Raw genomic sequence first — 136060 nt, forward strand, 5'->3', positions numbered from 1 at the left:
ACAGACACTGGCAAACACCCGGGGTTGGAGTCATTGCTCTCTCCGTGGCAACAGCCAGGGGGCTCATCCCACGAGAACTTGTCTCTCGGGTCTTGTCACCAGCCGCCCGAGCTCCCACAGGCTTGTGATGTCCTGCTTTCTGGATGTTTCTCCCGTCCCAACGAATCCTGTCCCTGTCAGGAAAATGATGTTGAAAAGAGCGTTGAACACAGTGGCAGATGCACCACTTGCCGGAACAAGAGACAAAGGTCGTGGAACAAAGGCAGCCGGGTGGTGCCCTGGTCGTTGCTGAACGAGGGGATGGGAGAAGAGCTCATTCCCTCCTCCTGCGCTGAGCACCCTCCCGGAGTCATCTTCACCCCCAAACCCCCGAGGTCGGGTGCACAGCCTGAGATCCAAGATCCCGCACCTGGGCCCCTCCTCCAGCGCCTAACAGAAAATGAGCAAAGGACACCCTGCATTTCACAGAAAAGAGGCCTCCGAGGATGGCAGCCTTGGCCAGGAAGGAGGGGCGTGGACAGGGCACTCTGGGGGCTGGGGGAGTGTGCTCTGCCCCCCAGACTTTATGTGTGCACAGACCACGGCCTCCGTCCAGCTACCCCGTCCACCACCAGGTCTTCCTAACTTCGGACGGTGGGTGGCTCCCGCCCTTCCTGAAGGCCCCTGGCTGCCCCTGCCAATGGCCACCCAACCCTCCTCTCCCGTGGGCCAGGGGCAGCTGCTAGTGGACATGGCCTGCGTGGCTCTCAAGGCTGGGCCGGAACGGGCCCCTTGCTCTCGGGCCCTCTCCCTCCCCTCAGCTCCTCCTCTCTCCCTGTCTCTGCGTCCATCTCGGCCTCCCCCTCTCTCCCTCCCTGCCTTGAGAGCACAGGGCAGGGAGGTCTCCTTCTTTGAGGCAGGGACAGAGTCCTCCCTGGGAGCCTCATTGGCCAGCACGTTGACCTCAGGCTTCCAGCCTCCAGAGCTGTAAGAAACAGATGCCATGTTCAAGGCGCCCCATCTGTGCTGATTTTCTCTCTCTCCACTTATCCTTGGAAGCCAGCCACCCTGTGTTGCTGCAGACATCATCCTTGGTGGATTTTTTTAATAGCTTCATTGAGGTAGAATTAATACGTAACAGAATCCATGGGGCGCCTGGGGGGCTCAGTCAGCTAAGCACCCGACTCTTGATCTGAGCTCAGGTCAGGATCTCAGAGTGCTGAGATGGAGCCCCACATCGGGCCTGCACTGGACGTGGAGACTGCTTAAGAATATACAACAAAATCCACCCATTTGGAGTACACGGTTAGATGATTTTAGCAACTTTGTAAAAGCTGTACAACCATCACCACCAATTTTAGGTCATTGTCAGCACCCCCAAACTTCCCTTGTGCCCATTTGCAGTCACTTCCGGTTCTATCTCCAGCCCCTCGCAACCGCTGCCTGGTTCTGTCTCTACAGATTTGCCTGTTCTGGACATTTCTCATAAATGGAAGTGTGCCATATGTGGGCTCTTGAGTCTGACCTCTTTCACTTAGCATGGTGGTCCTGAGGTCCTCTCATGCAGACCTGGGAGTATTTTGTTCTTTTTACGGCCGGCCAAGTAATAATTCCGCTGTAGAGATGTGCTGCCTTTTGTCTGTCCATTCACCAGTTGGTGGACGTTGGGACTATCAGGGGAAATGCCGCCATGAACATCCACGTACAAGTCTTTGTGTGGACCTAGGCTTTCAGTTCTCTTGGGCAGATTCCTGGAAGAAGAACTGTATAGTATGGAAGCTCTTGACAAGTGAGACTCTTAAAGAAACTTGTAAAGACCCTTTTAAGACTTTATGAAATGGCCAAAGTCTTTTTCCAGAGTGACTTCACCATTTTCCATTTTCACCAGCAACACGTGAAGGTTCTCGTTCCTGCACATCCTCAGCAACACTCGCTGTCTGTCTTTTTCATTATACTAGTGGGTGCAAAATAGCATCTCCCCATGGTTTGATTTGCATTTCCCTAATGATTAATGATTTGAGCATCTTTGCATGGGCTTCTTGGCCATTTCTGTGCCTTCTTTGCTGAAATGTCTACTCAAATCTTTTAATTGGGTTGTTTATATTGGTATTATTGAATTCTTTATATATTCTGGATAGGAGCTATCCATCAGATTTGTAATTTGCAAATATTTTCCAATCTGTGCTTGTATTTTCATCTTATTAATGCTATTTTTTGAAAAGCCAAGTTTCAAAGTTTGGTGAAGTTCAATTAGTCAGCTGGTTCCTTTATGCATTAGGTGCCAGATCCATGAACTCCTTGCCCAACCAAAGTTTCTGAAGATGTTGGTTCTGGTAGTTTCTATGTGGACTCTTTAGGATTTCCCACATTTATTTTTTTTTAAGATTTTATTTATTTGACAGACAGAGAGAGAGAGAGCACAAGCAGGGGGAGCAGCAGCAGAGGGAGAGGGAGAAGCAGGTTCCTCACGGAGCAGGGAGCCCGATGTAGGACTCGATCCCGGGACCCTGGGATCATGACCTGAGCCGAAGGCAGATGCTTCACCAACAAAGGCACCCAGGCGCCCCTATGATTTCCTACACCATTAGATTCAGTGCTCTTCTTCCTGTCCAGTCTAAATGCCATGCTGCCACTGTTTTTTCCCCCTAATTTTTATCTTTATTTTATTTTAATTCCAGTATATGACGTTAACATACAGTATTATGTTTCAGGTGTATAATATAGTGATTCTACAATTCTATACATTACTCGGTGCTCATCATGATAAATGTACTCTTAATCCTTCACCTATTTCACCCATTCTTCCCATCCCCAGCAAACTTCTGTTTCTTCTCTATATTTTAAGAGTCTGTTTTCTCTGTCTCATTTTTAATTTGTTTGTTTTGTTTCTTAAATTCTACATATGAGTGAAATCATACAGAATTTGTCTTTTTTTGTATATATACATATACATATACATATACATATGTATATATATCACCTCTTCTTTACCCATTCATGCATCAGTGGATACTTGGGCTGCTTCCATAGTTTGGCTACTGTAGATAATGCTGCTATAAACATAGGGGTGCATGTGTCCCTTTGAGTTAGTGTTTCTGTATTCTTTGGATACATACCCAGCAGTGCGATTGCTGGATCATAGGGTAGCTCTAGTTTTCCAGAGTGGCTGCCCCAGCTGCATTCCCACCAACAGTGCAAGAGGGTTCCTCTTTCTCCACATCCCCGCCAACACCTGTTGTTTCTCGTGTTGTTGATTTTAGCCTTTCTGACTGGTGGGAGGTCGTATCTCATTGAGGTTTTGATTTGTATTCCCCTGCTGCCAAGTGATGTTGGGCATCTTTACATGTCTCTGTTGGCCATTTGGATGTCTTCTTTGGAAAAGTGTTTGTTCATGTCTTTCACCCATTTTTAAATTGGATTATTTGGTTTTTGGGTGTTGAGTTGTATAAGTTCTTTATATATTTGGATACTAATCCTTTATCTGATATGTCCTTTGCAAATATCTTCTCCCATTCTATAGGTTGTCTTTTGGTTTTGTTGACTGTTTCCTTTGCTGTGCAGAAACTTTTTATCTTGATGAAGTCCCAAAAGTTCATTTTCGCTTTTCTTTCCCTTGCCTTTGGAGACCTGTCTTGAAAGAAGTTGCTGTGGTCGATGTCAAAGAGGTTACTGCCCGTGTTCTCCTCTAGGATTTCAGTGGTTTCCTATCTCATATTGAGGTCTTTCATCCATTTGGAATTTGTTTTTGTGTGTGGTGTAAAAGAGTGGTCCAGTTTCATTCTTCTGCATGTGGCTGTCCAATTTACCCAGCACCATTTATTGAAGAGGCTTTTTCCCTTTGGATATTCTTTCCTGCTTTGTCAAAGATAAATTGACCATATAATTATAGGCTCATTTCTGGGTTTTCTAGTCTGTTCCATTGATCTGTGTGTCTGTTTTTGTGCCAGTACCATGCTATCTTGATCACTACAGCTTTGTAATAGAGCTTGAAGTCCAGAATCGTGATGCCTCCAGCTTTGCTTTCTTTTTTTTTTTTTCAAGATTACTTTGGCAATTTGGGGTCTTTGGTGGTTCCATACAAATTTTAGGATTGTTTATTCTAGCCCCGTGAAAAATGCTGTTGGTATTTTGATAGGGATGGCATTGAATGTGTAGATTGCTCTGGGCAGCACAGACATTCGAACAATAATTGTTCTTCTGATCCATGACATGCTACTCTTGTTTTGAGCCACTGCATTGGGGGCACAGAGTAAAGTAAAAGGGGGGGAAAACAGAACTGTCAGCCCACTGTCCTGAGAGGCCCTCAGGTAGTTCAGGGGTGTATCTCTACAGTCTCTTTCTATGCATACATCCTTTCCCCCCCCAAATCTGGGTTGAGGTATACAGACTGCATTTTTTTTCCCACCTAACAACATACCATGAGCATTTTCTATATCCCTGAATGCTTTTCTGGAGTGTGGCTCAGTATCTGTGATATGGGTATAATGTAAACTGTTTACCCAGATGTCCATGTGGGGCATTTAGACCAACATCATATATGTGGCAAAACATTACTAGCAACCAATTAAAATGGCCAGTTAGTCCCTAAAACATTACTAAGAGCTATGGGAGGGAGGAGCTTATATTGTCACTATGAATAAAATTTGGTTATATCCTGACAAAACGCAGGATGAAACCCAGAAAGTGCTGGGACTAACCAGAACTGGAACTTAAATGCTACGAGGAATAATGGGAAGGTCCATCCCCCAAACACCAGGCAATACAACAAAATACCTCTCGCAGCAGGACCAGGGTCTGTTCTCTCCTCTCCCTTGGGACAGCCTTCCCTTTAGGGCTGGACACAAGGCCCCCCCAGAAGGGAAACCCCCTTTCTTAGTCTTCCAGCTGAAGCTGGAGGCATGTGCCTGGCTTGTAGAGGAATATTTGAGTGTGTGGATTAGCGATACCTTGTTTCTCAGTAAGGGGACTGATCCAAAGAGGGTGAGGGTCCCTTCGTGTGTCGGTGGGACTGGCCACAGGCACCCACATCAGAATTCCTTCTGGGGGGTGTGGGCGGGGGGTGTTCCCGGGGAGACCAGCATGTGGGTGGGGTCTCGGGGAAGCAGGTGGCTGACCCAGGGTGCCGGGCCCCATCCAGTCCAGGGCCCAGATAGAACTAAAGGTGGAGGAAGGACGGATGTGCCCCCTCTTCCAGCCTCACGGCTGAGGGGAGATGCCTCGTCTCCTGTCCTGTCCTCAGACCGCAACTCACACCATCGGCTCCCCTGGTTCTCAGGCCTCTGGACTCAGGCTGCATCACACCACGGGCTCCCCTGAGCCCCGGCTCGCAGACGGCAGATTGCGGGACTTCTCAGGGCCCCGTGGTCCCACGCACCAGGTCCTCATCATATGATCTCATAATGAAGCCACGTACCTCCTGTGGCTTCCGTGTGTCTGGAGAACCTGGACTGCCACAAGAAGCTTAAGAAGTTGCTGATAGGTCCAACAGGAAGGAGAAATACGTGGTTGTCCCTGAGGGCCGTCCTAAGTCTTCTCACCGGAGACACGGGTGCTCGCTGTGCCCTCCCGCCTTTCCATGCGAGCAGCCACACTCATGGGTGTGCACCAAGTGAAGCTTATTATCACCACTGTAAGCACACTTTGGAGGAAGGCGATTATCCTAACCGAAGTGTAAGCGTCTCCCGAAATGGCCAGGGCCAAAGCTGTGCAAGAATCCACGAGGAGACCAAGGCACGGTTCAAGCAGTGATGGTCTCTCCTCGGGGCCACCTGCAGGAAGATCAAGTTTCAGCCTCCCCCCCACATAACACCAGCAGGAAACCCAGACGGACCTCACAGTGAAGAAGGAGAAGCATCAAGCACAGCAAAGCCACTTTCAGACTCTGGGGGCTTTCGGAGTGTAGAAGCGCCGAAGGACACTGCTGGGCTGAGAGCCTGGAGGTGTCAGATGTGTCCGCAGCCAAACCCACTGTCAGCAAAGTTAGGCGGTGAACGGGAGAAACGTGTCTGTGATTGCTAGCACCGTAGCCTCCTGCGAATAGATAGGGACAGTGCAAAGCCTGGGGCAGGCGCCCCTGCAGACGGTGTAGACCGGCTGGAAGTCACGGGGGAGGGTTCCCACACGCGGAGATGCTCCTGTTCACTGTCAGATTTTGGGGGTTGAACACCAGGGTCTCTGCGCTGGCACCAGGGGGAGGGGCGGAATGGGGGCCAGCGCCCTGGAGGGGCTGCATCAGGCCCCAGGAGGAACCTCTGGAGGGCGGGTCAGGAGAACACCCTGCAGGTGGCAGCACCCCGCATTGACACTTGCCGGTGACCCCGAGGTCACCGTCAGACCAGCAGGGAGCAGGGTGTGTCTAGAGACCCAGCCGGTGCGGCTCCTGAGAGTGGCCACCCAGGGTCACAGAGCAGGGCGTGGTTGGGGCCCATGGCACAGCTGCCCCGGCAAACACGCGGCAGCCGTGAGAAACGGTAAGTTTGCAGAAAGCTAGAAATAGAATATATAGTATGATCCTATTTGGCTAACAAACACGTGCGCAGGTGGAATAGATATTTACATGTAAGCCATGATAGATGTGGAAGATGTATCTTCAGGTTAGAAATGAATCTGACGTGTCAAGAAATTTCCTCCGTGGTGGGCATTCACTCGATTTAGTTTCTCCTCTTTTTTTGTCTTTATTTCCTATTTTCTCTGCAGACGTGTACGAATTGTGTACTAAAAATAGAGGAAAAGAATACAGGCTCTGTTATCAGAAGCCAGCAGACCAAGCCTACTGCTGGCCTGGCATCGGGTGCCATCTGGCTGGGACTCTTTAAAAGATTCACAAAAGGTGTCAGATGGAGACACCGTGTTGCTCATTGGCACCAGCATCAGGAATTGCAAGTTAAAACAAGGTGCACGTCTCCCCGCGGGGCACAGGGTCGCCACAGAATGGAGGCCCTCGCAGTTGTCCAAGATGGGCAGATGCTCACTGCACATCACTGTGTGAAACGTCAGCACGCGCAGCTCAGCACGTGGCGTGGCCCAGGCCCTGGAGTGGTGCGTAGAAGCAGCACCCGCGGACAGCCTCCTGCCTCTGCCCTGAGAATAAGACCGCTTCATGTCTAAACTTGAATCCTCTGTGTTTCCCACAATGGAAACACTTTCACCGTTAGCCACTACAGCAGGTAAACATTGGAAAAGAAAGGAAGCAGTGAGGCCCTAATACACACGTCTGCAAAAGATGCTCACGGGTAATTCACTAAGGCGGGAGGGCAGTGGCCAAGGTGCCTCTGAACCATCCGTCCCACTCAGGGAGGCTCAGATGGCTGTGGGGCTGATTTCTGGTTTTCTTTAGGGCTTTGTTTTCCTGATGCTTTACAATTAGCAAAAATTTACAATTAGCAAGATCACCAAATGATCTTGGTGATCTGAAGGCAACAGTATTTTTCAAGTCAAAGAAGTGAAGGTGGGCCCCGGGGGCTGGGTTTGGCACCGTAGTAGGGCAGAGGTGGGAGCGAACCACACAGTTCTGAGCAAAACGAGGCCTGAGTGACACGCACTTTTCACAGCTTTGTGGGACACGGTGTGGGAGGCCTGGGGGTGCCTGAGGGTGGTGCTGCCCTGTTTGGCCTGGGTGGAGGCTGTGGGGTCCAGAGGAAGAGCCACGGGGAAGAAGCCTGCCCATGACTCGGTGACACTCGGGGCTGTGGCCGGGGGAGAGAGGAGGACCAGCCAGCTCGGGGCTGGAAATGGACAGTTCCCAGGAGAAAGAGGAAATTCAGGAGAAGGAGACACGGCGCAGAAGGCCACACGCGTGCCCACATGCACACGCATGTTCACACACGCGCATGCTCACATACGCACACACATGCACGCGCGCGCACATGCACACACGTGCACACGCATGCTCACACACGCATGCTCACACGCATACATGCGCGCGCGCGCACATGCACACACGCGCATGCTCACACACGCACACACACGCACACATGCACACGCGCGCACACACGTGCACACGCACACGCATACACACGCGCGCACATACACACACGTGCACACGCATGCACACACACGCATGCTCACACACGCATGCACACACACGCCACACGAGCGTTTGGATGGGGAGTGGTGCGCTGGAGGTGCTGGTCTATAGCACCCGTCTGCAAAGCAGCATGGAGTCCCACAGATACAGAACTTTTCCTGGAAACTTCCAGACACAAACGGGTGGGAGTCGCCCCGACAGGTTTGGTCAGTGGAGGGACAGGAGGGAATTGATCAGTGGGCCGCCTGCCCAGGGTGGAGGCATGACCACGAGCTCTGTGGGACCAGGCCGGCCCAGAAGAGAGCAGGTGTGGTGTTGCCCTTTTCCAGGGAAGAGGTCCTGTCCACCCAGCAGGTAACCAGTGGGCCAGGGAATCATGCGTTTGTACACAATTTTATAAATTTTGCCATAGTCTGGGAGTTTGCAAATATAGGTCCAGCCATTCTACTAACGTTGCACGCTCACCTGTCTAATCCGGAATGACCCTGGTTCAGGGGCTGTGTCACCGCCGTGATGTCCCGTCTCCCCAGGTCGTTCCCTTCTTGGGACATGTGTTGGGGTCATTGGGTCCACCGAGGCCTGGAGACATCAGGACATCCTGAGAACCCCAGTTCTTGATCCCAGTTGCAGAGGTGGGGTGGCTGTGCTGGGCCTGGACGTGAGAATGCGTGCCCTGGCCCTCAGCTCCCTTGGAGGAGGACGGACTGAGCCCCACCAAGCCTCATGGTGAGGGAGGTGTATTCTGAGCTGTCTGCAAACAAAACTACTGTCTGTGGGCTATTGGTTGCCCCCCCCAGTGCACCCCACAACGCTAGGATGGGGGTGCCATCACCCCTATTATGCAGACGGGAGAGGGCAGCTTGGAGAACTGGCCCGTGGCCATGTACTGGGTGGAAGGGCGGGGTGATGGGAGCCTTAGGATTGGTCTCTGGGCTGGAGGGGTGGCCTCTCGTGGTCTGGAACCTGGCCCTGGGGTCGTCCAGGGCAGGGGATAGTGTCCTGGACTGCAGGAGCGGATGAAACGGGACAGACGGGGTCTGTGTAGGGGTTCGTTGGCTTGTGTACCAAAGGAGAGCTCAGGCTGTTTGCTGTCTCAAGGAATGAGCTGACCCTGGGTCTGCACGGCCACAAGACATCAAAGCATCATAAAATATAGAAAATGAAAGCAACAGCATGATGAATACAGAAACCACGAGGAGTGGGCAGTTTGCAGAGCCTCATCGCTCCCCAGGCCCTGGAACCGCCTGGCCAGGCTGTTTCTCAGGTCCTGCGGTAAAGAAACCCTTTCTGCTTCGTCTCCTGGTTGCCTCAGCTTGGATTAAAGCCGGTGTCCTTCCAGTCTGATGGCCATGCTGCTTTCTGGGGTCCCCTGTAATAGCCGTGCCCTGAGCCCCCAGCCTGGGCCCAGCCTGTCTGCTCATGTGTTCCTGGAGTCAGAGAGAGCAGGAGGAAACGCAGGGCCCTTTTCGTGGTTGACTGGAGAACATGGCCTGCCTTTCCCAGGCCTGACTTCCACTCCCTTACCTGCTCACACGGGTGCCCTGGTGGGTGCTCAGGGTGGGCATAGTGCCCTCCATCTCCCCGCGCTTGGCTCTTTGAGCTTGTCAGCACACGTAGTCCGTCCTAGGTGTTTAGTTGAGCATCTTCTGTGTGCTTTTGCTGCAGGCCCCCCCCCACCCCCGGCGGGCCTGACAGGTATCCCTGGAAGGCAGATTGCCTACATTCTCGCTCTACACCGGCTCCATTCTTTGTACCCTCACTCCACCTTGGGGTGGCTCACTCAGCTCTGTGGTCCATCTGAGCAAAGGCTTCTTGGCCCAGGAGCACCTGGGGGGCTCAGTCAGTTAAGTTTCTGCCTTCGGCTCAGGTCATGATCCCAGGGTCCTGGGATTGAGCCCCGCATCGGGCTCCCTGCTCAGCGGGGAGTCTGCTTCTCCCTCTCCCTCTGCCACTCCCCCTGCTTGTGCGCTCTCTCACACTCACTCTCTCTGGTTCTCTCTCTCAAATGAATAAACGAAATGTTTTTTTGTTTTTTAAAAAAAGACTTCTTGGCCCTGACAGCACCCACTTCTCCCCATCACCCAAACCAGCCACATGCTTCAAACCTCTTGACCTCAGGGGTGCTGTCATCCCCACCCCCTGCCCCTTTGTTCAATGACCCCCCCCCCCGCTCGGATGCGGCCCCCAGGGGGGCCCCGGGGCCTCTGCACGTGTCTGCCCCTGGGAGCTTCCCCGTGAGCCCTTCTGGTGCACTGGGTGAGAACAGGAGTCAGCAGCCAAGCAGATCCAGTCTGGATTCCACTCTGTCTCCTGTTGGTTGTGTGATTTGGGGCTGTCACCCCTCAGATTCTCAGGAGGTCCACCATGAAATGCAGATAACAGGATCTGCAGCAGTGTTGCCACAGGGACTGAATGCAGCCGTGCACGGGGAGAGCAGCGTACTGAGGGGAAGCAGTCCCAGAGAGAGATTTGAGAAAACCCCAGATCCCATTCCCCAAACTAAACAACAGGTTTCCAAATAAGCCTTGGGTCCAAGAAGAAATCGAGAGCGGAATTAGAAATAATTTCAGATTGAACAAAATGAAAACCGAACACGTCGAAATTTGTGGGATTCTGCTAAAGTAGCACTTAGAGGCGGATGTCTAGCCCAGAAGGCCTGTGTCACAGAGGAAGGAAACTGTGTTGATGAGCTCATCTCCTCCCTACAAAACCAGGCAGAAAAAGAACTAATTAAACCTCACTTAAGCAGAGGGGAGGGTAGAATAAATGCCAGAGTAGAAATCAATGAAATAGAAAACAGAAAAACAATAAAAGAAAATCAGTAAACCCAGTATGCCTCTTGGAGAGGGCCAGTAACATTGATACACCTCTGGACTGATCAGGAGAACAGACAGAAGACAAAAATGGCCAATTCCAGAGTTGCAGACACAAGGGGCAGGAGGAAACATTTTGCTCATTGTGTTGATTGTGGTGATGGGTGTCAGCACTTATCAAACTTACCAAATACCCCCTGGGCCAAAGCAGACACCAGAAGGGAAATGCATCAAATTATACACTCTATTATGTGTGGTTACTACATATCTGTTATACCTCAATAAAGCTGTAAACAAAACCCAAAAGCATTTTTGGGAGAAATTTAGAAAGACCTAAAAAAAAGGCAAGGGCGGGGGGAAGGCAAGCAGAGGTATGGGAAGTCTCACAGAAAGTGGAGGTCAAGGCTTGCCCTGCAGGGTCCCGGGTCCCTGGTGACTCCTCAGACTCGGGGTTTGGCCCCTAAAAGGCAATGCCTGCAAACAAGAAAACAGAGCACCCTCACAAAGCCTGAAATAAAGCCTGGAATCCTATCAATGCCTGATTGTATCAAGGAATGGGCCCCTACCCTATTTGACTGACAGAATAAAAATGAATTGTCTCTGAATAGCAAAGACATCTCCCACAGCCTCAAGGTTTTCCATCAGGGTGATCATCATTTATCCCAAAACGATGAGGTGTGCCAGGAAACAGGGTCCCACGAAGCAAGAATAAACAGTCGACATGAACCCACGGGTCACCGGATAAGAGAATCACTGCAATGAACCTTAAAACGTGATTAATATGTGCAAGAAAACAAACGGAAAAAAGGGAGAATTTCACAGGGAATTGACATCTAAAGAGAAAGTACCGGATGGATGTTAGAGAATTGAAATCTAAAATAACCAAATCAACAACCGAATAGATGGTTTTAACAGATTACAGAGAGCAGAAGAGGGGATTTTCGGAGTGGAGACTGGGTGAGCAGAAAGTACCCAGGGGGAAGCGCAGAGGGCAAATGCAGAGTAAAGATAGAGAGCAGAGTGCCCGAGGTGTTAGGACATAGCTAACGGAGCCTGGTGTAGCTTGGAGCCTGGGTTGTCACTGCCATCCCAGAAGCAGAGGGCCGACCCAGGACAGTGCAAAAGCAATATTTGAACGATACTGGCCAAGAATTAAAAAAAAAAAAAAAGAAGAAAGACAAAAAACATAGATCCAAGACACTCTGTGAATTTTAATTAGCATAAATACAAAGAAAATACACGTAGGAACATCCTAATAAAACTGCTGAAAATCAAAATTTAAAAGCATGCAGGAAAAATTGGTACATTATCCCCAGGGTGCAACAGAAAGAGACAACGCAGAATTTTTCAACAGAAATGATGGGAGCAGGAAGACAATGGAAGGATGTCTTGAAAGTGCTGAATGGTAAGGACCACCAACCTTAAAATCCGCATGGGGGGGTGGCTACGGCTGCCGCCCCCCTCCCCTGGCCCGTGGCCCAGCGGCTCCCTGGCGCCCCCCCTGACCCCACACGGCGGGGACGCCCCTTGTGCCCTCTCACCGTCCCCTGCCTCAGGGCTGTGCATCCTGGGCCTGTGAGGTCTGCAGCCAGGCCCCAGAGGGTGGGCTCCCCTCCAGATGCCCCCCACTCCTCTCCCTGTTCCCAAGAGCTCCCCGCAGGAGGCCTCTTGGGGTCAGCAGGGCCGCTCTCTCTGGAGGCCCACTGCGCCCACTCCAGGGCTCCTGCCGATGGGGAGTCCCACTCCACACCGGGAACGGCATCCTCTCTGCAGGTGCTCAGGACAGGTGCTTCCCGGGCTCCGCGGCTGCCCTCTTGGGCTCATCCCTATGCTCTGTCCCCTTAGCTTAGCGTCTGTCTGTCCTTGCGTGGGTGAGTATTTCCCTCCCGCCCCCGGCCCCAGTGTGTCCCTTCCACACTGGCCCTCCCCTCCCAGAAGCCTGCAGCGCCCGGTGTGGCTGAGTCAGAGTGACTGCAACCTGACAGGAGACCCCGAGCCACAGCCGCCCGCTAGGCTTTCCCGGATCCCTGGCCCTGAGAAATGGCGGCACATGACAGATGTTTGTTGTTTTAAGCCGCCAAGCTTTGTGGCAATTTGTCAGGCAGCAACTAGTAATTAACACACCGCCTGGAGGGCAAGCATAGTCTGCACTCCCAGGTGCTCCCCTGGGGTCTTCGTGGGGATGCCCACATGCTGGGGCCACAAACCCAAGGCTCACCCCTCAACGACCCCAGTTTCCTAAGCAAGAGAGGTGTACAAAATCCCCTCTGTGGTTTCAACCACTGACGATGCAGCAGTGGGAAAGACTGTCTCAGGTAAGTGGACCTCAGCTTCACTGGGGAGGAGGGGACACCTGTGGAAGGCTCTGTGTGAGGTGGTTTGTGTACATTTTGCAAACATTCAAAACCACTGCTTATGAGGAGCATAAAACCCGCTTGGGAAGCTTAGCTATGCACTCGCACTTGATTCCGTCAGGCTCGGTCTTGTTTGGCTACCAGTGCTGAATGCTACTTGGAATTTATTTTCAGAGCAGTTGAGGTTGGGGCTCAATTTACCCTGTTCCTACTCTACCTGGAGGAGAATGCAACAGCACTGAAGAGTCTGTCTTTTCCTTAGTGGCTTGCGGCCCCTAAAGTTTTGTGTGCAGTTGGGTTTGTTTGTGGACTGCTGGTTTCATCCCACTGTGTCCATCTGTTTGTCCCTGTACAAATGTCACGCGGTTTTAATGCCTGTAATTTGATATAATATTTTGATGTACAAAAGGGCAATTTTCCTCTCTTTCCTTTTTTTTAATTTTAAAATTGTCTTGACTATGCTTGTGAATGATCTCTTCCAGATGACTTTGGGAATCAGCTTTTCAAGTTATTTGAAAAGCTGGTTGACATTTTTGATTGGGATTAAACCGACTTTACAAACTCAGGAGCGGCTTATGCGTTTGCCACTTGGCTTCCAAGCGGGCAAGGGGCGTTTTCTGTTGGAGTCAATTTGAGCTGCGGCCATGTCCTACAGCGAAACTTCAGTGTTTAAAAACTGTGGTCCTGGGGCATCTGGGTGGCTCAGTCATTAAGCTTCTGCCTTCGGCTCAGGTCATGATCCCAGGGTCCTGGGACCGAGCCCCGGCATCGGGCTCCCTGCTCCGCGGGGAGCCTGCTTCTCCCTCTCCCACTCCCCCTGCTTGTGTTCCCTCTCTCGCTGTGTCTCTCTCTGTCAAATAAAATCTTTAAAAAAAAAAAAAAACAAAAAAACTGTGGCCCTGTTCTCAGGGACGCATGGGTGTTGATGGGTGTTGCGGTGACTGCGAATGGCACCTGCAGATATTTGCGGGCGTGCGTGGGTGGGGGGCACGGAAACGTCACTGTCAAAGGTAACAGTTGCACACAGAACTGTCAGGAAGTGGGGACTTCTGCGGGGACACGACAGGGGCTGGGGGCGCAGGCGGCCGGGCACCGTCAGGCGGAAGCCGGGGAGCCGGGGCGAACCGCGAGGCGGGCCTGCAAGCTCCGGCGAAGGGGCGGGCGCCCGGGCCGGGGGCCCTCGGCTCTTCACCAGCCCCGCGGGGCCAGCCCCAGGCCTGCCCGGGCCCCGCCCACCGTCCTGGCCCCGCCCACGATTCCCGGTCCCGTCCTAGGCGGCGCTCCCCACCGAAGCCCCGCCTACCGACCAAAGCCCCGCCCACATCCCCGAGCCGGGTCCCAGGCGGCGCTCCCCACCCGAAGCCCCGCCCACCTCCGTGGCCCCGCCCGGCGCTCCCCACCGAAGCCCCGCCCACAGCCCCGGCCCCGCCCACAGCCCCGGCCCCGCCCGCTGCTGACGCCTGCGCACGGCCAGTGAGGCCTACCGGTTAGTGGGTCTGAGGTCCGGTAGTGGCGCCCGTGTCCGGAGGTGGCGGGTTCGAGTCCTCGCGGCCGCGCCGCAGCCCCTGTGCCCGTCCCCGACGCGCGGGCGCGACCGTTAAGGGCGGCGCGGCCGCGGCGTGCGCGGCGAATCTGCCGCTGCGAATCGGCGGGCTCCGCGGCGGCGGCGGCGGCCTCGCGAGAGTCGGGCGGGCGGACGCGCGGGCGGGCCGGGGCCGGGGGCCGGGGCCGGGGCCGGGGCCGGCGGGCGGACGGGCCCGCGCGGGAGCCGCCGGCATGACGGGCCGCGTGTGCCGCGGCTGCGGCGGCACGGACATCGAGCTGGACGCGGCGCGCGGCGATGCCGTGTGCACCGGCTGCGGCTCGGTGCTCGAGGACAACATCATCGTGTCCGAGGTGCAGTTCGTGGAGAACAGCGGCGGCGGCTCGTCGGCCGTGGGCCAGTTCGTGTCGCTGGACGGTGGGTCTGCGCGGGGGCCGCGGGCGGGCGGGGGGCGCGCGGGGGCCGCGGGCGGGGGCGCGGCACCTAGGTCTCCGGCAAACGGGCGTCACCTGGGCGCAGCCCCGGGCCTGTCAGCGCTGCGAGCGTAAAGAAAGTTCTACAGCCCCCGTCCCCCGGCGCGGGCTCTCCGTGCCGCCCTGTCCCCAGCCGCGCCGCGCGCAGGGGGTGCTGCGGGCCCCCGGCTTTGGGGACTGGCCTCTCCGCTCTGCCCGCTGCCTGTGACTTGGCCCAGGGTGGCCCCAGTGGCAGCCCTCGGGTCCTGTTGCGGCTGGGTCGTGCCCCCCCGGAGGATGGGGGGGAGATGTGGCCGGCGCTTTGGGTGGGGGTCACTCGGTGGCGGCGAGGGACAGCGCTGCCGCGGGCATGGCGGGGGCTCGGTCTGTCCGCGCGTTCTCGTTTCCCCAGGCTGCGCACCTGGGCTACAAACTGAGCTCTGGGCAGGCGTTCATTGTTGGTGTGGGGCAATATGGTTGATTTCTGTTGTCGGCCCGTTTCCTGCGAGGTTGCTAAACTTAGCTATTAGTTGTGGGAGGTTTTGAAATAGATTTCTGGGGATTTTCTATTTAGAGAGTCATGTTGTTTATAAATAAGGTCTGTTTTATTTCTTCCTTTCGTTTCTTTTTCTTGCCTCGCAGCAGACATGCTTGCCTTGTTCCCAGCCTTCTGGAAGCATTCAGTGTCTTCCCATTGAGTGAGTGTTGTCGTTAACTGTAGGCTTTTGGTCCGTGAAGTTGAGGAGGCTCCCTTTCCACTCCTAGTTTGTTGAGTTTTGATCATGAGTGGCTGTTGAATTTTGTAAAAGACTTTTTCTCTATCGACTGACCCAGTCATGGTTTTCTTCTTTACTCTGTGTGGCTGATTTTTAAACGTTTGACCCTGCCTTTCCTTCTGGGGTAAACCCACTTGATCGTGGAGTATTATTCTTGTACGTGCGGCTGGATTAGACATGCTAACGTTTTGTTGAGGGTGCTTCTGTGGAGTGTGGGTATGTCTTTGGTTTGATACGGAGGTGCTGCATCTCATGGAAGGAGTTGGGAAATGCTCCCTTCCCTTATTTATTTATTTTTTTTAGAAGAGACTGTGTAGGATTGGTGTTATTTCTTCCTTGAATCTTTGGTGGGGTTCACCAGTGTAGCCATCTGGGCCTAGAGGGTTTTTTTTTCCAGAAGGTTTTTAACTACAGAATCAGTACCTTTAGTAGTTGTAGGTTATTGTGGTATTTTACCCTTTTCCCTGTGGGTGAAGTTGTGGTTTTGAGGATTGGGTCCATTTGTTCTAAGTTGCTGAGCTTATGCGTGCAGAGCTGTGGGTACCCTTCCTTTACCCTTTTGATGTCTGCAGGGTCTCTAGGGACGCCCTGTTTTCCCGGCATCACACTTCCTTTCACATCCTCGCTGTTCTTCCCTCTGTCTCCCTTACTGGAAGTTTATCACTTTAGTTGATCTTAGCAAAGATCCGGCCTTGGGTCTGGTTGGCCTCTCTCTCCCCATCATCTCTGGTGCAGGGCACACATCTTCGTGCCCTTCTGGGGCGACTTCTTGGACTGCCGGGGTGGAGGCTCCACAGCGCTGTGTTGTGGGTTTGTCAACGTGGTCAAACTGTCCCTTGAGTCACTGGAAAGAGAGTAAGGACAACAGGAAGAACAGATGGTTGTAGGAGCTGACGCTTAGGGTTTCCCGTGGAAAGGTGCTGTGCTGAGTGCACCCCTCACCTGATGACCACCTGCCCCCACTGCAGTTGGGGAAGCAGGTTGCAGAGGAGAGGGATACCCCGAGAGTCCTGGACGTGAGCGACGTGCTCCCACCTGTCTGCAGTAAAGTCGGTCACAGAGCCAGGTGCGGTGGGAAGGTGTGATTTCATGGGTGTGAAGACCCTTCCCCAGCCCAGCCTGGCTCTGTCCTATGGGCTTGTTCTCTGGAGGGTCTGCAGGGAAGTGCTGCAGACATGCGGTGGTTTCTTAGGCCCCCCCCCCCCCCCCCCCGGCCTGGTGGGACCTCCGTCAGCCGCCTGCTCCCTCCCCTGCATCAGGGCAGTGCTCACACAGGCTGTTGACTTGGGTTACTCTGGCGCCCCCGGCAGAGGTGCATGATGCCAGCTGGCTCTTCCCGGGTCCTCCTTCACTCCAGCCTCGCCCTGAAAGCTGAGCTTGCTCCCTCAGCTGCCCTCATCTGGGGCCCATGGTCACCATCTTTCCAAAGCATTCTTTCTTGTTCCTTGAGAACTGCGTATGGACAGTTAGCTTAGGGGTGTACTTGCGACTCTGCAAATGAGATGCCGGGGCCGTGAGGCCAGAGGCCCTTACTCTGTGGGCTTCTGACCGTCCAGGGGTCTTCCCTGGTGAGTACCGATTGTGTGCCAGGCCTGGCCTCTAGGGCTGAGGAGCTCTGGTCCCCGATTCCCTGGAAGATGTTCTTGGACCAGCAAAGTGTGAGGCTGACATCCAGTGGTGGTGGCACGAGTGGTCCTGGGGACATCTGGGCCGTGGAAGGCCCTGGAAGGCAGCCAGCCGAGAGGAGGGATGGGTGTGTGATTTCGGCATGCAGCTCCATGTGGCCAGAATGTCAAGTCAGTGGGCAAAGCTGGACTGGCTGGGGCCCTAGTGGGCCCTGAGGGACGGTCCTGCCGCTCCCCTAGGGAGGGGCTCCCCCAAGTGTGGTGGGGACTGGAGAGCAGGGTTTCCCAGCAGGGTACGTGTGAGTGTCTTGTGCCATGTGTCCACCCTGAGGGCCTCAGAGCTAGCAGCTCTTCCCTGAGCGTCCCCTCTGCCGTCGATGGTGCCCACCCCCTGTGGGCCTCCCCCCGGAGTTGTCAGCACCGCTCCCATGACATGCAGCCTGGAGGCAGAGGGAGCTCCGGCACCGGGCAGCCTGTGGTCCCTGCTCCCCTGGGGTCCTCCCCTCTCTCTGCCGGGGAGCGCTTTCCATGGTTTCCATAATCACAGCTTGTCATGGCTGCAGATTCGTCTTTTAAGTGAAGACGTCTGTGAGCGCTGGTGTAGTCACAGGTAGGAGTGGTGAAGTACTTGCCACACGTTTGTGTTGGATGAACTCTCCCCAGCCGTAAAACAGTGAGAAAGGTTTGTGGCCTCCAGCCCTGGATGGGACGGGGAGGGCCCCCAGGAGGGGAGCCGCTCTTGCTTGCTAAAGAATGATGGGACCTGCACCAGCTGCCTAGCCTGTGCCCTGCCCTTCGGGGGCTCTCCCAGGCACAGCCCCCCTGTGCCTTAGGTCTCTGAGCACAGGATGGTGTCCTGGCTGCGCTCTGGTCCCAGAGGTGGAGATTCTGCAGCTCTGCTGCTATCCTGCGGCCCCTCAGAGCCCCGTTGAGTTCCTGGCCAAGGTGCCTGTTCTCAGGAAATGTGGGCTGAACTCTGTGCTAGGGGCACAGGGTGAGACAGGGCTGCTCTTTCTAAGATGTCATTTGCAGCTTTTTTCATCTACCACGCTCCACGCTGCATGGTTTCCAAAATCAGAATTGTAATCCCCACGAAACAGGCTCTTTGGGAGCTGCGCTGGGTGGAAAGGAGTCTCCGGTGCTGCCCCGCTTAGCTCCCTGTGTCACGACAGATCCATGTCCGGGCGGCGTCCTGGTGCGCAGCAGTCTCCGTGGCCTGGTCCAGGGTCTCTCGGGAGCCCCAGAGGGGCTTGTGTCCATGTGGGGGCTCCGGCTGCAGGACCTCTCTGGAGAAGGGCTTACATGGCAGCGACAGAGATCCTCCCTTTAAGTCAGATTCATATGACTTCTTGAAGGTGTGCTTGCCCCATGTTGGGGGAGCTTGTGGGTGTAATGGGGGACAGATGTGTGCAAGGCCTTCCTGGGGTGCTGAGGCCCCTCAGCCCAGCCTCCCTCTCCCTAGTGCTGAGGTGTTGGTGTTGCTGGCTTTGGTCCCCGTGCTCACAGTGGCCAGGCTTGCGGCGGCCCCTCGGGGTCCAGGGTCTGCCGTTCCGGGGTCTGCCAGTAGCTGGCGGCACTGGGCCAGGCATCGGGCCCTCCGCCGCAGGCCACGAGGGGGCGCTCTTGGCCCGGTCGTAGTCCACCCTTAGTTCCGCTTGTTGTGGTTTTTTGGTTGCAGGAGCTTGTCACAGAAGGTTTCTAATGTTTTTAGAAGTTGAGAGAATAGCGTGAAGGGGGTCTGAAGGCCAAGAACATCCTCCGTTGGCAGCTGTCATTCAGCTTTCCTTCATGCTTCAGGAAACATTGGCCTCCTGGTCTGACGGGGCACTTAGGCTATCCGCGCGCGTGTTCCAGATTTTATCTCTTGTAACAAACCCCGGTGGGTGGTGTTTGCTGAGTAACAGAATCTACCTCAGTTTGGCAAGAGCCGGCTTGCACCCTAGCCCCTTGCCGCAGAGAACTGAGTCTATGAGGGGACAGGGTCCCAATGTCTCCTGGGGGCCCCCGATGCCCTGGGGCTACGCACAGGGAGCTCAGAGAGCCTGGGGCCGGTGTGCGCACGTGTGTGTGTGTGAACAGGGGTCAGGAGATCGTCCCCAGGGTCGGAGCTGCCCCAGGAAGACTGGCCGGGTCCTCAGGGAGAGGCAGGGAAGGACAGCACAGGAACAGGAAGTAGATGTCTTGGAGGCACAGCGAGGGGGGTAGGGGTCCTGGGGGGGTGACCTCTGGCAGTTTTGCGAGATTTCGAGGAATAAGGAGATTGCATTTAATACTCAACCAGAACGAAGTTCCACTCTTCTTAATTTTCTTTTTCAAAGATTTTATTTATTTGAGAGCAAGAGAGCACAAGCAGGGGGAGGGACAGAGGCAGAGGGAGAAGCCAGCTCCCCGCGGAGCAGGGAGCCTGACGCGGGGCTCCATCCCAGGACCCTGGGATCATGACCTGAGCCGAAGGCAGATGCTTAATGACTGAGCCACCCAGGCGCCCCCATTAACCTTTTTTTAATGCAGTAGTCCAATTATTTATTAAAAGTACACATCCGTTTTAATTAAAACAACATGGTGATTTTTCTCTTTTCCTAAATTAAACGTTGGGGGGTTGCTGGCTAAGCCTAAACATGCTTAGATGTGGCTGTCATGGTCAGGTGCTATGAGTGAGTGGGCCTTCCTCAGTGGTTCTTGTGTGAAAAGATTGCAAATGTAAAGATCCCCAAGTTGTAAGAAGCCACCACCACCAAAACTGGAGGGTCAGAGACACAGAGCCCTGATCTCAGCCCAGCGAGCCTGTGCCGGGATCCACAGAGCTGACAGGTGCTTTTGGAAGGCCCTTGGTGCCCGTCCAGGTGGATGAATCTCCTCTGGGCCCTGCAGCTCTCCAGCCCCCTGAGGACACGCTGCTTGCCCTCTCCCTCCCCACACTCTGTGACCAGCTTCTTGAGGACATGAAGTCTGCAGCGGTGGTTGGTTGGGGCAGCAGTAGAAGCCAGCCCTCCCGGTGACAGCAAACCCGTCCCTGGCTGGTGAGTGACACCTGTCCTGGGCACTGCGCTCTACAGGAGGAGGCCACCGGGCTGGTCCTGAGGCCTTCGTAACCACGGTAACCACGGAGGAGGCAGCAGAGGATGCTGCCCAGCTGGGGGCCTCAGCCCTCCCAGGCCCCTCCGCTCTGCCGCCGTGGTGGGAGTGCTGGGTGCTGGGCCCCCGGGCAGCCGGCTCCTGGCTCTGCTCCCAGCCAGCCCACCTCAGCCCGTGGCCCGGCGGCTGCCCAGCGGCTGCCCACCAGTTGGTCTTTTCCACATTCTCTTGGCTTGTCTTACTTCTTTTTGTTGCCGGCTAAACTTGGAAACCATTTTACTGAGATCTTTAAGGAATCTCGTGAGTGTTGGTTTGGGATTTGCTGGAGGTCGTGCTTGTTCTGCGCTGTCTGTGCTGCTGGCTGCCCATGGGTGACCCCGAGGTCCCTGCTGGCCCCGGACGTGGGCCATGTGCTTTCCCTGGGGGCCTGTTCCCAGACGTGGTCTGGGTTTCCAGGTCCCTACCGCAGGTCTGAGTTTCCATTTCATTGTCGCATGGGTCCTGGTCCGTCCTGCAGGCCTGACGTCCTGTGGCTGAGGCTGTGAGGTGCCCCCTGACTGCAGAAGCCTCTAATTCTTCGCTGTGTATTTGCTCACAAACACACCGGCCCGTGGGGTGGGCGGCACTTCCCAGCTCCGCTGCCTTCTCTTGGCTGCCCGAGCATTCTTCGGCTTCGGTGGTGGGGCTTGTAAGCCCGGCAAGCAATCCAGACGTCTACCTGGCTGTCTTTGAAGGGTAACAGGGTGGAAGTCCCAGCCCCACTGCCTTGCAGAGCAGAGTGCATGGCACTTCCTGGGGCATCTCAGCACTGGTGGGAGATCCAAGGCCGAGCGCCTGCAGGTCTGGCTGTGGCCACCCTTTAGGACCAGGGTCCCTAGGCTGCTGTTATGTGGGTGGGCAGCACACAGGTGGGTAGAGGTGTGATGTGTCCTGTAGGCGAGCTGGCTCACGGGCTCTGGGCCACGGTCCTGTGGGTGGTGGGACAGGTGCCATTGACCAGCGGCCACTGTGCAGGTGTAACTCCTGTGCATGGGCTGGGCCTGGGTACGCAGAGGGCCCCGGGGGATGCTGTAGTTTGCTGGTGAGCTGTGCTCTCTCTGGCTGCCACGCGGCAGTGTGAGCTCTGGAACGCGGTTAGAGAGGCCACACGCGCACTGGCATGCCAGAGGGAGGGGAGGTTTGCCGGTTGCTAAGAATGGCAGGGGGAGGCCCCAATTCTCCAACCATGAACGCTGATTCCACTGTATCCATGCTTCAGATACACCCCAGGCGGTGAAGTTTGCTGGTATGGCTCTTTCCTGCCAAGTTTTGACTAATCAGTCTGATTTGTTTTTCTAGGTGCCGGCAAAACCCCAACCCTGGGCGGCGGCTTCCATGTGAACCTGGGAAAGGAGTCAAGAGCACAGACCCTGCAGAATGGTATTCCCCATGGCGGGGGCTCTGGATGAGGGCAAGTTCCGGGGGTGAAGGGCAGGAGTGGGCGGCCTGCAGTGACCCCTGGCTAGCGCTTTCTAACCATGTTGAACAGGAGTGTCTTGCTCCTGACTTCTGGGGAAAGCGTCCAGTCTTGCACCATTAAGGAGGACGTTGGCTGTGGTCAGCTCAGGCAGGAACACGTTCTGCCAGCCCCTCTCAGACGTTTGCATGAGGCCACTGTCAGGAATGTCAGGCCATGGAAGAGTCCTCCCGACGCGCTGCATCCCCTCGCTCTGTGGTCTTTGCGGTGGACCTCGGAGACGCTGCAGGTTCTGTCCAGACCACCACAGTAAAGCGAGTCTCGCGGTAAAGTGAGTCACATGGACTGTTTGGGTTCTCAGTGCATTCCAAAGTTATGTTTACACCACACTGTAGTCTGTACATGTGCAATAGCATCGTGTCTAAAAAGTCAGTGTTCGTAGCTTAATGAAAAATGCCTCATTGCTAACAGCGCTCACGGTCATCCGAGCTCTCAGCCAGGCACGGCCTGTCTGCTGGAGGAGGGTCTGGCCCCCACGGTGCTGGCCACTGACTGGTCAGGGGGGTGGGGGCTGGAGGCTGGGGTGCCCGCGGCAGTTTCTTAAAATAAGACAAGAAGGCAGTTTGCCACACTGATGGGCTCTTCCTTTCACCAGCGGTTTCTCTGCAGCAGGCGATGCTGTTCGACAGCATTTTACCCACAGGAGAACTTCTTCCGAAATGGGAGTCGGTCCTCTCAAACCCTGCTGCTGCGTGATCGAGGCAGTTTTTGTGAGAGTCTGGTCCTTCGCTGTCACGTCAGCAGTGCGCACAGCGTCTCCAGCAGGAGCAGTTTCCATCTCAAGAACGCACGTTCTTTGCTCACCCAGAAGAGGCCTCTCCGCCTCCTTTCGGGTTTTATCGCGAGATTGTAGCGGCTCAGTCCCATCTTCTGGCCCCACTTCTGATCCTGGGTCTCTCCTGTTTCCAGCGCACGTGGGCGGTGACGTCCCCCACTCAAGACTCGAACCGCTCAACGTCATCCACGGGGGCTGGAATCCACTTCCTCCAAAGCCCTGTGGATAGGCGGAGCTCTTCCCAGGAGTGCGAATGTTCTTAATGGCATCTAGAACGGTGAATCCCTTTCAGGACGTTTCCTTTTACTTCGCCCAGATCCATCAGAGGAGTCACTCTGTATGGTAGTTACAGCCTTCCGATATGCATTTCTTGATAATAAGACTTAAAAATCAAACTGACCCTCGACCCCTGGGCTGTAGGATGGCTGGTGAGGTAGCAGGCATGAACCCTGCGTTGATCTCATTGCATGGCTCCGTCGGAGCTCCTGGGCGCCCCGGTGCAGCGCCCCCGAGCAGTAAGGTTTGGAAGGAAACCTTTTTTTCTGAGCAGCAGGTCTCAACGTTGGGCTGAAAATATTCAGGAAACCATGTTGTCAACAGATGTGCTGTCATCGAGGCTTTGTTGTTCCGTTTATGGAGCACAGGCAGAGCAGATTTCGTAGGATTTTAAGGGCCCCGGGTTTTCAGGACGGTAAATGAGCAGTGGCTTCCCCTTAGAGTCTCCAGCTGCCTCGCCGCTAACGGGAAGCTCAGCCTGGCGTCTGAAGCTTTGCAGACGCACCGAGCTCGCCTCTCGAGCTGTGGACGACGCCCTAGACGGCCCCTTCTTCGGGTAGAAGGCCGGTGCGTCCGCGCTGCAGGTCGGCCGCTGAGCGCAGCCACCTTCCCCGGCAAGCCTCGCGCCATCTTCGGGAGAACGCGCTCAGCTTCTCCATCGCTCAGCTTCTCCATCGGCGTGGCTGCTTCACCTCGCACGCGTACCTTAGGGAGCCGGCTTCTTTCCTCAAGGCTCCTGAGCCCACCTCCGCCGGCTCCGGACTTTCTTCTGCCGGCTCCTGCCCTCTCAGCCTCCGCGGGGCTGAAGAGTCGGGGCCTGGCTCTGGACCAGGCTTGGGCTGCAGGGAACGCGGTGGTGGCCGGTTTGACCTTCCATCCCGACCACTCCGACTTTCTCCGGATCAGCGCGAAGGCTGTTCCGCTGTCTCATCGTTCGTGTGCTCACTGGAGTGGTACTTTTCATTTCCTTCAAGAACTTGGCCTTTGCATTCACAGCTTGGCTCCCTGGCTGGTGCAAGAGGCCAGCCTTTCGGCCTCCCCGCCTTCCACGCGCCTTCCTCACTCCGCTGACTCATTTCTAGCTTTGATTTAAGGTGAGAGCCAGGCGGCTCTTCCTTTCACTCGAGCACTTAGAGACCACCATGGGGTTATTAACTGGCCTAATTCCAATATTGTTGTGTCTCAGGGACCAGGGACGCTCGAGGAGGGGGTGGGGGGAGGAGGGAACGCGGGGGGGGGGCAGTCAGGACACACAGGACATTGATTAAGTTCACGGTCTTCTGTGGGCGTGGTTCGCGGCGGCCGGAAGCAATTACAACAGGAACATCAGAGATCACTGGTCGCAGATCGCTGTAATGGATAAAACAATAAGAAAAATTTGAAATATTGAGAATTAACAAAATGTGACACAGAGACACATAGTGAGCAAACGTGGTTGGAAAAATGGCGCCCAAAGACGTGCTGGAGGCAGGGGAGGCTGGGAGCCTTCCGCCTGTGAGAAGCGTAGCGTCTGCACAGAGCAAACAAGGTGCGCCGGTTCCCACCTGCTGGGAAGGCGGCCAGGCGAACTGTCGCACTCAGGGACCCTCCGCCACTGTGGGTGTCACACTCAGGGACCCTCCGTCCACGGCCCTGGGCTTGTGGTTAGCACATCAGACTGTGCATTTCCATTGTGCTTCTTCCTTTGACCCGTGGTTTACGAATAGTGTGGTTTGTTCTCATTCCAGATCATACTGTTTGCAGGACCTCCGTCGTTTGAAATGGTGGAGGCTTGCCTTATGGCCCAGCACGTGGTCACGTCTGGGCCACTGGGCCCTTGAAAGGAGCATTTTTCTGCACACGGTCTGTACCTGTCACTCAGGTCAGGTTTCCTTGTGATGCTCGCTCAGTTTGGTTGTGCCTGTCCTGTCCCTGGAGGGCATGTGAAAACCCCCATGATGACTGTGCGTCCTCCCCGTAGTTTGGTCAGACTTTTGTTTGACCAGTGTGAAGCCCATGTTCTTGGTGCGTGCACACGCGGACTTGTTCCTGGCAGGCAGCCGACCCTCTGTTGGAGGAGTGCTCTGCCCTTGGCCCCCTCGGTGCTGGCCCAGCCCCACCAACTTCCTTCCAACTGCTGTGGCCACACTGTGCGCTTTTTCTGTGGCTGACCTGAAGATCTTCTGCATGTGAAGAACCATTTCCCGGTAGAGAACTCGTATTTCTAAAAACCGGCATGCTGTGTTTACTAGAGTTGTGCGTGCATCAGGCCCAGATAAGTTGTAAAGAGCAGCATTCATGCTGCACACATGTGGCAGTAAAACTGCAGACTAATCATAAGGACAGAAGCAATCCGTCCTATTAGAAATAGTGATCTCTTGGTTCAGTAAAAGAGAACTCGCCGCATCCTCAGAGTGGGGTGTCAGCGAGGGCTGAGGCCGACGTATTTGGGGAAGTGCTAGGCGGCCCTAGGAGCCTGCAGTCCTGAGAGGACCCTTGCCTGTTGTCCTCTGCAGACCTTCCTGCGGGGCTCCTGCCCGGGGACGGCGGCCCCTCCTGCTACTGTCAGCATCCGGTCTTTGCCCAAGTCGGGGCTGTGGGGCAGAAGGGGGCCGGCGGGTCCAGTCCCTCGTTCTGTTGCTTTTGATGAGAGCTGTCTGCATGGCACTTGCGGCCCAGCGCAGTCGTCACTCGGCAGTGAGCCCGCACTGTGTTGACCTCCTGTCCTTGGAGATCTTTCTCTTCTCTTTGTGCTGTGGCAAGTTTATGCCGATTTTATCTCCTTGCCATTTTCTGTAGCTCTTGGGGCAGATTCCGACAGGTCTTGCGCATGTTGTCTGAGGTGTAATTGGCGCATCTCTGATGTGTGGTGCCCCCTCCTGCCCCACGTGGAAGTGGTGTGCTGACTGCCGTGGAGATGCATGTCTGTGGGCGTCTCTGCCGGGCAGAATCCCGCCCGCTGCCCCACCTGCCGGGTTTGGGTGCAGTCTGGGAACCGAGCTTCTGCTGTTGTGGGTGTGTTACGTGTTGCTTGGCCGTTGGAAACGGGAAAGCTGCGAAGTGAGCAGACTGACAGCATCTATGGCCCTGGTCGGGACTGACGCTCACGCGGGGTTTGCCATCTCCTGGCCTCCCTCCTGAATGGTGCTGGTGCCCACACCTTTCCTGGGTCCGTCTCTGGTTCTGTCGGGAGTGCACTCCAGCTGTGGTTCACAGGCAGGTCGGCGAGGCGGACCGTGCGGGCCCCTTGTCCGCGCTCTGGGTGCGTGTGGAGGGGCCCCACGGGCACCCCACAGAAAGCAGGAGCCAGCGATCCAGGGCCGCCAGCAGGGAAGGTGACTGCTGGGCTGAGTGTTGATCTCTCTTATCATCTTTCCTGACTGGGTCCTTTTGGGGTTTTCCCTCTGTCTTTGGAGTTGGGATGCGCCACTGAGCTGAAGCTTTCTGCATGACTCGATGAGCCCTTTTATTGGGGAGACATTTCTGTACTATTCTTTCTGTATGTCTGTTTCTCTTGGTAAAATATATGTAGAGTAAGGTGCATAAAACGCACTGACCTTAAGTGAACTGCTTGGTAAACGTACATGAATGACGTGTGCCTCACAGATCAGGGAGCACGTGCTTCTTGAGCCCAGGAAGCTGCTCAGCACTGGGATCCGTGCTGTGTGGGGACTTGATCATGTGGATGCACCACTTTGGGGACATTCGGGGCTTCCCTTCCGTCCACGCCCGTGCACGACGTCCTTCGGTGGTGGCTGCCGGTGGGCATGTGCCTGAGAGCGGCACCCGGGGCGGCGGGTGTGTGTGCTCATCTGAGTGTGGTTGTGCCGCTCGCCCGCCCTCCCGTGGCCGCCTGAGTGCTGGGGCCGCGGTGGTCCTGGGCGTCCGTCGGTCTCGCACCCATGGCGATTTCGCTTGCTTTGCGGCTGAGTGACGGCGTGGGCCGCCTGTGTGTGCTTTGGCCGTCGGGAGAGCCTGTCCTTGGGAGGCGCCTGCCCGTCGTGTCTTTGCACAAGTGTTTTGAGAAGGTGAGCTGCCATTTTGTTACTGCTGGGGTTTGATGTTTTCACACATCCTGGGTTCGAGTCCTTGCTTGAATGCACGTACCGTGAATCCTTTTCCCAGTTGATGGCTTGGCTTTTCACTCTCTTGTCTCTTGACAAATAGAAGTTTCTTAATTTTAATGAAGTCCCAATAGGTTGTTTTTTATGGTTAGGGAGTTTTGTGACTTAAGAAATTCTTGTCTATCCCAAGATCTGAAGACACCCTCCTGGGTGTTTTCACCCAGAAGCTTTGTTGTTTTCTAGTGCGCATTTAGGTTTGGGATCTACCTCAAATCAATTTTGTGCAGATGGTGTGAGGTAGTGGTTGAGGTTTACATTTCTCACTGTGGACTTCCTGGTGCCCCATCCATCAGCAAGACCGTCCTTTCCTCGGGACGCTGAACTGGTCCATTAGTCCCAAGTGACTGAATGTGGAAGAGTCAAGTCCAGCTCTGCTGTGACACCAAGAGTCCGTGGTGTCTCTGGAACCACGCCCCATGGGTCTGTGTGTGCCGAGGCCGGTGTGTTGTTGCGGAAATCCTGCGTGAAGCTCTCAGCTCTGTCCCCCTTCACCATGGTCTCGACTTCTCTGGCTCCCTTGTGTGGCAGAGAGTTGGAATCATCTCGTTGGTTTCCACAGGAAAACTTGCCCGGAGTTTGGTTGGGATTGATTCCGTGGACTCTGTGGATCAGTAGGTGGAGAGCTGCTGCACTGACTCAGAAGTGTGGTCTTTGTGGTGGCTGCCTCGTTGGCAGCCCTGTGATCTGTGACCCATCCCCCCTCCCGCCCCCATCTTTGCGCCTCACTCCTGTCCAGGGCTCTGCGGGGTCTCCTGCCGTGGGGCTGCTGTGCGTGCGGCAGGGGTGACTGTGCGTGTCCTCGGCCGGCTGCTGACCTTGACGTGACAGTGGCCACCGGCGTGTTGTCAGCAAGCATGGTGTGTCTGTTGAATGATTATGTGCGTTTTCTCTTTATCTTGTTACTGCGGTGAATTGCCCTGATTTTATGAATGTTATGCTCCCCTCGCACTTCTGGGAGAAGCCCCGCGGGGCCACGGGCGCTCTGTGTGCTGTCTGCACCGACTCCGGTGTCCTCCTGGACCTGTGGGAGGACGTGAAGCCGTCTGGGCCTTGCCTGGGCCTTCAGTTTTCTTTCTCACATTTAAAGATGAAAGATGCAGTTTCTTTGATGGGTCGCTTTTTCATAGGGTTTTAGTGGACCAGTTAGATTTTCTCTTCCTTCTTGTCAGTTTTGATGAGACGTCCTTTTCGGATTGACGGGAGTAATTCCGACACAGACTGTTGTCAGGGTCGCTCATAACCCTCTTCCCGTGCTCCTGGGTCTCCCGATTTGGGGAGACGGCCTTTCTTCATTCCTGACCTTGGTAAGCTGTGCTTTCTCCGTTTCCTTACTTGGCCTTGCTAGGGATTTATCGGTGTAGCAGCTGCATTAATCTTCGCAGAGCGTCGGCTCGTGGGTCTTCTGTGCTGTTTGTCTCCTTCTTGATTGGAGTCTTCTGTCCGTTACGCCCTCCCTTCAACATCTTCAGTTCCCTGTTCTTTTTCAGCTTCTTAACATGGAAGATATGGTCACTTTTTCAAGCCTTCTGTTTTTGATGTTCGCAGTTACCTTTGCTACAAGCTTCACCTCTGCTGGAGCCCACAAGGTCGGAGATAGCGATTCCTCCTTTTTGTTCTGTGGGCTTTTTCAAGTTTTGTTTTGAACTATCTCTGGTCTCCTGGCAGAGTTGCAGAGACAGCTCCCTGAGCATGCCCTCCATCAGCTTCCCTAGGGCACGCATCGCCCACAGCCTGGCCACAGGGTTGCTGTGAGCCGCCTCGCCGTCCTGGGCCTCTTCCCGTCTGCGACCATCTCTCCCAGCCTGGACACACTCGAACAGTCCTGGCACTTCGGAGTCTGCTGTGGATTTGGGGTGATCCCTTGTCTTTGCCCCACGTAGGGTGTACCTGGGCTCCCGGGCCTGGCATGCTGCCACGCTCCTACCTTTCCCATACTGTGCTCCTTAGAGACCAGTCCCCGAGGCCGGCCCACACAGACGGAGGAGGTGTGCCTGCGCCAGGGGGCGAAGCTGTGGGCAGATGGGCCGCGCTTCTCCTCCAAGTGTGGCGTGGCCCCCGCGCTGCCCTGCTGTCCGCCTCCCTTCTGCAGCGCAGTGCTCACGCCCGTGGCCCGCCCCCAGGTGTGTGTGTAGAGCCCTTGCTCCGCAGGACTGCTGCCCCATGGCGTCCGTTGTCCTTATGCCATGTCCTTGTTCTTTCTGATAACCTCCTGCAGGAGTCTGCGCCCCGTCTGGAGGGAGAGGTCTCTCGAGCCAGCTGCGAGCCTCCCCCGTGGACCCCGCCGGCAGCCGCTCTTCCTCCACCCCCGAGCCCACTGTCAAGGTCTTTATCTGTGTCTGCTCAGCCGTTCGGTTCATTTTGAGTTTTGTTTTGTTTTATTTTGTTTTTAAGTAGGCTCCACGCCCAGCCTGGGGCTTGAACTCACGACCCTGAGATCAAGAGTCAGACACTCGACTGACTGAGCCACAAGGAGCCCCTAATTTTGAGTTTTAAAAAAAGTTCAGTGATCATATTTTTAATTGTCAAGGGCTGTATCTTTTTAATTATAGCCCTTTGATACATTTCTTTTTTTTTTTAAGATTTTATTTGTTTATTTGACAGAGCGGTTGAGAGAGAGCACACCAGTAGGGTGAAGGGCAGAGGGACAAGCAGACTCCCCGCCGAGCAGGGAGCCCGATGCAGGGCTCCTTCCCAGGACCCTGGGTTCATGACCTGAGCCGAAGGCAGACGCTTCACTGACTGAGCCACCCAGGCGCCCCAGATTTTATTTATTTGAGAGAGAGGAGAGAGCAGGGGGAGGAGCAGAGGGAGAGGGAGAGAAGCAGACTCCCCCCTGAGCAGGGAGCCCGATGTGGGGCTCCATCCTGGGACTCCGGGATCATGACCTGAGCCGAAGGAAGATGCTTAACTGACTGAGCCACCCAGGCGCCCCTCCCTTGATACATTTCTGTGGATTGGTATCTTTTCTGATATTCTGGAGGATGTCATGGGCTTTGAAAGCTTTTTTCCGTTACCAGTCTGCTTGTGGAGCCTGGTGTTGCTGTTCCCTTTCATTGCCCTTTCCCACGGAGGTTGCTGATTCTCGGTGTCTGTTGTCATGTCTGCAAAGGGCCTTCTGTCGCGGGGTGCCCCTGGAGCTGGTCACAGGAGTCGCTGTGACACGTGGCCCTGCTGGGGCACCCCAGTGTCCGCTGCACTGGCCTGACCTTGGGGCCCAGCTGGTGTCACCAAGGTCCTCCTGGTCTGGGGGTTTGTGGGGGGGGTGTCCTGTGGACGGAGAGCCTGAGACTCAAGCAGTTCTGACCGAGACCCTTCTTTCTGCATGTTCCTGGGGCACTTGCCTGGCCCCGGCCCTGCGCTGGGTTCATTTTCTTGCTCTCCTGGCCGTTGCCACTGGCTTGAATGGAAAGATGGGCCTAATTTTCACAAAATGCCAAAATGTGGAAGGCAACCATGTGCTAGTGTGTTTACTTTTAGCATTCATTTTTTGGGAGGAAGCCTAATGAGAATAAGCTATGGTTAGTTGATCAGGAATGGTTTTACAAGAATTTATACTTATTAACGTTGTACAATTGTACGTGCATGTCTGCATCATGGGATTTATTCAGTTTGCCTATTGTGCTTGCTAACCTCGCATGGAGTAAAAAATTACTTGGGGGTGGCTGGGGGGGTGACTGCTAATGGGCACAGGGTTTCTTTTGGGGTCATGAAATATTCTGAATTGTGATGAATATGCTAAAACTATTTTTTTAAAGATTTTATTTATTTGAGAGAGAGCATGGACACATGTGCACACAAGTGGGGGAGTGGCAGAGGCAGAGGGAGAAGCAGGCTCCCCACGGAGCAGGGAGCCCGATGCGGGGCTCCATCCCAGGACCCCGGGATCATGACCTGAGCCGAAGGCAGACACTTCGCCAACTGAGCCACCCAGGCGCCCCTAAAATGATTAAATTGTATACCTTAAGTGGGTAGATTTTACAGTATGTGAATTATATACAATATATTATAAGATAACTGCAATCAGTCCGAGCCCCCAAGCCACCGGGGAGCCCCCCACTTTGTTCCAAGAACTCCCAGATGGGCATCAGCTAACAGGTAGGGGGCTCACAGGCCCTCCACCGCAGGCGTGCTGGGCTGAGTGTGTGTGCCCTTGGGGAGCCAGTGATAGGCCCCTTTCTGTCCAGTCAGTCAGGGCTGTGGTTCTGTGTCGGTTCAGCCCGGCTGGAGGGCTCCAGGCAGGGCAGGGGTGCTCCACTGGGAGGGGTGCTGACCATCTGGCCCCCCAGCTGCCAGAGCACATGCCGGCTGCTGGTCCCTCGGGGCACTGGCTCCCGGGGTCCCCGCCTGTGGCTGGCGGTCATTGTTTGCCACGTCTGTGGGGCGGGCAGGCCAGGCCGTGGGACCTGAGGAAGCCACACAGCCCTCGCCTTCCCCAGACTACTGTCCTTGTCAGAGGGCAGGGGAATCTGCACGTAGCTCTTTGTGGGCAACTTGCACGAGTCCCTGCCTTCTTTCCCTGGCCCAGCTTAGGGTGGCCTTCACCAAGAGAGAGTGGATCTGGGGAGCCAGGGCTGCTGGGTGCAGTGGGGAGTCTGTGTGCTGGGGTCCACGGTGGTCGCTGGGAGTGGGCTGTGGGCGGGTGCTACAATCTAGCTCTTGCTCTGTCCCGATGTGGGCTTTGGGCTTCCTGGTTCTGTGCTGTGTGGCCCGTGGCCCGCGGCAGCCCTTCCTGTCCACACACACAGCGGGTGCGTCTCCTCTCCTGCTGCCGCCCACAGCTTGTGGGAGGGGCTTACCCAGGGGCAGGAGTGCACATTATGTCGCGGAGTCCGCAGACATCCCAGCAGCCCCTTCCGTCCCCGAATCTGCCAGGTGCCGCCCCTGCCCTTGCCCAGGCAGCGCATGGCAGGCTGGAGGCTGGCCTGGGGGCAGCTGGCCAGGACACATGGGTCCCTGCTGGGAAGGCTGGGTGGGCATGGCCAGGCTCCTGGCTGTTGGAGCAGGCCCAGGGCACGCAGCTGTGGGGCCCATGGCCGTCAGGCCATGTCATCAGCCCCTGTCGGGAGGTCGTGTCTGTGTGGAGCACGTGGTGATGTTCAGCGGTGAGGAGTAGCCCCAGCCTGGCCGACACACAACCCTGTGCAGGCACCGATGCCGTTTCGGTGCAGAGAGGAGTGCGAATCCCAGGCCCCCGTGTCCACACAGAAGGCTGGGGACACATGAGAAGTGAACCCGACAGCTTAGAAGGGGGAGGGCCAGTCTGTGTCCTTCCCGCTGGGAACCAGTGGTAACGTCTCATGTTGTGTCCTAGGGAGGCGTCAGATCCACCACCTGGGGAGCCAGCTGCAGCTGAACCAGCACTGCCTGGACACAGCCTTCAACTTCTTCAAGATGGCCGTGAGCAAGCACCTGACCCGCGGCCGCAAGATGGCCCACGTGATCGCGGCCTGCCTCTACCTGGTGTGCCGCACGGAGGGCACACCGCGTATCCTTTGCTGCGGGGGCCTCCGTGTGGGCCGTCCTCCCTCCGACCTGGGCTCAGTCAGTCCAGTAATCCGCTGTTTATGAGGCTTCCTGGACTCGAGTGGCTTTTCACCAGCTGGGAACTGGGAAGCTGGGCACCTTGGCGAGGACAGAGCGCACTCCGCCTGTGGCTGGCTGCTCTCCCGCTGTCCTCCTGCCCCCCGCCGTCGGCTGGGCCTTCTTGGAGAGGACGGGGGTCTGTTCCACTCTTGTGCTTGGACCACCTGCACCCCTGCACGGCGCCGGCAGAATTCTGGCTGGTGCTTCCCCTGGGAGAGCCTTCTGGGCTTCCTCGCCCTCCACCCTGGCTGTCCGCCATCCCTCTGGGCTCCGTTCGCCTCTGGTCCCGTGTCCTTGTTTCATGTAGCACGGCCTCCGGTGGTTTCCTGCAGGTGGTCTCTTTCCACCAGTGCTCTTGGGGACGGCCTGGTGGACTCCAGGATTTGGACAGCAGTGCCCACAGTCTTCCGCTCCCGGGCTCCTGTCGAGCAGCTGGGTGCCCCAACCCTGGGCTCTGCCTGGGGTGGGCGTGCTGTTCCCTGGAGGCCTTTGTTCTCTCCGAGCTGTGGACCCAGAGTCCCTGCCGCGGCCTCTCGAGCCGCTTACGGTTCCTCCCTTGGCCTCACTCTTGCTCACGGCACAGCCCGCCATCTGCTCGCGTGTTCTCCTGGCTCCCACTTCCCCTTCACTTCGGGGGACTCTGTCTCCTGCCACGTCTCTTCATTGCTGCTCCCGTGTCTCCAGCTGGAGGAGCTCTTTGTTTCTTGCTTGTTCAGAGGGCAGCACAGGCCGGGACTGTCCCTTCTGCCACCAGCCCCCAGCCCACCTTTACCTGCTTCCCTCTGCCCCTCCCTGTGTGTCTCCAAGGACAACCAAGGAGTTTAAAGAAAATGTTTTTATTTTATTTATTTATTTTTTAAATATTTTATTTATTTATCTGACATAGAGAGAGAGACAGAGTGAGCACAAGCAGGGGGAGTGGCAGGCAGAGGCAGAGGGAGAAGCAGACTCCCCACAGAGAAGGGGGAGCCCGATGTGGGACTCGATCCCGGGACTCCGGGACCATGACCTGAGGCGAAGGCAGTTGCTTAACCGACTGAGCCACCCAGGCGCCCAAGAAAATGTTTTTAAATAACTATTTTCTAGATGAGTTTTAGGTTCACAGTGAGATTGTGGGAGAGGCACAGCGATTTCCCGTGGGCCCCACCCCCCACGCACGTCCCCCTCCCCCCAGACGGTGCGTCGGTTACACCGATGAACCTGTGTAGGCACATCAGCCCCGGAGTCCGTGTTCACTGGGAGCTCACTCTTCTGATGGGCCCTGCTGGGTGTCTGTGTAGCCGACAGGCCCGTGGTTGAAAGACGGCCGCGGGACGGCTGGTTGGCATGTGTGAGAGGCAGCTGGTGTCACTGGGCACAGGAAGTTGCAGATTCAAAGCCACCAGACGCTGACGTGGAGCGGGCTGCCTGCACCGCGTGCTGGCCAGCCGGGGGCTTCTGGAGCCCTGGGGCTGCTGGCCCAGCAGGTCAGTCCTGCCCTGAGCACTGTGCACGGCTGTGTCCTGGGTCCAGGCCCGGGCCAGGTGTCTGTGTGGCAAGTAGCCTCCCCTCCCGGCTGCGTCCATCCTGGTGGGACCTTCCTGTGGGCAGAACTCTAAGTGAGGCTCACCTTCACGTCGTGTCCTTTACGGCTGATGTGTGCACCGCTTTGCCTGCCCCAGGTCGTGGAAATACTCTCATGGGGTCCCTTCCAGAAGCTTTCGGTTTTACGGGTCCCCTTGGAGTTTAGGATTTCTTTTTTTTTTTTTTTTTTAAACAGACCATTTACAGTTTTTTTTTTTTTAAGATTTTATTTATTTATTTGACAGAGACAGACACAGCGAGAGAGAGAACACAAGCAGGTGGAGTGGGAGAGGGAGAAGCAGGCTTCCCGCGGAGCAGGGAGCCCGATGCGGGGCTCGATCCCAGGACCCTGGGATCATGACCTGAGCCGAAGGCAGACGCTCAACGACTGGGCCACCCAGGCAGCCCAGAGTTTGGGATTTCTGAGGGGTCGGGTTTGCTTCTCTGCATGGGCCGTCCAGCACACGGTGCGCGAGGGTCTGCCACCGGCGTCTCAGAGCCCTCCTGTGGTCCGCTCGCCTGCCTGTGGGCCAATAGCAGACTGCCAGAGCTGCGGCTCAGCCATGATCTGAGGACCGGGATGGGGAGGCCTCCAGCCACAGCCGCCCTGCTGCCTCGGGCGTCTGCACTGCCCTTGGCCCTCTGTCCTTCTATGCAAGGTTTTGAATCAGGTTGTCTATTCCTATGAGAAGTCTTGTGTCATTTTTTGATTAGGGTTTATGGATCCACTTGTGGGGGATTGAAAAAGACATTGATGTGAACGATATTGATTCTTTCAATCAGTGACTATCCCTTGTTTCTTCTGGGGTTCCCTACTTGCGGCGACCTTGTGTTACTTTGGACAAGGGGCCTTTCCCATGCTTTGTTCGCTTTATTCCTGAACAAGTGTTTGCATGAACGTCGACGGCCTCTTGGTGATGCACACAAGGACCGTCCAGTTTCATACATTGATGTTATGCCCGAGAGTACAAAATTCAGTTATTAATCTTCCTGTTTGAATGTCGGGATCTCTCGTTTCCTTAGCGTGCCTGTGTGCGGCCAACTCTAGTTCATCCCTTCCGATCTGTGTGTCTGTCACCTGCGTGGCGTGCCTGCCACTGAGGGTGGCATCCTTGGCTGTTCCTGGGCCACGGATGGTGCTGTCCACGCCCACTGTGGAGGTCTGTGGGCTCTGGCAGACGCCCTTTATCAGGTGGAGGACATGTCCTCTCTCCTGCTGCCGAGGGCTCTTGTCAGGAAGGGCGTGAGTCTCCCACGTGTTTGTCAGTGTGACCATCATGTGGGGTCTGTCCCTTAAAAGGTGCTGAGCTGAATCGCACTGACTTTCAGAAGGTAAAGCAGCCTTGGCCGTGGCGTGTTACCCTCTGTAGACATTGTCGGGCGTCTCTGCCCGTGTCGCATGGGAAGTTGTGTGGTCGGTCTGTGTTGCTGTTCCTCTTGTTGTGTCCTTGTCGGGGGGATGTCGCACTCGGTGGCTTGGAGGCCGTCAGCACTGTTTCTTCTTTAGACGTCTGGGCGAGTCCACCACAGAGCCCTCTGGGCCTTCAGCATTTTTGTGGCAGTGTCGCAATTATGGATTCCATTTCGGCAACACGCACAGCAGCGTTCAGACCTGGTGCCTGTCTGTCAGTTGTGCTCCATTTTACCTTGCAAGGCACCGTTCCCATGATTTCAGACCCCACCTGTGTTGGTGTAAAGTCATCATACCTGCTCGGCACGCTGCCCCGCGGTACAGGCCCCCTCCCCGTCTCCCGCCGGTGCTCTGTGCTCCTCTTCCTTTGCTCCACCTTGCTGGGACGCTGCCAGCTGTATGAGTCTTTTTTTCTGGGTGAGGGTTTACGGAGATGTAACCCACATACCGCGCAGTTTACCCAGTAGAGCCCAGGACTCAGCGGGGCCCTTGCCCTGTCGCCTGGGAAGCAGCCCCGCCCCGGAGCCCCCGTGTCTCGGACCACGGTCTGCAGTCTGTCCGGCTCTGTGGGTCTGTTCTGGGAGGCTCAGGGGGTGCAGGCGCACGCGCAGGATGTCGTGGGCACTCCATGTTAAACCGTGTGCGGCACCACTAGGTGGTTGTGCCCATCCCCACCCACGGAGGGGGCGCCCCGGTGTCCTCCCGAGGAGCCAGACTTCTGCTTGGTCATTGACCTGTGGTGCACGCTTATTTTCTGTGTCATTGATTTCTTTCTGTTTTTCTTCTCCTTCTGTTTTCTTTGGGTTTGACTTACTATTTTTCTTGCTTCCTAAGACCGATGCTCAGGTTCTTGATTGTAGTCTTTCTGTTTTTCTAGTAACAGCACTTGAGACTCTGAATTTCCCTCTAGACAGAGCTTAGTGACATCACACAGCTTTGATGTGTCACCTTCTTATCATCACTCTGCTCCAAAATATTTTCTGATTGACATTGTTACTTTGTCTCGGGTCCCTGAGTCCCGTAGAAGTCTACTGAGTGTTTTGAGAACAGTTGGGGGTTTTCTTATCTTTGTATGATCAGTTTCCAGCGCAGCTGTGTGTGGGCCCGGGCATCCACCGAATGTGGTCCCGCATTTCCTGTGCCTTGATTCGCAGCTCAGCGCACGGTCCACTGGTAGTGGTATGTTTCGGGAGAATGCCTGTCCATGGTTGCTGGGCAGAGTGCTCTTGGAATACCAATCAGGTCACGGTCACCTCATCCCTGCTGACATCTGCCTGCCAGACGAGAAGGAGAGCGCTGAGCCTCTCGCTTCTTTCCCCCGACCCCGCTGGCTCCCGTTGTGCTGGGGCGGCCTTGTTGGGAGGACGCAGACCGGACACGGTCTCTCCCCTGGGGGGGATGACTCTGAGCCTCACGGAACCTCCCCTGATGACCCAGCACCTCTCCCTGCGATTCTCCTGCATCCGACGCGGTCCAGGGACACCTGCTCTCTCTCTTCGTGTGTGCGCGGTCCGTCTCTTCCATCTGGAGATCCGGTCCCTCCTGACATAGTTCACACTGTCTCCTGTGAGCAACGTATAACTGTGTGTGTCTCTAATTTTTTAATCCAGTCTTAAAATATTAAACGTCTTACTGGTATATTTGTGTTTAATTCCACCACTGTTTTTCTGTTCGTTCCATTTGTCTTTGGTTCTCTCCTTCTCACCACCTGTCAGAGAAGTCGGGTATTTTGTCCTGTTTTCCTTTAAACAGCTTGTCTGTTCTGCACATACTTGTCACCGTTTTGCCCACCGCCCTAGTGGTTCCATCCTGTGCCGTGACTTCGCAGAGTCTGCCTCAGCTGCAGTGCCCACGCCCCCCAGGTCACACGGACCACGTGGACCCCACGGCGCTGCCTCACCGTTGCCGCCGCTGCCTGATCCTGTAGGCTCATTCACACTTCCCCGTCGTCACCTTTCCCATCCTGATTTTGTGCGTTGGTCCGGACCATTCTCCTCCGTGTTTGGTCTGCCTGCTGGAAAGATTTCCTCCGCTCTGATTTGTGTGGAACATCTTCACTTGGCAGATGTTTGGGGTGGCTGGTGGTCGTTTCTGCGGCACCCGCCGGCCACCCTGCTCCCCAGCTCCCTGTCCTGTCGAGGGTCCAAGGGACTCTGCATCTTCTCTCAGCTCCCCTTGCTGCTGCTGGGAGGGGGTACCTTTGTCCTGTTGTTTGTAGAACTGCTAGGATTGGTGGCTTTGTGTATTTTGTCTGTTCTGGGCGAGTCGGGGGCAGCGTGCTGTCCGGTCCAGTGTGTGCCCCCCTTTCCCTTCTGGGCTCCAGGCCCACGCACAGCATCCCGTCCCACCTCGGGTTTGGGGGTTCCCGTTCTATTTGTTTTCCTTCCCTCTCTGTTTCAGTCTGAGTGTTCTCCAGTGACCTGAGTTCCCTCGACCTTTCCTTGGCTCTGTCTAACCGTGTATTAAACCTACCTATTAAATAACTTCCTAATTTCAGTTATCACTTTTTATTAGATTCTAAGTCTTTGGTAAAATTCCCCCATCTCTTAAGTTACGTGAAAGTCTTTAATAGCCCACAGGAGGGTCATTGGTGGTTCTATTTTTACTGGTATTTATTTGGTCTTGCCTGCTCTCATGCTTGGTAAGTTTTTATTGAATTGATGGATATTGTGTTTGAAAAACTGTGGGGCCTGTGTGTAATTGTTCCCCGGAGGGGGTTTCACACCCTGTGGTGGGCAGGCGGTGAGCGGGAAGCTAGGCTGGCCCCCTCACCGTGAGCCTTGGCTGTGCGCTCGCCTCAGGCCCTTTCCTCCCCTGTTCCCGCTCTTCCCACCCTTCCACACTCGCTGCTGCTGGGTACGGTCTGCAGGGAGCCTGTACGCACGCCGTTTGGCCCACTTCTGGCAGGTGCTGCCTGCTCTTGACGGTCCGGCCCCTTGAGCCTGGCTGTCTGGGAAACACCCGCACCCTCAGCGTCACCTTCCCCCCAGCAGGACTCTGTGTGCCCCAGGCCTCTGTGCTTGGCCCTCTTTCTTTTGAGGGTCTTCCCCACAGGCGTGGCTCCTAGTTGCTCTCCTGCGTTGTGTCTGGCTTTTTGGATTGCTCTCCTGTGCGTCGTGCTGGAGGGCGACGTTGCACGCTCTCATGGTGGTGAGCCACAGCCCCTCCTAGCCTGGCATTCACCCCTGCTGGCTCTTTCTGCTTCTGCGGCCAGGCCCTGGGTGGGGTTTGCCTCCAGCTGCGGGTGAGCCTTCCCTGACTGAAGGTCAGGCCTTGCTCCCTCCTTGCCTGGACTCCCTGTGGCTCTCCTCATGGCTCTCCCTGTGGCCACCAGGCTGCAGCTTCCGGCTCCAGCCTCCCTTCCCCTCCCCTCTTCTCAGCCACAGCAGCTCCTAGCATCAGGAGTGCTGACCTTCCCAGAGCCCCCCAGTCAGAGATGCTGGCCTGCCTCCAGCCAGTAGGGAGTGGACACCTGCAGCACAGTGGTCAGTGGGATGCCTGAGTGAGGGCTGCACCAGGGCTCGTGCTGCTTAGCGCCTCGCTGAGCCTGAGCCCCACGCGCAGGTGTGCTGAGCTGGCAGCCGCCAGCACAGGATGGACCATCTCTGTGCGCCGGGGCTGCAGGCCTGAGCTCTGCCCTCCCCCAGCAGTCAGGGAGGCAGGGCCACTGGTGGGCTGGTGCACGCAGCTGACCTGGGATCTGGCCCGAGGCCCTTCCTACACTGCTTCCTGGCCCGGGCCCTGGCACAGAGCTGGGAGGGCGGGCTCCAGGCACCTCTGGACTGTGGGCATGGCATGCAGAGTGATGATGGTGGCCTGTGTCGATTATCTGGAGAGTGACTACACAAGGGAGACCCCACCACAGGATGCCCCTGCCGGGGCCTCTGTCTGGGAGCAGGTGTACTGTGCCGGGGATGTGGACTGTTCCGGGAGCAGGATAAGTGTACACGGGAAGTGGGCGCCAGAGTGTGTGTGTGTGCACGCGCTCTGAGTGTGCACGGGGAGCGCGAGCCAGTGTGTGTGCGCGCGGGGAGCGTGAGCCGGTGTGTGTGTGCTGAGTGTGTGCACGAGGAGCGCGAGCCGGTGTGTGTGTGTGTGCTGAGTGTGCACGGGGAGCGCGAGCCGGTGTGTGTATGTGCTGAGTGTGTGCACGGGGAGCGCGAGCCGGTGTGTGTGTGCGCTGAGTGTGCACGGGGAGCGTGAGCCGGGGGTGTGCGTGCGCTGAGTGTGCACGGGGAGCGCGAGCCGGTGTGTGTGTGCGCGCGCGCGGAGCGCGAGCCGGTGTGTGTGCTGAGTGTGTGCACGGGGAGCGCAAGCCGGTGTGTGTGTGTGCTGTGTGCACGGGGAGCGCGAGCCAGTGTGTGTGTGTGTGTGTGCTGAGTGTGTGCACGGGGAGCGTGAGCCAGGTGTGTGTGTGTGAGTGTGTGCACAGGAAGCATGAGCCGGTGTGTGTGCTTAGTGTGCACGGGGAGTGTGAACTGGTGTGTGTGTGTGCTGAGTGTGCACGGGGAGCAGGCGCTGGGGTGTGTGTGTGTGTGCTGAGTGCACGGGGAGCGTGAGCCGGGGGTGTGTGTGCGCGCGGGGAGCGTGAGCCAGTGTGTGTGCGTGTGTGTGTGCTGAGTGTGTACGCGGGGAGCGCGAGCCGGTGTGTGTGCTGTGTGCTGAGTGTGCACAGGGAGCGCTAGCCGGTGTGTGTGTGTGCACGCGGGGAGCGTGAGCCGGTGTGTCTGTACTGAGTGTGTGCACGGGGAGCGTGAGCCAGTGCGTGTGCATGTGTGTGCTGAGTGTGCACAGGGAGCGGGCGCCGGTGTGTGTGTGCGCTGAGTGTGAGCAGGGAGCGCGAGCCGGTGTGTGTGCGTGCGCTGAGTGTGCACGGGAGCGTGAGCCGGTGTGTGTGTGTGTGTGCTGAGTGTGTGCACGGGGAGCGTGAGCCGGTGTGTGTGTGCGCTGTGTGCACGGGGAGCGTGAGCTGGGGGTGTGTGCGCGCGCGGGGAGCGTGAGCCAGTGTGTGTGCGTGTGTGTGTGCTGAGTGTGTACGCGGGGAGCGTGAGCCGGTGTGTGTGCGCTGTGTGCACGGGGAGCGTGAGCTGGGGGTGTGTGTGCGTGCGGGGAGTGTGAGCCAGTGTGTGTGTGCTGAGTGTGAGCGGGGAGCGGGCGCCGGTGTGTGTGCTGAGTGTGCGTGGGGAGCGTGAGCTGGTGTGTGTGCTGAGTGTGCACGGGGAGCGGGCGCCGGTGTGTGTGTGTGTGTGTGTGTGTGCTGAGTGTGAGCAGGGAGCGTGAGCCGGTGTGTGTGTGCAGGGAGCGTGAGCCAGTGTGTGTGCTGAGTGTGCACGGGGGTGGGCGCCGGGGTGTGTGTGTGTGCTGAGTGTGTGGGGAGCGTGAGCTGGTGTGTGTGTGAGCGTGCTGAGTGCGCATGGGGAGTGTGAGCCAGTGTGTGTGTGTGCTGAGTGTGAGCGGGGAGCGTGAGCCGGTGTGTGTGTGTGTGTGTGTGCGCGCTGAGTGTGTACGCGGGCGCCGGCGCCCTGCAGGGTACTCATTCTTCTGCCAGGCGCAGCTGGCGCAGTGGCAGGGCCTTGAGGGTTCCTGGTGGCCTCTGTCCTTGCTGGGGCATGGCTGTGAGTACCTCTCTAAACAGAGACGTGCTGGGCCCATAAGTAAGTGCCACATGGTGTGGCTGCCTGGGCAAAGATGAGTCCGAGCTAGAGCTGCCTGCGGAAGGGGATGTGGGTCGGACAGTGCACAGTGGACGCTGCTGGGCAGGTCACCCTCTTGCGTCAGGTGCAGGGGTCCGCTCCTTGGTGCTGACTGTGCCTCCATTCCCGACCTCCCTGTCTCTCTCTGTCGGGGCTGGGAGTGACAGTACCGGCTCGTAGCGTAGCCACCCCACCGTCCCCACCGTCTGCTGGACGCACACGCACCGCTTGCCAGACCTTCTGTTGGACTGGACGTCAGAGCTGTTTGTCTGGTGCTCCCCTCGGGCACCCTGACGAAGGACGCGGCGCGAGGTTGTCCAGTAATCTCGTGTGCTTTTGCCTTTAAATCTGTCTACTTTTCTACTTACTGAAAACGGGCCTGAGTTTAAGTCAAGTCTGATGGTTCTTCGGAAACAGCACACAGACCAGCCAGATGGTGTCCTGAGGGCCCTGGCATGGCGGCTGGGAGCGCCGGCCCAGGCACACTTCCTCAAAGCCCGCTGGTGGTCTGCAGGAGCCCCCTGCGTTGTGGTCTGTTTGGACTCTCAGGAGTGTCTAGAATCTTCTGACGGTGTTTTGTGTGCCGCCATTCTCTGCATTTACGCATCTCTTCCAGGGCCGGCACTCCAAGCTGGTGCTCACTGAGCAGAAGTCCCACCGGGCAGGGCACGTCAGGGACCAGGAGGGAGGCTGTCAGATGAGCTCAGCACCAGCAGACAGGCCTCATCCGTGCTGACTTTTTTAGGATTCCAGCAAATTTGGAGGTCTGCTTGGTGTCCCTGTGCCAGGAAGGTTAGGAGTAGCTGCTTAGCAAAAAGGGAGAGACACAGGCCCACTGGGCCAGGCCGGACAGAAGACTTTCCAAAGCCACTAGAACACCCCTAAAGGCCTGTGAGTCGGGGGACCCGCCGCGGGCTGGGCCCTGAGGGCATGAGCAGGCTTGGGCCCCAGACAGGTCACGAGGGGAATGTGGATGCCCATGTAGGGACACACGCGGTTGAGCCTGCCACTGCGTCCAGGTGGCCAGTGCACACCGGCCACGTGTATTACCGCCTCTAGCATCTCAAGGACGCCAGGCCTGTGCACGCGGGTACGATGTGAACTCCAGTCTCCTCTGTGAGATACGCGCGCTTTCCCTGTCATTTTACCATGGGGACTCTCAGACCCCTGGCAGGGTCGAAGGGACCACACAGTGGACACCTCCCCCCCCACTGTTCCCCCAGCCTCACGCTTTCCGGCACAGGCCTCTGCTGTTCCCCATAGGCCCTTCAGCTGGCAGGTCATTAATGGACTAGATTTCGGTATTGCTACATTGCTCATTTCCCTTTTGTGGGAAAATTGGCATAAAACAAAATACACAAGCATTAATGGTACCATTAGAGTTTTGCCATATGTGTGCATCTCTGCAACCAGACCTCCCAGCAGGATCCGGGTGACACCAGCCTGCAGCCCTTTTGGTCAGGCCGCCCCCCGCCCCCGAGGCACCCACTGAACCCGTTTACCGTCTCTGGAGCTTTGCCTCCGGGCTTGGTTTCGTGCGTCTGTCTCGACACCACGGGTTTCCGCTCAGTCCCATAGGACGGCTCCTTTTGCTCCCTGCTCTTCTTTCCATACCTGGCCCTGCCAGCTGGTCAGTCTGCACCTGTGCCTTCTGTCATCTTGTGGAGACCCTCCCGCCCGAGTGCATGCCTTCAGAGACCGAGAAACAGGGTGCCTTTTATTCAAGGGCCTTCGAGGTCGTGGTGGGGGTATCTGGGACCTCGTGGGACCTGTGGCATCAGGGACTTTCTTCTGTGTTTGGGCCCAGGGTCTCCCTCCCAACACCTGGTCTGGCTCTGACTCAGTTACCATCTCAAAGGCACAGCAGACCCGTGAGTGACACGACGTCTCGCTGCGTCTGACCAGGTGCCTTACTCAGCGTGTGAGTGTGCGTGTCCAGCTGCATTCCAAATCACGGAGGATTTCATCTGGTTACTCTTTAGTCATCTGCTGACGAGTGAGGACAGGTCCCATGCCAGAGTCCCTGCAGCCGTCCCCACCAGCACCGGCACCGCAGAGGTGCCCGCCGGCCACCAAGGGTGGCCCACTGTGCGTGTCTGTCCCCCAGGAGCCACGCATCATGGGGCAGACACCACATGCTGTGGCTGGCAAGCTCTCGGCAGCTGCTCGAGGGGTGGTGTGAGTGTCCATGCTTCTGGTCAGTGCCCCATGGGCTGGGGGCCCCTCTGTGAAGGCCGCGCGTACTCTGAGGGCTGTGCCACTGGCCCCGGGAGTGGTTCACAGGTTCCAGTCGGCCTGACGCCTCACTCCTTCTGGGAGATCTGGTGCCGAGCTCGGATTCACACCAAGGTCCTGTGCTGCGTGTCCGGTCTGCGCCCTGGGGAAGGGGTCGGGCAGCCGGAGCCCGTGGGCTTGGGTGCAGACATTCCTTGACTCCTACCACAGACATGCTCCTCGACCTCAGTGACCTGCTCCAGGTAGACTGGTTTCCTTCCTGAGCCCCGTTCCCAAGGGAGGCTGGGACTGGGGCTTGTGCCACCCAGGCTGGAGGCTGGTCCACAGAACAGAGGACACACCGGGGTGTGGTCTGTTTCCAAACCGGTGGGGGGGGGGCAGTAAACACAGGGTCACAGCGCTGCCCTGGGAGCTGGGTGGCCCCGGCCTCAGAGCCAATGGAAAGACCCAGGTGAAATTGGTCTGAGGGGAGATGCTTTGAGAGAAAAACAAAGGGACTCACATGCATGGATCTTCAACAATATAAAAAGCCACATTATCGTCTATTTGGGGACCCTGTCTGGGTACCAGGCAAGCATTTTCTGTTGCATCTGTTGTTTCTAAACTACTGAAGGTGATGGAAAAAGACCCAGCAAGAAGCACACCTGTGTGGGCGGGACACTTACAGGGTGGGGCCATCGAGGTTCTGCATGTGTCCCGTCCCTGGGGACAGGGGACTGGGGCAGGCAGGGGGATCGCTCCACGGGGGACTCGGAAAGAGCAGGGGGTCACGGAGAACAGACGTGACCACAGTGTGAAGGGTGTGTGCAGGACTCACAGAGATCCCACGCCTTTGAGGAAAGCTTGGTCGGGTCTGGGTGCCCTGACACACCGCAGGGCCCCCCCGCACTGACAGCTCAACTTCCGCGTAAGCCAGATGCTGCCTGTGGGTCTGCCCTCCCAGCTATCTTTATAAATGGCATCTCTCAGGAGTCCGGTTGAAACAGTCTGTGGCCACGCTAATAATAACCTGCTGGAATCATGGAAGCCCAGGGCTCCATGTGCGGTGCGCGGTCAGGGCGTATGCTCATAGCCTGTCCCCTCCTGGGCCTTCCCAGCAAGGACACAGGGAGCTGGTGCAGGGCCGCCAAGGGCTGACACAGGCTCAGGGTTCAGCTCCCGCTGAGCACCCCCTGGCAGGAACTGAGTGGGGGGGGTCCTGGCACCCCATGAAGCCGTGGCTGGCACAGGGCCACTCAGGGCCGTCTTCGTGCAGAGCCCATCCGCCCGTTGGACAGGAGTGGGAAGGCTGGCCAGCCACACCCGGCTGTCACCAGCCGCCTCCACGGAGACGAGCCACAAACACAGGGAGGGGTCCTCAGAGTCTGTGTCACTGTTTCTAATGCCTGCTGATGAATGTCAGCATCTCTGGCAGTAACATGCGTTGTACAAGCCTTTAAACATTGAACTTTTCCAGAGAACCCTTCTCTGCAGCATCCAGGTCTCCATGGGCCTGGGACAGGGTCAGGGAGGTGGGAGGTGGGGAGGGGGCAGCACACTCCGGGCAGGTGAGTTCCACTCCGGTCCAAAGGGGCATGAAGTCGGGAGGGTGAAGACGCAGGAGCTTGGGGTGTTCCTAGAAGATGCACGCTTCCACACGCACACACAGTAACACACTCACACACTGTGCGTGCACTCTGGTGGGCAGGCCAGGGGCAGAATCCCTTCAGAAGGCGAGGTCTGTGAGCCACCAGCCCTATGAAGGGGGCTTCCTGGAGAAGGAGGCCTAGGTGTGGAGTGCTGGCCCCCCGCACCGCACTGCACCCTCCATCTCCTCCAAGTGGACTTTGTACCATTTTTTAGTGCTCCCTGACGGCTGCAGACGCCCACCTGTGCTGCCTGAGAGCCCCGGATGGGCGCTCTTGATGATTCTTCGCAGTCTTTTCTGGTGGCTTCTTTGGGCGTGAGGCTAAGGGGCCCTCATCCGGACCTCACAGGCCAGGCTTGATAAGGCAAAGGGACTCTACAGGGAGACCAGAGGCAGGGAGCCAGGGCCAGGACACTGAGACCTGCGAGTCCCAGGGGCAGGGCAGGGCTCTCCAGCTCAGGTGGAAGGGGCTAAGCTTGGGCTTCTCCCAAATCTGCACCCTATCCAAGCAGAACAGCTTCTGCCATGCCTGTCGTCAAACACGGCTCAGAAGCCCCTCCTCACAGCCCCCCCCCCCCCACCAGGCCTTGGTCAGCACAGGACCGGCCCTTAGGACACCTCCAGGCTCCGCCACACTGGAGGTCTGCACCCTAGAGTCCTTGAACCTGTGTTCAGTTGCAAGCAATCTGGTCAGGCGGTGGACTCCACAGCTGATTTGGATTTGACGGGGGTGGGGGGAGGCCTGCAGAGACCCACGGCCATGACGGAGCTGGTCCGCGGGGACCCAGACAAGGATCCCAGTAGGGAGCACGCAGGGTGCAGAACATTCTGAATGACGCACAGCGAGCTCTGGGCTCTACCTCAGCAGTCTCTCTCGCAGCAGATCCACTTGTTGCTGAGACAGTGCAGGGTCTGAAAAAGCTGCCTGGGATTGGGAAGCAGGGTGGGCCTGGGGGTGGGGCAGGGCTGTCAGAGACTGAACGGTGAAATGCATGTCGTAAGCAACAAAAGCAAACGTGTCCTGAGTCCCAGTGCTGTCCTCAGCTGTGGCTTCTTCCCTACAGGTGAACGTGTATGTGCTGGGGAAGACGTTCCTTCTTCTGGCGAGGGAGCTGTGCATCAACGCGCCGGCCATCGGTACGTCGGGCAGGAGGGAGTCCTGTGCAGGGACGGGCTCCACCAGGTCGTAAGAAATGTCTGAGAAGCAGCTGGGAGGCGGACAGTTTGGGGGTTACTTTTGGTTTAGAACCAGAGTGCCCATGGTCAGTCCCCGGCAGGTTGGAGGAGGGTACAGAGGGAAACGGGACCCATCTGTCCACCTGTTGAGGAATACACCTGGTGGCCGGTGCCCCGGGGAAGGCAGGACCTCTGCAGATGGAGAGGTGCTTTCTTAGCCCATTCTGCCTTCCCTGGAGCTTTGCCGAGAGGATTGTTTTCACAGTCTGCTTGCGGGGGCTGCTCCGCACTTTGCCCATCATCCTCTACAAGCGTATTCTGTTTCAAGGAGGCAGAGTGCAGGGCCCGGGAGGGTGGGCTGGGGGTGCAGTCCCGGATAACCCACAGGATGGTACCCTGGGGCCAGGAAGGCAGGGTCTGGCAGGGTGGGTCAGGAGAGGGGTACAGCTACACTAGGCCTGGGGGTTTCACTCCCAGCTGAGACCCTCCCCCAAGAGGCCGCGTCCCTGTGCTGAGTGACATGGTCCCTCCCTCCGGGGGCCAAGCTGAGGTTTTTCAGAAACAAAGCAGCCAGCCACAGAGCGTGCAGCCTGGGAGGACAAAGGTAAGGGGCTCAGAGAGCCTGCCTTACCCCGAAGCACGCCTGCGCAGGGGCCATCTGGGGCCCGCAGAGAGGCCCACCTCACCCTGCCACCCTCAAATCGGAGTCCTCCAGTAGGGCTTTGTCTGAGAGGCTGGGATGCCTCAGGAGCCACGACACAAGCAGACACCCGGCCTTTTCCAGAGTGTTCTGGCCACAGACCCACGGTGGAGGCCGACAGACAGGGAGGGACAGACACACCTCCCCAGGAGGCACTTTGTTTCTAACCAGGAACCGTGGCTTAGCACTGGAGGCGTTTTCGTGTGCTGGAAGGGACGCGCCATTCACAGACACATAGGAAAGCGCGTGCCTCAGCTTCACACTCTTTCATTCGTTTCTCTCTTGATAGCTTGTTTCGTTGAAACCTTGTTACGAAGCTAGACGTGGACTGTTTTAGGTGCCTTTTCCCAATTTTGGATTTGAAGGGAAGGTTTCAGGTTAAGCATAGCAGTGCTGCGAATTCATGGGGGTGGGAGGGACGGCAAAGCCCACAGAGCAGGCCAGGGGGGCACCACAGGTTGGGGCCTGCAGGAAGGCCGCCTTGTGCCCCAGATGTGCCCAGCGGCCAGGACTCAGAAGCCCTGGCTCTCGCCGTGTAGGAAGAGCACCGAGTTCCAGCTCTGGGCTGCCACTGACTACGAACGAAAGAGAGAGAAAAAGGAAGCGAAGCCTTTAATGGTGTCGGTGAGGCAACCGGCCCGGGGAAGGGGCCTGCTGCACGTCCCTTCCCAGCGGGTGCACCTCCTCCCAATGCGCATCATAGCGCGTCCATGCTACCCCCGGCAGTTCAGGCATAGAAGATGAGCTCGGGGATCTGCCCACCCTGGACCCCGGTCCCGTTGGTGCTGTCTGAGGAGCACTGGAACTGGAAGGTCACCTTCCCACACTGTACTTCTGTCATGCCCTCCTGCCCAAAGTAGCTGAGCTCGCTGCCGTCCAGGACGGCGCTGGCCGTGTAGAAGGTGTCCTGCTCCACCTGCACGGGGTGTTCAAACCACACTGAGAAGGTATTGCTGGAGCCGTCCGACACAAACTTGGTCAGGTTCTGAGCCAGGACCACCCCCAGCCGCTTCAGTTCAATCTTGACGCTGTACTCGGCTTTCCCGGAGCTGGACCCGTACAGGCCCAGCCCCGCGACGAACACCCTCCTGTCCACGGCGAACTGGATGCTGTCACAGCGCCCACGGTAACGCCACTGATTGCTACGATAGGCAGAAGACTGGAAGCGGTGGCACCGCTGCGGGGCCAGGCCCTTCCTCTTGGTCAGGGGGAAGTTGAGCAGCGGCTTGTTGGCCGCCGTGTACCATAGGAAGATGTTGTGGGTCTCCTCCAGGGTCAGGATGTCTGACTGGGCAGCACCGTTGGCAAACTCCTCCAGGGTCATGGTGGGAATTCGGACCAGGTAGAGGGCAGGCCCCAAAACGTGCCTCTTGTTGCGCGGGGTGACCGGCAAGCCCTGTCTCTTGCACTCTGCCTCAGCCCAGTTCAGGACGGCCTCGAAGACCACTGCCTCCTTGGCATTGAGGGCCTCCCGTGTCACGATGATTTCCAGCGTCTGCCAGTCGATTTCACAGAAGCCTTCAGACCTCAGGGCCATCTCGGCCTGTGCATCAATGACCTCCCAGCAGCGCTGGGTCAGCTCCGGCTCCTCGAACAGCCGGCTCTGGGACAACAAGATGCAGGCATTCTTGGCTTCCAGACTCGTCTCCAGAAAAGTGACACAGGCTTTCGCTAAAGCGGGGACGATGTACTTCTTGGCTGCATAAAGGGTGGCCAGCACCGTGTCGGCTTCCAGGTCAATCTCGTCACTGTACATGTACCTGGGCAGGGTGGAGGCCGCGTCACAGGCTGCTCTGCGCGCGCCAGGCAGCTGCACCCACCCCCTCCCTGCGCCCTCACGCAGCGCACTTACTTTAACAAGATCAGAAAAGCTGCAGGCTCGACGTCGGGGATGTGGATTTCTGACTTGATTTCTGCCAAGTCGCCGTAAAACATGGCATAGAAGACAGAGCTCCCGACAGCCAAGACATACTGCGGAGAGACAAGCTGCCCTGAGCCCTCCCTGCCCCCAGCGGATGCCAGGATGGGATGCCAGGACGCCACACCCGAGGGGAGGGCACAGTCGCTGCTCGGGACCTGGGCCGAGCGTCCGCTCACCTTGTGGGCAGGCACCCTGCGGGCCGCCCCCGGGGGCCCCACGATGAAGTGCACGTCGGCCATGAGCTCGTTGTTGAACATCAGCGCGTTCCTGCAAAGGGCAGAGGCACACGGCTCGGGGGTCGGGCCGGGGCGGGGGCGGGGGCGCGGGGCGCGGGGCGCGAGCGCGGCCCGGGCTCACCTCTCGCGCAGGGTCGGGTGGAAGGACTGCCAGTTGGGGCTCTCCAAGTTGTTGTTGTCTGGCACGGGCGGCGCGGGCGCGGACGGCGGCGGGGCGGGCGGCGGGGCGCTGGGCGGGCCCTTCCTGCCGGCGGCGGCGGCGGCGGCGTTGCTGTTGGCGATGTCCGTGACGGTGGCGGCCGCGGCGCCGGCGGCCGGGTACAGCTCCGCGGCCATCTTCGCGGGCAGGGCGGCCCCCGCGCGCGCCAGCGGTGCGCCGTGCGCCCTTGCGTCGCGCCGGGGCCGGGGGGGCGGCTCTGCGAGCACCAGGAGCGCCGTGAGGCACTGCGCCACCCGGCCGTGCAGACAGGCCAGGGGCAGCAGCATGGGGGCCGCGGCGGGCGCGGCTGCCTCGGGCCGCCCCGCCCGCCGGCGCGCAGCCCGCAGCCCGCAGCGCGGCCGCAGGGGGCGCCGTCCGGCCCGCCCTCGCCCCTGCCGCCGCGACGCCCGCGCGTCACGCCGCGTCACGGCGGGCCCCGCCCCTTCCCCCGCTCGGACGACGTGCGCGCCCGGGGCCTGGGCGGCACCGCCCCGCGGGCTGGCGCAGGCGCAGGCCGGCGCGCTGGGGAGCCCCCGCTCGCGCGCGCACGGTCCGCGCCCGGTGGCCGGCTGTGCGCCCGCGGGCGCGCGTGCACACGCCCGTGTGTGCACGCGCGGGCGTGCGAGGCGTTCGCGAGCCCTCGTCGGAGGCACGGTGCGCGCGCGCTCCCTTGCGTGTCGTCTGTGCGCGCTGTTGTCGCCTCCGGGGAGCCCTTGCCGGCGCGGTGTGCTTGAGCCCCGCTCCCCGCTCCCCGCTCCCCGCTCCCCGCTCCCCGCTCCCCGCTCCCCGCTCCCGTCGGCCCCCCGGGGGCCTGTCTCTCGTCCGGGCCCCGCGCCGGCTGCTGGCGCTCCGGTAGTAAAATCCTTTCCCCGCCGCTGCAGCTTCTCTGCCCCTTTCTGTTTGTTCTTTTCTGCTCACTTTGGGCATTTTTCCCGTGTTGTTTGTTAATGTTTCGGTTCATCGTTTCTGTCTTTAGGGATTTTGAGAGCGAGCGAGCACGAGGCCGGGGCAGAGGGAGAGCACGTTAAGTAGGCTCCATGCTCCACGCGGAGCCCGACTGGGGCATCATGACCTGAACCCAAGTCAGACCCTCAACCAAGGGAGCCACCCAGGCGCCCTGGTCACTGTTTGGAGGGGAGGGGATCGTACTTGTCTCTTTCTTTGCTAATTTGTACTCTTTGGGCCCTTGAGGCGGAGCGTCCTGGGAGGGTTCCCTCCCTGCGGTTTCTCGAAGCTTTCCTCCCTGCTGCACAGGCTTCGGAGAAGCATGGCTCCTCTTTGCAGGGTACTGAGTAAACGGAGCCGGCGGTGATGCCAACCCATTCCTCGTTTTGTCCTTTCCCTTCACCGTCTGTTGAGTTGGACGGAACCGTGTTAAATCTCACACGGCTGTGGTTTTCGGATTGCTGTTTCCAGCGCCCTGTGCTGCGTTCTAGCTGCCGCTGTGTTGGATGCGTCCACAGGCGTGTAGTGGCCTCCTGTGAGGTGGCTTGCCCTCTGGCATGAAGTCCTCTTCTCAGCCCCTTTCAGGGCCCCCTGCCCCGCGTCCCTGCAGCCATGTAACCACCCTCTCTCCTGGGTGGCGAGTCACGTTCCATCTCACGCTTTAGTGTCTCTTGTAAACAGCGCGTCCTGGGTTTTGCCTTTTTCTTCCAGTTGGTGAGAGGGTTTCGCCTAGACTGTGTGATGTGTTGGGGTTTATTGCCTTCCCTGTACAGGGTCTGCCTTCCCCATCTGGTCGGAGTGTTCTCTCACCCCTCCCGCCACAGGCGGTCGGCTCTGAGCCTGGGCAGTCTGGAGCGACGGCACCCCTCTGCCACGGGCCTTTTTCTGTTTGGTTGGGTTTTTGTTTGTGATGTGGTTGCTAAGAGACGTATTATGGGGACAAAACAGAAATATTTCAGAAGTAATATCACTGGGGTTTCAGACTGTTTTCGATGAAATGTAAATACCAGAGCCAGAAGTGAAAGCTTTGACACTGCTGAATTCTTGAAATACAAGCTCGCACATCTAGAAGCTGCTCGGGACAGTTTGGACACAGATGCACCAGGAGACTGTGCTGGGCTGCGCCTCTCGGTCCTGCTGCCCCACCAGAGCTCCACCTGCCGTCCAGCCTGCCCAGCACAGGACCCACCTTTCCAGAGACCGCAGCACCCAGGGCCTCAGGGAAAGGTGGATGAGTGGCAGCCGCTTGCCAGCTCAGCCCCTGCAGTCGGTGTGGGGGATGTCCCTCGGATCCTTGCCGTCCTTGGGGACCCAGGCTGCCTCAGGGGCTGCTGCCCATCTCCCATGGTCCTTTACGTGAGCCAAGACGGGCAGAGGGAGGAAGGGGTGCTTGTAGCCCCACATGGGACTTCCAGGGGCCAGAGCTCAGTGACGTAGATGCCGGGAGGCCGGGAGAAGTGATTGGGCCGAGGCCCCGAAGGGGGGTGCTTGGTGTTGGTGGAGAGCAGGGTCCTGCCGGTCACCATCTGCTAGCACATGGCTGCTTTCTGGCTGGCCCGTGGCCCCCTCAGGGCACCCCCTCTTCAAGCCTCAGCAAGGCCTTCCCAGTGAGCCTGTCCAAAGCAAGTCTTGCCCCTGAGGTTCTGTCGGGGGCCCTGCATGATTCCTTCCGTGCTCCTGTGGCAGCGCAGCAGACTGCTGGATTCATGAGGTTACTTGGCAGCTGGATTCTCCCTAAAGCCTAGGCCAGGGGTCTTCCAGGGAGCAGGGCACGAGGGACGGAGAGTGTGTGTGTGCATGCATGCACGGGTCCCTCCTGAGCCTTCCCTTGCTAAGGAACGTATGGTTGTTTAAAGAGCTGCTCGCATGCCTGTAGACAAAAGGGCAGAAAATACAGCTCATGTTTCGTGAGAGTTTGGTAAGAAACAGGCTCTGATTCAGTCGTGATCCGCAGAACGCCGAACAAAGCAGCAAGGTAGTGTGTATGCGCATACACAAGCACGTGGGGTGACCCCACACAGCAGCTGTGGGAGGGATGTGGGCGAGCAGCCCCCAGCCGAGGATCAGGGAAGCTGTGCAGTGGACGGACTGGGAGGGTCACCCTGAGGGTGGGTATCGCGCTGTGTGGTTTTCATGTGCCTCCCGGATCTGGAACACGCACGTTCCATGAAGCCTACTGAGCGGGGGGTGGACGTGTCCTGGGCGGCACTGAGGCATGTGTGTCTGCGGCAGACCCGTGCCTGTACATCCCACGCTTTGCCCACCTGCTGGAGTTTGGGGAGAAGAACCACGAGGTGTCCATGACGGCCCTGAGGCTCTTGCAGAGGATGAAGAGGGACTGGATGCACACTGGCCGGCGCCCCTCAGGCCTCTGCGGAGCAGGTAGGACAGCCTCGGAGTCAGGCTGGCCAGGCCCTGCTGGCCGTGGATGGGGTGGGCTGTCTCCAGAGCTAACCTGGCCCGCAAGGGCTCCCGTGCGGCCAGCCCTGCTCTGCCCCCAGTGCCGAGTCGTTACTACAGAGGGTACTTCCCGGTCCCCCAAAGGGTAGCTGTCCGGTCTCCCTCTGTGTCCTCCAGCTCTGTCCCCGATGCCTTGGGGTCTGACGTAGCCCTTGGGCCTGGAGTCCTCCCCGGCAGGCCCTTCCTCCTTTCTGGTGGCCCTTACCTCTCGACGACCGCCCCCCGCCCCCGGGCTCCAGTGCTTCCTGGAATGCCAAGGGTCTGCGTTCCCACGCTCAGCTACCAGCAAAAATCGTCTCCCAGTGTGCTGCCGACTCTGGACCGCTCCTGGTCCGCCCGGCTGCGGCCACCACACGGGGCCCCTGTTCTCCCCAACCTGGCTGTGTCTCCAGAATCCATACCTCCGTTGCCAGCTGGTGTGCCTGCTTGGGTCACCTCGGAGGTGGCTCACTGACTGTGAGGGGTCACACAGAGTTCTCGATGTGGTTTTCCTTCTCTCTGTGTTTGACACAGAACGTGCGACACAGCACTTTCTGTGATCCTCAGCCATGGCGGAGTTGCACACCAAGCAGTGAGTGGCTTTTGGGTATTGGGACCCTCGCACACACTGCATAACCGTTACCCACCGTGAGGCCGGGGCCTCGCTCCCTACAGGCCCCCGGGCAGGGTCTCACCACCCCGTCCCGAGGCTTGACTCCCCGTCGCGCTCCTCTCCAGCACTTCTGGTTGCAGCCAGGATGCACGATTTCCGGAGAACCGTCAAAGAGGTCATCAGCGTGGTCAAGGTGTGCGAGTCCACACTGCGCAAGAGGTGGGTGGCTCTCGTTCGTGGCTTCCTCTGTCTGCTGGTCAGACCCACGTCCACGGTCCTGCCACCTGCTGGTCTGGCCAGGACCCAGGACAGCCCGGGTGCTAGAGGGGCTGCCCGCCTCCCTCCTGGGTCTTGGTCAGTCCTCCTGGCGCCACGCAGTGGGGCTGTTGCACCCCTGGTTGGTTGGGGTAGGTTGGGGTGGACCGAGAGCCCCAGTGACTGGCCCCACCCCTGGGGAAGCCAGGCTCAAGCAGAGGGCCAGCTGCCCACAAGCCCCTGCTTTGGGGTGCGGTGTTGGTGGGGTGGCGGAGCTCAGCGCCGGCGTCGGCTGTAGTGGGATAGTCGCGAGCCCGATCAGTGGCACGCCTGTCGTTGCGGTGTTTTCGCCTAGGATCTGCCACATCTGGTGGCGGTTTCTCAAGTGAGATCGTATCCTGCGGCACTTTTCAAAGGCAGAAAGAAAAGCATTTTGCGTGTTTGACCTCTAATTCTCTTTAAAAATTTTCTATTGAAAAAAAATTTTTTTCCCAACGTAGTTTTGTGGGTCGTGTAAGACGTGAGTAATTAACCTTTAGGTGGTGACCACCTAGGGCTGCCGGCTTGGCCTCCTTCCCCCTGGGCCTTGTCTGAGTCCCCAGTGGGAGCGACAAGTGTGCGTAGCCTTTCCTCCCCGGGGCCCCGCTGTTGGCCACGGCAAGTAGGGCTTGTGGCTGAGTGTGGCCGGGCTGCCGGCGGCTCTCTCCAGGGGCCCTCTTGTTGCAGGCTGACAGAGTTTGAAGACACGCCCACAAGCCAGCTGACCGTGGATGAGTTCATGAAGATCGACCTGGAGGGGGAGTGTGACCCCCCTTCGTACACGGCAGGGCAGCGGAAGCTGCGCATGAAGCAGGTGGGCCCCACGCTGGCCTGGCCACGCCGGCCCTGCAGCACACGGCGTCTCGCGGCGTTTTCCAGATGTCGTGTGTCTCACTCTTACTTTGAAACAAGTGGCTTAGTTACAAAGGCCAAACTGGGTCTGTGTCCACACGGTGTGCAGGGAGAGGCGGACAGACGGGTGGGGTTAGGGGATGAGCCTTGGGGGTGCAGGAGGGGCACACCTGCCGCTGGCTGGGGGGTGGCATGCAGGGTGCCAGGTCCCTCGATGGCCCCATGCCTTCCCTGCAGCCGTCCTGGGTGCTCCAGGTACAGTTCCTGTGGGGCACCGGTGGGGTGCGTGTGCCTGGAGGGCTGGGGACCCTGGGCACTGTGAAGCATGCTGCTTCCCCACATGGCCGCCTTGTCTCTTTGCTGAACATTCTCGTTGCTTTGTTTCAGCTTGAGCAAGTCCTCTCCAAGAAACTGGAGGACGTTGAAGGTAACCGACTGATCTCGCAGTGACAGGCGCCCCGGGGCCCCTAGAGAAGTGCGTTTGTGCTTACTGTGTGCCGTCACTCACTTCAGGTGAGATATCCAGCTATCAGGATGCCATCGAGAACGAGTTGGAGAACAGCCGGCCGAAGGCGAAGGGGGCCCTTGCCAACCTGACCAGGGATGGTGAGTCCAGCCGTGTCCCCCACGGCCTTGTGGGGCCGGCCCCGCTCGTGTCACCCACGCCAGGCACTGCCCCGCCGGCTGACCTCCACCCCTACCTGCTGCCACCCGTCCAGGGCCGCGGGCTCCTCCTTTACAGGGTCCCGGCCGCCGGCCGCCTCCTGGCCCTGACGTGCTGCATGCTGAGTGTCCAGCTGCCCCCCCGCCCCCCGTTCCCCCAGGTTCTAGCCCTTAGGGGGGAGCTGCTCCTCAGCACCCAGATCTTCCTTCCAGACTGTTCTGCCGCTGCCCGCTCTGTGCCTTCCTCGGCTGCTGCGGGGCTACCTCCTCCCCGTCGTGGCTGCCACGCATCTGTTTCCAGCCTGGGGCATCACAGGGCTGCTGTGCGTGTTCTGCGTGGATCTTTTCCGCACCCTGTGCTCCTCTCTCTCCCGGACGCTCCCACGTCACCTCCCTTCCCAGTCCTCGCGGCCCCGTCTGTAGGTCTGCAGCTGGGCCCCGCTGTACCGTCTCTCTGGTTTGCCCGGCCTGGTGCTGAGCTGGTGTCGGAGCCCACGCTTACTGCCCACGTCTCCGACAGTCTGCCCGCTGCTCCCCCAGGGTCTGCGGTCTTAACTCATTTCCTCACTTGCTCCTGAGACTCCTCTTGCTTGGCTGGCCCAGCGCCCCGTTGACCCTGTCCCAAGAGTGGGCATCTCCCACCCCATAGGTGTTCCCCAGCTGCCTTGTGGACCAAGCCCCTTGCCCTGTGCTGCCGCCATGAGCGGCGTCCTTCCCCTGGTGTCTGGCTGCTCGGTGCTGCTCCAGGTGCCGCCTCTGTGTGCCTGTGGGCCAGGAGTTCTGTTTCCGCTCTTCTGAGGGTACGTGCTTGGTCGTCGGGTTTTCCACGTGAGCAGTCGTGTCTTCTACAAAAAAACGCTGCTTTGTGCTTGCCACCGACCTTCGGGCCCCTGATGTCCCCCAACGCCCAGGCCATGGCCGGGCCCCCCAGCACCTGCTGAGTCGCAGTGGTGGCAGTGGGCACGTGGCCCGGGTGCCGCCCAGGACATGGTGCAGGCTTTGGGCTGAGGTGCCACGTTGCCCTGAGATGGATGCGCCCACCCACGGTTTTCACTGGGTGTTTCCTCGGCTGTCGGTGAGTTTCTGCAGGGCCTGGGGAGAGAACGTAGGGTGTCCTGGGCTCAGTGAGTGCGACCCACCCCCCGGGGGCGCCTGGCATCCGGCCCACACACGGTCTGCACGGACTTGGGCAAAGCCACGTCTCGGGATGTGTTTGATTTTGTCAGTCGCGTGAGTGTGTTTTTTCTCCCCATTTGTTTCCCTGGTTTTGTGTTCTGGTTTGTACTGATTTCTCACGAGTGCTGCGTCTGCATTGATTCGTTCATCATGTGGCCTCCTGTCTGCTGAGTCGGCACCTGCTCCTTCTCCCTCTGTCCCTTCCGGCCTCACGCACGTTCTGACCTTCGGGGTCGCTGCTTGACGGGTTTGCTCAGGCGTTTCGGGCGTATGCGTGCAGGAAACCCATGAGCCGCACCGGAGCTCTGTGCTGCTCGGGGTCTCGGCTCGTTTCTCTCTGATGCTGAGGTTCCCGGGGGGGACTTACCATCCGGGGGGGGCGGTGCCTTTTGTTTTCTGGTCACCGTGTAAACGTCCACACTTATCACCGTGCGTGGGCGTGTGGTCGGCTGTGTTTGTGGCTGGGGATGCCCGTGGTCCCTCGAGGACGGCTTGCCCCACTGCGACACCTGCAGCTGCTGTTCTGTGATGGGCGGGCGCGTGTGTGGAGTCTGGCTCCGGGGGATGTGGGGTCCCTCCGCCAGGGTGCACGTTCTGCTCTGCTCCCTGGCCCAGCCCCTCCGCTGGGCCCTCCTCTTCCGGCCAGCACGGGGTTGGGTGCTGCTTCGTGCCCCAGCCGGAAGCGCTGCTTCTCTAGCGGTCGGAGCCTGTCTCCATCCGCCTGTGACTTGGTGGTGGTGCTCTCTGCACTCTGGGGGGGGCCTGGCTTTGCACCCAGGGTTTTCTTCATGCCATTTCCTGGGCAGCATCTGCGTGCACTGCCCCGGCTGCTAAGAAGCTGGCCGGCTGTCTGCCGCCAGCAGGCCACCCTGCCTGCTGCCCTGGGCTCAGCTTCTCACACCCTTTCTTCTGACGAGAACGTCAGGGACGCGTCCCTCTTCCTAGCTCCCCGTGGTCTGGTTATCCAGACCCTTTCTGTGTCATCGGGATGGCAGACGTTTCATCCCCTCTGTCTGGACCGAGCCCAGAGGTGGGGTTGTCCAGCTGCCTTGGGTCACAGGAGGTCTGACTGACAAGGAGGCCACAGCTCCCATGACGTGCCATGGTGGTGCAGGCAGTGGGCCACCCTCCTGCCAGCCTCCCTGCAGGGCCATCAGCTGACACGCAGTACTGAAGGGACCGGCAAAGGCAGGCAATGTTTCGGGAGAGGCCTGGGGAAGGGAGGGAGCCCTGCAGCTGCATGGGGGGAGGCTGGTGCTCACATGGGGTGCAGCGGGGGCCATAGGGGGTCCCAAACGGGGGCCAAGGGGACAACAGTCTGACTCAGGCTGAAGGGGAGAGTCGTCTGTGAGAGTGGCAGGGGTTTGGGAGCGATGCGGCCTGGGGGAGGCTGGACTCTGCAGGTGCTCCTGGGGCCCAGCTGACAGGACGGGAGTGCGGACGTCCAGGGCACGCGGCGGCCGAGGCCTGGGCCTGGCCCTCGGGCAGGGGTGCCCAGACATCAGGGCAGAGGTGCGGCAGATTTATCCGGAAGGATCATCACCCTACACGATTTTCCTGCTCACAGGGAATTGGACGGTTTTCTGCCTCCAGAGAAACATTCACGCAGATGTAATGTCCTCGTGCTTGTGGGAGCCTTGGTGCTTACTGTGAACTTTCAGTATTGCACGTTAAAAACTGGAGTAAGGGATTCTGAGATGTACTTAACCATTTTGTTGGGTGAGTTTTTAACAAATTTCTTGGAGGCGTAATTCACGTACAACAAATCGCAAATCTAAAATGCAGCCCTTGGTAAATCTCGACAAATGTGCACATCACAAAATCATTGCGGTGGGCGAGATCGTGGCCGAGATCGTGAATGTGCACCCCCAGGGCCCTCAGGCCTTCGCTGCCCCCAGAGTCAGTCGTGCTTTCTGGAGTCTCGTGTCCGTGGGATGGCGTGGCGTGTCCAGATTCCCCTCTGGCTGCTGTGCTCTGGGTGACGGCTCTGGCCGGCGAGCACAGCTCCCTGTCTGTGGTGCCCTAAACGCACGCAGGTGGCTGAGCCAGCCGGAACTGCAGCACATTTGGGGTGTTTCTAGGTTTGCGTTGTTGCACACACGGCACTTTGAACGTTTGTGTGCGAGTGTCCATGTGGACATTTACTCGGTCTTGTCCTGGGCGTGCACCCCAGCCTTCGCAAAGCCGCCCAGCCTTCTCTGATGCAGCCAGGCTGTGCGCGCCCCACCAGGGTGGGAGCTGCTTCCCGGCGCTGCTCCTGGCCTGGTGGGAGGGAGGTGGCGCCCTAGGCCTTCTGCTGGGGTTTGGTCGTGTCGCGTGGTTTCGTCTCACGGAGCCCCGAGCGTTCTTTGCGTGCTCCAGACACAACGGCGCTCATGGGAGGGCAGAGGTCTCGTTTGACGCGATCCTGCTTGGTGGTTTAGGGGTTGCTGTCAGTGTCCCATCCAGGAAGTTTTGCCCAATTCAAAGCCACAGGTGTTTTCTGCCGTCGTTTTCCAAATGGGAAATTTCTTTCTTAGCTGTTCTGTTTATTTTGAGTTAATTTCTGTGCAGCATGAGGTGTGTAGGCCAAGGGCTCTTCGTGGGTGCATGGACGTGGGGCAGCCTCGGTGACAAGGTGTGTCTCGGTCACTGAAGTTAGGGAAGTAAATGCCTTTTGCAGCCGGCGGCCGTATTTGTCTGCACAGAGGTGGGACTCTGGCGCTCTGCCTGGTTCACAGGCTGTGTGACGTTGTGTCCGTAGGCTCCGTCGAGGACTCCACGTCCAGCTTATTTGGTGAGGAGGACCCCGAGGATGAGGAGCTGGAGGCTGTCGCCAGCCACCTGAACAAGGATTTCTACCAAGAGCTGCTTGGTGGCAGCATTTCCAGCAGCTCCGAGGTGGCAGGAGACCCCGAGGGGGGCAGGGGGCCCCCGGCCCTGGAGTCCCTGCTCGGCCCCCTGCCCACGGCAGCCAGCCTGGGCATCTCGGACTCCATCCGAGAGTGCATCTCCTCCCAGAGCCAGGACCCCAGTGAGTGCCCGGGAGGCCCGGGGATGGGTGGTGGATGGGGAGAGGGAGGGGGCTCCTCTGGCGGGTGCAGGGCTACCCCTCCCCATCTGTGGAAGATGGAGGTGCTGCTTTTGGGGTGCAGCCTCACGGAAGGGTGGGCAGGGGAGGGGCGCCGTGCCGGGTGGTGCAAGCCGTTGTTGACCCCAGCGTGTGCGGACACCCCGAAACCCATCAGGGCTTGTTGCCGCCTCCAGAACCCTTGTCCACTGGCCCACTGGCTCAGGGCCCGGCCGGAGCCCTCTGTTTGCTTGGGTTGTGGCCGCAGGCTCCTTCCTGTCCGTGTGAAGCCTCCTGCACGGGGACAGGGACTGGCTTCCCTGCCCGCCCTGCGTTTCTCTGAGCCAAGGGCGAGTGCTGCCTGAGGGCACAGTCCCCACGCATGGCCCGATATCACCCGCCAGGCTCCAGCATGGGCAGCGTGGGGGTGCCTGAGCAGGAGGATGGCCTGGGGTGCTGGCAGCTCTGGGAGGAAGGCCCGTTTGGTTTTGCCGCATTTTACTGCCGAGAGCGGGTTCTGGCCATCTGCCAGGACTGACCCCCCTCAGGTGCCCCCAGGCTGCAGACAGGCCCTGCCTTGTCCCTGGGCGCCTAGGGCTTGGCCTCCGTGTGCCAGGGGCCCCCATGAGGGTGCGCTGCACAGACGTTTATCACGTGTCTCTGAGCCGGGTGACGAGCAGGCACGCATCTGCCCTGATGGCAGTGGTGTCTCGGGTGGGAGGGGCCGCAACACGGCGCAGCCTGAGCCCGTCCGTTAAGCACATGCAGGTTGTATTACGAGGTGAGTCCCGCGGAGGACCGGGCAGAGGGCCCGTGCAAAGGCCCCAAGGCAGGGACAGACCGTTCTTGTAGGAACCAAGGAAGGGTATGAGCAGAGTGTGAGCACCAGGGGAGCCTGCCCGGGGCCTGACTGCGGAGCATCCCGCCTATAGCCCACTGGGTGTAGGCGGGCCACCCCCGATTTCCGGGCTGTGCAGGTTGTACTGTTGACCCGGGCGGGGACGAAGCGGGTGGCCAGCAGGGTGTGACGATGTCCAGAGCACATCCTGAGCACATCACTGAGGACTCACTGAGGACTCGCTGAGGGTCTATCTCCTGGGCCGGTGGGTGGAGAGCCGGACAGCCTGCTCTCCTGCTCTGAAGGCGCCTCTGTCGTAGGGAGTCCCGAGGTCTGGTGGCTCTGGTTTAGCGTCCTTCCTGCACGCAGTCCTGGGGTGGAAGCCACACACTGTGCACATGGAGCAGGGCCGGGCCTGTCAGCGACGAGGGGGCTTCCCTCAGCCCGTGGCCAGAGCCGAGGTCCCAGAGGAGGGGCCTCCTACCCTGGAAGGGGTCCTGAGACCGCCCAGGGGACGTCTACGCTTGCTCACCAGAACCTGACCCCAAATGACCCTGGCGCTGTGCTTCCCCGTAGCGGACGGGTGCGGGGATGGCGAGCTGGACCTCAGTGGCATCGACGACTTGGAGATCGACAGGGTGAGCGTCCGCGTGCACTCCGTGGGCCGTCGGGGGCCCCCGCGGCCGTGTCCGCGCACTCTGGCTGGCCCGGCCCCTGTGTCCGCGTGCCCGTTTGTGGACACAGCCCCCGCTATCGGCCTTGGAAAGGGTGGGGGAGGACAGATGTCCCTGACTGGCTCCCAGGAACGAGCCTGCAGCCCTGCGGGTCAGAGGCCCACCCTTGGCCGGCTTGTGCGTGTGGCAAGCGTGTTGGTGACCGAGACCTGAGTGTGATGCTGTGCTCTGCCCAGTACATCCTGAACGAGGCGGAAGCCCGCGTGAAGGCCGAGCTGTGGATGCGGGAGAACGCCGAGTACCTGCGGGAGCAGAGGGGTAAGCGCCCGCCCACCTGCCAAGGGTCCTGGGCTCCAGGGCCCCTGCTGATCCTGCCATTTGGGGACTTTTTAGAGAAAGAAGCAAGAATTGCGAAGGAGAAGGAGCTTGGCATCTACAAGGAGCACAAGGTAGGGCTCGTTCGATGTGTGTGGAGACCAGCCTTGCCCCTCCCCAAGTCTTGCGAGGGCCCCGAGGGTGGCAGTTCCTTCACTGAGGGACTTGCTGCACCTCTGGGACCCTGCTTGTCACGCCCATCCAATGGGTGGTCACAGAGATGTGGCTTGGCTGCTTCTGTGTGGCTGGACGGGGACTCTGGCTGCAAGGCTGAGCTGGGGAGTGGTTGAGCCTCTGAGCAAGAAAGGCAGGAGCCAGGCATGCCCAGACCAGGTCGCTGGTCTGCTCAAGAACCTTTCCGGAGGAGGGCCTACAGCTTGGGGTCAGGGCTTGGGGCCCCTAGCAGCGTGGTGGGCAGGCTGGTGGGCAGGAGGCACAGCTGGGCTCCTGTAGGTGGCGCAGCACCCAGGACGAGGTCCCTCCGTGCTGGGTGACCCATCCCGAGCACGGCACCCTACTCTGCCCCGTTCGGGTGGCCACAGCGTCCAGCACAGCCAGGTGTCCATACGGGCTCGTGGGCAGCTCAGCGTTTGCTTCTGGGTGACCCCTCCCGAGGGGCTCACTGAGCTGGCCGCACACCCTGAGACCTGCCCACAGCTCCCCCGCTGATGGCCGGGGGCTGGCTTCCCCCTTAGGAGAAGGTCGGAGCCGTCCTCTGGGGGCCCGGGCCCTGCACACCTCAGCTCCTGGGGCCAGGGGTCCCCAGCAGACTCTGATTGCCCGGCCCCTCCCCCCACGGTGTCCAGCTGGCGGTGCCCCCCCCCATCCCACGAGGCACCTAGCAGGTCTGCGGGCATTGAGATCCCCAGGGGGCGGTAACTCTTCTGTTTCTGTTGAGCCCAAGAAGTCTTGTAAGCGACGGGAGCCGATCCAGGCCAGCACGGCCGGGGAGGCCATTGAAAAGATGTTGGAGCAGAAGAAAATCTCCAGCAAGATCAACTACAGCGTGCTCCGGGACCTCAACAGCAAGGGTGGGGGCAGCCTGCAGGGGGAGGACGCGCAGCCCGAGGAGCGGGCCAGTGCCCGGAAGCTGTCTCGGAGGAAGATGCCTGCCGGCAGGAACGGAACTGACTCCATGAGCAGCGTGGGGAAAAGGTACCGCGCCAGGCAGGCCAGGCGTTGCATCTGGGCAGGGGCGGGAGGCCTGGGGGTGCAGTCCCCACCTGGATGCTGGGTCTCACGCGGAACCCGCTGCCCTGGCTGGCTCCTGTTTGTGTGCAGGGCTGGGGGCTGAGGAGGGGGCCCCCCATCTGCAGGGTGTGTTCTGTCTCAGGGAGCAGGTGAGCCAGTCTGTTTTCCTGGGAGGGGCCCTCTGCACCCCTCCCCTGGCTCCCGAGAAGGAAGGGCAGAGAGCAGACTGCCGAAGGGGGTGAGCAGGACGGGAGGGAAGCTGTGGGCTGTGGCCAGGTGCCTCTCCTGGTGGGGCAGCACCCTGCACAGACGGGTCCAGGCAGCTCTGCACGGCTCCCCGCGCTGGGGCCTGCCCTCGGGCGGCTGCAGGCAGGCACTGTGGTCCTGAGGGTCCCGGCCATGCCTGAGCTGGTCCTCGAGGTCATGCACCCAGCGCAGAGCTGCCCCTGGGTGGCCTGGGAGCTTAGGGGCTGCCTGGAGGGGCGGCCTGGCTGCATCCCACCCACCTCTTCCCCAGATACCCGTCATTAGCAGCTTCTCACCGTGATTCATCTGAGAAGGAAAAAAGTTCTAGTTTGCCTTTTTTTCTCGTAATTCAGAGTAAACGTTTTTCGTGGTTTTGTGACTTTTTTTTTTTTTTTAATTTAAGTCATCTCTACACCCAGCATGGGGCTTGAGCTCACAACTCCTGAGATCAAGTGTCACAAGGTCTTCCAACTGAGCCAGCCGGGTGCTCCTTGTGACACTTTTTCTATAAGCGGAGGCTTCCACTTTCTCGTTCCCCAAGCCCCTGAGTCCCCGAGCACCCAGCACAGCCTGTCACTGTCTGGCATCCCTGTGTTCCCTTCTGACTGTGGTCTGGGGCCTGGGGAGATGCACCCCCAGCCTGGCTTCCGCCTGCTCAGTGGACTCTCAGACCGTGAGAAGCAGCTAGGGGACCCTGAGCCCTCGGGAGCCCTCGGACCACAGGGTCCCCCTCCTCTCAGACTGCCCCTTGGAGGGGGTGCATCACCCTGTCTGTGGTGCAGGGGGCTGCTTTCCTGGAGCCCCGGCTCTGCCTCTGGTTGCCAGGGGACAGTGTGTGGGCAAGCCTGTCTCATGGGTCAGCTGCGCCCCATCCATCCTAGTGTGACTGCCATCAGGCTGAGAGGGTGAGCGGGTGGCGCTGTGGGCCCAGGAGGGGAGCGTGCTTTCCAGGTGTCCACAGGCCCTCCTACGGGGCACAAATAGCTGCCGGGGCTGCTTGGAAGGGGTGGGGGGTGGGCATGGGACCCAGACACAGACACACACCCCCACACCCCCCGCTGGCTGCCTCACTGACCACCATGACCCCAGTGCAGCCAGGTGGGTGGACAGGGCCAGCTTCCCGCCTCCTGCGCTCAGGTGGCTCTGGACTCTGTGGGGCCTTGAGGGGTCGCTGCTGTGGCATGAGCCCATGGAAGCCTCCCACAAGAGCTTGGAGCCCCTGCTGCGGAGGGCCTGTCCGCCTGCTGGAAGCTGTTGGGGCATCCATTCCCAATGTCCCCAGGGCTTCTTGGCATGTCACAGTGGTGGATCTCTCTCAGTCATCTGAGTCCCTCCTGGATGCCTCTGCCCCCACAGGCCCTGGGGCAGGGTCCCTGAGCCTGGATGGTGTCCGTGGCCAGGGCGTGGAAGGACAACCTGCCTCCTCTCGGGGGCGGGGGGGCGGGGGGTCCCACCCTGGGCAGGTCAACATCCCAGGAATGTGGGTACGATGCCGTCTCTCTTGGTTCCTTGCAAGGGATGGTGTGGAAGGTGTCCTGGCTTTGTTTGTGTTTGGAGGGTCTGGAGGAGAGAGAGTAGAACCTCCCCGCTGGCCTCCCCTCTTCTCTAGCCGTAGGGTGACCAGGGCCGAGGGTGGCCTGGGGGCCGTAGGGCTGACCAGGGCCGAGGGTGGCCTGGGGGCCGTAGGGCTGACCAGGGCCGGGGGTGGCCTGGGGGCCGTAGGGCTGACCAGGGCCGGGGGTGGCCTGGGGGCCGTAGGGCTGACCAGGGCCGGGGGTGGCCTGGGGGCCGTAGGGCTGACCAGGGCCGGGGGTGGCCTGGGGGCCGTAGGGCTGACCAGGGCCGGGGGTGGCCTGGGGGCCGTAGGGCTGACCAGGGCCGGGGGTGGCCTGGGGGCCGTAGGGCTGACCAGGGCCGGGGGTGGCCTGGGGGCCGTAGGGCTGACCAGGGCCGGGGGTGGCCTGGGGGCCGTAGGGCTGACCAGGGCCGGGGGTGGCCTGGGGGCCGTAGGGCTGACCAGGGCCGGGGGTGGCCTGGGGGCCGTAGGGCTGACCAGGGCCGGGGGTGGCCTGGGGGCCGTAGGGCTGACCAGGGCCGGGGGTGGCCTGGGGGCCGTAGGGCTGACCAGGGCCGGGGGTGGCCTGGGGGCCGTAGGGCTGACCAGGGCCGGGGGTGGCCTGGGGGCCGTAGGGCTGACCGGGGCCGGGGGTGGCCTGGGGGCCGTAGGGCTGACCGGGGCCGTAGGGCTGACCAGGGCCGAGGGTGGCCTGGGGGCCGTAGGGCTGACCAGGGCCGAGGGTGGCCTGGGGGCCGTAGGGGTGACCAGGGCCGAGGGTGGCCTGGGGGCCGTAGGGCTGACCAGGGCCGAGGGTGGCCTGGGGGCCGTAGGGGTGACCAGGGCCGAGGGTGGCCTGGGGGCCGTAGGGGTGACCAGGGCCGAGGGTGGCCTGGGGGCCGTAGGGCTGACCAGGGCCGAGGGTGGCCTGGGGGCCGTAGGGTGACCAGGGCCGAGGGTGGCCTGGGGGAGGTGCCTCCCACTGCGGCCACTCCCTGCCACCCCCACACATCCTTCCAGAACCTTGACCGAGAACAGCTGGGCAGACAGCCTGGAGAGCCCCAGGGCAGTACGATTTTAGATCACGTTTTAAAAAAATTTATTTAAGGGCGCCTGGGTGGCTCAGTTGGTTAAGCCACTGCCTTCGGCTCAGGTCATGATCCTGGAGTCCCGGGATCGAGTCCCGCATCGGGCTCCCTGCTCGGCGGGGAGTCTGCTTCTCCCTCGGACCCTCCCCCCTCTCATGTGCTCTCTCTCTCTCTCATTCTTTCTCTCAAATAAATAAAATCTTTAAAAAAAAAAAAAATAAATAAATAAATGTATTTATTTTGGAGAGGGGGGCGAGAGAGCGCGCACAAGCGTGAGCAGGGGGAGGAGCAGGGGGAGGAGATGAACGGGAAGGAATCTCAAGCAGACTTCACGACTCTGAGATCATGACCTAAGCTGAAATCTGGAGTCAGATGCCCAACCCGCTGAGCCGCCCAGGCGCCCCTGGTTTTAGGTTTTTATTCATCAAATGACAAACGTACATCAGATCTGCCCAGGGCTGTCTCCCATTGACCCACATAGCGTTTGAACTAAAATTCGGGTTTGCTGCCAACATTAAAAAGGAAGTTTTCATAGAAGAACCCTGATTTCCAGTTTCTGGCAGCCACCCCTCTCCCATCCCCATTCCCAGGCCTGCGCCGAGGCCTGGGGTGGGGGGGTGGCGATGCTCACGCACGTCGCCGCTTGGCCTGTGGGGGCGGTGAGTAGGGCCTGCTGTGCTGTCCGGAGGGGACGGGTGTGGTCACTCAGCATCCTTGTGTGGCGGGCACGCGGATGTGTGTCAAACACAGGCTAGGGGCTGTGTGCACGTAGGATCCGCGCTAGCAGAGTAGGCGCGGGGTGGGGGTGAGCCACGGCAGAGGGGGCGGAACTGCTGGGGGAGCTGGGACAGGTTAGGGGCCTGAGGCCTGCGGGGTCCGCCGGGAAGAGCGACATCAGAGTGAGCCCCGGGAGCGGAGTCGGAGAGGGAGTGCTGCCCGTCCCCACCCCAGGGCTCGGCGCTCAGTGCACTCTGCAGGCGGAGTGGTGGCCGCGGCATATGGGCTGAGGCCGCCACCCTGGGCTTTCTTTTAGGCTGAGGCCCATGGTGTCTGCACAGCCAGCCAAGAAGGCAGCCGTAGGAGAGGTATGTTGTGTGGCCACAGCCGGGGGCAGGGGCCCTCGCAGGGAGGGACCGGGGGCTATCCTGGCCCGTGCACGGCTGTCCTGAGGCCTGCGGGCGGCAGGGGAGGGGCCCTGGGGGCGGGTGGCAGGGAGAGGCCTGCTGCATCTGCCTCATGCTGTGCTGTGAGGCCCGTGGCAGAAACAGAGGCTTCCTGGGCGTTCCTGGGTGTGCACGGGCTGGACAGAGGGGCTGCTTGGGAGCTCAGGGGGCTCTGAGGGTGGGAAGTGTCCAGGAGACGGCGGGGGGCCGGCGGGGGCCCAGGCTGGCGCTGTGATGCCCATCCCCCAGGGCAGGCAGCTTCCCAGAGCCTGCCCCCCCCCCCCCCCCCCCCCCCGGCTGCAGACCTCGCTCCTGAGCTTGCCCACCCTGGGAGCCGCGCCCGACAGGCCCGCAGCAGTGGTGGAAAGCGGGCCGGTGTCCTACCACCCCGAGGACGACCCCGACGAGGAGGACCCCGACGAGGAGGACGGGGAGCCCTGTGTCAGCGCCCTGCAGATGATGGGCAGCAATGGTGAGGGGGCCCTGCACACCGGTCGGGGGGCGACGGGCGCGGGGTGGGGCGGGGTGGGGCGCTCTGAGGAAGAGGCACAGACTCTCCGCTCCTGAGCATCCCCTGAACTCTGGCCTCTCAGCTTCAGATGAAAGCTTTTCACTCCGGAAGGAGGTTGGGACTGAGACGCGTGCTGCTCAGCTGTGTCTGTGCCGCGGGGGGGCCGCCCCCATCACACGGGTGCTCTGCCGGGAGGTGAAGGGCCCTGCGGAGGTGAAGACACCGCCGTGGCAGGCCTCACGGGGGGGGGGGGGCCTGAGCGCCTCCAGGAGGGTGGGCAGCGCCGCAGGGCGTCCACCGCTGTCCTCTGCGCCCCACAGATTACGGCTGTGATGGCGAGGAGGATGAGGGTTACTGAGCCCGCCCTGCAGCCAGCAGCGTCTGGCGGGGCTCAGACGGGGCCTCCACGGGCCCGCCTGCCCTGCAGCCCTCGCCACGGCCGCTTGGCACTCGCCGCCGGGACCACATCTGGAGCACCGTAAGGAGCGTTTGCCCGCGAGGGGACTGGACCTGTGTGTGCATCCCGGGAGATGTGGGTCTTACAGCCCGGAAACCCTCGCCGGCGGCACCGCCCTGTCCCGCGGGAGGACACCGAGCACGAGGAGGCCCGCTCTTGGAAGTGAGTGCCGGACTGGGGGCGCTGCAGCCCCCCACTGGCTGCCCCGGTGGAGTCTCGGCCCCCACCCAGCCCCTCCCGCGCTGCGTCTTCAGCTGGACCCGGACTGTCTCGTGCCTGGCTGCAGCCCAGCTGCGGGCGACCTGAGTCAGCCGCACTCTCAGCAGACGTGGGATGGTTGGCTCCACGCCCCTGGGTGCACAGCTGCCCTGGGGGCTGCCCTGCGCAGCCCGTGTGGCTGGCCTGGGTGTTGGGCTGGCCCTGCACCGAGCCGGAGTCAGGCAGAGCGGGGTCTTGTTTGAGCTGGGGTCTGGCTCAGGGTCCGCAGAGGGATGGTGGGCAGAGAGGGTCCTCGAGCCTGGCCGCACTGCTCTGGAGGGTTCCCGCTACCCTCCACCGCCCCTGGGGGCCCAGGGACCACTTTCAGGGTCTCGGCGTGGGCATCGCTGCTCTGGACACGGCCAGGGAGGCAGGACAGATGCTTGTGCCCCTCAAGGCCCCAGCCTTGGCCACCCTACCCCTACAGTGGCAGAGCCAGGCCATGTCCAGGGTGTGGCAGTCTGCAGGTAGGGAATTCTGAGGTCCTTGGCTACACGTGTCCGGACCTTGCAGCTCACCGGGCCCCTAGAAGGCTGGACAGGACCATGAGTTCGGTGAAACAAAAGCCACTACTTGAGCAGACACCCACTGAGCCTCTGGCCTGTGCTTTCCCGTCTGGCTCCGTGGCCTGCCCTGGAGGGGTAAGGCCACGGCAGGGCGCCCGGCCACTGGGGGTGGGAGAGGTGCGCAGAGGCACCTGGCCCTGTTGTCAGACGCATGATGGGGACGTGGCTTGGACTTCATCAGCGCCCCTTTCGTGCCCACCGCTGTAGGAAGTCCCCGAGTGTGTCCGTGGCTTGGGCTGTCCCGGCTGGGGGCCCCCCGTGGGAGGGAGGGCTCGGCCGCAGCGGCTCTGCACCGGCTCTCTGGCTCTGGGGTATGCCGTTCAGGGGGCAGGGTGCGGGCTGCCTGGCCGGGATGGTGAGCCCCCGGGACTTCCAGGTGCAAGGCTAGCGGTGGCTCTGGAGGGGACGGAGTTGCCCTCTGGGACACAGGGCTGCCCGTGGAGTGCGGCGCACGTGGCAGGTTTCAAGACGCCTCGGGCGGGACGCCTCCGCTGGGAGCCGGGGCGAGAGCAGGTTTCGGGGCAGAGGCCAGTGGGAGAGCTGAGCCCGCAAAGCAGGGGAGGGAGGGGGTCCCGTAGGGGGTTTGCGGAGGGGGAGGGGATTTGAGGGAAGATGCAAGCACTCCGGGTGGCCTGCACGGCCAAGGCCCGGAGGTGAGGGGACATAATGGGGAGGAAGCCCAGGGAGGCCGGACGGGCAGGGAGGTCTGGGGATGGATGGCCGGGAGCAGGTGTCTGGCTGAAGCAGGAAGGGTCAGGCCCCCAGAGGGCTGGAGATGGGCCCGGGAGCAAGGGCTGGTGGGAAGGACTGTCCCCTGAGAGGGTGTGGTGAGGAGGGTCACATGGGTGGGAGGGAGTGCTGGGGGGTTCGTGCTTTGGCGGTGGCCAAGGTGCTGGCGAGGGATGAGGCCCCAGGCCAGCAGCCGGCAGGGTCCTTCTGGCCTTGTGCCCGGTGTGCCAGCTTTTGAGGGGGACATGCAGGCCAGTCTGCACCTCTGTCCCACATGTGCATGGGGCTCTTCCAGCTGTGGGCACAGTGTAGGGGGCTGTCTCTGGTGGGTACAGGCTCTGGCTACAGCTCCCCGGCATTCTGCAAAGCTCAGCCCCTTCAGGGTCTTCATGGCACAGAGCGGACCCTGCAGCTGCTGGGACGGGCCCCCCCGGCACCCGCTTCACCACCACCTGACCTGTGTCCCTGCAGGGTCGGCGGCAGGAATGGGCACCCTAAAAGCTTGGAGAGGCCTGGGTGCCCGGGCCAGGGAGAGAGGCAGGGCCCTCAGGAGCCCCCCCCCCCCAGTGTCTGAGGGCCAGGGGCCTGACTCAGGCTGGGGTCCAGCCCCGAGGAGGGGCATCCGGCAGTGGAAGCAGGGACGCCTCACCCTCACTGCACACCGTTCCCTGCTGGCGAGGCCCCTCGGCGGTGGGCTGCTTCTACCCTGGGCCCCACAGCCTTCCCAGTGCCTGGACACGTGTGGACCGCTTGCCCTGCTTGAACCGCAGCACAGCCACCGCCAAAGCACGAACCCCCCAGCACTCCCTCCCACCCATGTGACCCTCCAGAAGTCGGCACGGAGGTGGCCTCCCTGGCCCGCGTCCTGACAGCCACCCCCTTTCCGGGGGCCAGGGCTTGGCCAGCGACCGCAGGCTCGTCCTGAGAAGAGCACAGGGCTTTCCACTACCTCACCGCAGTGCTGGGTGGAGCAGGGAGGAGGCAGCCTGCTCCCCACGTGCGAGCCCCTCCCCAGAGCCCTGGAAACCTGTCTGTGCTGACCGTCCACGGAGCCCGTGTCCACCCGTAAGCACGCACACGTGCCCGTCCCTGAGCCTCCAGAGCTGGAGCCCCAGGCCTGCCGGGCCGCTGCCCCTCCCAACACCAGCGAGGCCGGGGTCCCTGTGTGGGGTCCCCAGGCAGCAAGCAGACATGTCCGGCCCCATTCACGCTGCCCCCCGCCCCGGTCCAGCTCTGCTTGGCCAGCAGGCCCCCTCCCCAGAGTCATGTAGGGAGGGCTTGAGTGATGGACGAGCCAGCGCCAGCCCGGGCAGGGGGCAGTGCACAAGGACATGCCTGTCCCCACGCCCCCCCGTTCACGCGTGCGCCACCCCCTCGTGCCGGTGCATACTTGCCCTGCACGCGCACGTACGCATTCACGTGGCCACCGGACCCCCCTTCCAGGTGCCAGGCCCGGGGTGGGCCGGCGGGCTCCAGTGGGGTGGGGGCTGTGGTCACATCCGAGATGGCGCTTCTCCTGGCAGGGCGCCCGTGTGCCCTGGACCCGCTCCCCGGAGAGGAGGGGGACGCCCAAGACCAGGGGCTCGTGTCCGTGTGTGTAGCACCTGCCGGTCACCCGCCCTGCGCCGTGCTGTGGGACCCATAGCGGTTCCACCCCTCCCAGCCGTAGGGGTGGAACTACGGGTTACCGTCTGAGAGGGCTTTGGCAGGGTGGGTGGGGCCCCCGCCCCCGCCCCCGCCCCCGCCCAGCCAGGGCCCTGGCCAGAGCCTCCAGGCCCACCCCGGTGTCCCCAGCAGGCCGCAGAAGCACGGAGGGCGGGGACAGGTGGGCGGGAGGGAGGTTGGAAGAGCTGTCTCCAGTGGACGACATCTGTCTACTTGCTCCACAAGGCCACCGCCCCACACCTGCCCGGCCAGCCCCCGTCCGCAGCGGCCGTGGTCACACCAGCCTGCTCATCCCCCGGCCTCGTGTGCGATGGACCGGCACGACGTGCCCTGCCACCGCCACTCCCTGCCAGGTGCCCTCCTCCAGCCCCACAGAGGCTCCTGGCCCGGCCGGGCCCCGGAGTGCTCATCTACCGACTGCTTCCAGAACCTCCTGAGCGCAGTGTGGGTCTTTGGGAAGAGGGGCAGGGGTTAGGCAGCCCCCAGGGACGGAGATCCACTGAGGCAGGGTCTGAGCTCTGCCACGGGCTGCCTCCGGCTCAGGGAGCCCAACGGGAGCCCTGCGGTGCCTGCTGTGGGGGTAGCACACCTCGCCCCTGCGCCCTCCCAGGACCAGGCCTGGGTGGCAGCAACGCCTCTGTGCACCTGCTCCTTCAGCACCCCGGTGTCCCCTGCCCCTCTGTCCACGCGTGGCGGCTGCAGCACCGACTGAGTTGCTCCGTGGCGCCTTCGCGGCAGAGCCTCGCACAGCTCCAGGGGCTGCGTGGGGTGCGGGGCTCCCGTCGCGGGTGCGGGTTGAGGCCGGCTGCCCGCTCCCATGTCGGTGCAGCTGGGCCCTGGGAAGAGTGTAGGGCGCCCAGCGCCACCCCCAAGGCTGTAGACGGCCCAGCGGGGCTCTCGGGGACTCGAACTGCAGGCCACATATGTAACTGCCAGGCGGACGGGGCACCTAGCCATCTGTCCTCACCCCTCCCTGCCCCCCGGCGGCCACTTGGGCGCCCAGGCCAGGGCCTGTCTGGCTTCCCACAAGGCCTCCCACCCCCTGGGAACCCTGCATTCCCGGAATAATAAAGACTGGGAGCCTCGAGGTGGCAGGGTGTCAGCCTGGGTGTGCAGTCCTTGTCCACGGTGCGTCAAGGCAACGGTCACAGCGTTGAAGGGTCCACCTGGCTGGGCCCTCACCACACATGGGCATCATAGGCTCACCATCCCCCATACGCTGGCCCTGTCCCTTCCTGGGCCTGAGGACTCCCTTGCCCAGCAAGGCAACAAAGATTGGCACGGAGAGAAGGTGGCTCGAGCCCCCAGCCCTGGAGGTGCAGCAGGAGCCTGGGAATCTGCTGGGCCTCTTGGACCCTCCTCGCGGCCCTGGGCCTCCTGACCGCCCCTCCATGCGCGGCCATGCCCAGCAGACCATCTCAGCTCTCAGTATGCAACCCACTGGACGCGACACCCCAGCTGCCTGCAACCCTGGAGAGCCCCCGGTTGTGGCCCCCTCCCCCCCCGCAGGGCTGGTCCCTGTTAGCCAGCCCCCATCCTGCCCCCGCACTCCTGGGCAGCCGGGCTCAGGGAGGACTTGCCCTGCTGCGGGCAGGACACTTGGCTTGTGCCCTGTCCTGCGAGAGGACTGATGGCCCTTCTTGTGCCCTCCCCAGCTCCAGCTCCAGCTGCCTGCCAACATCGGGGCCCCGCGCTGCCCCTCGGCAGGACACTCAGCCACCCTGCACGTGTACCCGGGCCCCTGGGGGATGCCAGAGGGGCCGGCTGGTTCCCGTGGGGAGGGCTCTTGGGTCAGGCTTCCAGGCTTCACGTGTGGCAGGCAGGTTCCCTGCCTACGTGCCAAGAGGGTTGGCTGCTCCCTGGGGAGCCCTGGGCCCCAGCCGGGCTGGCAAAGGTTAGGGGCCAAGGGACTGGCTCCAAAGCTGCAGGCCCTTCAAAGGCGACGTGGGCGGTGGCAGCGTGGGGACTCTTTATGGCCTTCCTGTCGGCAGAGGAACCTGGCTCAGGAAGCCATTGTCCCCCATACAATGGGCCCGGCTGGGCCCTGTGAGGGCAGGGGCCCCAGATTGGTGGAACCTGACCTTGACCCTGATCCACCACCGATAGTCCCCAGCACCCTGTCATGGGCACTGCGGCTGGCCCTGGCCAGGAACGTGGACGGGCTGCTCCCGTCTGAGGACTAGGGCACCAGCTCTCATGGGTGGGCAGCGAGGGACTGTCCCTCACAGAGAACAAACTGCTGAGGCCACGAAGACTCACCAAGTGCCCAGCTGTGCCTGATCTGTCGGGCAACGTGGGGGCCGCCCTTCCCTTGGTGGGGAGGGGCCTTGGCACCAGCCAGCCTGAGTCATCGCCGCCCCCCTTCGGAGGTCATTGTCTGCCAGGTACCAACTTGGAGGGGCCTGGGAACATGACTGGCCGGCCCATCGCAGGGGGTGAGCAGCACAGCCCCTGCACCTGCCCTCCGCAGCGACCCGGGGCGGAGCAGGCAGCTACGGACTATGCCTCGGGCCGGAGGCCATGGGGCACGAGGCCAGTGTCCCAGCGGGGCCTGACTGCAGGTGGTCACGGGGCCTGGCAGAGGACAGTGGGCCCAGAGCTGGAGCCAGGACCCACCTGGGCACCACATCAGGTGCACACAGAGACTCTACTCCCACGCACAGAGACACGTGCATGTCACGTCCGTGATGGAAAATGGAGATGACGCTTCACGGCTCTGAACCATCCCTTCGCGGCCTGCGCTCACCCACCCCTAGATCTCCCCGAGGCCTCGCCACCTCTGGGCTCCCTGCAGAAGCCCCTTACCCGAAGGAGAAGGTTTCCTCCAACCACACGCAGGACTCTGGAGAATACAGATTTCCCATCCGCTGGCTCACAGTTGTGTCCGTCCAGCCAGTGTTGGCCAAAGCTTCACAGCAAACTGTTTACTCTGAGGTGGGCCGTGGGGACATGGCAGGGAGGGAATCGGGAAATCCAGCAGCCAGGGGGCGGGGGGCGGGGGATGCTGAGAAGAACAGGTGTGCAGCCAACCAGACCACGGGATGGATGGGGAGCCCGGGCAGGGTCTGAGCAGGTGGGCCCCGTGGGGGTGGGGGCGGCAGGTTTGGGAGTCCGTAGAGGGTGCGGGCCGCTGGTGGAAGAGTCTAGGATGACAGGCCAGAGAAAAGGGGTAGACCTCTGGAGCTCATCGGCCCACGGGTGGCGTTCAAGGCCCCCTCAGTGCAACCCCAGCCTGGCCCTGGGCGGGGCTGCTCTTCCTCTGACCCCAGTCTGGGGATGTGAGTGTTGGGGGGAGGGGGCGTGGCCACAGGGCTGGAAGGATCACGCATGCACACAAGGTTCACAGCCGTGCAGAGCGCCCCGGCCGTGCCCTGTGAGCTCAGGGGTCCTGCATGGGTAGGGGCCGCCGGCCCAGCCAGCAGGTGGCGCTGCAGGACAGTGAGGAAGCGAGCCCTCGCGCGTCTCGTGTGTGCATGCGCACGTGTGGGTCAGAGCCCTGAGGAGCCCACCCCGATGCCCTGCTCCTCTGCCATTTACATTTGCACCAGGTGGTCCCCTGATAAGGGCAGAGGTGCTCGTCGTGATCAGACCAAGAAGACCTCCCAGGCCCTCTCCACTCTCGCCTCAACTTTGCTTCCTGTGTCACCTGCAGTGTCCCCAGGCACGCTGGGTGAGGGGTGGGTGCTGCAGTGGACAGCAGGCTCTTCAGTGGTCCAGTATTCGTGGAAGCTTCCAAGTTCCATGGAGTGGTGATAACCCTCGGGAAGTCCTGGGGTGTGGTGGGTGTAGGGGTTAGCCAGGAAGACTTCCTGGAGGAGGAGGGGTCCACCCTGGGACCCAAAGGGAGAGAAGCTGGTTGAGGCACAGTTGGGCACAGAAGAGCCAGGTGGGCTGCTGACCTGGGGTCAGTGACAGAAGGCAAGGGTGAGGAAGGGGAGATTTGGTAAGAGCTTCTGAGGGTGGGAGGGGTCAGGGTCCCAGAGGATGGGGTGTCACGTTTCTCGCAGAATGGGGGGGAGGGGACTGCCGAGCAAGCAGGTGGGGAGCAAGGATGTGGCCAAAGAGGTGGGGGGAGGAGGAGGTGTACGCTAGACGCAGGTGGGCCCTACAGGCCTGACTCCTCACCCTACTGGCTTTGGGCAACTTGGGGTGGCGGGGAGGGCAGACAACCCTGGTGGCTGGGGCTGGGGGAGGGAGGGACCGACAAGCATTTCCTGAGGGCAGAGCTGGCCCCTAAAACATGGGGAAGATGGTGGGTGGAGAGTGGCAAAAGGGCAGTCCTAGGGCACCTGGGAATGGGGTTCAGAGTGGCCTTGCCAGGCAGGTGCAGGCTTGGGTGGGAGCGGGGGAGGCACAGGCAGGGGAGGGGTGTGTGTATGGGGGGGCAGGGTGTCCCCAGGCCAGGCTCCCAGTGAGTCACTGCTGACCCGTCGTCCCGGCGCCGTGGGGGCCCAGGCTAGGCTGGCCGCAGGAAGCTGATAAAGGGCCAGAGTCAAAAGCCTCCAGGCCTCCCACTTCCTGCAGCCCCAGCGGCAGGGCGCGGTGTTGGGGGGGAGGCGGGGGGCTGGCAGGCATCTGCCTATGCAGGCCCAGGTGTCCATGGCCTGGCCTGGATGACCCACAAAACTACACAAACCATGACCCATGACGGCCCAGCTGTGCCTGTACAGGATGTAGTCAGGGTCGCCGTGGTGGGCGCAGGGAGCCCCGGGCAGGAGGGACAGCTGCAGTTCTGAGGAGTCAGATCAGGGGCAGAGTGGAAAGGGTGGCCAGGGCCAGGACGGGGGTTGCGGAAGAGCATGGCAGGCAGGCCAAGGTGGGTGCGTGTTTACCTGACAGTCGGGCCGCGTCCACCCCAAGGTCAGGTGTGTGACCGCCTGCCCAGGCTCAGAGGGGTCAGGGTGAACTCAGATCACCCAGGAGTTGGGGTGCTGGGGGGAGGTAGGCGGGGCAGGAGGGCAGTTGGCAGGTGTGCCAAGGCACCCCAGGGCACCACTCCCAGTGACTGCAGCCCTTATGCACCCCAGCACGTGTGCCACGCGCCGCGGGGACAGCCCCCCAGCAGGGACGTCACCGTGAAGGACAGCGACCTCCCCCCATGCCGCTCCAGCTGGTCCTGCTTCACCGGGGCCACATGCCAGCACCACCACCCCCACAGTCGCCCCACCGACCCAACCTCCAGGGCCCTGGCAGAGTCACCACGCGCGCGCCCTCCCTGCCAAGGATGGCAACCAAGGCCACCTTCTCCAAAGCCACTGCCACTATCACGGAGACGCGTCCCACCCAATCCAGGCGACGGACGCGCAGCGAGGCGCCGACGTGCCCAAGCATCAGGACTTCGGATGCGTTTGGGGGTACACAGCAAACGTCACGCCCTCTGCACAGCGTGGCTTCCCCTCGCCCGCGCAAGGGCCCGGCTGCCGGTACGCGGTCCCGCACTTCCGGGGCCCGGGTCAGGGGCGGGGCCGCTCCGCCGCGAGTTCCTGGATTGGCCCCCGCGCTGCCGGCAGGGGCGGGTCGGCCGCCCATTGGCCCGCAGCCGGAGGGGCGGGGCCGCTGCCAGCCCCGCGCTGCCGCCGCGGCGGGCCGGGGAGCCGGGCGAGCCCGCGGATGCCGGGGCGACGCGGAGGGCCGAGCCGGGCGTCCGTCCCCGCGCCGGGCGCCCCGGAGCAGGGCCTTATCAGCGCGGGCAGCTGGCGGCCCGTCCGTGCGCGAGCGCCCCGGCCCAATTCAATGGCCATTGTCCGCCGGCCCCTTTGTTCAGGAGGCGGCCACTTCCTGCGAGGCCGGGCTGGGACGGGCGGGCAGGAAACGCTCCGAGCCGAGCCGAGGCCCAGACGCCGAGGCCGCCCCAGCCCGGGGTCAGAGGCGACGGCCACCTGCCCGGGGGCGCCCTGGGCTTGGGGCCGGGGTCGCGGCAGGGCTCAGCCCCGCGCTCAGCTCGGAGTCGCAGGGGGCCGCCGTCGGCAGAGTGGGCGCACCGGGCGCGGGCTGGCGCGTCCCCTCCTGGGGAGGCGGGGGTGGGGGCTGGGCCTATGAGATCAGATCCTGGAGAGTGGGGGGGAGGGGTAGAGGAAGCCGCAGGGATATCCTCAGGCACAGGGTGCCCCTCCCAGGTCTGCTCTCTTCCCCGATCCCTGGCGGGGGGTGACAGGCTTCCAGAGGCTGAGAGAGCATCAGGCAGGACTCAAAGTCCAGGGGATGGAAATCCAGCTCCCTACTGCCTCTCTACGGGAGGAGAGGGGGTCCACTCCAGACTCCAGGACTGTAGCCTGGGGCGGGGAGGTTGTGAGGGAAATAGGGCCCCCCCCAGGGGCTCCCCCAGGCAGGGCCAGGCCTCCTGTTCTGCCTTCCCCTGGGCTCTGCTGCGCAGTCCTGCCCACCACGGACAGGCTGTCTTACGGGCCCTCTCCAGGCCTTCTTGTCCTTCCCTCCGCTGCAAGGCTGTCCACTCACCAGGGCCCTTGGGTCAGCCCAGGGCAGCACTCCTGGTTGGCCAGACCTCAGTCAACATGCTGACCCACAGAGGGAGCGGGGTCTATGGGGTGGGTGGGAGACGGGAGCTGGCCCAGCCCCAGAGCTCACGGTTCCTGTCCCAGAACCAAGCCGGTCAAGGCACAGATGGCCACAGCCTGTCCCACCCACCTGGCAGGGACCTTCCTTGGCCAGCCCCCATCCTGCCCCCCCCTCCCCAGTGCCCTGGAATCCTTTGCACTTCCTTCCTCTGAAGCCCCCATGTGGCCTGCCCTGCAAAGCACCCCCCCCAACACACTCAATCCAACTCCATCAGAACAAAACTGCCACGGGCACTCCAGTGGCAGAACTCAGGAGTTGGGAGCAGAGGGCTTGGAAGGGCTGCGAGGGCAGCGCCACAGGGACAGTCGGGCAACCCGGAAATTAAACGCTACAGAAGGCTGCTGCCCGGCCCGAGGAGCCAGTGGAGGGTTGAGTCCCCGGAGGGCCAGACTGCTGGAGGTGCCCTCTGTGACCCTGGGCAAGCTTTGTTCCCCTCTGAACTCGTAGCTGTGATATGGGGATTCATGCAGATGAAGCGAGGTATCAGCACCCAGCACGGCGCTGGAACATAGTAGGCGCTTTACAAAGGGCAGCGGCCATTTACCAAGGGCACCCACCAGGGAGAGAGGGGAGCCGTGCCACCCCGGTGCCTTGGCCTTAGCAGCTGGAGGTCACAAGTTCGGGGAGAGGCTTGAACTTGAACTCATCCGAAAGGCCGATGCCAAGTAGGCGTAGGGAGACAGGGCTGTGAGCGACAAAGGGGATTGGGCCAGAGGGGTGGGGAGAGCCCCAGACTCCACACACGGAGCCTGCCCCCAGAGCGCCCCCTCCATGCGCTCCATGGCTCTGCACCGGCTGGGAGTAGCCAATGCCGTGTGGTCCAGAGGGCATCCGCCAGGCTGTGCAGCGGGATTTCCAAGAGGAGCCTGGCCCATGTGGCCAAGTGGGCCAGTTCCACACAGGCGTCAGGGATGCTCAAGGAAAAGGATTGTGTGTCACCCAAAGCAAGGTGGTCAGTCCCACTGTCTCTGTACCGTGGGGGCCCCAAAGTTCCGGGAGGGGCAGGGGATGGAAGAAAGGTGTGCCCGGGGAGGACCCCAGAGCTCCAGGGGAGAAGTGGTCTGGCCACAGTGGGTCTTGGTGTGGGTGTGGCAAAAGCCTCAGGAGAAGGCAAGAGGGTGGTTCTCAAGGGCCTTGCCCAGGAAGACCAAGAAGTGCGCGTCCAGAGGGAGGGGCGGTGGGCTGGCGTAGTGGCTGGGCTCCTCGAGGTCACGTGGGGCCTTCGACCCTGGGGACCGCAGAAAGGTTAGAATATAATCAGGGGCACCTGGGTGGCGCAGTCGGTTGAGCGTCCCACTCGATTTCGGCTCAGGTCATGATCTCAGGGTTGTGAGGTTGAGCCCTGCGTCAGGCTCTGTGCTCAGCGGGGACTCTGCTTGAGATTCTCTCTCCCTCTGCCTCTGCCCCTCCCTACCCCCTGGGCACTCTCTCTCTCTAAAAATAAATACATCTTTAAAAATATACATATGGGGCGCCTGGGTGGCTCAGTCGTTAAGCGTCTGCCTTCGGCTCAGGTCATGATCCCCGGGTCCTGGGATCGAGCCCCGCATCGGGCCCCCTGCTCAGCGGGGAGTCTGCTTCTCCCTCTGCCCCTCCCCCTGCTTGTGCGCTCTCTCCCTCTCTCAAATAAATAAATAAAATAAAAATAAAAATATACATATGGTCAGGAGATGGCCTGAGAGGCTGAGTGCCCTGCAGAACACATCAACGCTGGAAGGTCACAGCGAAGGACTCTGAAGAGCCTGCAGCCTCTGTCAAGGGTAGAGGTGGATGGAGAAGGTCAGCATCCTTATCGTGTTTCCGAAGGAGAACAATTCAGTGTGAGCCTGGCCCAGTGTCTGTCCTGGCCGCCCTGCACTTGGCCGCCCAGTCGCACCCCTGCCCCTACAGCGGTACAGGGGTCAAATCTCCTGCCCCAAGGTCCCCCCCACCTCTTCTCCATAAGGGAAAGACCCCAGGGGGTGCCCTCGGGATCCTCCTGCTACCACGAGGGACTCTGCCCAGCCTACGAGCGGGTCCGACATCCCCTAGGGTCAGGGTCTGCCTGCCTGGGCCCTTCGGGGCGGCATGCGCCCAGGACCAGTGGCACCTTCAGCGTCAGCCCCTGCATATGGTGGGCCTCGCGGGCCAGCACTTCTCAGCCTCCCCATGTCCAGGGCTGCCCCCCCGGCCACCCACCCCCTCACCCAGAATGCAGAAGGAGGCCCAGGCAGTGCCATCCCCGCGCCTCCCTCGGCCCTGCCCCCCTCTGCCCAGTCCTCACCACGGCCCACAGGCACCCCGTCCCTCACTGCTCGGGAGCAGGGACCCGCTGTCCCCCAAGAAGCTCTCCTCACGCCCCCGGTGCCTGGCTCCTGCACAGCTGTTAGCCCTCCGCCCGGGTCTCCCTCCTCTGGGAAGCCCCCCCATGGCATCTCCCAGCCCTGCGGCTGCCTGTCTAGCTCCAGCCCTCCGACAGCTGGGGGTGGGTTGAAGCCCGGAGGCTGGCTGGCTGGTGGGCCTTGCCTGCCCCGGGGGTCCGGGGGGTGGGGCTCCAGAGGCACCCAGCCCGAGCAGACTTGGCTAGAGGCTCCTCTTTGTGGGAGGTCTCTGTGTGAATCACCCCTCGGGCCCAGGCACAAATGCAGGAAATCGCCATTCTATTAGACTCTATTTTCTCCCACAGAGGGGAAAGTCTGTCACACGAAGGGCATTGTTCCCCAGATTGCATTTTCCATGCTTTCCGGGTGGGCTCGGGCTGTAATGCGGCTTGTGCGTTCTAGGGGCTTCTGTCCGAACTGCTTCCCTTCGAGACCCAGGGGCGCCTGAGGCTGGGAATGCGGGGCCACCGTGCAGCCTCCAGCCTCAGGGAGACGTGGGTGTGCCCACCGGGCAGTGTGTGTCCCAGGAGCCCGGGTCTGCACTTTGTTGGGGCCCGAGTGAGGTCAGGGCCAGGCTCCACACGCCACCCACATGCTGTCTGCCTGTAGGCCTTGGGGTCCTGCCTGGGCTCCACCCCAACCCTGCCTCCTTCTCGCCAGGAGGGCCACCCCAAACCAACGCTGCAGCCCCGCAGCCTTTGAGACCTGGCTGGGGCCTGCTGTCCTGCCCCCGGGTCAGCTTGGCTCTGGCCTGCATGAGCCCTGCTGTCCTGGGGAGACCCTGCCACAGCTGGGGGACAGGGTCGAGGGGGCCCCCGGGGGCAGTGGAGGGGCAGGCCGCCCTCACATGACCCCACCCCCTGCCAGTCTGCCCCACTGCTGCCCTTGGGCCAACATCAAGTCCCACATGGGGTACATGGGGTAATGTGGGGTAAAAGGGGTGGGGGTGTTGCTTACATCTCAGCTCATCTGCCACGAGCCCCTGAGAAGCGCCAGCCAGGGCTTCCTACAGCAGGTGGCCCACTCCTCACATCCTGCAGGACCCTGTGAAGAGCCCGGGAGCCTGGGGGGGCAGGAGCCCCAGGTTAGAGGCGGGAGCAGTGAGAGATGGGCAGGGGCTTAGGCTGAGTGTGTAGGGAGCCGTGCAGCCAGGAGGGCAGGCCCGGGGTGGGCGTCGGGCCTTAGGGGTCGGGGAGCGGCCTCGTGAGTAGGAGGAGGCCCCAGCCTCTGGCCCCAAGCGCTCAGTCCCAGCTGGGCAAACCCTGTGGCGGGGGCAGGGTAGCCAGGCCAAGGAGGAGCCCGGCTTGAGAGAAGAAAGGAGCACCGTGGCCTGGAGGTTCTGGGCAGGGCAGCCAGACCAGAGGCGGGAGCCCCGGGCTCAGACAGAACCCAGCGGAGGCACGGATCCCCACGGCGCTGAAACACGGGGCTGGGGAGGTGTCCCCGGAGGAGAAGGAACCGGGAGAGGTCACGGCGAGGCTCCTCCTGGAACAGGGAGGGACGCAGAGTGGGCAGCCCTGCCAGGGTAGACACGGGGGGAGGAGGGACAGCATGTGATCGGGTTTCCCTGAAGGACAAACTAGAGAAGGGGAATCTTCAGTCCAAGGGTGTGCTGAAGTTACAGACCTGGGACTCAGGTGGAGAGGGCCTTCGGGGGGCACAGGGGGCAGGGGGTGGTGTTTGGTGACCTGTCCCCGCGCACCCCCATCTCTTTCGCCACCGCGGGTCATGCAGAAAACCCACTCCTCCATCCTTCCTGCCTCCAGCCCCCACCTCTCCTCCTCACCCCCCACAGGCCTCCTCCCACCAGCTTGTTCTGAAGCAAACCCTAGGTATCGCTTCGTAATTCAGTCTGTGCCGCTAAGAGACTGTTTCCCAGAAAGTGACTAATGCGATCGGCACACGGGTGCCCAGTCAGGGTTCCAGGCTCTGGCACGGCTGGTCTGATGAGGGCCCGCACGCGGCCCACGCGTGCTAACTGCCTGACGAGCGTCTCGAACCTCCGTATCCTCACGTTCTCCCTCTCGCTGGAAGAAACCCGATTGTCTTGTGCTTGCCCCGCCCACGTCTGCCCGAGACTGGCTGTTGAGTGCGGGCTGGGTCAGCGCGGCAGCGTCGCTTGGCAGTGCGTTCTCCTGTTGGGAGGTGCGTGGTCTCTGGTTCTCGTCTTACTGTATTTTTTTATTGTAGTAAAATATACCTAGCACACAGCTGACAGTTATAACCATTTTAAAGTAATAGCGTCACGAAGGACAAAGAAGAATGCCAGTACTTGTGAGATGACTGGCAGATGAGAAAAACATAACATATATGCAACCAAAAACATAGCTTCAGAAGACAGAAAGCCACAGATGGCCAGTGACCCGTTCCAGCTCCTCTCTGCCCGTGGACAGCTCCAGCATCTGCCAGCAAAGATGTGGATTTGGAGAATGCAACAGATAGAGGGAAGCACACTGTTTTCTAGTACAAATGGGGCGTTCTCCAAATCGACATGTTTTGGGTCCCCAAAGAGGCCTCAGGACGCCTCCAGACGTGGAAGTGGCCACGTGGGAGGCAGGCACGGAGCGAAGCCATGCCCTACCCCCGCCCGTGCCGCCGAAAGTGTCTCTGCCCTAGCATTCCATACCCAGCCCAGCCACCACTGAGTATGAAGGGACAGACATCTTCAGACGCGCCAGGAGCCACGCTGTATCTGCCAGGCGCTCTCTTGAGCTCCCGGAGGACCTGCTCTGTTACAATGAGAGTGTAAACTGAGCCAGAGAGCCGGCCGCAGCCCCACGCAGGAGCCGGAGCAGGGAGCCCCCGAGGGAGTGGGGGGAGAGGTCTGCAGGACAGCTGCGTCCGGTGAGCCTTGGCCGTTCAGATCGGACAGCTGGGGACGAGGCTTCCCCAGGAGCGCCGGCTCTGACACGCGTCTGACCTGCGCCAGAGGCCAGGAGGACCCCAACGGGGTTAGAAGCAGAAGTGCAGGGCAGCCCGTCCTCCCGGCCCTGCCGGATGCCCTGGCTGTGGGGGCCTGAGTGCCCCTAGATCATCCGTGTCCCCGCCCCCTGATGGCCCCAGTGGCTCCTGAACTCTCAGGGAGGCTGAGGCCAGACCCCGCCCCTGAGGCTCTGCAGCCTCTCTCCTCCTGGGGCCTTCAGCTGAGCACTGTCAAAACAAAAGAGGATGTAGCTTGGGGACATACTCCACGCGCTAAAGGGGAGGGGACAGTCCACAGGGTCTGCAGGAGATGACTTGGGGAGGGGCAGTCGTCCCCCCGCCCCCCCCCCCCCGCAGCAACCAGGCTACTAAAAATGTGCTATTTCATAACTGGCTCCTGCACGTCTATTCCACTGTTTTCCTTTGAACCGATCTTTTCTGCTCTCTTCTGCACGCACAACACATGTCACTCGGAACCATCTGAAAACCAGCGGTGCGCCTTCCCGCGGCGCTCATGCGGCAGGACACGGAGTAGGAGCGTCCACACAGCACGGGGACAATGTGGGGCGTGGGGATGCGCCCGCCTGCAGAGAGGCACGCGGCTCTTCTTCACCCGAGAGGCCGGCAGATCTGAACGCAGGCGGAGGCCTGCTCTGGGCGCGCGGCGAGCCTCCGAGGCCCGAGCCTCTCCCGGGTGATCGGCAGACCCAGCGCCCGTTGCGATTCAACTTCTTGTTGTTGTCTTTACCACACACGTTCTAACACTGCACGGAAGAGTGAAGGTTAATGATAAAGAGGTTGATTTTGAAGAGGGAAAAAGGAAAAGCTAAGCAAAGGGGTGGAATTGTACAATCGGATATGAGGGCATGTCTCCAAGTGCAGCAGGGACACAGGGCGGTGTGGGCACGGGAGTTGGCAGAGGCAGGAGGCGAAGCCGGAGTGGCCCGGCCCTCTGCGGCTCTGGGGTTCTCTGCGGAACCCGAGCTGAGAACTGCAGGCCGGCTCTGCGGCACTCCGTCTGCGCGGCTCAGGCCAGAGGCCGGAGGTCTCCCCTCTGGAGAAAAGACCCAGATCCTAAAACCTGGGCCCCCCGGGGGCGGGCTGGACACCTGCCCTGCTGCCCCCCATGAAGAACACACCTGCCCAGATGCACACGAGGCCCCCACGGCCCTGCGTTAAAGGGAACGGGACGGGGCATGTGGACCACCTCGGAGACACCAGAAGGAGAAGGGGGAAATGCCAGGTGCAGGGACACACAGACACATTGACGGACTGACGGGGTCACTGACTGGGACATGATGGAATTTCAGGACCCAGACACAGCCTGAGGGACACAAAGGGTCAGGGATTGGCCCAGCCGTTACAATGACGCCAGAAGCAATGTGCAGCCCCTGGCCAAGCCAGGATGGGCCACCTGGTCGGACCTCCATCAGGGGAGGGTCCCAACCAGTCGGCTTTCAGGAGACATTTCTCAGACGAGGAAGGCAGGGGTCAGTGACACTGGGACGGGAGATGAGGGCCCCCTGGGTCCTGGAGAAGGGGCACCAGCGGGGCGGCTGCCACACAACACCCATCGCAAGACGACCAGGCACGTTGACCTGCGTCCTCCAGAGAAGCAGACAGATACACACATGTGGGTGCATATACAAGTCGCTCTAAGGGACCGGTCACAGGGTGCAGGCCGCGAGGTCCACAACCATCTGCAGACGGTGAGCTGCAGACCCAGGAGAGCCAGCCATGGGCTCCACTCTGAGCACCCCGGCCGAGCAGACCCGTGTCCCAGCTGCACCAGCGGATTCTCTCTCCACCTTGATGTTCTGTTTGCACCCGCATCTGATCAGACGAGGCCCACCCACACCGGGCCGGCATCTGCTTTACTCGGTTCACAGAGTCAGATGCCCATCTCATCTGGAAACACTGGAGTCATGTTCCACCAAATCCCTGGGCGCCCGCGGCCCAGCCACGCGGACGGGTAAAGCGAGCCATCAGGAAAGAAGGAACAAGACGCGATGATGAAACCAGAGGATTAGGTGTGGAAGGAAATGTAAGCAGGGTGCACTTCTTAATGGCTACCAAGTGCACACTCTCATAGAGGAACGCCACGCCCAGCACTGAGGTAGCACGGCCCCTGAGCTGGACACCCTGGGAGGGGAAGACGGGGCCGTGCGTGCGCGCTTGCACGCGGGAAGCCAGCAACGGCTAAGTTCTCCAGGCTGTGGGGCTGAGGGAGTACATCCACTCCAGGCCACCTCACCTCCCCCTCCCCCTCCGCGGCACGTGCTCGGGGAAGGCAGTGCGCGCCCTGGCCCAGACTTTCCAGGAGAACGGTCACTGGACCTCCCAGTGGGGCCTTCCAGGCAAGCGTTTCCTCCCAATTGCAAAACCGCTCCCCCTTCCTGATGCCACTGGGTTTGTAGGCAATGCCGGGGCCACGGTAGCCACCCTGTGACCATGCGGGTGAGTGGGGCTGATGCGCTATGCACGGTGGAGCACTCAGGGGACGGCTCTGGGGCCTCCTCCTTGCGGGCTGCTCCCGTGACATGGTCAGCCCCGTGTGGTGTGAGCTCCTTCGGGTGGCCTCCTGGCTGCCTGTGGCTGAGCCTGTCCCAACCAAGGCATTACATGGATCACACGGCCAGGGGAAGATGCCTTCAACCCACGATCAAGACGCAGCCCCATGAACACAGACACACGGAGAGATCGAGCAGACACATCAGCTCCAGACATTAGTGCTGCACCTGCTTTCCACGCCCAGCCCTGACTTCACCGTTCCCGCTGGTCTGCCACCCCTCCGGCCCTCCCTGCTGGCACTAGCCCCCATCCCCGGAGTCTCTCATATCAGGACCGCCGACCAGTATCCTCACCTCTCTGGACCCATGGCTGCCCACCGCCCCCACTGGGAGAAGGCTGAACCTTGGGGGAAGCCAGGGTCCACGCTGCTTGAGAGCACCGTCCAGCCTGGTCCATGAGGAAGCCCTGCTGGCCAGGCCATCGGGACTCCCAGCCTGCCCCGTGGGGACCACCGTGCAGCCACCCTCCCTCCCATCCCGGCCTCAGCAGGTGGCCCCAGCTCCTACCCAAAGAAGGGAGGTAGCAGCCAGCAGAAGCCTCCCGGGGGTCCCAACAGCGCCTGCCCACGTTCCAGCGGCACTGAGCGGTCCCAGGGCCCCCCCAACACAGAGTCCTGCCTGGCTGCGGTGCCCCCTGGGCCCCCATCCTGACCCCCAGACCTGCAGCTGTGGAACTTCACGGGGCACAGACGTGAGATGGGGAGACAAGCCTGGGTTATTGGGGTGCGCCGAGGTCATCACAAGCGTCCTTATGAGGAGGAGGAGGAGATGTGATGATGGGAGCAGCGTCAGGGAGAGAGCCCAGGTGTGTGGGCACCTCTAGGGGCCGGAAAAGGCCAGGACGGGGTCTGTCCTGGAGCCTCCGGAAGGAACGCAGGGCGGCTGCTCCTAGCCCAGGGAGGCCTGTGTCGGACTCCTGCCCCCAGAGCTGCAGGATGATACATCTAAGCGGTCTTCAGCCATCACGTTTGTGGTCGTAGGTCTCTGCGGTGCGGGGTGCAGACGCAGGGGCTCCATGCCAGCTCAGTCCGCCGGCCCCGGCCCTTCCTCATTCTCCAGGTCCCTGGGACGTCGGCTCCTTGGCTAGACCACCCCACAGCCTGGGCCCCTCCTGCACGGGCATGGGGCACTTGTCCCAGTCCCTCTTCCAGGCCCCCGGGCGTGCAGCAGGCACTCCAGAGAAATGGCCATACTCACACCTCACCCGAGAGACTGGCCCACGCCCCGGGATCCTGACCCCAGGACCACGGTGAGGCTGTGCTGGCCACGTCCTGGACGGGGGGGAACGTGGGGAGATGGGCTGGGTGGCCATGGTCAGCATGGAATGTTCTTCTGTCTGAATTACCTGAATTTTGTTACTTTTTGTGGCTGAATGACACGGCTCGACTGCACAGCTGACCCGCCGGCTGAGTCCACTCTCCTGTCCTGGGTGCAGCCCTAGGAAGGTACCTAGTGGATCACATGGCAACTCGATGGCTTCCTTTTGGAGGAACGGCCAGACCGTTTCCCCTAGGGGCAGCACCTTGAGGATAGCTTGAAGGGACACCACCAGCCACCTCTGCTTGCATTATGAAAATGTCACTTCCCTTCTGCTGCAAGGGAAACAATGCTGGGTGCAGAGGCTGCCTCTTCTTCCCAGATGCTCCTGGCTCCCCGCAGCTCCTCCTCCTTTCCCCGGGGCTGGGGCTCTGCGAGTGGAGGAGACGCCCACCTGGCTGCTGGGGCGGTGGGCCCTGGTGTGCATCTCTCCGGTCCATAGGACACGGGGCGGCCGGTGAAGGCTGGGAAGCATAAACTCCTAGGTTTATTGGGCGGTGTGATGGCGACTCTCTGACAGCAACCCCCAGGAACCGTGCTTTCCCGGGGCTCCAGAACCCAGTGAAGCCTCCTCCCTTGCACAGCCCCACCACCCTCCTTCTGACACAAGATGCAGCGAAGAAGCGCTGCTTGACATGTGAGGTGGGTCGCAGGAAGTCTGGCCTGGTGACCCTGTGCTGGGGGAGCACCCCACTGCTCTAAGACCGCCATGCTGCACAGAAGGGACCCGTGCGGGGAGATGGCCAGCCAGCCCCGCTGCTCCGGCCGCCCAGCTGAGCTGCCAGACATGCGGCAATGAAGCTGTCCTGCACGTGCAAGCCCGCGGAGCCTCCTGAAGATTTCAGCCCCTGCAGCCCCCCGACCACACGTGCAGAGAAACGCCACGGCAGAGCTGCCCAGCTGAGCCAGGGCTTTCCGTGCACCCGGACACTTAGCAACAAATGGGTGCTTCAAGCCACGACATTTTCGGGCACTTCCTTACACTACACGGCAATAGATAAGGAGACACAGGAATCAGCTTCAAGGCCAGGTGGCCAGTCCTGCCTGGTTATTAGCTGTGGGGCCATAGTCCAGAGAGCAGGTGCAGGGCTCAGCTCCCCTACCCCACCTTCTTAGCGGCCCCGGGGAGGCAGCTGCATTTGGAAGGGGTCCTCAGATCCACACCCAAGGAAGGAGTCCAGCTGTTGGGGCCTCTTCACAGCTAGGGAGGGGTGTCAGCAGGGTAGGCCTTCCTCAGAGTGGGAATAGCAGCAGGCCCCAGAGGTGAAGGGGGCGCAGCTCCAGAGACTGGGAGCGGCAGCTCCTCCCAAGTGGGGCAGGTGGGCAGTCCCTCCCAGGAACCCCGAGAGGAGGGCCTGGCTTTCGCCCCGGCCCTGGTCCCGCCCCCTTCCCGGGCTCTCCGGCCTCGCCCTCCTTCCAGGGCTACTGTCTTCCCGGCCATCAGGCTCCCCGGAGGTGTCTGCACTGTCCCCCACCACCGCCCGCGCAGTGGCCCTGCACGCAGCCACCGACCAACCCCTTCCTTCCTCCTCTGGCAGGCTCCACTGGGCAGCCGCGACCGCCGACCGCTCCCTTCAGGGCCCAGCTTCTCCTCCCTGGGGCCTGACCTCGCCCCCACATCACCTAAATCTCAGGGCGGCGGTCAACCAGGGTGGGGTGGGACAGCCGCTCGGCTCCTCCCGCCAGGGCTGGACCGCGAAGTCCCAAGTCCCTCGAGCACGGGACATCGCTTGTCCGGCGGGTCCCCTCCAGCGACGCCCGCGCCCGCCAGCCCGCACACCCCCTGGACGCCGCCCCGCAGCCGGGACGCACCGGCTAGCCCCGCACGCCCCTCAAACGGGGAGCGGATCCGGGAGCGCCCCACCTGCGCGCGGACCCGGCAGGTGCCGCCCGCGCGCCCGGCCCGCCCCGCCCCAGCCCGCCCCCGCGCCCTCCCGCCCCGCCCCGCCCCGCGCGCACTGGGCATGCCCAGAGCCGGGTCACGCGCCCGCCAGCCCGAGGCCGGTGGGGACTCTGCCCGCGTCCGCCCCAGGCCGGGCTGCCCTGCGCGCTGCCATGGAGCGCATTGAGGGGGCGGCCCTGGGCCGCTGCGCAGCCTCGCCCTACCTGCGGCCGTTCACGCTGCACTACCGCCAGGTGAGCCCGCCCCGCCCGCGCGCGCCTTCCGCGGCCGCCAGTCCCGGCAGCCCCGGCCCCGCCGAGCCCCGCCCACAGCCTGGGGCCCGCCCCCGCCCCGCCCCCCTCCCTCGTGGCGCTCCCCCAGCTCAGCGTGCGGGTCCGGTTCGAGTCCGCTTCCCAGACCTGGTGAGCGCCCGAGTCGGGGCAGCTCTGGGGACGACCATCCCTCCGAGGAGGCTTTGCCGGGCCCCAGCACTTTTTGCAGTGGGACCTATGGGGCGCCCCGGGGGTCAGGGAAAACTTCCTGGAGGCGGTGGTCTTCATTCTCGGCAGCGGCAGCCGAGGTAGGGTTGTGGCGTGAGGAGGTAGGAGAGGGATCTGGCAGAGCCCTCTCCAGGTGGGCTCCCTTCCGAGGGCACCTCCTCAGAGCCCCCACCTCGCAGGGGTGCTGGCAGGCTGCACCCCAGGCAACCCTCTCCTCCGGCCCACCCCCCTGTCCCCAGCGAGAGCAGGACCGCGCTGACGCCCTGGGCACCGTGCATGTAGCGAGTTCACGAGAAGTGTTTGTTGGGCGAGTGAGAAGCAGCTCTGGGGTTTGGGCGCCCCACCTTGTGCTTGCCGGCTCTTGGAGTATCTCCCGGCCTTCCAGACGAGGACTGCCCTCCTGCCTCGCTGCCGGGACAGGTGGTCCAGGTCTTCGGTGCTCCTCTTTCCGGCCGCCCTGGGCTGGCAGCTCCCTGTCGGCTCACCGGACCTTCCGGTCACCAGCCCCGTGAAGCCTTCTTAGCCTCCAGCCCTCACTCGCCCTGTCCGTGGAGCCCCATTGGCTCCAGGGGGACAGGGGCATCATGTCCCCGGGATGGGCCCTGGTTGGCAGTGCTGGCCCGGGGCAGAAGCAGGGGGTCAGTTGAGGGACAGTGTGGGGACATGGAGGTCGCTGCCCTTCTCCTTGGCATTGACTTTGGGTGGGGATGCCTGATGCCACCAAGGGGCTGGGGCTGGGGCTGGGGAGGGGTGGGCAGTGGGTAGGCACAGGCGGTCCAGGCACACACCTGCTGTGTGGCCTATGGCTTCTGTTCTGTCTTCTCGAGTTGAAGCCTGTCAGTGCAGCTCCGCCGATGGTTGTGGTGACCAGAGCAGAGCCAGGGCAGGTGGGAGGCAGTGGTGGGCACGGGCTGGGGAGCCAAGGCAGCATTCCTCAGGGGCTGTGGGACATGGGGCTGGGCCATGCATGCCACCGGCGGTGGGGGGGGAACATCTGCAGCCATTCTTGGCCCGGAGAGACGTGGTGGCCGGACAGACCAAAGGCAGGTCACCCACCCCCCCTGGAAGATTAACCGGGCCTAGGACCCACCTAGCTGGTCCGGGGGTCCTGTGGACAGGGCTGGCTAGGCCTCACAGGGCCTCTCTGGCCCATCCCTTGCATCCTGTCTTGGCTGGACCGAAGGGCCTGACAGACATTGTGATCTTGAGCTGGGAGGGTCCCCGAGACTTGCACCAGGTGCCACTTACCCCAAGGGAGGCACAGCAGGTGCTTGGCAGGCCTGGGGTGGGGGGGCAGGCCTGCTCTGGAGTGCATCCTGGGTGGGTGGCTGGCCCCGGGGTGGCCAGATTGTAGGCAGGCCTGGGCTTGCCTCCTGGGGGTGCTGCCTCCCGATGGCCTCCCAGGCAGCCCAACCATCCCCTTGAAACAAAGGCCCCTGCCACTCCTCCAGGAGAGCTCAAACTCACTCGCCCAGCTCCTCTTGGACCAGCATATGGGCCTCTGCCTGTGAAGCCCCTCTGCCTGGAATGCCTTTCCCTTACTTCTGTGGGGCCTGGTACAGCGTTACCTCTTCCAGGAAGTCTTTCTTCTTCTGTAGCCGTGGCTCTGGTGCTCAGGTCTATGTCCTCCTGGACAGAGCCCCAACGGCAGGGCCTGTGGCTCTGCAGTGCCTTAGGGCTGACCCAATGGCTGAGGGCAGATGGGCTGAGGACGCCGGCGAGGGACAGCCCCAGGGCAGGGCCCCAGGGCCCTGGGTCTGGCCACGCTGTCAGAGACCCCTTGGGGAGGAGGCAGTGGCCGCTGTCCATGCCCACTCTAGCCCCAAGGATGGGAGCCCGCCTTGCCTAGTGGTGTCCAGCTGGCAGGATTCTGGGCGCCTCATCCACCCTGCCTGTCAGAACCCTACAAATGCTCCTTCTGGCTCCCCCAGTGGGCCTGGTCCAGCTGCTGCCTCACACTGCCTCCTTCATTCACTGATTGCTGCCTGGAGCCCTGCGAGCCCATCAGGGGGTGGTGCCCAGGCTTGGGAGCAGGATGATGGAGGCAAGCTGCAGAAGAGCAGGGTGACAAGACGCACGAGAGACACAGCCCGGGACAGAAGCCGGGCCGCGTCCAGTCACCATCACCACATCACCATGTCTGGCAGGGGCGTCCCCCCACCTAGCTGGGGCACTGCCACCCCAGCTGCTCCCGGTGCTGGTGTCCTCAGGAGGCTGGCCTGCCCCTCCCGCCTTCCTGTCTGCCCTGTCCATTGGCCTGAGGGAGCTTTGACATTGAAAACCTGATCTCTGCTCACCCCACCCCTGCCCCCTACCGCTCCTCCCCCATGCCCCTCTCGGTCCTGCCTACACTTGGTGACAGTGTACATCTCTGCAGCTCTCTGAGCTCAGCCTGTGCCAGGTGGTAGCTGCCTGTCCACCATGTGCTCTGGTTTTCGGCCCCACCCCTGGAGAGCATCAGGCTGGCTTTGACCACCCTCCCTACCTGCTGCAGCTCCCCGCTCTTGATGGGCCCAGGCCTTGAGGGGGCCACCCGGGCAGGGACCGGTGCAGTGGGTCTGTCTGGCCTTCCCAGCTTCCCCGAGCATTTGCACACATGCCGGCAGCCCTCTGGCCCCCCTGACCCCTGACTGCTGGCCTCCCTCTTTCAGAATGGCACTCAGAAGTCATGGGACTTCATGAAGACACATGACAGGTGAGAGCCCAGCCTGGCCTGGCTGCTGGGAAGCCCCAGGCTGATGCCCACTGGGACACTGGGGCCCAGGGGCAGGGAGCCGCACCCTGCCTCTGCCTTGCTGCACCCCTTATGTTCTCTGGGTGTGCCCTCTGGCTCCCGGCTCAGGCCGCCTGAACCGTAGTGGCCCGCAGGCCCTCTTGGACCTGGAAGATTCCATCTGGGTGCCCTCGTCCTGCCCTGAGCATCGGGGGTGTGGGCTCAACGGCGGTGAGGCGCGAGGAGTGTGGCTGGTGGGCAGCCGGCCAGCAGGGACCGCATGTCCTGTCAGTCAGCCGGCCTCAGCTGCTGCCACCCCCGACCTGCCCAGCTGCCCAGCATGTCCTCCCCACCCCTGTGCCCCCACTCTGCCAGCCGGAATACAGTAGGCCTGCGTCCTGGCCTGACTGTGGGGCCCTGGCACGCTCTGGCCCTGCCTGGGCCTCAGTCTCCCTATCTGAGTAAGGGACCAGTTTTCCCAGACTGCTGGGGAGAGGAGGTGGGCTGAGCCTGCTTGGAGCCAGGGGGCTGGGAGCCAGGGGCCCCGGGGAGGTGAGGTGAGGAATTGCTTCTGTGCTGAGCTCCGTCCATCCCCCTGCAGTGTGGCCATTCTCATGTTCAACTCTTCCCAGCAGAGCCTGGTGTTGGTGAAGCAGTTCCGGCCAGGTGAGGCCTGCGGGCATGGGCTGTGGGGCGAGGGGAGAGGCCCCTGGGGCCTAGGGTCCGAGTGTCAATGTGGGGAGGGGGCTCCAGTGGGAACCAAAGCCCAGTGAGGGGTCTGGCATCCACTACGTGGCTGTGACCGTGGTCCGCCCTTCCCCAACCAGCCGTGTACGTGGGCGAGGTGGAACGCCATTTCCCAGGGTCCCTGGCAGCTGTAGACCAGGATGGACCCCAGGAGCTGCAGGTGGCACTGCCTGGCTCAGCAGGGGTGACATACGAGCTGTGTGCGGGCCTTGTGGACCAGCCTGGGCTCTCGCTGGAGGAAGTGGCCTGCACGGAGGCCTGCGAGGAGTGTGGCTACCACCTGGCTCCCTCCAGCCTGCGCCGGGTCGCCACCTACAAGTGAGTGGGGTTGGGCCACAGGCCTGCAAAGCTGGGGAAGGGCATCTTGGCGGCACCACCTGGGGGATGGGACAGGCTGGGAGGCAGTGAGCGCCCTGTCCCCGGGGGCGCGCAAGCAGGGCAGTTCCTCCTTGTTTTTCAACATGGTGTCGGGGGAAGGTTGGGCAGAACCACCTCAGATGGTGCTCCAGGCTGGAACCCAGGGCTCTTGGGGGCAGTTCTGGAGCATGCGAGCCCCCACCCTTCGGCCCCTAGCCGTGCGGGGCTGTGCGGGGCCGGCTCTGGGCCCAGCTGCTGCTGGCAGATGCCTCTACCTCCTGTGGGATTAAGCACCGGGCGCCGGGGGTGGGGGTGAGTCACAGATCTGCTGTCACACGGCTCAGGAATGAGGCTGGGGGGCAGGGGCTCCTGCGTGCCTGGGGAGGGGAAGGGGTGTGGCCTGGAGCCTAGACTTCAGGGCCTGTCTCCACCGAAGCCCGGGTGTCCCCCACCACCTTCCCCATGTGGCTGTCCTTCTGGGATGGGACGGGACGGGACGGGACGCTGGGGTGAAGCCCCTGCATCCCCTGCCCCAGGGATGCTGTCATGGGTCCCTGAGCCTGGTGAAGTGTGGGAGCAGGAGGGTGCCCCCCACCACGACAGTGAGCATGGACCCTGACAGCCTTCTCTAGACGGGAGGGGCTGCTCCCCTGGGGAGGGGGCTGGTGGGGAGCTCTGCTTCGCAGCCCAGCGCAGGGGCCACTCAGCGTTGGGCCCAGGTCCTCTGCCTCAGCAGCCCAAGGGCTTTGTCAGGGTGTCTCCCTGGCCTGGGGGCTGGGGGGCTGGAGCTGACCTCCAGGCCGAGGAAGGAGAGGAGCCTGGGCTTGGAGCTCCCATGTTCAACACAGGTGCCAAGTGGTTGAGCATCTTGGTCTGAGGGGCAGGCCTGCTGTCTGCAGGTGTCCTTGGTGCTGGGGGCCAGGAGCATCTGAAGGTCCTGATCTGGGGCCGGGGTTGAGCCAGCGGGAGGCACCCTGGCAGGGTGGGGGACCCCGGATGAGATGAGCCTCAGCGGAGTCCTGGCAGAGGGGCTACACCGCCTCCTTTGCTCTGGGGCACGTGGATGAACAACCCCCGCCGCAGCGGTTCCACAAGCAGGGCATCAGGGCTGTAGCCTGATCCCGAGGGTGCTGGGGAGCCCAGGAGGGCTCTGGGCAGCAAGCAGCTTGTGAAGGCTTGCATTTTGCAGACAAGGTGTGGCTGTGGGGAGGCAGGACTGAAGGGGCTGGAGTAGAGGTCAGGGCAGCAGTGCCTGGGGGTCTGCTGGGGGCTGGACAGACAGAGCGAGAGCCAGGCCACTCACCTGCCGGTCACAGGTGACAAGGCCCAGGCATTCCTCTGCAATCGCCCAGTGGACGATGGGTCTGGGCATATTCTTCTTACTCCGGGTCAGAGGCTGTGCCCGTCTCCTTCACGCACCGGCGGAAACTGGGCCTGGAAGCCCCACAGACTGGTGCTTCCATCAAAGGCGCAGGCCGTGGCCCCCGCCGGAAACAGGCCGTCAGGAGGGACTGTGGCAGATAAGCGGCTGGGGGTGGAGGAAGCAGCTGGGTGACGCCCGTCTGGATGGGGCTCCCCTCCTGGGAAGTGGGGCACAGAAGCCTCCCTGTGTGCTGGGCCGCTTGCAAGAGCAGCCTCCACCCTGCAGGTCTCTGGCTGGCCTCAGACACCCTCTGGTCCCCCTCTCCCCTGCACACCTGTGCTTGACTCTTCCCTTCGGTCCCAGGATGCAGACGGGCCCGCCACTGCTCTGTCCTCACGGATGTCCCATCCCGGCTGCCCACACCGGCCTTCCACTGCTGCCACTCTGGGCCACGGCACTGCCCCTGGGTGCCTGTCCCCTTCCTGGTATAGCCACCAGCCACCGAGGGAGGGGACTCCCTCTCACCCCTCCACGTCCTGGCTGCCTGAGCACAGGCCATCCCCAACCCGAAAGTGGCATCCCGGCGGGGCTGGCATTGGGGGTTGTCACAGGCCGGGCCACACGGTTGCCAGGTGGGTCCTTGCTTCTGGCCAGCCTGGAGCCCTGGGTGCAGGCCACGGTCTGTGCTGGGAAGGGAGGCCCTGGCTGAGGGGCTTCCGTGGGCAGAGGGGCCGCGACCTGCACGAGGGTGCTGCAGACTAACACCACAGAAATCTAACGGCTTCAGTCAACCCCCCTTTACAACCTCACAGTTGCTGTGGGTCTGCAGTCTGCTTCCTGGGAACGGGGCCCGGTGCTCATGGGCTGGCCATACTACAGTCAGGGCATCGGCCGGGGCCGGGGCTCATCTGGGGCTCAGGGTCCCCTTCCCAGCTCACGCAGTCGTGGCAGAATCCAGCTCCCTGTGGCTGAGGGCCCCGCTTCCTGGCTGGCTGTTGGCTGGGGACCACCGTCCACTCCCTGAGGCCACCGGCAGGCCTGGACCATATGGCCCTCTCCCATGGCAGCTTTGCTTTGTCTACAAAGCCCGCAGGACAGTGCCTCTCTGATTTCCTCCATCTCTGTCGTCTAAACCTTCACCGAAGAGCTTACCTAATTAGGTCAGGCCCACCAAGATAATCTCTCAATGAACTGAAAGTCAACTGATTAAGGCCCTCAGTTACACGTGCAGAATTCCTCCACCTTTGCCACGTGACATAAGAACCACAGAAGTGATAGCATGTTGCCAGGTTTCTGCCACACTTGAGGGTGGTGGGAATCTGGTGGGGGACGCAGGGTGGTGTATCCTGGAGTCCTGCCTGCCAGACGGGTCTCCCTGGCAGGAGTGGCTAGAAGGAGGGCTGGAACGGGCGAGGGTGGCCTGTGAGGTCTGCATGGGTGGCTCAGGAGATGCTGTCTCAACCCGTAGGTCTGGTGTGGGACTTACTGGCTCCAGCCAGACTATGTTCTACGCAGAGGTGACGGATGCCCAGCGGGGCAGCCCTGGCGGGGGCCTGGCAGAGGAAGGCGAGCTCATTGAGGTGGTGCACCTGCCCCTGGATGGTGCCCAGGCCTTCGCGGATGACCCGGATGTCCCCAAGACCCTCGGCGTCATCTTTGGCATCTCATGGTTCTTCAGCCATGTGGCCCCTGGCCTGGGTTCCCAGTGAGACTCCAGGGGCTCAAGATCAAGGCTGGTTCTGGCCCCTCGCCCTGCAGATCAAATAAAGGCTCGTGTGGCTCCAGCCTGTGTCCACTGGCTCTGAGCTGTGACCAGGGGTGGGCTGGGGGAGGTGGAGGGACAGTGGATCTTTTCCCAGATGGGCCCTGGGGGAGGGTGGGCTCTCCATGAGAGCCTCACAGCTCCACTGAGAAGCCCTGGCTGCGGGCAGGGAAGGGACAGCTGTGGGCGGCCGGTGGTGGGCAGAGGGCTAAGGTCAGGCCTTAGGTGGGGGCCTGGGGAAAGACGGAGGATGGTGCCAGGCTAGGCCACCTCCCAGAGCAGGAGAGGTGGGGATGGGGGCTCGGATGCCCCCTCGGCTGGGCAAGCACTCAAGGAGGACTGCGTGGTGGGCCACGGGGTGGGCGTATGGCCATGGTAGTGGTGGCTGAGCCAGCCCTCGGGAGGCAGGGGTGGGGCTGTGCACTCTGGAGGGCACATGCTCCCAGCTCCGGGGCAGGGCTAGAGCCCCTCTCCGGGAGCCCGAAGCCAGAGCTGCTCTGGATCTGGGTCTCGTGCCCCCAGGAGCCCCTGCATCCCCTGGGCCGTTTGGGAGTTTGTGCCAGTCTGCGCGTGGGCCTGCAAGGCCGGAGGGACCCCTGCCCCGCACACTCGCGTGCCTCCTCTTAAATACTTGGGGTCACAGGAGGGCCCAGTGCCCACACAGCTACACACCCAGTAAGGCCTCTATAGGTAATGGGTGGGTTGGAGCCCATTGTGGAGAGAATGCCACAGTCTCGGGCATTTGCAGGATGGGGGCCTGGCCTGAGGGCTGGGGAAGCTCCTGGAGGGAGGGCCAGCCTGACCCTTCCCCTGAGCCCTCCAAGTCCTCTGGCTAGCCCCATGGGCCATGCTGTGGGTGATGGGTTTTGGGCGGTTTGGAGATGGCAAGGTGTCCAGGGGCTGTTGCCGTCACAGGCAGGTGGGGACTGGAGTGGCCAGGAGCTGTGCTGCAAACCTCACTTAGAGCCCTGAGCCACCGTGTCCCCGGGACAGGGCCTCAGGCTGTCATGGTGGAAGATGCTGAGCAAGGCCATGCCTTTGGCTCTCACTGAGACCCCATTGTCAGGTGGGGGCACCTCACTTGGGCTGAGGTCCACCTGCCCCCCTGGCCCCAGGCTGACCCCATGCAGGCAGATGTTTTTTTCTGAGCATGCATGGAGGGTCTGTCCCTCCTGTTGGCCTGGGGAGTGCTTGGGGGCTCAGCCCAGCTGGGACCGGCACAGTGCAGACAGCCCCTGGGCCTGACGACGGAGGCTGCCCCGTGGAGGTTGTGCCCAAGTGGCTGGCAGGGCTAGGCTGCAGTGGGGTCCTGGGCAGCCCCGCTCCACCCTGTCCAGAGGAGCCCAGCGGGGCTGTACTGCATCTGGAGAACAACTCACTGCCCAGCCTAGAACCACCCCACCTTGGCTTCCTCCCTTGCGGCCTGCCTAGTGCCCATCTCTAGCGCTCCACTGTCCTTCTTGGCAGGCTTGCAGGCATTGCCCACGGCCTCAGATCGGCCTCTGGCAGGAATGGGTGGTGCTGGCGGCTCCCTGTGCTGTGGGGAGCAAGCTGGAGGCTCCGAACTGGCAGGGTGGGGGGTGAGGGACAGAGCCCCTGGACGTGGGTGCAGCCCAGCCCCCTCAGGCTGCTCTGCGGCCTGACCAGGCAGGTCAGCAGGCACTGCTGCTGGGCCTAATGGAGCTGGCATCGATTTCCCGGCACTGGGGGCTGGGGGGGGGCGCTGTAACCGGAAACTCCCCTCCCTGGCCGCTATATTTAGCAGCAGGAACGCGGGCGGAAGCACAGCTCACTCCTGAGCCAAGCCGGCTCTGTCCTAACTCCGGGCAGCCTGCACCCCAGGCTGGTCCTGAGGACCCCCTGCCAGCATGGGGGCCTCCACCCTATGTACGCCTTGTTGGGCACAAGCGGTGCACCCACCTTGGAACACGCCCGAGAACCCCTCTTACTGGAGAGCTCAGGGAGGGAGCCCCCAGACTAGAGGGCAGGTGGAGCTGGGTGGGAGACAGGTGTTGTGACCCAGTGGGTCCCAGAGCAGGGACGGGGTCTTCCTGGAAGAGGCAGGGCAGCCTGGCCTGAAGCAGAAGCCTCAGCCCCTGTCAGATCCCCAGCCCTCCAGCCTAAGGGCTGCAGAAATCCTTATGGGGGGACCCCAAAGGGGAGGACTTCCCCATCTCCCCACAGCCCCCAAGGCCTACCCCTTGCTTGAAGTGGCCACCTTCCTGACTTGAGCCTCTCCTGGGTATTCAGTCTGGGCTGTGGCTCCTAGGGAACAGGAGGGAAAGGGGACAGGGAGTGGGAGGGGGCTTCCATGCTCTGCTGGGTGGCACCCTGGGAGCCAGCCCCCGACAGGCATCCTGGGTCTGCTGGCCGCCTGGTACTGCCCTGATTCTCACCCAGCTGCTCTGGGGGGAGAGGAGGGACCAGGAGGACCCCCGTCCTGCTCCCGCGAGGCCTGGGGGGAGGCAGATGGGGCCAGACCATTGTCTCCCTAGCTTTGCAGGGCAGGTGGGGGCTCTCTGCATCCCGGAGGCAGGGCTGGCCCTCAGGAAGGGCCCCGGGGAGGCTGCATCCTTGGACAGGCTGATCCTGAATCTCAAGATGGAGTGAGCATCCCTCACGGGTGCCTCCAAGCTGAGACAGCCCTGGGCGGGGAGAGAACCGTTGCTGAAACACAGCAGCTTCTGGAGCTGGCCGCACAGCAAGTCTCTGGGCTGTCCTTCCCTCCCAAGCTGTGGCCACGGGCAGGAAGCTGCAGAGGTGGCTGAGGGAGGGGCACACCGGCGGGTTGGTCTCTGGATCCCGCCTCTCACTTTGCCAGGAATTCCCCCTGCTGGGTCTCTCTGCTGCCAGGCCCTGGCTCCGTCACTGTCCCCTCTCACTTGCACTGTGGCCCTGCCCTCGCCCCCCGCTGCCCCTGTGCCCGCAGCCGGGGATCTCTGTGAGAATGTAAGTCACCACCGGGCAGCCCAACCCAGCTAGCTGCTCTCCATGCTTCCCTTGGTCTTAGCATGAACACCAGTGGGGAGGCCCCCTGCAGCCCGGCACCTACTACCACCAGAAGCCTCACCTAGGCCCCTCACCTGCTCGGCCTCTGCCACTGTGTCCTTGTCACAGGCCTTCATGGGGGTCAGGCTTCCTCACCCCGGGGCCTTTGCATGTGCTGTTCCCAGCTCCTCACCCGGCTGACCTTCACCTGCCTTTGGGTCTTAGCAGGGCCCCTGCGCAGTTTGCCCTGTTGGCCTCACCCTTACAGTTTGTCATTCTAGCTCTGTTCACCCCTGGGCCAGCCCCCTCCCCAAGGGTTCACCACTTGGCTGAATGCTGGGCAGAGGCACCCAGGGCTTCCCTGGATAGTGCGGTGGTGGGCATGGGCCGGGATGGAGCCCTGATCCCCTGGAGCTGTGCATGTGTGTATGTGAGTGTGGGGGGGTCTCCTCACTTGTCTTGGGGTCTGCAGTACATGGGTGCCTGCATCTGGGCCACGGCAGAGAGAAGGAAGCATCCCCACAGTGACCCCCCTCCCGGGCCGGCAGTGACTGGAAGGCTCTGAACACTGCTTGCATTCCCTTATTTGGCGGGGGTCGCTGAGTGTGGCAGGCCTGGCTTGTGTCCTGCCCCTCATCCCAGCAGACAGAGGGGCTCAGGTAGGGAGAGATGGGCCCCCGAAGCGGGGCCAGGCCCACCCCTTCAGGGCCATCCAGCTGCCCCCAATGCGTGGGTCCCGGAGGGGCTGCTGAGCGGCAGCGCCCAGGCACCCCATGTGGGGGTGGTATTCTCTGACCTCGGGGCCCCTTGGGCAGCTTGCTGCACACCCTGGTGAGAGGGGGCAGCGCTTGCGCTCCTGAGCCCCTTCTGCCAGGCCCGCCCCCCCGCGCTTGGCCCCCTTCAAGCCGCTTCTCCCAGGAAGCCTTCCACGCCCCACCCCGCCCCCGCTGGCGCCGGCCGTAGCAGCTTCTAGCTCCAGGCAGCAGGGACTGCACTCCCAGCACCCAGCACCCAGCACCCAGCACCTAGCACCCAGCCAAGGGGCCCACGACAGACTTGCGCGAGGAGCCAGAGGAAAGAAGATAGCCCAGTTATTGCGGGGTGGGGCCGGACCCCTGCGGACCTCGGGGTCCCTAGCTGCGCGGGCGGCCGCCAGCCCTGGAAGGGGCCCTGCTTGCTGGAGGGGAGCGGATGTTTGCAGACAAGGAACCCTTGTTGTTGACCCCGGGGTGGGGGGGCGTCGCGAGGTTACCCCGGCAGAGGGCAGCACGGTGATGGCGGAGGGGCGGGACGTGGGGACCTGGCGACCAGGAGGAGCCTCTGGGTAGCTCTCACCTCGTCCTTTTGAACGTGCACCACCGTCTCTTATTCCCTGACCGCGTCCCCGCGTCCCCGCCCGAGCCCAGTCTCCGGCCTGGGTGTCCCGCAAGAGCGTGGCCTGGCGACCCCTGCGCCGGCGCGGACCCGGGCACCCAGCTTACGCCGCGGAGCATCTGTTGCCTGGCGGCCCGACCCGCGAGCCGTGCGGCGGGAGGGCAGGGGTGTCGGAGAGGAGCAGCGCCCCCGGCGGCCGGCGTGGAGGCGGTAGGGGCGGCGCGGCGGGGGACATTCCCCAAGGAAGGGTCCCAGGCCGCGCCCGCCCCGCGTGGGGGCAGAGCCCTGATTTGTGCCGGAGGCGGCTTCTCCCCTGGGACGACGAGGAGCGCGGCGGCGGCGCACTGATGGGAGGGGACCTCGGCGGTGACCTCAGGGGCGCCCCACCCCCGGCTCCTGACACCCGGCGGGGCTCGGGCGAAGGGAGGCCGCTTGGCGGCGCCGGCCCCCGCACGCCGGCTTTGGCGGAGGCGTGACGGAACCCCCGCCGCCCGGGAGCCCGGCGAAGCGCGCGCCGGGTCTGGGCGCGGGCAGGAGCGCCCTCCGCCGCCTTTAAAGCCGGGCGCCCCCGGCCCCCCAGCCCCACCCCGCGGCGCGGCCCCGCCCCCTCATGCATATGCAGGTACGCGGGTGACGAATGGGCGAGCGAGCTGTCAGTCTCGTCCCGAACTTGTTGGCTGCGGGCGCCGGGAGCGCGGGCGCGCAGAGCCGAGGCCGGGACCCGCCGCCGCCACCGCCGCCGCCGCCGCCGCCGCCGCCGCCGCCACCGCCACCGCCACCGCCGCCGCCGCGAGGGAGGGAGCCGGGCCGGAGAGCGGCCGCCTGCGAGCCCGAGCCGCCGCCGCCCCGCGCGCCCGCCGCCCAGGCCCGCGTCCAGGCCGGCGCCCGCATCGCCGCCCCGACCCCGCCCGCCGCCGCCGCCGCCTCTGCCGCTGCCGCTGCCGCCGGCGCTCGGAGGGCGGGCAGGCGGGCGCTGGGGGAGCCGGCGCGGGCCGGGGCGGCGGACGCGGCGGAGGGACCCGGGGCAGCGATGCGGGCGCGGGGTGGGGGGCGCCTGCCCGGGAGGCTGCTGCTGCTGCTGGCGCTCTGCGTGCAGGTGAGCGGGGGGCGCGGACGGGGCGCACCGGGCCGCCCCTCGGGGCCGGGCGGCTCCGCTGCGGGCGCCGCCGTTCGCAGCCCTCGAGGCTGCGCGCCGCAGCGGGGGCTCTGGGCGGGTCCCCCAGCCCGGCGCCCCGGCTTCCCCGACCCCGGCCCGCGCCTCCACGCGCTCTCCCTCTGCCTTATTTTTAGGCGGCACGGCCCATGGGCTATTTCGAGCTGCAGCTGAGCGCGCTGCGGAACGTGAACGGGGAGCTGCTGAGCGGCGCCTGCTGTGACGGCGACGGCCGGACGACGCGCGCGGGGGGCTGCGGCCACGACGAGTGCGACACGTACGTGCGCGTGTGCCTCAAGGAGTACCAGGCCAAGGTGACGCCCACGGGGCCCTGCAGCTACGGCCACGGCGCCACGCCCGTGCTGGGCGGCAACTCCTTCTACCTGCCGCCGGCGGGCGCCGCGGGGGACCGGGCGCGGGCGCGGGCCCGGGCCGGAGGCGACCAGGACCCCGGTCTCGTCGTCATCCCCTTCCAGTTCGCCTGGCCGGTACGTGCCCCCCTTCCCCGCCCCAGCCCTCCCCTCCCTCGGTGCCCGCCGCCCCTCCGGCACCTGCGGCCGGGCCCTGCTTGCCGACTGCGCGCACCCGGACGGGGCGGGGCCGGCAGGGGGCGCCGCGCGGCGGGCCGGCCTGGGGCGCGTGCTCCGTGGGGCTCGGTCCGCGCCTGGCCACGTGGGCGCGCGGGGGTCGCGGCAGGGGCGGGGCTGGGGGTGGTGGCCGCGGCCCGCGTGCGCGGCGGCCTGCGGCGGCCTGCGGCGTGTGCCTGCGTCTCCTTGCGCGTGTCTGTCTTGGGTGGGGGGAGGCGAGGCGCGGCGAGGCGCGGCGCCCGGGGCTCGGGCAGGCCGCGGAGGCATGTGCGCCGCGCGTGCTGGGGCTGGTCTTGGGCAGGCCCTGGCGGAGCCGCCCCGGGCCCGTGGCCAGCCTTCGCCCGCCCTGCTGTTTCCTGGATGCCCGAGGGTGGAGGTGGGGGGCAGCTCGGGCTGGCGCCCGCGGAGCTGGGCCCCGGAGGACCCAGTGTGCGAGTGCTGGCGCACCCCCTGCTGCCGGCCCGGGACCCTCCCCCCACCCCCCGCCCTGCCTCACCCCGCTCCAGGGAAGAGACAGTGGGCCCTGGTGTGATCTTCTATATGGTATCACCCGTTTGTAGGCTTTTCGTTTTGTTTGTTCTTTTTTTGAGGGGGCTGTGGGGTGGGTGCCAGGCAGGCGGGAACCATGGGCTTGGGAATGCTGGGAGGGATGTGGCCCAGCCCTGTGGGCTGTCCTGGGGCAGACAGGCAGGGGGATGTGCCCAAGTATCTGGGTGGGCCAGTCAAGGCCTCTGGACGCCTGAGGGGGTCCACTTTGTGAAGCAGAGCCTGCCCCCTTCCCCCTCGCTCGAGGTTCTTGCGGCAAGTCTGGGTGGGGCAGGTATGAGAGCAGACCCCGGAGAGGTACCCCAGTGTGCAGGAACTGCCCGGGGACGGCTGGGCTGGGCTTGGGAGAGGATCTGTGAGCGAGGAGGGCCTGGAATAGCATGCCGGGCTGCGATTGGCAGCCCAACCTTCTCACCGAGGACTGGGGCAGGACCAGCCAGCGGGGAGCACCGGGAACGTGTCCACCTGGTGCCCTGGTCCCGGGGAGGCTTGGAGTTGAGGCCCAGCTGGCCAAGCTTGGGCCAGGAGGACCCACCGTGTGGGGGGCTGGGCCCTCCTGACCCAACCCTGGCTCTGAGTCTTGGGCTAGACACCTTTTCCTAAGCTTAGGCCAGGTGGCTTTGCCCCCTACCCCATCCTTGCTCCTTTCTGAGCTCCGAGCTATGGGGAGGATGGCCAGGGTCCCCTCTGGCCTGGGCGCCGCCCCTGCGTGCCTGGCTGGCCTCTGGGGTCTCCCTTGACCTCGGGACCTTGGGTGGGAAGTGCTTCCCTGATGGAGAAGGCAGGGGCAGGCCTGGGAGGGCCCCAGGCAGTTCGGATAAGCTCAGCCCCCTCGCCCCCACAGGGGTGCAGCAGGCAGGTCTGAGCAGAGCCCGCAGCCTGTCATCTGCACTTGGGCCTGAGCCAGCGTGGCTCCAAATCGCTACCTGAGGATGTGTTTTCTGCTCGAGTTGGCAGCGTTGGGGGTGGGGGCAGGGAGGCTGGGAGGAATGTGGCGGGGCCAGCGCGTGCCCCTCACGGCTCTTGGCCCCACGGGCTGGCCCTGGGGGGGGGCGGGGAGGGGAACGGGACAGGGCAGGCCCTCACCTTCCTGGGAGCCGGGGAGCCTGGGCAGCAGCTTCTGGGACCGCCCCCGTCCCCCTCCTGCTGCTTCTCCCAGGAGGGGGCTCAGTCCTGGCCCCGGGCAGGCCGTGGGGCGGCTGTGTGTTTGGGGGGCAGCTTCAGCCTCTCTGCTCCCCGCCGGCGGCGCAGCCTGGCTGCTGGGTGCCTAGCTGGTTTGTGATGCCAGCGCCCTGGTATTTCCGCGCCCCGCGGCCACGCTGCCTCGGTTTGCTGCAAGTCCAGCTCCGTCCTGTGAGCTGGGGCGCATTTTAAACCACATTTGGGCCTCATGGGGGAGGGTGGGGATGGGGGGGGGCTCCGGCCCAGGACCAGCTTGCACTCTGGGAGTAGGAGGTGGGGGGAGGGCCTCGAAAGTGGCCGGAGCGGGAAGGGGGGCATCTGTGGAAGGGCGTGGGAAGCGGCCCCTCCTGCCCCCTGTCCACACCCCCGGAGGCAGGAGGACAGGAGCTCGTCTGGGCTCTGCACATCCACCCCCTCAAGTTGCCCTCGGCCAGTCCTGAAGCCTTCTGCTCCCTGACCTGGTCGCACGGGCTCTGCTGTCTATGGTGTGTGGTTCCGGGTTGGGGTCAGGCTCCGTGTTTGGAGAGGAGCGGGCCCAGGCTTTTGGAGCTGGGGAGGTCAGGGTAGAGCTGCTGGGAGGCAGCCTGGGGGTGGGGGGACGGCTGCTCCTCACAGATGCCCCACGCCTCCCCCTGGCCCCCCAGGAATACAGTGACCCCTCATAGGTAGGTCCAGGTGCCTAGGCAGCAGTTGACAGGGTGGAGACCATGTCTGGTCAAGCGTGTGTGTGTGCTTCCTCTGGGTGTGGGAGGTAGCCAGTGGAGGGTTTGGGGCGCCTTGTGAGTGGTGAACTCAGAGGGGCTGGCTGTTGGGGGGTAGTGTGGCAGCCAGGGCCCCGTCCTGAGGGAGGGGCCAGCAGGAGCTTCACCCCTTCCTACTTGGGCCAGCCTCGGGCTACCAGGACCCCGGGACCCCGCCCATAGGTGTCCCCTGTGGTGTGCACCGTGGGTTCAAGGAGAGGGCTGTGTGTGGGGACAGACCCTGACAGTGCAGCCACCCGAGACCTTGAGCCATAGCAGGTTCTGGGGCCCAGCTTTCCCACCCGTGAAATGGGGCCACAGTGGGCTCTCATGAAGGGGGCAGGGCTGCGGGGTGCAGGCTCGGCCTTGGGGAAGCCCCCAGGCTGACTCCCTGGCCCGCCTCGCCTCCTCTTCCATCGGTGTCCCGCGGAAGGCCAGAGTCCGTTAGGGGCCGTGCTTGGGGTGTGTGTGGCGTCTTTGGGCAGTTAGGGAGGATCTGGTGGGTTGTGAACACGGGGCCTGACTCTACTGTGGCCAGTGGCCCCAGGAGCTTGTCAGCTGTGAGTTTCCAGCCCAAGATGGGCCAGGCTGGGGTCTGCGGCCAGGGGCACCTGAGCTGCCCTTGGTGGTGTGAGACTCCATCCTGCCTGTGCTCCCCGCCCCTCCTAAGGAGCTCAGGGCAGGATGGGCCCTGGTCCCCACCCTACTACCTCACCCTACCCCTGGGGCACACTGGGGCCCCTGCACGCATCCTTCCCATGCCATCCCAGAGGGGGCGGGGAGTCCTGCTTGGCTGAGGCTCAGCAGGCCACACTCCACTCTGCGCCTCGTCACCTGCTTGGTGTCCGGAGTCTTGTTTGAGGCTTTGGTGTGGGGGCAGCAGGACAGAGCTGGAGGGGCTGCACTAGCCAGTGGAGGGCTTGGGAACGGCCTGGAGGCTTTGTCTTTAGGCTTGGAGGGGGTGGATTGGGAAGGAAGACTGCAGTACAACAGGGGTGCCGGAGGGTTTGTGGCAGGGGCTTGATGGGAGAGACTGGTTTTTAGGGCCTCGTTCAGCTGTTCTATGGTAATCTAGATGGGGTGGGCAGGGGGGCAGGCTGGGTGACAAGCATCTCTGATCTCCAGGCCTGAGCTAGGGTCTCCATCCCCAGACCCTGGGTGAGCTGGGGTCCCCATTCCTAAACCTCAGACCCCAGGTGAGCTAGGGTCCCCATCCCCAGGACCCCACGTGAGGAAGGTATGCCTAGTATCAGCAGATTATGGGCTTTGCTACAGGGATCCTATAGGGTCCATGTGACAAGGCGTGGGGAGATCTTGGGCTGAGGATGGGTGCACCCGGCAAGGCCCTGGCTGCTCTCTGGTGTGGAGTGTGGGTGTCTGGGTTCCTGTATGGGGTGGACTTGTGATCCATTCCTCCTGCCGAGCCCTGGGGGGAGGTGGCCCCCTCCCCCTCTCCCCGGGGACAATGGCGGCAGAGGCCCTGGCTTCTCCAAGGCTCAGGTTTCAGGAAATGTATCTGTGCTTAGAGCTCCTGGCGCCGGGCACCATGCTCTGCTCTGCGGGGGGCTGGGTTGCTGATGCGGGATGCTGTGGGAGGAAGCCAGGTTGGAGCCCATGGGCTTGGGCAGTGGGCAGCGGGGGCTGTGCTGGGCCTTCTTGGCCATGGCGCGCCCCAGGCCCTGGGGTGTGGTGCACAGGTCCCAGGCCCGCCCTGTACCATCTGCGTGTCTTCGGGCTGCTGTGCTGTCTTCCGTGAAGCGTCGGACCTGGCCTCGGGGGTCTGGGCTGGGGGTCAGGCTGGGGGTCCGCCTCTGTGGTGCAGGTGGGTCAGGGCAGTCTCTCCGGAAGAGGTGCGGCTGGGCCTTCAGGGACTCAGGCCAGCTCGCCCGGCGGGCCTCTCGGCCAGGCAGGCAGGTGGCCCAGCTGAGGCTGGCCCGGGAGGAGCTCCTCTGGGTGCTAACTAGGGATGCCCTCAGCCGTCCCCGCTCAGCTCTCATTGCCCCGGCCCCATCCCTGGAGCCCCAGGACACCGAAGAGGCCTCCAGCCCAGGCCTGTTGCCTCTCCTGCCGTCTGGGGATTTGGGTTGACAAAACCCTGTCCTGGCCCGAGGCACGCGCGTCAGGAAGCACAGGAACGGAGGTTGCCATTTGCATCGGGGAAACTGAGTCTTGGAGGCCGGCCCCGTGGGAGGAGAGGAGGCTGGGGGCCCAGCGCTGGGGGAGGTGCGCCTGCCAGCTCAGATTCTCCCTGGATGACTTCCTGCTGTCTGTGTGTGGGGAGCCCAGCTGGCGGGCGCTGGGGCCCTTTGGGGTGGGCGGGTTGGGTGCGCATCCTGTGGGAGCAGGTAACTGGAGCCCGGGGCTCGGACGAAGGTGGTGGTAATCCTACCTGAGTGGCTGGCATGGGGTCTCCTGGGAGCCAGGAGGAGCTCCCCACTCACCTGAAGCCCAGGTGCTTGTCCCCCTAGTGTCCTCTCGTGCCCAGCCCGCGGCCCCTGCGCCTGCCTGTGCCCAGCCTCACAGACCCACCGGCAGCCACCCACTCGGCTCGGCCTTGGCGACCGTGCGCCATCTGCCCCGCTCCCTCTGTCCTCACGTCCCTGCTCCTCCAGCCCCGTGGGCCTGCCACGCTTGTGCCACCTGTCCCAAGTGCATTCTCCCTCTCCGAGGCCCTGACGCCTGTTCAGAGCAGCACCTCACCCCTGGGTCCCCGCTGCCTCATCCACTAACAGAGCCGCGCCTGGTGCTCGCTCCGCGAGTGGAAGAATGCGGCGGGGCCTGGGAAGGAGCTGGACCCTCTAGCCGTCAGCAGGAGTGGCGGGAGTGGTGGGGAAGGCTGGCCTGAGGGAGGCCTTCTTGGCACAGGGAGGGAGCCGTGTGTGCAAAGACCCAGGGGCAGGGTGGGCAGGCCGAGGGGGAGGCAGGGCAGGGGCTGCGGGGCTGGGAGGAAGGCAAGCCCCGGGGGCCGTCGGGCCCCCCCTGGCCACAGGGAGCTGGCCTGGCTGTGGCCAGGGGGATGCATTGACTGGAGACTCGAGAAGTGGGACGAGGAGCCCGGACCAGCCCGACACGGCAGGGAGTGTTCCAGAAGGCTGCGGATGGGCCCTGGGTTGCCGCCTGGGCCCCCGGGTGGCTGTGAGGTCCTGTGGGTTTTCCGGGGGCATCTGGGAGGCTGTGCTCAGGGCAGGGTCAGCAGTGAAGGTACGGCCCCGCGTAGCTGAGGGTGGGCCAGTGTGTCCTGGGGCTGTCTCGCTGCGGGAACGGTCGCAGGCCTGGGGTGGGGACCAGGAGAGGGTCCCTAAGGGAGGGCCGTGCTCTGGATACCCGGAGGCTGTGGGTATGGTTAGTGTGGGGCCGGGGTACAGGGAGGCCGGGGCCTGTCTGCGCTGCAGCGTCCCGAGGGCAGGACCCGAAGGCCTGGGTCTGGGCATCAGCAGGAGACTGTGGGGCTCGGGGAGCGGCTCCGGCGGCAGCACTCGACTCGGCTGTGAAGCATGGTTTCCCCGGCATGGCCATACTGCAAGGGCCAGAAGATGGGGGGCGCCGAGGGCGGGGATGAGGCTGGCCTCGCTGGGGCGGTCCCCCCTTGGGTGGGAAGCCAGACGGCCTGTGGCCACCCAGGTGGCCCTGTGCTGTGGGCCCCCAACCCGGGGCAGCCAGGGCCGGATGGAGGGGTGGCCAGCGTGCTCACGGCTGGTCGGGAAGGGCTGAGCGGCTCGCGTAGGGGAGGCTGCCCCTCCTGCCAGAGCTTGTGCCTGTGAGTGACCAGGGCGGGGCCGCTTGCGGGCTCTGGTCACTCTCACGGGGAGGGTGGTCCTGAGGTTGCTTGGTGATGTCACCCCCTCACGTTGTCCTGGGAGGCGGGAGTGGGGAGTCCCTGGGCCTCAGTTTCCCCATCTGCACAGCCAGGGCCCCTCCCCGCCCCTTCTGTTCTTAGGAGGAGGCAGGCTTGTGGGTTGCGTGCCGTTGAACTGGGCACCTGCTCTAGCCTGGGTGCAGCATGGGAGCATGGGCCGGTCAGGGGCCTTGTGGTGGCTGTGCCTTCTGCCCTCCGTCCCTGGGTGCCCAGTGTTGGGGGGGCAGCTGGGGTGGTGACAGGGCCTCGATCCTCTTGAGTCTCTGCTAGCAGCAGGACCTCACGTTTTCCAGGCCCCAGTGAGGTGCCCAGGGGGACGCCCACTGGCCATCCTGCAGGCCCAGGCCGCCTAGGGGACCCGGGTCTGTGGCCGCTCACTTGGGCTGTGCGGCCCTCAGTCCCCTGCTCTGCCTGGGTCGTTCTCCCTCTGTGTGCTGATCAAGCCGGTCCAGCCGGCTAGGTGGGGGCCGCTGGGGCCGCAGGAGCTCAAGTGCCCAGAGCCTCCGTCACGTGGAGGCGCAGCCTCCTCCTCCGGGTCGTCTTGGGGTCTGTTGGGATGTGGCATGAGGCTGCTCCTCGGGGCAGAGGGGTGAGGTGGGGGTGGGCCTAGAGGAGGAGGAGCCCTCAGCCACCCAGGGCAGCGAGGGGGCATGGTGGAGGGTGGTGGCCAAGGCTGGGTTGTGGTGGGTGGGGCAGGCAGGGGCCGCCGGTACCCTAACTGCCCACTCCCCGTGTCTGCAGCGCTCCTTCACCCTCATTGTGGAGGCCTGGGACTGGGACAATGACACCACCCCAGATGGTGAGTTTGCTGGGAGCTGGGTGACTGGGGTGGGCTCTGCCTGCAGGCCCCCCCTCAGGGCACAGAGAGGCTGACCCCTACAGCCACAGAGATGCACGTGGCCAGATTCCTGGTCCTTTGCCTGCTGGGGACAAGGGCCCAGGTCCCAGGAAGGCTGCGCCCGCCCCCAAGGATCTGGTGTGCGGTTTCCCTCTTTGCCCTGGCTGCTCGGAAGCTCTGCTGTGTGTGTGATCTACAGAGCTGTGCCTGTATGTGCAACCTCAGTCTTGGCTTCATCTGTGCAGTTCTCCTGATGAGCATGTTCTCCTGGGGCCACGTAGGCGCACGGTGGACTGGGCGCCCCTGAGGCACTCTCCGCCTCTGTGGCCCCTTTTCTGCCGGTCTGTCCTGGAATGTGGGGCTCGATGGCCCTTCCCTGAGGCTCACATGCTGGCTGGCCAGCCTGTGCATGGGGGTCTTTGGGCCCTGTGGTGACAGGGCAGAGGGTGTCTCCGTGGACAAACCAGGAGGAGCAGTGCAGGCAGCAGGAGCGAGCAGGTGTGTCTGTGAGCAGCGTGGGCTTGCGTGGTGGGGGAGTGACGAGGTTAGTGAGGCCAAGGTCAGGTGGCAGAGGCTGCGTGGGCCACCGTGAGGATGCTGGCTTTTTCCGGGAGGCTGGACTGCTCGGGCTGCCGCATGCAGGGTGGACTGGAGGGCTGGGATGGAGGCCGGTGTGGAGGCTGCTGTGCCTCCAGGAGGCAGTGGGGTGCTGGGCCCAGGGGCAGCCTGTGGCATGAGTGGGGCTCTGGCCACTCTGGAGGCAGAAGCGTGGGGCTTACTGCTGGGCTAGATGTTGTGAGAGAGAGAGGGGTCAGGGACAGCCCGAGGAGCTGGCAGGACAGAGGGGCCACCGTAGGGATGGATGTGTTCGTGGACAGTGTCACGTGGGTGCCGAGGCAGGCTGAGCCCCACGCCCCGCTGATGATGATGCTGGGGCCTGGAGGGGCCGGGCGGGGGGCAGTGGTCAGAGGGGGCCAGGTGGGTACAAGGACAGCCAGCCAGGCAGCTGGGCCAGAGAGGTTGGGGGGGCGGGTGCAGGGTGCGAGGCTGTGCCAAGGGAGGGCCGGAGCGGGTGGTCTCCCCGGGCTTCTGCTTAGTGCTGCGGGAGGCTGAAGTGGCCCGCATTCCTCGGCCTTTTATCGGCAACATCCCAAATGGGTACGGAAATGTTGGGAATGGTTTTAAGAGCGTGTGTGCCCAGGGTGGTCAGCCTGTCCCCTCACCCTCTAGCGGGTTCCTCTGAAGTGAGGCGGGGCTGTTGGAGCACGGGTCCCACGCGCGTCTGGCGCCGAGAGGTGGCTTGTCTGAGGACGGGCCATAGCGCTCCGTGGACAGGGAGTCGCAGCCGAGGGAGAGGGAGGGCAGCCCCGTGAGTGCACCCCCGCGGTCTGTACATAGCCCTGCACCCCCCGCGCTGGCCCGGCCAGTGTCCCTGCTGCCCCCGCTCCGCGGCCTGTCCGCCCTGGCCACAGCAGCCCTTCTGTGCCGGCCAATGCCGTGGCCCCAGTGGGAAGGGTGGCCTTGGCCCGGCTGACTCTGCTGCCCCCCCAAGAGGAGCTGCTGATCGAGCGGGTGTCGCACGCGGGCATGATCAACCCCGAGGACCGCTGGAAGAGCCTGCACTTCAGCGGCCACGTGGCGCACCTGGAGCTGCAGATCCGCGTGCGCTGCGATGAGAACTACTACAGCGCCACCTGCAACAAGTTCTGCCGGCCGCGCAACGACTTCTTCGGCCACTACACCTGCGACCAGTACGGCAACAAGGCCTGCATGGACGGCTGGATGGGCAAGGAGTGCAGGGAGGGTGAGCGGCACGGACGCGAGGTGGGGCGGGGCGCCGGGCGGGGGTGCGGCGGGGGAGGGGCGCGGGGGGCGGGGGACCGGGCGGCTGGCCCGCGCGGAAGCCTCACACGGCCCCCTCTGTCCGCAGCCGTGTGCAAGCAAGGATGTAACTTGCTCCATGGGGGCTGCGCCGTGCCCGGGGAGTGCAGGTAAGTGCGCCGCTGGCCCCTCTCCTGCCCTCGCGGGCCCCCTCAGCAGAAGCGGGTCTTGAGGCTGAGCTGGACGTCAGGGACCTGGCCCTGCTGGGGGCTCCCTGCTCCGGCCGCTGAGAGTCAGCACAGGCAGACACCTGTCCTGGCGCCTGGGTGGTGCTGATGCAGGTAGTTCCTTCGGGATGGTGCAGCAAGGGGCCGGGGAGGGTGGCCCGGGCCATCCCACCTAACTTTGGCGCCAGGAGCTGCCCAGAGACGGGTGCCCAGAGCACAAGAGGCACGGAGGGCACGGGGGCTCATGTCACGGGCGGGGACAGAGAGAGGCCGAGTGTGGGAGTGGGACCCAGGAAAGAAGAGGGGTGTTGGAGGGGTGGGGTGGAAGGACAGTGCAGTTGCTATGTGGGAAGAGCCAAGTTGGGAGGCTGCTGCAGGGCCGGGAGGTGGTGGGTGATGACCAGCAGGGGATGGGGAGGTGGGCCGACCCACAGGCATCCTGCAGTGGGTTGGAAGCGGGGCTGGGAAGACGAGCTGGGGGGCAGGGAGGAACCCAAGTCTTCCTGCCAGGGCCGCTGAGCAGCAGAGGTGCCGTGACTGAGGCCAGATGGCCTCAGCGGAGTAGGCAGGGCACAGCAAGGGAGGTGATATTGGGGGTCACGTGTCCTCAGTCCTGGGAGACACCGCCGAAGCAGAGGGTCAGTGGGACCCGAGACACACGGTGGGGAGCTGGTGGCATACAGGCAGGGTTTAGAGCCCCAGGCCAGGGGCAGATGGAGAGGAGAAGTCAAGGAGCCCACACACGGGATGACTTGAGGGTTCAGGACACCGGGAGATGACACGGGTTGGGCTGGGGGTTGTAGGGTCACTGGGAGATGACGTGGACAGGCTGTAGGGACACCAGGAGATGACAAAGGACAGGCTGGGGGTCATAGGGACACCGGGAGATGACGTGGACAGGCTGGGGGTTGTAGGGTCACCTCGATATGAGAAAGCCGGACTGGGTGTTGGCTGGGGGCACCAGGAGAGTGAGAGGTCTGGGTGTCTCCTGCAGGCAGGGGAAACCATTGGAGACCTTGAGCAGGGCCTGGGTAGGGTGGGGGGCTGGGAGCTGTGGGTGAGCTTGTTGCCTGTTGGAGGGTGTAGGGGAGCCGGGCAGCTGGAGGCGCTGGGCTTGGAGCAGGTGAGGGGTACAGTGTGGAAGCCAGGGTGGGCTCCAGGGATGCACAAGGATGGCCCGGGGCCTGGGGGACAGGTGGATGCTCTCAGTGAATCCTTAGGAGGGGCTGCAACCTGTCAGCCAAGCAGGGAGGGGCGAGGGAGTCCTGCCCCAGCCGTGGGGCTCATTGACCCCAGGACCTCACTCTGGGGGGTGGGTTTGCTGTCATGGACATCTTGCAGCAAGGACATTGAACCCAAAGAAGCGAAGTAATTTGCCTCGGGGTCAGCCAGTGTTGGTTCGGGAGCTGGCTGGCTCGGGAGACAGGAAGGGAGGGGCGGGGACCCCTATGCGTGTCCTGTGGTGGCTTTGGCCTAGGAGGTGGCACGAAGAGCAGCCTGGCCAGCCCCGGGGCAGGGAGGCGGAAGCAGACTTTGCCAGCAAGGGCAGAGGTTGGAAGTGGGGAGGGGGTCCCTGACCCAGCCACCCTACTGCCATCTCTCAGACAAGTTGGGCCTCTGGGCAGTACAGGGAGCATGGCAGGGGTAAGGGGGCACCTAGTGGGAGCCTGGCCCAGGGTGGCTTCATGTCCTGGGGGGCAGGCACCCCCAAGCGTCCTATCCTGGGCGGCAGAGGTGGGTACCAGGCTGGCTGGATGCCTGCAGCAGGACCATCCCCTGCGGCCCTGCCCTCTGATTTGTGTGATGACTGTGAGCCTGGGGACTCTGGGCAGACGGGCCCCCGGGGCAGTGAGTGCGGAGGGGCTGGGTCTGCCCTGCCCCCTAGTGCCACGCACCACCTTGATGCGGGTTCTGCAGCCGAGAGGGCCACTGACTAAGCCGCCCGGCTGGGAGGAGGGTGGGAGAGAGGTGGGTCTCCCTCCTCCCTCTCCCCTGCTGGTGTGGACGGTGGGGTGCCGTAGGTGCGCCCCCGCCCACCGCGAAGGGTGAGGCCCAGCTGCCGCTGGTGGCTCAGGGCTCAGGTTTCAGTACAGGACACCCCCCACCGGATGCTGCGGAGATGGCCCTGCCTTCCTGCCGCCTCCTCCCTGGGCTTCTGGAGCCACAGGCCAGGGAGGCTGGGGAGGTGGGGCCTGGTGAGGGCTGCCCCACCCAGGGCTGAGAACACATCCTCGGGACCACAGGCATCTGGGCGCTGTGCTTGGCCTCGTGGCTTCCTGGTGGGTGACCCAAGGCCTGTCACGGTTCCGCCCCCAGCCTTGGTCTCCTCACATCACCTGGAGGGAGGGTTCCCGGTGGGGATGCGCAGCCCTTGTGTGCGTGGCCCCTCCTCGAATGTCTGGGGCGGGCTGGTGGAGCCGTTTTTCAGCCTGGGCTTCCCTGGGGCCTGCCCGCTGAGCCTGTCAGCAGCCCTTGGCTGTGGGGCTCGGGGCAGCCCAGGAAGGGCCATGGCTCTTTCCTTTACAGAAATAAACTCACACAGCAGGTGCCCGCATGGAAAGGACGTGGCCTAGATGACAGTCCTGTTCCTCAGCACCTTCCAGTTCTAGGAAGGGGCCCTTGGGGGGCCTGTCCAGGGCCTGGAGGGCAGCCTGCTGTCCCCAGGGAGTCCACTGCAGGACCATGGGCTCCTTCTCCTGACAGCAGTGCCCCCCAGTCGGGCTGAGCTCTGGGCCCGTGGAAGGCTGGCCCCACCTGGAGGGGGACCTGCATTAGTGGCCCAGGTGCCCTTTTTGCCCCAGCCGACTGCCTCCTCCTGAAGGACTTCCCAGAGAGAGTCCTGGCCCATAGCTGGAGGCAGGGCCAGGCCTTGGGGTCGTGGCCTTGGAGCCAAGAGGCCTCTCTAGGCCGTTTGCCAGGGAGCGGTGACTCTTCCTGGGGCAGGAATGGCCCTGCATGGGCCTCTTGCACAGCCGGCTTGATGCAGCTTGTGGGCCTCTGTGTCCCCATCTGTGAGGTGGGCCCCTGATAGGGCTCCGTGGGGAGAGAGAAGTTACTGTCCTTGGGTTCCGGGTGGGGTCACACACGGTGCCTGAGGTCTCAGAGCTGGGGCTGAGCCCAGAGCCCTCTCCTGATGTCTTGCCGGCCTGCCCGGCCCCGGGTGCCGCCCAGCCCTGGTGGCACCTGGCAAGCTAGGGCTGGCACGCTTGTTCCCGGGGTCCCGGCAGGGCCTTCCTTTCTCGGCGCTTGCTCTTGGGGCCCTGCTCAGGGGTGAGTCCCAAAATAGCTCAGGGAGGAGTGGCTGGGCAGCTGCGGCCGGCCATCCGAGGCCAGCGGCCTGGAAGTGCCCGTGAGGGTGCGGGCTGGCTGGCGGGACCGTCACCCCCGCCTGGCCCAGGGCCTGCTCCGCTTCAAAGGCTGAGGCCGCCAGCCCTGGGGGAGGCCCACGTGACTCCGCGCCTGCGTCCCGAGCCACCCTCACGGCAGCCACGGCTCCTGGAGTCTGCCCTCCCCCCAGCAGGCCTCACACTCCCGGGCCTCCTGCAGGTGCAGCTACGGCTGGCAGGGGCGGTTCTGTGATGAGTGTGTCCCGTACCCTGGCTGTGTGCACGGCAGCTGCGTGGACCCCTGGCAGTGCAACTGTGAGACCAACTGGGGTGGTCTACTCTGCAACAAAGGTAGCTGGTGGCGGGCAGCCAGCCCGAAAGAGGATGCCCTCTGGGGAAGGTGGGGAGCGAGGGCTGGGCCCGGCATCTGAGGACCCTACCCTTGCCCCCAGACTTGAACTACTGTGGCAGCCACCACCCTTGCACCAATGGGGGCACGTGCATCAACGCCGAGCCTGACCAGTACCATTGCGCCTGCCCTGACGGCTACTCGGGCAAGAACTGTGAGCGGGGTACGTCGGCGGCCAGCTACTGGCTTTGGGCTGGTGCCCAGGGAGGCTGGCAGGGCCCCATGTCTCTGGCCTCTTGGTGCAGTGGGCACTCCCTGGCCCCTGCCCCGGGGCCTCAAGGGGCTTGGGGAGGAGCACTCGTGGAAAGGTGGGGAGCCGGTGCTGCTGCACCCCCAACCCCCGCCCCTGCCTCTGGTTCCCAATGCAGCTGAGCACGCCTGTGCCTCCAACCCATGTGCCAATGGAGGCTCTTGTCACGAGGTGCCCTCCGGGTTTGAATGCCACTGCCCATCAGGCTGGAGCGGACCTACCTGTGCACTTGGTGAGTCTCACTCCCACGAGTGTGGGGGGGCTCCAGCCCGGCATCTGAGGGGGTGTGGGAGTGGGGAGGGGGCAGGGTGGTCGACTCCACAAATGTAGCTGTGGGGCTGGTAGTCAGGGCAGGAGTGACAGGCACACGGCCCTGCCTCCCCCCACGGACCCGGCTCCCCATATGGCCCACGCCCCCACGCCTCCTGCTGTGCTCCTCCGCAGACATCGATGAATGCGCCTCCAACCCGTGCGCGGCAGGGGGCACCTGTGTGGACCAGGTGGATGGCTTCGAGTGCATCTGCCCCGAGCAGTGGGTGGGGGCCACCTGCCAGCTGGGTAAGGGTTGCGTGGGGCACACGTGTGCCTGGACTTTGCTCTGCATGTGGCGGCTGCTGCTGGCGGTGCTGGGGCTGTGGGTGCCAGGCTTGGGCGCAGGTGGGGCTGAGCCCCTTCGCTCCCATTGTCTCCTTCGCAGACGCCAATGAATGTGAAGGGAGGCCGTGCCTTAATGCTTTTTCTTGCAAAAACCTGATTGGTGGCTATTACTGTGATTGCATTCCGGGCTGGAAGGGCGTCAACTGCCATATCAGTCAGTATGGGCGGGTGGGCGGGCGGCGGGTGGGCCGGGCTGGGGAGCGCAAGGACCCCGTCGGTGACCCCGCCCCTTGTCCCCAGACGTCAACGACTGCCGTGGGCAGTGTCAGCATGGTGGCACCTGCAAGGTAAGACACAGCTGCCCTGCCCTGCACACGCATGGGAGCTGCCCCGGGGGGGTGCTCTGAGACTCACCCCCCCGGCCTTTCCTCACCCTTCGCCAGGACCTGATGCCTGGCTACCAGTGTGTGTGCCCGCGGGGCTTCGGTGGCCGGCACTGTGAACTGCAGCTGAACTCATGTACCAGCAGCCCCTGCCGTGGCGGCCTCTGCGAGGACCTGGTGGACGGCTTCTACTGCCACTGCCCCAAGGGCACCTCCGGGCCACTGTGCGAGGTGAGGCCCCGGGCCACTGCCCCAGGAGCTGCAGGGGCGCACCGTCGTCCCCAGGCCACCCCAGCAAGCGGGACTGGCTGCAGTCGGGGTGGGCCTTACAGAGTATCCTGGGCTCGGTTCTGGATGGAGACCTGGTGTCAGAGCCCTGGGTGGGTGGGGGCGGGGGGTCATAGGGTCACTTGTTGTCATGACACGTGCCTCCTGATGGGGTGGGCCAGGAGCCAGGGCAGGTCAGCTGGCTGCAGGAGGCCGGAAGGATCTTAATGCAGTCGAGCATGTGAGCAGCGTCAGAGAAGGGCCCTGGGGTGGGATGGGGTGCCCGAGGGTGTGTGGGGCCGCACTGGCACGTGTGTCCCAGTAGGGGTTGGTGATGCTCCTTGGTGCCTCATGACCCCATCTTCCTCTGACCTGCCCTGGCCTTTGGGGATGAGGGGGCACCAGGGGCAGGCCTCCTGACTGGCAGGCCTCCTGGGGCCCTTGGTAGAAGTTCCTCCTGGGCCTGTGGATCCTGGTGGGGACGCTTTTGGGAAAGCCCCACAGACTGGGCTCAGGGTGGCTGTGCTGGCTGGGGAGGGGGTCACGAGCTGGCTTTCCTGCCAGCAGGAGGGGCGAAGGCCGGATGCTGCCTCGGGAGGCAGAGGAAGTGGGCCGCCTCGGTGGCGGGAGGGGCCTGGTGGCCTGCAGGTGTTTCCGTCCAGCTGATGGGCCTGGACAGTCTCGGATGGGCGGTCCTACAGGCTCTGGCAGCAGAGGCCTGGGTGTGCAGACTGGGCGGGGGCCTGGGCCTCCAGGATTCCTCGGAGGCACACCAGGCGTGGCTGTCTCCCAGTCCCTCTGGCCCTCACAGATGCTCCCGCCCCACAGGTAGATATAGACTTCTGCGAGCCCAGCCCCTGCCAGAACGGGGCCCGCTGCTACAACCTGGAGGGCGATTATTACTGCGCATGCCCCGACGACATGGGCGGCAAGAACTGCTCTGTGCCCAGGGAGCCGTGTCCGGGCGGGGCTTGCAGAGGTGGGGCGGGGCCTGCAGCCGGGGGGGCGGGGCCGGCACCTGTGGGGGCGGGGCCGGCAGCCGTCGGGGCGCGCTGACCCCGCCCCATGTGCCGCAGTGATCGACGGCTGCGGGTTTGAGGCGGGGCCCCGAGCTGCCGGCGTGACCCCTTCGGGCGTGTGTGGCCCGCACGGACACTGCGTCAGCCTGCCCGGGGGCAACTTCTCCTGCGTGTGCGACAGTGGCTTCACGGGCGCCTACTGCCATGAGAGTGAGTGGCCGAGGGCTGCGCGGCGGGGGGGCGGGGGGGCGCGGGGCAGGCCGGCCGGGACCACCCCCCCCTCCCCCCCCGCGGCCCTGCTCACCGCCGCCTCCCGCAGACATCGACGACTGTCTGGGGCAGCCGTGCCGCAACGGGGGCACGTGCATCGACGAGGTGGACGCCTTCCGCTGCTTCTGCCCCAGCGGCTGGGAGGGCGAGCTCTGCGACACCAGTGAGTGGGCCTGCGCTGCCCCTTCGGTCCCCGTGCCCAGCTCCAGGTGGTTGTGCCCAGAAGGGCCCTGGGCTGGGGGCGGTGCCTCGCAGGTGTCCCCGCCCCTCTGTCGCTCCCCGCGCCCCCCCCCCCCGCGCCCACACCCTCCCTGAGCGCCGGCGACCCCGCTGACCGGCGTCCTCGCCCCCAGATCCCAACGACTGCCTCCCCGATCCCTGCCACAGCCGCGGCCGCTGCTACGACCTGGTCAATGATTTCTACTGCGCGTGCGACGACGGCTGGAAGGGCAAGACCTGCCACTCGCGTGAGTGTTCCGGGCCCTGGCGCGCCGGGCCGCCCGCCGCCCTGGGCTTGCGCACTGAGCGGCCGTGTGCCCACAGGCGAGTTCCAGTGCGACGCGTATACCTGCAGCAACGGCGGCACGTGCTACGACAGCGGGGACACCTTCCGCTGCGCCTGCCCCCCGGGCTGGAAGGGCAGCACCTGCACCATCGGTGCGTGAGCAGGCCCGGAGGGCGGCGGGCGGGGCGGGCACTGCGCTCCCCGGACTGCCCGGCCGCCCGCCCCGGCCCCGCGTGCCCTGGCGCCTTGGGGTCTCGATCGGAGGCCCCACACCTGCCCGCAGGCTGACGACGAGCCTCTCTTCTCCCCCTCCCCCTTCACAGCCAAGAATAGTAGCTGCCTGCCCAACCCCTGCGTGAATGGGGGCACGTGCGTGGGCAGCGGGGACTCGTTCTCCTGCATCTGCCGGGACGGCTGGGAGGGCCGCACCTGCACGCACAGTGAGCTTGTGGGTGGGGGGCTGCAGAGGGAGGCCCTGGGGAATGGGCGCAGGCCTGTGGGGTAGGAGCTGGGGCCTCATTACCTGGCTCCCTGGTCCTTCTCCTTGCACCTGTCCGCTAAAGCCCCGCTGTACCCCAGGATCTCCGTGCCCAGCCCTGTAGCCTCACCCCTACTCCTGGTGAGTCCTGGCCTGTATCACCATGCCAGGCACTGGCTACAAAGCCACACTTCTGCCCCTCATCTCCCTCACGGCCCCCCCACTCCCAATGGACTGCATTCTCCAGGATAGGCACACCCGTGACCCGTCCTCTTGGAGCTAGCTGCTCCTGGCCTCCCCACCCAGTGTCAGTGGGCTGGTGTGGACGGTGCCCCCCCAGGCCTGGCACAGGGGTTGGTGGGTGGGTGGATGCGGTGCCAGCCTTTCTCTCTCTTTTCACATGCAGATACGAACGACTGCAACCCCCTGCCTTGGTGAGTGGCGGCCCCGGAGGCCGGCTGATCCCAGGGAGCTCGGCCTGTGGGGGGGCCTCCCTGAGACCTGCTCTCTGCCCTGCAGCTACAACGGTGGCGTCTGCGTCGATGGCATCAACTGGTTTCGCTGCGAGTGTGCTCCTGGCTTCGCGGGTCCCGACTGCCGCATCAGTGAGGGGCCCGGGGCGCCTGGGCGGGGAGGGGGGTGCCGCGGGGCCCAGCCCTGGGGGCTCCTCCCAGCCCGCCTGCTAGTCTGGGCCTCGCCAGCAGTTCTCTCTGCTCAGCTGGGGGCTGCCCTGTGAGGGCAGGGGTCCCCGGAGGCTCCTGCCCACCCTGTGCCAGAGGCGCGTGGAGGACGGGGCAGGTGCTCATCAACGCCCTCGACCGCAGACAGAGCCGGTGCTGGCTGGCCCAGAGGCCCTGAGGGGCACACCGGGGGGCACACCAAGGCCCGGGCTGTCGGGGGCTCCACTGGTTTGCAGGGGTCTCCTCTCCTGGCCCGAGCATCCTCTGGGCCCTGCGTGTGGGCATTTGTTCCCTCGCTGCCCCCTAAGCCGGGCACTTTCTCTGCAGACATCGACGAGTGCCAGTCCTCGCCTTGTGCCTATGGGGCCACGTGTGTGGACGAGATCAACGGCTATCACTGCAGCTGCCCACCAGGCCGGACCGGCCCACGGTGCCAGGATGGTAGGTGGGGGGGCACCGCGCCCAGGGGGGGCCGTGCTGGTGGGGCGTGGGGAGGACCTGGTCTCCAGGGCCGGCCTGCAGATGCCCCCCTCCTCTTTCTCCCCACAGTGATTGGCTTTGGGAGGCCCTGTTGGTCACAGGGAGTGCCCTTCGCGCACGGGAGCTCCTGGGTGGAAGACTGTAACAGCTGCCGCTGTGTGGACGGCCGCCGGGAATGCAGCAAGGTGAGCGGCCGCCCGCGAGCCGCCCCGCCGCGCCCCGCCGCGCCCTGCCTGCGGCACCGGGGGGGCTGCCGCTGGGCGCTGCGGAGAGACGCGCCCGCTGCCTCTGCGCGGCCTCCTGGGAGGAGGGCCCTGGGGCACAAGCAGACCCTTCTCGTTGTGCAGCTGGGGGAACGGCCTGCTGAGGCTCTTGAAGCTGCCGGCAGGGGCCCTGCCTCGCCTTGTCCTTCCTCGGGCCACCCCTGCCCTGGTGGGGGTCCGTTGTGGTTTTGAGTCCGTCCTGGGAGGCCGTGCTGGGTCCGGGCACCCTGGGCCTTGCTGACCCCAAGCGCGTCTTTCTCTCCTGCGTGGTGCCCGTGCGTGTCTGTGGGTCCTCGTCTGCGTGTGCCTGCGTCTGTCCCACGTGTGTGCCTGACCCAGGTGTGGTGTGGGCGCAAGCCTTGTCTGCTGGCCGGCCGGCCCGACACCCTGAGTGCCCAGTGCCCGCCAGGGCAGCGGTGCCAAGAGAAGGCCCCGGGCCAGTGCCTGCAGCCGCCCTGCGCGGCCTGGGGGGAGTGTGGCACCGAGGAGCCCCTGCTCCCCAGCACTCTGTGCCTGCCGCGCTCCAGCCACCTGGACAACAACTGCGCCCGCCTCACGTTGCACTTCGACCGTGACCAGGTGCCCCAGGTGAGTGGTCCCAGATGCTGGGCACACTGAGTGTCTGCAGAACCCCGACGCTTCCATCCGTTCTCAGAGCGGCCACTCCGATGGCCTGAGGAACTGCTCAGGGAGCCTGGCCTTGTGGGGTCGAGAGGGAGGGTTGAGCCCAGTGAGCACTCGGAGTCCGGGAAGGAGGGCTCAGCACTAGGTGAGGCCCCCTGCCCCCTCCCCCTTCGGGCCTGCGTAGAGCTCTTTCTGGCAGGACAGCGAGGACCGGGCAGTGGGGGCACCTCCAGGCCCCACCCACCCCGACTGGTGGTGGCGGTCTGCGTCTTGGGGGGGCGTGCAAGAGCACACTAGGAAGTCAGCTCCCTCCTGGGCCCCCTGCATTCCTGGCCTGCTCCTCGTGGGCCGTAAGGTGTGACGGGCAGCCTCAGGTCCACGGCCCCTAGGATCCCGCTCACGTGCCGCTCGTCCCTGTGCAGGGCACCACTGTGGGCGCCATCTGTTCTGGGATCCGTGCCCTACCGGCCACGAGGGCGGTGGCCCGGGACCACTTGCTGGTGCTGCTCTGTGACCGGCCGTCCTCAGGCGCCAGTGCGGTCGAGGTGGCTGTGGTGAGTCCTGGGCTGACGGGTGGCCACTCTTGCCTACTTCCCCTTTTCCAGAGTCCCATCCGGTCTCCGTTCTTGGGAGGTGCTGGGGACAGAGGCCCAGGCCAGGCTTGTCCCCAGGTGCTTGGGGGCATAGGGTGACCCAGGGACCCAGGGCTCGGTTCCAGTATGGTTGTATGTTGGGGGACCGGCGCACCCTGTGCCCTCCCCGGGGGCTGGTGGGACCAGGCTGGGCACGTGTACAGCTCGGTGGGGCCAGCACGTACAGCCAGCCTGGCAGGGGGTGGAAGGCAGAGGTGGGAGGGCCTGAGGGGGCATAGGAATGTTTGAGACGGGGCAGGGAGGACCAGGAGGCAGCTCTGGGCTGGCAGAGATGGTCATTGGCAGTCAGTGGGGTCAGCTTCTCGAGAGATGGGAGCAAGGGTGTAGGGTCAGGTCCCCTGTCCCATCTGAAACGAAGGGTCTGGGACAACTGGCGGAGGGCAGACAAAGCTTATCTGCGGGTGAGGGGCGGTGCCCCACGAGGCATGGAGGGAGACTGCGGGTGGAGGTGCCAGTAGGGGGAGGTCCTAGGAGGCCTGGCTCAGCCGCAGGAACAGGTCACTGGAGCTGCCGGGGGCTGGCTCTCCGGCACAGGGATTTCAGAGGCAGTGTCGATGGAGTGGCGGCTGGGACATCGGACTTGGCTCCCACCCCTTCTCAGGTCTGGGGTCTGAGGCCGTGGAGGCCAGGGCTCTGGGCAGGGGTCTCTGGAGCTGTGGGAGGCCCCCCAGGCAGCAGCAGTTGAGGCTGAGGAAGCTCGGAGAAGGAAGGCCAATGTCCGGGGTCCAGGGTAGACCGCAGTAGGGTATAGCAGTGGGGTTTCTCCTGGACAGGGATGAGGGAGGCTGTAGGCCTGGGATCAGTGCTGTGGGGGTGGGAGCCTTCTTCTGGAACCCAGAGTCCGAGCCAGGGGGCTGAGACGGAGAGGCGGGGTGGATGCTTGGGCCAGGTGAGATTCTAGGTGGTGATGCTTCGTTCTCACCGGGCCCCCTTGCTCTGCCTGTGTTGTATCCCCCAGTGTCTGTGCAGGAAGGGTGCCCCTGGCTCGGGTCACCCTGGGATGTGGGGTCCGGACCACATCCATGTGGCTGAGTGGGCGTCCTCGGGGCCTTGCTCTGGGCCCTGGGTGGGTATCAGGTGTGAACGGGTAACCGTGAGTGTCACGAGGCTGGGCCCTGGGGAAGTGCAGGGAGAGAAGGGCGAAAGGGAGGGCAGATTCTCAGGACACCGGCCGCTTGCTGCTGTTGGGCTGCCAGGGGCCACTGAGACAGAGGCAGATATTGGGGGTGGTGAGCTTGTACAGAGCCCTGGAGCCCTTGGGTGCAGCCTGCTGGGGCCGGGTGCCTGCCTGGGAAGGACAGCTGCGTTCTTCCCAAATGCAAGGGGGTCAGGGTGGGCCAGGCCACACCCGCCTCCCCTGAACCGTGTGGTTGGGGGCAGGCCTCCTGCAGGCCTCTCCTCCGGCGAGTCTCCCCACGAGAAGCCCCGGGGGCCCCCAGCCTGCAGTCACCTGCCTCCCTCTCGGCAGCTGGCCGGGAGCCTCGGTGCTCCCTGGTCCAGGTGTGGGGCAGGCAGCTCCTGCAGTGAGGGAGGGCCTCTCAGCGCGGTCTTCTGCCATAGTCCTTCAGCCCTGCGAGGGACCTGCCCGACAGCAGCCTCATCCAGAGCACAGCTCACGCCATCGTGGCCGCCATCACCCAGCGGGGCAATAGCTCACTGCTCTTGGCCGTCACCGAGGTCAAAGTGGAGACCGTCATCGTGGGTGGCTCTTCCGTGGGTGAGCAGGGGGTCTGGGGGCCTAGTGGGAATTGTTCCGGCACACGTGGCTCAGAGCGGCAGGGCCAGGCTGAGCGCAGGTTGGGGGGGGGGCTCTCAGGTCCTCCGCCCTGCCCCCGCCGGTGGCCGCCCGTGGCACCTACCGTCCCGGCCCCTCCCCTGGGTCCCTCCCCTGGGTCCCTCCTCCTCAGGAGCCAAAGGACGGGGCATCCAGGTGTGGGCACGTGCCCGGCCCCCACACCCGGCCAGCCCTCTCATGCCCCCCCCCCAGGTCTGCTGGTGCCGGTGCTGTGCGCTGTGTTCAGTGTGCTGTGTCTGGCGTGTGTGGTCATCTGCGTGTGGTGGACCCGCAAGCGCAGGAAAGAGCGGGAGAGGAGCCGGCTGCCGCGGGAGGAGAGTGCCAACAACCAGTGGGCCCCCCTGAACCCCATCCGCAACCCCATCGAGCGGCTGGGTGGCGGAGGCCTGTGTGGGGGCCACAAAGATGTGCTTTACCCGTGCAAGAACTTCACGGCCCCGCCGCGCAGGGTGGGCGAGGTGCTGCCCGGGCCTGCAGGCCCCAGGGAAGGGGGGCGGGAGGAGGAGGAGGAGGAGTCCGGCCGCGGTGAGGGGGACTGCCTGGAGGCCGAGAAGTTCCTCTCGCACAAATTCACCAAAGACTCTAGCTGCACCCCCGGGAGGCCGGCCTGCTGGGCCTCAGGCCCCAAAGTGGACAACCGTGCGGTCAGGAGCATCAGTGACTTACGCCACGCCGGCAAGGAGTAGGGCAGGGCCAGCAGCTGGGACGGGACCCAGGACCCTTCACCGGGCGCCACACCACCCGCCGGACCGTAGGAGGCCGAGGCCGTGTGCATAGTTTCTTTATTTTGTGTAAAAAACACCAAAAACCAAAAACAAATGTTTATTTTCTACGTTTCTTTGACCTTGTATAAATTATTCGAGGACTGTCAGGCGGGAAACAATGGAGTATTCTCGGGTAGTTGCTATTTTTGTAACGTTTCTGTGTGTCACACTCGCGTGTCAGGAGAGAGCAAAGGGTGTGTGTGTCCTCACCAGATTGTTTGTTTGTTGCCAGAGGTGGTGCACTGTTTACAGAATCTTCCTCATTATTCCTCATTTGGCGTTCTCAGTGGCTCCAGGCCAAAGAGCCAGTGGGACCCGTGGCTGTTGGCGTGGCCCATGGCTTTGGTGGGACCGTGGCTGTCAGTGTGGCCTGTGGCGTTTGGTGGGACAACCCAAGGCTACTGGCGTGGTCCATGGCATTGGTGGGACCTGTGGCTGACAGAGTGGCCCGTGGCCATCGGTGGGACCCCCTGTGGCTGACAGCACAGCCCACGGTTGTCGGTGTGGCCCATGGCCGTCGGTGGGACCTGTGGAGTGTGGCATGGCCTGTGGCTGTTGGTGGCACCTGTGGTGGGCAGTGGGGCTTGAGGTTCTTGCAGGGGCCCGCTGTATTTGGCATGGCCCGAGGCCCGCGGGCAAACCCTGGCCGGCTCGCTGGCTGGTCCCTTCCGCCCGCTGTCCTTGCCTGCTCCCGCTTGGAGCACCCACCGTAGAGATCTTTCAACTGTGTTTCCGGAAGTGCCCTTCCCGACTGCTCTGTTCTCCCCGGGACGGGGGCAGTATCGAAGCTCGTGACAAGTGCCTTCACACAGACCCTCCCCTTGCAACTGTCAGCGTTTGCCGTGGGCTCCGGGCCGCTGCCCACCTGCTGGCCCCGGCCCCCTCCTCGTGAAAGTGCGTTTTTGTAAATATGTACATATTAAATGAATCACTCTGTATATTTGATTTAATAACTTAAACGTTTTGGCCTTCCTTGTTCTTTTTGGTGCTGTTCCTTGTCATTTGGAGGCGTGCAGGGAGGCTGGGGTGCAGGCTGTGTGTCGGGCCACGTGGCCATGGTGACTACAGGTGGGGAGATGGCCGGCGGGCCCTGGGGGCCGCCCCTGGGGGCCCGAGGCCAGGAACGCATTGCTATCCTGTGTGGTTGACACGGGCTTGGCGGAAACAGTCCGGGAAGTGGGGGGAGGGAGGTGCTTTGCATCCCCGACTAAAAATTGCTATAAAAAAATGTTTTATAAAACAGCTTAAAGTTGCTTATTAATTAAAAGCTATCAAAGTTTTAGGAAATTACCAAGTCAAGCCTTGAGAGAATGAAACCACAAGGCTGAAGGCCACCGTTCGTCTGGCTGGCGGGACACATCGGGGCCGGCTGTGGGAGACTGACTCAGATGACTACCGAGTGTCCTGCACACGCTGTTTGCTCCCCCTCGAAGGGGCAGGTGGTCACTAAGTCAAGGAACAAAGCCAACCAAGACCGATGTTTGTTAAGAAACAAGGACATGACTGCAGACAGCCCGGGGGTGGGCTGTGAGGGGCCGCACATTTACAGCTGCGTGGAGACCTGGCTCGGGACACTTGTCCTGCAGTCTCATCACGGGCTCTCCAGATGCCACGTGAGCAGCGGTCCCTCCAGAAGGGGGCGGGGCAGCTGCAGCCCTCCTTCTGCCCATCTCCAGGGGCTTGTTCCCCTGGCTCAGGTGGGACGCCTGTCTCTGGGAAGGCGCGGTTTTGGCCAGTCCAGAGCAAACACCTAGCTTAGGCCTCTCGGTGCCTGGTAGAAGTAAGCACAGAAGGCTCTGTCCGAGATCTCTAAATGTGTCGAAGTCGCTTTTCAGGGTCAGGGACCAGGCCGCATAGTGCAAACCTGTGCACATGGGGGCGGGCATGGCAGGCCGAGCCGGCGGAAGCAGCCTGCCACACGTGGGGTGCAGCCGGGGCTCGGACGCAGGCACAGGCTGCACGTGCCACTGTGCTCACACAAGACAGGCCGGGAAGGCTGTGTCTGGGAGGGGTCAGGGAAGGGATAGAGCGCCGCCTGGGCCGATCCGCCACCAGGCGGTGGCGGCCTGGTCAGGCTTCGGGGCAGCGGCCCGGCGGAGTGTTGAAGGGAAGGAGGCGGCCTGGGTCGCCCTCCGCCGAGATGCTGGGCCCTCCGCCTCCATGTGGCCTCAGGCGGCCCCTGGCGGGAGCTGGAACTCAGTAACAACCCGTGCCACCCGCTGCTCGAGGAGCTGCGCCCTCCACAGCCCTGATGGGCCCCACTCTGCCACGGGCACCATGCAGAATCTGCCTCTGGTCCCCCCGGCCTGCATCGTCCTGACAGTCCGAGTCTGCACTAGCGGCGCCGCGCAAGGAGATGGCAGGGCTGTGGCCGCTGGACCTGTCCCTGCCCGGCCGGCTGTGCGTCCAAGACAATGAGCACCTGTGCCAAGACCTGAGCCTGGGTGGGGCCGGTCATCCCCCTGCACTCAGCTCCTCTGCACCTGCAGCACCCCCACGCATGAAGCCTAACTCACCAGCCTCTGAGCAGCTGGTAAGTGGGGGAGCATGCGCCGTGCAAAAGAAACCCACCCCTGAGGAAGTCCTCACACTGATGGTGCCTGCCTTCGCCTGGACCACCACGCCCCACGGGCAGGTAAGGCCCCGGCCCCTCTCTCCTGACTGCTTAGCTGGCTCCGGGGCGGGCACGCGGCCCACAGTCCACGGCACCAGACCTCCAGGTCTCCCACGGGTGTGCATGCCAGCTTGGCCACCCTTCAGTCTGGTGGTGGGGCCCTGGCCGTGGCGCCTCTGTGATCGGGGTGAGTGGCCGGTTCCCATCTTCTCACCTTTTGCTACCCTTGGCAGCTGCCGGCTCAGGGCCTCCCAGCCCTGGGCTCTGGGCTCCACTGCTCTAGCAGCCACGGCCAGGAGGGCCAGGGCTCTGTGCTGGTGTTTAAGTTTAGGGGCCAGACCCCTGGGTACGTAGGCAAATACATACTCTCTCAGTGTTAAAAAAAAGAAGTAAAGAGAAAAAACCACCTAGGAGATCTGAAACAGAACCACATGGAACTCCTAGAAATGACCAGCGCCATCCCAGACTAAGAACTGGACAGCCGCCCTGAGCCCCTGTGGTGGACAGAGCTCATGAGCCAGAAGACAGGCCACGAGACAATGCCCTGGGATGCGGTCCAGAGCGACCAAAGGTGGGAAGAGCGTTAGCAGCCGAGTGGGGCGGCTGAAGCCCGGAGGGCTGTCCTGAGGCCGCGCAGAGCCCAGTCCCAGGAGGTGGGGATGGGGGGGGTGTCAGCGGGAGGCCCCCCCATAACTTTGAGGGGCAGGCTTGGCCTGGGGTCCTGGGCTCACAGGCTGCCACCCGCTCTGGGAGGCCAACTGTCATGGGAGTGAGTGGTCGTGTGGATGCACCTGTGCCCTTGGTGCCCATGGGTGTGCACCAGCCCTGCAGCCTGGCCCTTCCTCTGAGCCTGCTGCCTGAGTCCTGCCCCCCGCCCCAGGTCCTCTCCTTCCTTCCCCACTGGGCCTGGCTGGGTAACCTGGTGCCTGGCAGGGGCAGGCGGCAGGGCTGCCCGCACACTTCTCCAGGCCTGCTCTTGGTGTGGCTGTGAATCGTGGCCGGGAATTTGGCCCGCCGCCTGCCCCACGGACCCCAGAGTGCCGCTCACCCTGCCAGCCCCCCTCTGTGCTTCGTGCCACCGAGCTGAGGCCAGGACGCTACGGCCAGGGTCAGGCCCCTCTGTCCTGCCCTGGCCGGTACCCTGTGCTCTCCGGGGGGTGGGTGGGCCGGTAATTAGCCCCCAGAGAGGCAGCTGCTCCATTAGGAAGTTCAGAGCGAGGACAACATGCTCACAGATGCCAGGCTGCAGTTACCCCGACCGAGGTCGGTGCCCAGTTCGGGAGCTCCCCTGGCTGAGCAGGAAGAAGCTGTGGCCGTGGGCACTGTCAGCAGACCCCCAGCTGAGGCTCAGCTACTTGGGAGGATGCAAAGTGCAGTGTGGGGCCCTCCTGAGCACGGGTCCCCCGCACAGCCGCCTTCCCACGAGCCTGCTGTGCTCCTGCCGGTGGCTGGTCTCCCCCACTGCCCCCCACCTCTCCCTCCTGGCTGGCGGGTCCGGGAGAGCTGGGCGGGAGAGGCGTGAGGCTCTGGCCCGAGGGCTCTGCTGAGGAAGCTGTCCACCATCTGTGGGGGGGGGGGTGTCAATAAGAGAGGTCTGGGAAGGCCCGGTGGACAGTGGGCTTTGGGGCACAAGGCTCAGAGGCATGGGCCCTGGGGGCCAGGACCCCCCTGAGTTGACAGCCCAGCCAGGACCTTTGGACTTGGTCCCAGCCAGGGGCTGGGGAGGTGGCATGGGCCCAGCAGAGTCTTTGTGTCCCTCTCGTTTGCGTCTAGGACCCAAACGCTGTGCAGTCCAGAGAAAATTGAGATAGGATTAGGGCAGCCTTTGGAGGGAATGGGCTTCAGGTGTGCACTGGGGGCTGGGGTAGGTGTGAGGCCCCGGGTGGGTGCCCGGCCAGGCTGTGCTGGGAGAGGTGTGGAGGCTGGGGCAGCCCCAGGCAGCAGGCCCTCTCTTTGAGAGCAGAGGACACAGAGAGCCCCACTGTGCCCGCTGGGTGCAGAGTGGCCTGTCCACAGTGACCACCAATGCAGGTCCATGGCATGGGCAGAGCCAGCGTCCGTGCACACCTGCCCTGGAGATGCTTGCTTCCTCTGGGCTGGGGTCCGATGGTCCTCTCCTCCTCCTCCATCCCCATGTGGTCCGAGCAGGGAGCGGTGCCTGGACCGAGGGGCACGTCCCCCCCAAGCGGGCTGACCCAGTGCCCTGGCAGACCACCTACTGTGGGCGCTGAGCAGCCTGGAGACCAGGACCAGCACCTGCCGCCCTGGTGCCGCCTGCTGCATCCTTGGCACTCGGCCCTGGGGACTGCACCAGCTGGCTCTGCCCGGCGAGAGCTCTGACAGCCGAGTCTCCGAAGAAACCAGCCCTGGGGAGTGGGGGGGATCCTGCACATGTCCCTGGGGCGGCTGGGCCCGTTAACCCCTGCGGGTGAGGCTACAGGTGGCTGGTGGTGGCCTCGTGGTGGCCCGACACTGGCTGTCCCGAGACTCAACCTGGCTTGGCTCTCCCATCCACAGAGGACATTCAGAGGGGCTTGAGGCCAGCAAGGAGGCCAGTGTGGGTGCTGGGCCTCTGGACCAGGTCAGGAGACAGGCTCTGAATGGGAGCGGGGTGTGGGAGTGTGACCCCGCAGGCGCGACGGCCCTGCCTCACACCCTGACCCAGGATGGAGAGCCTGAATCGGTGGTCCCTGGGGTGGGGGCTCCAAGGAACCCAAAATGGGCCCCCCAAGAGCCACATGGATGCACAGTGGCCAGCAGGGGCAACCCGGAGAGGCCCACAGAGCGCCAAGCAAAGGCCTTGCCCTTCCCCAGAGGCCCTGGTGGAGGAAACAGGCTGAGGAAGAGTGGGGAGAGGGCCCAGCCACCTCTTCTTCCTCCTGTGGCCGTCTGTCTGTCTGTCGGGCACCAATGGAGGGAGGGACATGCTTGGGGCTGGAGTGAGGGGCTGAGCGGGACCAGCAGGAAGGGAGCCAGAAAGCAGAGCCAGTGCCCAGGCTGCTGCACCAGCTGGGAGGCAGGGTCAGTGGAAGGCAGCGCTGGTCAGGGTCCTGCACACAGACGGGGTCCCCCAGGCTCATGGCAGGGAGGGGGTGCGCCCTAGGCTCATCTGCAGGGCGTGCACAGGGGAGCAGGGAAGTCCTTGCTCACGGGAGACGACCAAGAGCAGAGCTCCCAAGTGAGCAGCAGCAGGTGCAGCAAACCCGCCGAGTCAGGACAGGAAGAAAGGCTGCAGAGGCCGTGACTCCGGAGAGCATGACGGACGCTGCCCGCGGGAGAGGCCGGTGTTCAGTGGAATTGGGGGGATGGATCGCTTAACAGGTGGCTCCGTGTCGCACAACAGAACTCACGACGGCTTGATGTAAGCAGGAAAGCTGACGAGAAGTCACCACTGCCCTTTACAATCCAACAAGGAACAGACGTCCCACAGAGAAGCAAGCGAAGAATACGGACGAGGAATTCTCCAGGGAGCGAATCCAACTGCAACAAAGAAGAAAGCATGGTGGGCAGTTCCATGTTCTGACCCCCGGAACCCATCAGCATGCGGCCTCACCAGGACTGTCAACGGGGGGAGAACCCGGAGCCAGGGAGGAGGTCCTGGGCCGCATGGTGGCCCCGTGGGGTCTCGTGGCAGAGCCTTAGAGAAGCCTCCCCTGGCTGCGCTGAGGGGAACTGGCCGGGCACAGGTGGCCTGAGGAACGCGATGGCCAGTCAGGAAGACAGGAGAGGAGACCGTGGGTGCCTCCAGCAGGGGACAGAGCAAGGAAGCCGCTGTCCCCCAGAGCCTCCAACAGGGAACGACACCCTGCCGACACCTCGATCGTGCCCTCCGGGAAGACACTACACTCGTGGGGTCTGAGGCCCCTGAGCCTGTCTGTGGCGGCTTGTCGCGGCTGCTGCCATCGGAAGCGAACACAGCAGGGAGAGCATGGAGAGCTGCTGCATTCCGGAAGGGTCTGAGACCTGCTGACCTAGGCGACTGTGAAGCAGCACCTTGAATCTGTCTGAACCAGACCGGCTGCTGGTGCCTGGGAGGCTGGCGCCCAGCAGGGAGGACGCACAGACTCGGGGGCAGGTGAGGTGCTGCCGCCCCGGGGAGAGCCCCCTCCCCCCGCACCTCTGCCTCCATGTCCAGGGCATGAGGCCTTCAGGGCAGCCACGTGGGAGCACCCAGCTGACGGCCCTGAGGCCAGGGTGCCTGTGTGTGGCCACATGGCCTGGGGGAACACAGCCAGACCCCACCCCCGCTGTCTGCGCTACAGTGGGCCACCGACAGCGCCACCGTTGTCAGCGGGCCTGCTGCAATGTCCCCGCCGGATGGCTGAGTTGGAAAGACGCAGAAAAGAGGTCGTCATATCATCGGTGCTAGTTTCTTCACTATGGCACCATATATGTCATTTGCCATCAGAACCGTTTCTAAGCAGGCACTTCAGCGGCGTCAAGCACATTCACGCTGTCGTGCAGCCCTCACGACTTACTTTTTAAAACATTTCAATTGTGGTTAAAAAAAAACCCCACATAATGTAAAATTCCCATCTTAACTATTTTTAAGCGCACAGGTCAGTGTTAAGTACATTCACCTTCCTATGAAACAGATCTCCAGAGATTTTTCCTCCTGCAGAGCTGAAGCTCTGTCCCCGTGAAACCCTCCCCCCCACACACACACAGCCCCTGCGCCCAGCATCCGCCATCAACACCCTGGTCTCCATCCATCCAGCTGCTGCCGGTCCCTCAGGTAAGTGGGATCGCACAGCCTTGGTCTTCCCGTGACCGACTTGTTTCCCTGGGGATGATGTTGTCAAGGTCTGTCCACGTGGTAGCAGGCGACAGGCTTCCCTCGGCTTTTGTGGCCATCACGTGAATGTGCCACACTGTGTTTACCCACTTGTCTGTGCCGAGACATTCCGGTTGCTTCTAGCTCTTGGCTCTCAGGAGCGGTGTGGCTGTGACTGTGGGGGTATAGATAGCGCTTCAAGACAGATACATATTCTTTCAGATAAATGCCCAGAGTGGGGTGGCTGGGTGTGTGGTTATTCTACTGCTAATGTTTCTGAGGAGACTCCATCCTGGTTTTCACAGTGGCCGATCCATTTTACGTTCCCACCAACAGTGCATACGGGTTCCGATTTCCCCACATCCTCATCAACACTGATTATTCTTTTTTTTTAAGATTTTTTTAAAATTTATTTATCTGACAGAGAGAGACCCAGCGAGAGAGGGAACACAAGCAGGGGAGTGGGAGAGGGAGAAGCAGGCTTCCCGCTGAGCAGGGAGCCTGATGCAGGGCTCGATCCCAGGACCCTGGGACCATAACCTAGGCCGAAGGCAGACACTCAATGACTGAACCACCCAGGTGGCCCTCTGCTTTGTTTTTTTCTTTTGACAGTGGCCATCCTATTGAGTGTGAGTGCTTTTGGTCTGCTTTTAATGACTAGTAATGTTGAGACAATCCGTGTTATTCTAGAAGAATCATGACTGTGTCACACATGCACACACATCCACGTGTATTATGTGCAAGCAGTAACCTCACAGGCTCAGAGACAAAACAGAGAAGGGTGCACAAGTTCCAGGGGGTGACATGGTGAAGATGGGGTTGGGGCCCGGGGAGGAGGAAAGAGGACAAAGTTGGAGGGGAAGCTGGATGGCAAGGAAGGGGGAGAAAGCCCAGCTTCAAATATGTACAGTCCTTCGACATTCGCACATTTGTGGCAGTGGAGAAAAGCAGACACAAGGATGTAACAGCAAAAAAGCATTGCCTGCAGCCACAAACCCACAAACTCGGGGCCCAAAGAATAGTCAGAAGAAAATACGAGAGGGTTGGAGGAGACTCGAAGAGGGAAAATTAACAATTTAAGAATAATGGGTGTTCCCTGAAAGAAGTTCAAGGTGATCTAAATGGTAGACACTCCATGTTCATGGGCTGGAAGTCTTCCTGTTTGAAAATGACAACACTCCCCAAGTGGATCTGCAGATTCAACACAATCTCCAGCAAAATCCCAGATATTTTTCCCCTCAGAAATAGAGGAGTGGATCCTAAAATGTACTTAGAATTGCACAGGACCCCCAATGGTCAAAACAATCCTGAAAAAGAATGAAGCAGGAAGACTCACACTTCCCCATTTCAAGACTCACCACAAAGTGACAGTAATCAAGACCGTGTGGTGTTGGCGTGAGGACTGACAGAGGGGCTGAGTATCCAAGATACACTCTGATGTTTACAGTCAGCTGGTTTTCTTTTCTTTTCTTTTTTTTTAAAAGATTTTATTTATTTAATTGACAGAGAGAGAGAGAGACAGCAAGAGAGGGAACACAAGCAGCGGGAGGGTCAGAGGGAGAAGCAGACTCCCTGCTGAGCAGGGAGCCTGATGCGGGGCTGGATCCCAGGACCCTGGGATCATGACCTGAGCTGAAGGCAGTCGCTTAACCAACTGAGCCACCCAGGTGCCCCACAGTCAGCTGGTTTTCAAGACAGGTGCAGCAGGGGTAAGAATAGTCTTTTCATTCCATGGTACTGGGGCAACTGGACGTCCACACATCAAAGAGTGAGGTTGGATCCCTACCTCACACCATAGATAAAAATTAACTCAGAATGGATCAAAGACATAAATGCAAGAGCTGAAGCAATGAAGAAGCAGAAAACATTGGAGGAAAGCTTTGTGCTCTTAGGTTAGGCAGCAGTTTCACGGACCCGACACCAAAGCACAAGCAACCAAAGAAAAGGATAGATAAATGGGACCTCATCAAAATTAAAAACTTTTGTGTTTCAAAGGACACCCTCAAGAAAATGAAAAGACGCACCACAGAATGGGATAAAATATTTGCTAATCATATGTTTGGGAAGGGACTTAGACTAGAGTATAGAAAGAACTCTTACAATTCAATAATGAAAAGACAAACAACACAACTGAAAAATGGGCAGAGCGTCTGAGCAGACATTTCCCCCAAGAAGACGTACAGGTGGTCGGCGAGCACCTAAACAGTTGGCCAGCAGCCGTCACTGTCGGGGAAATACAAATCAAAACCGCACTGAGACAGACTTCACACTCATCAGGATGTGGCTATAATAAGACAGATACGGGGGGGGGGTGAGGAAGTGGAGAAACGGGAACACTTGTACACTGCTCGTGGAGCATGACATGGGGCAGCCACGCTGGGAACAGGCTGGCCGTCTCTCAATGGGTTAAACACGGCGTTACCATGTGACCTGGAGGTCCCAGCCCTAGGTGTCTCCTCAAGAAAAATAAAAACATATATGCAAACAAAAAATGTGTATGTAAATGTTGACAGCAGCACTATTTGTAATAGTCCACACCTGAAGCAGTGCAAACGTCCATCCGCCGATGAATGGGTAAACAGAACAGGCTCTCCACATGCAACGGGCTGTTATTTCAGCCAGAAAAAGGAACAGTGCTCTCACACGCACCATGACACGGATGAACCCTGAAAGGCAGCATGTTGTAGGGTTCTCTTCACATGAAATGTCCAGGAGAGGCAAGTCCACGGAGACAGGAAACAGAGCAGTGACCGCCAGGGGGAGGGAAAGATGGTAAGTGACTGCTAATGGGTATAGGACTTCTTTCTGGGTGGTGAAACTGTCTAAGACTGGTGGTGGTGGTGGTGGCCGCACAGCTCTGTGGATCTGCCAAACCCCACTCAGCGGTCCACTCTACATGGGTGAATTTTAGGCACGTGGGTTCCCAGGGTAGCTCACCCTTTCTAACAATTCTAATTCCAGTATCGGTCACATAGGGTGTTACACTGGTTTCAGAGGCAGGGTATCGCGGTTCAACAGGTGGCTCACCCTCTGTCGCTGTCTGATCACGACATGGACCCTTGCTGGGTCATGCATAGCGGTGAACCTCAAACACAAAAAACCGCATTCACGTTCCTTTCCTTTCTCAAGGTCTTCTCTTTTAGTTTCTGGTGATAAACTTGTGTAAGATCTTAATAATCCAGGCCCCCAAAAGGGCATTTAAACACATTTTTTCCATCTCTTTTGTGCTCAGCTTTGGAGAGAAGGTAAATGAGCCTCTCCTACACGAGCACGGGTGCTGCAGGGTGGCGAGATGGCCGGGGGCCCCTGGCAAGTCTCGGAGGTTGTCCCGCTGGGTCCACGGGCCCTGGGTCACATGGCAAGGCCCGGCACCCCCACACCCGCGGGCCTTCACGGGGAGTTGGAGGGTGGCTGGGTGCTCCGCAGGCCTTGCTGGACACAGAAGAGCAGGTCTCCTCCCTCCATGCACCCCAAACAGAGACGTGGCCCAGAATGCAGCCGTGTTGAAGATTGGCAGATCATACACGCAGGATCCGGGGACACCAGCGCCCCAGATGCTTTCTACCTGCACACTTCTGCTGTAGGAACTATAGGTTCTCTGAGGAACAGAAGACATGCTCATTTGTGGATAAAAACATATAGGGACCATCACCCATTCCTTGCTCTTAAACACAGCCTTACCGGGCTATGGCTGCCCCCAGACCCAGAGAGCTTCTCAGGTGCTTCCTTCCGCCACACATGGGTGCACAAGACCCAGCATCTGATAGAGACATGCAGTCCTTCAGGAGGCTCTCTCTCCATTTGGCTTCTTTCACTCAGTTTAATTATTTTGAGATCCATTCCCGTTGTAGGAATCAATCGCTCGTTCCTTCTCATCACTGACTAGTATCGTACTGTATGGACACCCTGCCGAGTGTTAGTGCGTTCATAACCCTTGATGGGCGTGTGCATCGGTGCCAGTGTGGACCCTCACAAGCAGCAGCTGTGTATGGATCTTCACGAGGATGTGTGCTTTTCTTTCTCGTGGGGGTCTCCCTACAAGTATGACTGTGGGGTCATGCGGGCATTCTTTTTTTTTTTAAGGTTTTCTTTATTTATTTGACAGAAAGAGACACATCAAGAGAGGGAACACAAGCAGGGGGAGTGGGAGAGGGAGAAGCAGGCCTCCCGTTGAGCAGGGAGCCCAATGCAGGACTCGATCCCAGGACTCTGGGATCATGACCTGAGCCGAAGGCAGACGCTTAACGACTGAGCCACCCAGGCGCCCCTCATGCAGGCATTCTATGTTTGGCTTTACAGAAACTGCCACAGGATTCTGATGGTCCGAGGGCTCGGGCATCTCCACGTCCTCACCAACACTTGGGCGGTCTGCCATCCTGGCGGGCGGTCGCCACGGCTTGCCGGGGTCAAACCACGCTCCACATCTTGTGGTGGATTCTCTGTCACCCATACACTTTCTTGGGTGGGTAAAATGTCTGTTCAAATTGTTGCCCATTTTTTATTAGGTTGTTTTTTTTTTTATTG

At 62.2% G+C, this 136060-nt stretch overlaps 4 protein-coding genes across 6 annotated transcripts; 3 read left to right on the forward strand and 1 right to left on the reverse strand.

The window, feature by feature from the left end:
* Positions 1-14921: 14921 nt before the first annotated feature.
* On the forward strand, positions 14922-68632 carry BRF1 (BRF1 general transcription factor IIIB subunit). The gene is made up of 18 exons (XM_088024414.1): positions 14922-15132; positions 21982-22062; positions 32625-32798; positions 44009-44040; positions 46490-46562; positions 52835-52984; positions 53780-53873; positions 54636-54762; positions 55188-55227; positions 55314-55406; positions 59383-59652; positions 61103-61164; positions 61437-61518; positions 61594-61649; positions 62474-62730; positions 66689-66740; positions 67122-67290; positions 67650-68632. The coding sequence occupies exons 1-18, from the start codon at positions 14949-14951 to the stop codon at positions 67685-67687; spliced, it is 2034 nt and encodes a 677-aa protein (XP_087880540.1). The 5' UTR covers positions 14922-14948; the 3' UTR covers positions 67688-68632.
* On the reverse strand, positions 47895-49987 carry BTBD6 (BTB domain containing 6). The gene is made up of 4 exons (XM_028095773.2): positions 49580-49987; positions 49399-49489; positions 49154-49272; positions 47895-49061 (listed from the first exon to the last, which is right to left on the reverse strand). Exons 1-4 carry the CDS (start codon positions 49942-49944, stop codon positions 48029-48031), a joined length of 1608 nt encoding a protein of 535 aa, XP_027951574.2. The 5' UTR covers positions 49945-49987; the 3' UTR covers positions 47895-48028.
* A 20103-nt stretch (positions 68633-88735) lies between the features above and the next one.
* On the forward strand, positions 88736-96095 carry NUDT14 (nudix hydrolase 14). Of its 3 annotated transcripts, XM_088024418.1 has the most exons (6): positions 88736-88885; positions 91783-91826; positions 92446-92510; positions 92672-92909; positions 94675-94943; positions 95780-95919. In XM_088024418.1, exons 1-6 carry the CDS (start codon positions 88805-88807, stop codon positions 95830-95832), a joined length of 750 nt encoding a protein of 249 aa, XP_087880544.1. In that variant the 5' UTR covers positions 88736-88804; the 3' UTR covers positions 95833-95919. The 3 variants fall into 3 exon arrangements, with proteins under 3 accessions (XP_087880544.1, XP_027951573.1, XP_087880543.1); XM_028095772.1 differs by lacking the exon at positions 94675-94943 and having other exon boundaries at positions 95780-96095; XM_088024417.1 differs by lacking the exon at positions 91783-91826 and having other exon boundaries at positions 95780-96095.
* Positions 96096-101072: 4977 nt separating this feature from the next.
* On the forward strand, positions 101073-125107 carry JAG2 (jagged canonical Notch ligand 2). The gene is made up of 27 exons (XM_088024984.1): positions 101073-101148; positions 101230-101471; positions 101726-102076; positions 109241-109298; positions 110890-111141; positions 111268-111328; positions 114932-115062; positions 115164-115283; positions 115489-115602; positions 115815-115928; positions 116068-116181; positions 116268-116314; positions 116411-116581; positions 117446-117596; positions 117694-117846; positions 117956-118069; positions 118260-118373; positions 118450-118563; positions 118735-118851; positions 119296-119323; positions 119409-119494; positions 119897-120010; positions 120119-120234; positions 120652-120900; positions 121359-121490; positions 123150-123306; positions 123577-125107. Exons 1-27 carry the CDS (start codon positions 101073-101075, stop codon positions 124068-124070), a joined length of 3990 nt encoding a protein of 1329 aa, XP_087881110.1. The 3' UTR covers positions 124071-125107.
* Positions 125108-136060: the final 10953 nt, after the last annotated feature.

Source organism: Eumetopias jubatus, unplaced genomic scaffold (assembly GCF_037043125.1).
Source record: "Eumetopias jubatus isolate StellerSeaLion01/CBP00866 unplaced genomic scaffold, mEumJub1_p1.0 scaffold_7, whole genome shotgun sequence".
Lineage (NCBI taxonomy): Eukaryota > Metazoa > Chordata > Mammalia > Carnivora > Otariidae > Eumetopias > Eumetopias jubatus.

Coding starts and splice junctions, on each gene's coding strand:
- BRF1 (XM_088024414.1), top strand. CDS start 14,949: ATGACGGGCCGCGTGTGCCGCGGCTGCGGCGGCACGGACATCGAGCTG. Junction 52,985..53,779: donor CTCAGGCCTCTGCGGAGCAG/GTAGGACAGCCT, acceptor GCTCCTCTCCAG/CACTTCTGGTTGCAGCCAGG. Junction 66,741..67,121: donor AGAAGGCAGCCGTAGGAGAG/GTATGTTGTGTG, acceptor CCCCGGCTGCAG/ACCTCGCTCCTGAGCTTGCC.
- BTBD6 (XM_028095773.2), bottom strand. CDS start 49,944: ATGCTGCTGCCCCTGGCCTGTCTGCACGGCCGGGTGGCGCAGTGCCTC. Junction 49,490..49,579: donor CACCCGACCCTGCGCGAGAG/GTGAGCCCGGGC, acceptor TGCCCTTTGCAG/GAACGCGCTGATGTTCAACA. Junction 49,062..49,153: donor GCTTTTCTGATCTTGTTAAA/GTAAGTGCGCTG, acceptor CACCCTGCCCAG/GTACATGTACAGTGACGAGA.
- JAG2 (XM_088024984.1), top strand. CDS start 101,073: ATGGGCGAGCGAGCTGTCAGTCTCGTCCCGAACTTGTTGGCTGCGGGC. Junction 115,063..115,163: donor TGGTCTACTCTGCAACAAAG/GTAGCTGGTGGC, acceptor CCTTGCCCCCAG/ACTTGAACTACTGTGGCAGC. Junction 116,315..116,410: donor AGCATGGTGGCACCTGCAAG/GTAAGACACAGC, acceptor ACCCTTCGCCAG/GACCTGATGCCTGGCTACCA.
- NUDT14 (XM_088024417.1), top strand. CDS start 88,805: ATGGAGCGCATTGAGGGGGCGGCCCTGGGCCGCTGCGCAGCCTCGCCC. Junction 88,886..92,445: donor TCACGCTGCACTACCGCCAG/GTGAGCCCGCCC, acceptor ATCCCCCTGCAG/TGTGGCCATTCTCATGTTCA. Junction 92,910..94,674: donor CGCCGGGTCGCCACCTACAA/GTGAGTGGGGTT, acceptor CTTCGGTCCCAG/GATGCAGACGGGCCCGCCAC.